The sequence below is a fragment of the Falco rusticolus genome, chromosome 8 (assembly GCF_015220075.1).
Source record: "Falco rusticolus isolate bFalRus1 chromosome 8, bFalRus1.pri, whole genome shotgun sequence".
Classification (NCBI taxonomy): Eukaryota; Metazoa; Chordata; class Aves; order Falconiformes; family Falconidae; genus Falco; species Falco rusticolus.
This window is the reverse complement of record NC_051194.1, coordinates 5,174,399-5,309,645: the sequence shown is the minus strand read 5'-3', so window position 1 is coordinate 5,309,645 and position 135,247 is coordinate 5,174,399. Positions and strand designations below refer to the sequence as shown.

Sequence of the window (135,247 nt, the reverse complement as noted above, 5' to 3'; positions counted from 1 at the left end):
TGCAAGTTGAGGCTCCTGGACTCTTAATTCAGGCTTGTCCATCAGTCTTCCGTGTGCCTAACATCTCAGTTTTCCCCTCTGAATGTGGGCTAATATTTATGTGATCATCCAATACCTACCAGTCCTCGAGGTTGAACGGCCCATTTCTTGGAGCATTACAGCTTATGCACCTATTGCCTGCACTAGACTTGGGAGTGGAAAGGTGGGTAATCACAAGCAGATGGTTACTGCATATGCACTGCTGGGATCCGTACGTTTAAGTACCTACTTTTACGCTGGAATGGGGAGTTTAACACCTGTGTTCTCAAGGTTTGCCAGTCATTTGGTACTTGGATCATTTGGCATATCATGTTTCGACACGTTTCTGGGGAGGCAGTGACTGTTACCTGAGTATGTATGGAGAATTTCTCTGTGTGTGGTATGATGTTTTAATGAAGAAAGCTGCTATTGCTGTAGTAATGCCTGTTACAAGCCTGTTAATGATTTTTGGACCTCCTAAATCAGTGATCACAAATTAGTGGCCAGTTTTCTTTCAGTCCAGCCAAGGCTTATTTTTAAAAATAACATATACTGCAGAATAACCTTAAAGAATCAGTTGTTCTAACATCTTGTAAGAATGTCTTGCAGCAAATGTAACGGTGGTATTTTAGCCTGTCTCTTGCTAAGGCATTGCAGTAACAATTACATGTAACTTTGGTTTAGTGGGAATAAATTGAAGCCAAAACAACATTTTTAACTGGAAATAGTAATAAGAAAACATTTATGTAACACAGCTTTGGGAGAAGGAAACTGGAGAGCTGTAATAGAGAGTGAGAAGTCATGTTTCAGCTGTGGAAGTGAAAATGAGCAGAGACAATGTAGTTCTGATGTCATGTCTGCACGCGTTGAACCAGTAGGTTTGGAACGTAGCTCTGGAGCAGAATTACTCCAGCCTCAGCGATAGAGGAGCCTGTGACTGGGAGGACCCACGGTTCTCTGCTCTAGCAGCATCTCCAACTGTTTAGTTTTCTGTTCTGTGTTGCTGTACAGCCACTAAAGGCAATGATCCAAGTGGAAACCACAGCGTGTTCACTTACACTGCCTTTTGTAGGCATGAAAAAAAACGAACAGGTAGAGACATGGCCAAGTGAGGACAGGCGTGTTCCCCCCTCTGCAAACTCGGCTTCGGCTGCCTGTGTCCTCCTCTGTTCCTACAACACTGAAATAAAATGTTTCCCTATGCCCCCACCTTGCATGTGTTCTTGCTGAACTCCGCTCAGCTCAGGACACTACACAGGTGTGTGTAGGCAGGATCTGACCTCTGCAGAGAGAGCAAGGACTGACGGACAATTAAACTTTCTAGCTTTGTTTTCCCCCCTGTAATTGCTGCCTTTTTGTTTTTTTTTTGTGGGGGGTACAAAGAGTTGGTGTGACTGATGTAAGGGAAAAGGTGTAAGGTAATGTATATTTTGAACTGAAATGAACAGTTTTATGTGTACTTTTATGGATTCCCTGCAGAAGACACTGTTGGGCCATGTCCTTGGGTCCTATAATCTGGTGTAATTCTACTGAGGTGAACACTATTATGTCAGTTTGGGTATGCCCTGGGCACATAATGCCCTGACAGTATAAAATGGCAGCTTTTGACTTTCTTTGCCTTGTACTGATGAGAAATTGGATCTTTATTTATCCCATTCCAATGAAAATCAATTGTTTCGTTGTCACCTAGTATTAACTTGCAGTTCTGTTACAGGTTGTATTCCCTATGGCTGAGAAAGTTTAAGCACAGAAAAATTCTCAGAATTCGCGATTCATATGTGCCAATCCACCTGGACACGTGAAAAGCGGTACCTGGTGCCGGCTGGGTTTTACAGAAATATCATGTCTTTCATGCGCACACGTGTGTAACGTTGTTTCTGCTCACAGTAGTTGTAGGATTTGCACACTGGTCCAGAAGTGACAGGCTGCTGATGGGACTCTGTTTAATCTTTAGAGGAAAAAAATGTCTTCTAAAAGTTTCATCTTACCTCTGTATATAACGCAAGGGAAACGTGTTGAGGCATGCCCTTTTCAGTTTGCTTTCAACAAAAACGGGAATTCTTTAGTTAAGTACAAAAAATGAAAATTTCCTTCTTTTCCTTCCTTTCAAGTATGTTTAGGTAACTGAAGCACATTCACACTTGGAGAGATGGGCCTGTTTTGCAAGGGAAAATCAAAACATTCCAGTGCAGCTAATATTGCAGCTCCTCTGGTGTCTTAAGTTCAGGCCACAGCAGGGGGTGCAGACACCTAAGGGGAATGCAGTAACTTTCTGGATCTTTTCTTTGGAAGAAATAATCAGATGAGTCACAATTAACCCATTCAGCTAAATTAGTAAGGCTCTAAGATGAGAGAAGAGATGAGGAGTCTTTTAAGTGAAGTTGCAGTGCAGAGAGGCTGCCTTGGGGTAGTCTAAGTCTCGACACAGACTGGGCAGTCCTGTCCTTGCCATCAGTGCTGTTCTACTTGACTTTCCTTTGTGGAAATCGATTTGTTGGCATCGCGCTCTAGTTTCAAAGAGTTATTGCTTTCTTGAGCGACTGAAAGTACAGAGACAATGTCCTGAGAAGGTACCTAGACCCTCATTTTGGAGGACACATGCTGCCCCCCACATCAAGGGGTCTATGCCCATGAGAATGGCTGATGGCACGTTTTATTCTGGACTTGGCTTTTCCTGATTTCTGTACCAGCTAGCTGACTTGCCCGCCTCACCGTAAGTTTACTTGACTGCCCACTGCAGTGGATTGGGCATTTTTCCTTGGCTGAAACCCTTTGAAAACAGATTCCAAGCCTGGGTGGTTTCTTTTTTGTTGTTTGGAGTTGTCTGGGGTTTTTTTCTGTTGAAGTAGTTACACTTGGTTTCTGAATTAAATTGAGCCATCTCTTACCTGTAGGCTGTGCTTCTGGCTTATGCCTTCTAGTTCTAATGGTTTGTCCTGCGGAAGAGAAGGGTTTTTTTTTTTTTCTTACATCCCTTCAGGCCCAATCAATACATAATCTCTGTCATTGCAGGAAGCATAGATTTTCTCCCTTTCTTACAGCCTTCTTTTGTATGTATTTCCCTGAGATACCCAAGCCTGATGTAACGATCTTGCTCTGCCACAGCAACAGTCCAGCGCCCCGTGTCGTGTACTGCACTGCTCCCTAGGAACAAAGGGCTCTCCAGGGCAAGTGTCAGTATGTAGGCACAAAATGTTTTGTTCCTTTTACATGATTAATGTGGAAGAAGGGTTTTTAAGTATACTGGTATGTGTAGGATCCTGAACAAGTACTTAAAAAAAATTAGTGGAAATAAATATAGCAGATAGCAGCAAAGTAATATGAAGACGCATACCACTGCCGAAATGGTTTGCATCTGGTTTTCTCCACCATCCTGTGTGACAGAGCCTGGAAAGCACATTGTCTGCTCCTCCAGACCATCAGCCAGGGAGTCAAATGTGTTGCTTGTGATGTTTTGAGATGATAGGAGATCAAGGCCAGATCCGAGGGTGTTAGAGTCCTCTGACAGCCTAAAAGGGACAAAATTGTATTTGTGAGGAGGCTGTCCAACCTCTCCACAGTCCAGAGATGTTTCCAGGTGACCTCGCGGTGTTCCCAGAACCTTATTACTGGTGGGGCAGACGAGTGAGAAGCCAGGGTTGGGTAGCTTCAAGCCTTTGGCCCGCTGTGATCTTTTCTTGCCTCGCAGCAAGCATGTTCTGAAATCTCGAAGTGAGAATTCAGGCTGCTGCGATTCTTTGTCAGAAGCTGCATTACTCGCCTTTCCTCCAGCTGTTTGCATATTTGCAGTGGTATTATTTGCATGTCAGGCACTGCAGGCCTAGGGTGAAGTTAGTCAGAAATTGCTTTCTGCTAGAAACAGTTACCTCTTACAAAATTTTTTTTTTTTTTAAAAATATTAATGGGTGTCAAGAAATGCTGGATGTTTAGGACAAGATACATGAAAAACCCCCTTGAAATGTAAAAACTGCACAGCTACCTGATCTGTGCAACCTGGAGTTTTTCTTAAATATAAATACTACTGATGGCACTTCAGTGGAAGAACACTTTGTACTTGGTCACAGTGTGGCTTGCAGTGGAAAGCACGCCATAGCAGCAGCCGTCGGGACCAGAAAGTGCTGTCTTATCAGCTGGGCTGTCATTAGGAAGTGAGGGCTATTTATAACCCAGATGAAATCCCCAGAGCGTTTGTTCCTCAAGGACTGGTGGGTGGATTAGCAGTCAGACCTCTGAGGAACAGGCTGAAAGCTGATGCGTCCGCGGTGGTAGGGACACAGTTGGCATTAGGAAGGAAGACTAGCACTTGTAAACGTTTTTTAAGGATTTTTGTTGTTTGTTACCATTAGACCTTTGGTTTCACTTATTTAGCTGTCTTGGGAATCCATGTCTTTCAGCAAGCAGGGAAGCGTGTGTGTCTTCCCTGGTATCTCAGAAAATGAGGATGTCTTTGGTCCCTTGCAGAAGCAGCTGCGCACTGGTGGGATGGGTGAGCTGGAGGTCTCATGTCCCGTTGCTTGCTGCCTGTCTCTAGCAGCTGAGTGCTTGTGGAGGAGCCCCTCGATCATCAGATAGCCACCGAGTGATGATTGATGGACCTTCACTTGACGGAGCAGAGGACAATGCTGGGCCAAACCTGGGGAGCAGCCCTGCCACCATGGCTCTTCTCCCTTTGCTTTCCTGACCTTTGCAATGGTGACAAACTGCTGCTGAATGTAGCTCCCGCAGGGCCCGTCTCTCTGGCAAGTCTCCTTGTGCCCTGTAAGCACTGATCTGCTTGTCTTGGCAGTGCTCTGCTGCTTTTTGTTTTCATTTTTCCAGCCTCTGGGCCTAAACTTTTATTTTTTAAATTTTTTATTTTTATCCATCACCATGTGGCTGTGAAAAAAGAAGTGTCCTGGGGTGAAGAGGTCTGTGTGAAAAGCTGCCTGTCGTTCAAAACACAGGCCAGGGTGGCGTGGATTCCAGGGAGTAGCACCTGAAGGACAACTCCGTTATTCCATGACCGTTGATATGTTTTTCCCAAAAGCCGGTAATCTCCAAGGAAGAAATGGTCTGTCTGGGAAAATAAAGCAAGATATGTAAATTGCTTTAATGGGATGCTCTAATGCGTTTATATCTCCTTGAAAGGAAGTTAAGCCACATGCACAAGGTGATAGATGAGTTTATTTTCACATGTGGATTTAATAGCCTACCAAGATGTAACTGCGTTTTTGGTGCTAGAAAAAGTCTCCAGGAAAACAGTTCCCTGGGGTGCGGTCAGTGTCCGCTGCCAGCCGAATTTCAGGGGAATGAGTTGGAGGGTTTTTGTCAGTGCTGAGCTCGGTTGTGAGGCAGGGTGCTTAATATCATACTGAACAAATCATGGTGTGTGGAAATTAATTACATCTTCGCAGAACAGAGAGTAGAGGCGCCTCTAAGACCATCTGGGGTTTAAAACTCAGGGTTGGAAGGAGCTGACTGCCGCTCGGTTCTCTTCATAGCAGTATTTTTTTACTTTTCACAAATATTTATTTGATCATAGTTGTAATTAAACTTGTGCTCAAAACGTACAAAACGAAGCACGCTGTACTTGGTTTTACATGAAATCTGAGATCCTTTTCACTGAAGCAGAACAGTGGCAAATCCTTGGCCACACCAGCCCCCTTTGGAAAGGGAGATAACCTAAAATAATCTAAATAAGACTCCCCCGCCAATACAGTGCTTGCTAGGTTAAAGCACAGGAAATTGTGAATTTTGGGCTCCATCCTGTTTGACCATTTACACTATCTCCTTATCAATGTACCTGGCCTGGCCCTGGGAGATTGGATGGTGTCTGGATACAAGAGGTACAATTTAGTGCTCCCAGCTGCTTGAAAGAGACCGGACAGTGATTTGTGACTTCTCTGGCGATCGGTGAGATAAAGCTCTGCAGCGGGGATGTCTTCTGCCCTGCCGCTAAGCCTGGCCAGAGCCAGCCCCGGCTCCTTGTGCACACCTTGGAGCTGAGTGACGGCTGTGACTGATGGCTCCCAAATTCTGGGCTGTCTCAAATCCAGATTCAAGTCTCCCAGCCTGTAGTAGATCGGGGTGGGTGTGTGTGTGCAGATGAAGTTTGGGGTTTTTTTTGCTATGGTCAAAATTATATAGATGTTTGGCAGGGGATTTAAATAGTAGGCTGTTTGGTAAAACAGAGGCCGAGGCTGCTACCTGAGATGTTAACCCTGGCAGCCCGCAGGGGGAAAGCCCGTGGGACAAGAAAGAACCAGGAGGATAAAACAGTCCAAGCTGGGAGGTACAACTGTGTTTGCCCTGGGATGAGTCTTAATAACTTAAGCACATCAAAACGTAAATGTAGCTGTTTTACTCCTGGCCCCAAGCTGGTTCAAGCAAAGCCACCCAAGAGTCTCTTCCCAGTGCTCCGGGGCCAGGAGAGATGTCCCCCAGAGCCACGTTTGCAGCCTGCCGTGGGCTGGGATTGCCTGCTCTCCACACACCTGCAGTGCTGCTGCAGTGCTGGGAATGCTCGGCACCTGGGGAGGTATTTGGGACTGAGTTAATTTAATTATTCCCTTGCTTATGGCCTTTGAAATCCACTTAAGTGATAGGGAGGAGGTGCCTTGTCCCTATCATAGCTGATGGCAGCTGTCCAGCAGAAGTCTCTGCCTGGCAGGAGTGGGAGTGGAGAGCTGCGTCAGAGTAGTTTAGCTTCAAGGCACTGGCCAAAAGGGAGAGAAATAGAAATTACAGTGTTCAAAGCTGCCAGCTATAATCTTGACGGATGAGCCCCTAGAAGTGTCAGGCCAGGAGCCAGAGTGTTGTGACTGAGAACAGTCTGTGGAATTGGGAACAAACGTGAAAACAGTTTCCTCACCCTTGCCTGTGTCAAACTGAACTGTCAGGCTTTACCTAAATAAATGACAAGAGTCCCACCAACTTCACAACCCAACGTTCCAGACCACCTAACTCGTCACAGCACAGTTTTGGGTGCTGGCAGTGGGCTCGACGGTGGGCCGTGGAGTGCAGCCGCTGTCCTGTGCAGAAGAGCTTCCAACCAGCAAACTCAGTCCATGCATGGCCCGGGCTTGAGCCCAAGTGGGGGTAACGCTTGTGCCTCTCCCTACTGTTTTACAGTCTTTCCACTGACCTCGTCATTATCATCTTTTATGGCATCCCATGAGCTATTGAAAGCATCAGAGGAGGAAATTAAGGGCCGTATACTGTCCAGGCTCTGTGGTTGCATGTCCCCTGACGAGCTATTCTCTCCTGGCTGTACCCACAAGTGGCTTCCATTTAATGTTGCATGGGATACTCATGGAAGAGTAGAGAGAGGAAAGAAAAGTGAAGTTGAAATACTATGTGAGATCTCCCTCCCTATTTCCAGTCACGTTCTTCTGCTTGTAACCCTCCACACTCCCCTTCCACAGCAGATTTATACTCAATGCCTTTCATTTTCCGGCCATCCCACACAACGGCTCTTCTTCTTTACCTCCCAGCTGCATTTGGTGAACATTTTGTAGCTGTGGTCATCAGTCTCTGCTCCCTGCTGCACTTGGAGTTACCACTGACTCACTCTCCTTTCTTCTCTCTGTTTCAGACCCTCTGGAATGGATGAGTTTGAGCCCAAGACCTGATACAGGCTTTAAACAGGGTGTTTTCTAAACTCCAGAAGTGTTTGGACTGAGGGTGCTTTGGCTGTCACCTCTGTGCCTTCATCATAGTTTAGTTAGGTTACGTGTCATCTTTCTTGCTCATAGATTATGGGCCAGTGTGTGTTGGAGGAAGGGAGAGTGGGATGGGAGAGGGGAAGAGGAGGAAAGAATTTATTTTGAAAGTACATTGCAAGTTAGGTCTATTTGATTTTCTCTAATCCATCAATCTTCTGTTATATTGCTCATCTCCTTGGGGCTTGTTTGAAAAGGGGGAATTTACTGCACTGTAAGCCAGGGCAGTGATTTGCAAAGTGGGGGGCATGGAATGTATCCTAGGAGAGAGCAAGGAACCAGAAAAAGAGGTAGGGGAGCTTGTGAATTCCTCTGCAGAGGTGTAGATCTGCCGTACGGTACCCACTCCCCACCCAGCCACCTGTGGGGGGCATCTTTGGAGGGACCAACCTGCTTCATCCACATCTCTCGTACACCATCACATGGGGCCATACCAGCAGCGAGTAAGGACCAGCGGGTGGGCAATCAATTCACACCCTGGCTCTTTGTACACCTCTTTTTCTTTGGAGTAACCCTTGGATAAGGAACTTTCCCAGTGGACCTGTGCATGTTGATCAGGCCTCCTGGATGGATTTGTACTGCGCATGCAGCATTCCACAGGGAATGTGGGCTTGTCTGCTCCAGTCAGGGGGAGCAGATGCAACACATCCCAGTAGACAGTTATTGTAAGTGTTCTCACCAGCTGAGAAATGTTTGGGAAACACTTGTAACTCTTTTTCTCAGGTGTTGCAAAAAGGATTTGTTTTGTAAATAGTGAAGCTGTTAATTGCCTTGACTTTATTAACAGAGCTGAAAAGGTGTTAACAAGTTTCTGTTGCTCTGTGCTGGCAAGGAGCCACCACCAGGAGCTTTGTGGGGGAAGGTGGCAAAGTTGCTATGAAAGTACTTTGCTCTGTAGGGAAGGAAAAAAAAAAATTAGGCACCAGTTTAGCCAAAGACTTGGGGTAATGTGAATTTTGTAGGAGGGATTTAACTTGAATGGTCACGCAGTTCAGTCCTAGGGGATTTCCTTTCTGTTGAGCATTGCGGACTGGAGTGTCACTGGGAAGGTCTGAGCTGGAAGGGCTTCTAACGGTTCTTTTCTTCCTCTGCTTCTTTCAAGGCACAGGTAAAGGGAAGCTCCTGTATGCGCTGTGGGAAGCCCAGGTGCTTAGCAGCTTTGAAAATCAGGCTGGTGAGCTTTAGGGATCTAACTCAAGGTCCATGACTTCAAAACAATGTTGCTTAAGATTAGAGTCGAGGTTTCAAAGTCACTAACTGGTCACGGAGATCTTTCCTGTACACTCCAGCAAGCCATATCCCCCATCTTTCCCTGAAAATCCTTGTCAATAAATCCTGCAGAAGGCATCACACAGATGCTTTTTCATCCTCCTCCATGGGCCTGGCACTAGCAGGGGCTAACCGGGAGCTGATTAAGGCACTTTAACTTTGTCATGCTAAGGCTTGGGTTTGCAAGTCGAAAAGGACCCGTGACTTGTTTTTTAAGACTTTAGGGAATTGCTGGCACTCGCTGGTTTCACTGCACCAGATGCAGCGTGACCGGGAATCTACGCTGCATATGAAAAGGTCACTTAACCCTGTTCAAGAGAGGAGATTCTAACACTTGTCAGCTTGAGTGATGGAGACTCTGCATGGAGAGCCATAATATTCATGTCAGAGAATTGCCAAGCCCATGCGGAAGTGTTGAAGATGGATGGCCTGGAGATACAGTCCTGACACTTTAATACGGGGGGAGGATACAGCACAAACATCTCATCCAGAATTATAATCCATGAAAGGGCACTGGTGGCATAAATTAAAGGTAATCCACCAGGCAAGGCGTTTTTAACAGCTGAATGAAGCAGGCTGGGGTAAGGGAGGGCTGGTGGTGGGATGCAGCTGCGCTCGTGCAGCCAGAGCTGCTGGGGGGCATCGGGGGAGAGAGCAGCCCCCAGCTGGGGGGAGCAGGACAGCCACCTCCATACTGCTTTGCAAAGACCATGCGCAGATCCTGCACTTTGTGAATTAATTAAACTCGATTCTGGGCCCGCTGGTGGTCACTGTACAGTGCCGTGACCTGTTGAGGGGAAGGGGACTGGGGCAGGTATTGCTTGCCGCCGTACCTCACCTCCGAGCACAAACATCCCTGCCAGCCTGGGGGAGAGGCTGACGGTGATGAATTCTCTGTCAGATCCATCCTTGCACTCTCTTCTGGGAGGGGGAGCAACAGCACGGATCCGATTTCTGTGCTGGGTGACACCCTCTGCCCGTACTGGTGGGTCTGTGCCCGGACCGATGGGCACACCAGCCTGCCTCCGTGCGCTGGGGCTGCCCCGAGGGCACGTGGTCCACCCCGATGGATGGCAGGCTGGTGTGGCACATGCCTGAACTTTGCCTTTCCTCCACGCAGGGATGGAGCCGACCCAGCCAACACCACACATGGGGTTGTACCCGTGTTCCTGCCTGCAGGAAGCTTGTGGGCTCGGCTGGGGCTGTTACCGTGGTCTGAATATCCCAGCACTGATCTTCTGAGACCCTGTTAGCTGAGCAGGCGCCTCTGACGTAAACCTGCCCTGGTCTGTGGTAACGCTATAGCTGGACTATGCTATTCCTTCCTTTAGATGTTTCCCTTTCTCATTAAAACTGGAATATAAACCAGACCTTTCCCGCAACCAAGGCACAGCCGCACTGCCGGGCCGGTGGTGGTAAGCCTCTGCAAAGCCAGCAGCGATTTCGGGCCAGTTCCACAGCTGTCCCGCAGGTTCCCACTGCAGAGGTGACTCTGGCCCTGGCAATGGCTGGGCACCATGAACAGCACCTCTGGCACCGCCGGATGAATAGTGAACGCTGTACCACTTATCTAAAGGATGACGCACCTACGTTTAGTTAAAAGTCAGGAATTGTCCAAGGACCCTTATTGCCACACGACGGATGTACAGACCGCTAAGTCCTCTGGGTCGGTTGTCTTTAGAAGGGACATTTGGTCTTAGATTCCTGTTGTACATGCAACGTGGCGAAGATGAAGACTTTAAACATGGCCGTTAAGGAATAGAGCCTGCGCAGAGGTAACTCCTCAAGGACATTGCGCAGGCACGAGATATGTAAATGAATTCTCAGAATTTTAATGAATATGTAAATGATTTATTGGAAAACTAATGAATAGGTATGAGTAGCTTGTATGAAGGGGGGACTGAAAAGTCCCCTCGGTGTGCGTGACTTTGGTGGAGCGATCCCCCATGCACCCAGCGCTGCCGAATAAAGATAACCTGCGCTCACTCGAATATTGGCGACTGATTCTTTAAATCACGGATCAGCCATGAAGGTGCTGCTCCAGGACTCTCCAAGCAGCTCCACAACCCTGCCTGATGAAGCTGTGCCTGGTGGGGGGTGCCCGCCCCAGGGCACCCCAGCACCCCCGCCAGAGCCCCAGGGCACCCCAGCCAGTGCCCAGCACTGAGAGGAGCCTTCGGCCCCAAAGAGGAGAAGCAGCATCGACAGCCCTTCGGGGGCAGGCAGCAGGGTTTTGGTTTGAGTTCATACAGTACCTGGGCCAGATTAAGATTTTTACTCTGTTTTGGTAATTAGGATCATTACTATCACTGTGGGATGGCAGGCAGGTTCCTCCCCAAGGCATCCTAGGGCCAGTCCATCCCTTCCTCCAAGCACGCCGTGAGTTACAGGTGCTTGGGATCAGCGTCCCCAGCTGGAGTTAACTGTGGGTGCTCATGAGTGAATACTTTCAGGTTTGAAGACATCAGCAGTCCCTTCAAATGCTCCTTGGCTGTGGGTAAAGAACCAGCCTTTACAAACCAGAAGATGACAGGATTTTGCTCTGCTCTGCATGTTGTTATTTATTTTGAAAGCTGCTGTGTGAGGGTTTGCTGCCCAGGTAAAATCACTGCTGAAACGATGAAATCAGCCCGATGGGCTGTGTCCCGCAGGCAGCCTCGGGGTCTGTTACCCTGTGCCACCCTGGGCACGTGGCGTTTCAGTGTGTGGTGTTGCAGAAACCCAGTACCAGCGGGCAGGGGTGTAGGGGCTCTGACAGTGTCATGATGGATTAAGATGATCCTGAATTTCCATTGTTTTGTAGTGAATGTAGTGAGAATTGATGACTGTTGTATCCAAGCAACAAGGGGAAGGATGAGAAAGCTTCAGCTTCTCCAAGACCGTAATATCTCTGGCAAGGTGCAGCTCTAAGCCATAGAGTTAGACATTTGTTCAGACATGGTATTATCTCTGTGAGCTACAAAAAGAGGATGGGAATTTTTATCATGGGATGGTACATAACTTTCTCTTGAGTTTGCTTCAATTTGCATTTGGTCTCTGGCTTTTGCATATGCTCGTTGCCTTAGTCTGGGGGGCAGAAATGTAAATGGATTAAAAAAAGCAATTAGACAAATTCAGAGAAGAACAGTTCATCTCCAGCATTTAAATGCAATGCAGTGGATACGTGCACTGGCTCAGCAAGCCTCTGGCTGCAGGTTGGTGGGAACGGGAGGGTTCATTTGGAAGACAATCGGTCTTGGCCACAGCATCTCTGCTCCTTTCTACAGCCCCGTTTCCCCAGGACAGAGTCTGTGTGGGACAGAGATCTGGTCTGGTACCACAGGCACCTGCAAACCTGTCGCTTCTTGGTTTCTGCAGTAATGTTAGTTTGAAAAGATGCTCTAGAGAGATGTGTAAAATGATACACAGCATGCCCTGAATGTGCCGGCTCGCAGGGAGTCCTCATCTTGCAGGGTTTGCCTGTGCATTTTATTAACCCTGCTATTGGCATATGGCGCGATGTTTTTTATGTGTGCTTGGGAGTTAGCCTGGTGAAATACTATTTCCCTCCTCCAAGTGCACATCAGTAGCAACTGTCCTGTGCTCTGTGTGTCCTCGCTTTGTGGCTCTGTGGGATCTTGGCAGCTCCAAAGGCAGCCCAGGCATGGGGCTGATGCTGCTGGGGGCAGCAGCAGACTGGGCAAGGACAGCAGGCAGCACAAAAGTAGAGCCTGGGTTTTTTAGTGCAGACAAGCCGGCCACTGCACAAGATGCAGGCAAGGGGTTTTGTCTGTGTTTATTGTTTCTAGTTCAGCCTAAATTTTGGTGGGTTGCAAGTGCTGTTGTGGCAACACTGTGCAAAAATCATGGGGTTTTTTGCTTTGGTGGTGTGGGCTATTAGTTATGGAAATTTTGGTAGTAGCTGCTCCCACGGCAGCAAAAAAGGCCCCCAAGCTGACGGCCCACTGACATAGCCCTTTGAGCTTTAACGAAACTGCGCTTTGCAAAAATAAATGCATCAAAGTCAGCTGTGCTTCCTGACTTGTGTGTTTTACACCTTGAGCTTCCTGATTTGGCTCGAGCGTGTGTCGAGGCTGTGTTTGCACTAGGAGCCATAGGGATACCCGGATAAAATAGCATCAAAGCATTTGTAGTGTGGGCGCAATATGCTGGCAGAGCTGTAGTTTTTTGGTTTGGGTTTTTTCTATTTTTACTTGTCTCTCCTCCTCTTCCCCTGGCTGGAAAGCAAACCTGGTAGAGCATCCTTTGCCCTGGCACCACGGGCACGGGCAGCGGCACACCCTGACTCCCTCGGGAGCAGCGCTGTGGCTCGAAGGAGCAATCCGAGCTGAAGTACAGCCCTGTGGAGGCCAGGAGAAGAGCAGGACCCGGCCAGGATGGCAGCAGCCAGTGCGTGTCCCCTCCTGCCCTCCCCGCCGTGGTGTGGGTCTATTTGCACCCGGAGCAGCAGGGAACCAGCAGACACATTCACAACTCTCCCCAAGTTTTCTCTCCTGTCCCCAGTTCAAAGGGCTTCTCTCGTGCCTCTGAGAATTTTGCAGTGAGTGCTGATGCTTTCCACATCAAAGCGGGGCAGCCTCGCATTGTCTGGGGGATGTCGGGTCTGAGCAAATTAAAGAGGCATTGGGAGCTTCAAAATCGGCTTTAGCCAGGCAGTGCCTGCATACTCAGCACTTGAGAACGGTTAGATATTACGGTGATAGGTATTAAAGGGAACCCTCCGGGGGCTGAAGGCTGGAGCCAACTTCTATTGAAGTCTACGAGAACAACCTCGCTGGCTTCAGTGGCTTTTGGGTTAATGATGAGAAATCTTGGAAATGCTGGGTTTTACAAAGAAGGGGATATTTTTGCACCTAAAGTCTGCTAGGAAGACAGAAAGGAAAAAGCCAATCCTTTTAATTCTGGTGTTTATTGCAAAATACAGTCCAAAAATCTAACTCTTTAGGGATACCTTCAAAATACATAAAGAAAACAGATTGTGCTAAGCAATAATACAACTTATTAAAAAAAATCATTAGGCATAAAGAATTCAGAATTCTTTATCTGCTAATTTGAAAAAAAGAAAAAAGTATAAGAATTGCAAACTGCTTAATTTCATCCAGTACAAATATGTGAAGCTACTGTCTACTGGGGGCAGGGGCTCTGGTACCAAAATACAAAATTTAAAAAGGGGGAGATGGGGAAATGAAATCTGTAAACACTGGCTGTAAACTTATCAAAGCCCTCAAAAGGCTGCAGTCATCGTGGTACACACCAGGACAGTGCAAAACCTCCTCTCACATCAGAAAGTGCATTAATTTTCCATTAGAAACGATGCCAAGCGGCTGCTGTGCATGAATGCCTGGGCTGGGGCTGCCGGGATGGAGCTGCCCCCCAGGACCCGCTTTCGCCCATGGTGCCCGTCCCCACCTTGCCGGCCTGGGGCTGAGCCCCACCGCTGGCCTTGGTGACCCACTGGCGGTGGCACGCGGGGCTGAGCCCACCTAAAAAGTGAAATTCTCTGCCCGATACATAGATAAAGTGACTCCCACCCAGAAAGAAGCTACTGGTAAGTATTGAGGAAAACCCATGGAAGCAAGAAGGACGGTGGTCCCTCAGCGCCCGCACCTCGTGCTCCCTAACCTCACAGCATCCCTGCGCACTGTCCCGCTCCCCAGGGATGCTCCTGCCCAGCTCCGCTGGCAGCTGCCGAGCGTGGGGCCACCAAAGCGTCCTCCTCGGGCACCACGGCTGCTCTCTATCTCTTATGGCCCTTGTTCCTCTGCTTGATGTGGTTGGGAGCTGCGGTGTCGCGGCGGGAGCAGAAGTGCTTGGCCACCAGCTGCCGGCACTGCTCGCACCGCACCGTGCAGCACCAGTGGAACTTGCAGTTGCAGCTGGCCACCACCTCCGTCCTCCTCTCCTCTACTCGGAGGCCGCACTCGGTGCACAGCCGCCGGCAGCTCCTCTTCTCCCACTGCGAGAGGTTCTTGCCGGTCTGCAGGCACTCGCGGCCCTCGGTGCCGTGGTGGCCCAGGCTGGCGTTCCTCGTGCAGTAGTCGGGAGAGTCCTCCAGGAAGACGAGCTCCGTGGCGTGGACGTGGTTGAAGGTCTCTGCTGTGACCCCGCGGCTGTCAGCGCTGTTGCCAGCTCTCATCCGTCTCTTGTCCATCTCCAGCTTGTGGGCTTGGTCGTATTTTATCTTCAGGTAGTTCCCGATCTCACGAAACTCGGCAAGCTGAAGCCAGCAGGTCTGGATGCTGCAGCTGCCCGACACCCCGTGGCACTTGCAGGCTCGCTTCATCGTGGCTTTCACAGCCTGGGTGGAAAATGTGGTGAAATTAGGAGCAGCAGAGCATCATCTTTTAAATCTCAAAATCAGGCTCTATGGCACCCCTAATTTGGGGGGCAATGGGTCAGAAGTAGCTTGTGCTCTGCTTGACCTCAGGTCCTTTCAAGACAGGAGCTGATGCTCTTATTTCAGTTCCTGGAAAACATCTGTCCCTTTTCACTAATTTTAAAGGACAGAGATAATGAGTGGGCACAAACTATTGTCTCTAACCCTCTCAGGAGCTCTTTCTCCAGGCCAGGAAAAAAGCATCCCTGTCAGGTCATGCCCTTCTCATTCTGCTCACCTCCCTTGTTGCAGCATCAACCCATCATCCCTCTCAGAGGTTTCATTCAAAATGTGTGAAGCTGTTTCGGAATAATCATACCCAACCTCTCTGCATCTCCTCCAGGCCAAGCACTTCACAGATATTATCTACCTATCTCCCTCTGGTATTTATAAGGTCCCAAATCGCTGGTATCTATGTGAGATTAAGCCCTGACACACCCTATGAGATAGGTATGTTAAGTGTCGGGGTGTTTTTACAGAGGAGGTTTGGCGAGATGCTGAGTGCCTCCGCCAGCCCAGGCGGGGAGTGGGGGGTGAGTCTGGCAGCTGGCTTGTGAGCCTGGCCAGCTCACACCTGGCTTCCCTGGCCAAATGGCTTGGAAATGCATATCGCAAGAAAATAATGTGGTTCTTGCTTTGTTTTACAGAGCAGCCAAGCACTAGGTGAGTATAAACCCCATGCGTTTCTGAGTAAGTGGTGCGTGCTAGCAGTCAAGTGCATTACACGCAGCTGCAGCAGCTGGGAGTGGGAACAACTCTTAGTGCCGTTCCTTGTCATCAGGTTTAGGGCCAAATTCTGGCTGTATTTTGTCCCCCATGCAAATATTCCAGGGCTGAGATTGTCACCGAGGGCTGGAGATGGGGACCTCAACAGCCCACCGGACTCTCAGATTTTTGTTTTCAACAGACGCTATTATTATTATTATTATTATTATTATTATTACTTACGAGTCTCCCAACTTCGTTGTTGTGCAGGTTAATCAGCGCACGGGTGTCATGTCCTGTTTCCAAAGCATCCACAAAGAGCTTGGAAATCCTTTCCCCAAACTCCACGTTGTCGCTGCATCCTCCCCAGACCCAGCCTCGGCCACCTGCAAGACAGATGCACGCTAGGCGCAGAACTGCCCCGTCGGGCCAAATTCTGCCCTGAGATCCAGGGGGCTGCGTGTGGGGATGGGGAGGCGATGTCAGCCCATCTAGAGATGGCAGCTCACCGACGCGGCCGTTCCTGGAGTCGTCGCAGCCGCAGCTCTCGAAGTCCCCCATGCTGCAGTTCCTGGTGAGGGTGTACATGACGCCGGCCGAGCTGATGGCGTGGACAAAGGATGTTTCCCGGGTAGCTGGGGAGAGGGGAAAAAAAGCTGTCACATGCAAACATAGACATCGGTCCTGATTTATTGGGAATGAAGATCTACTCTGCAAAGGTGTGAGAAAGCAAAAGACCCCACCAGTTTGTGCAAAAGGTAAGGTGCTACAGAAATTAAATGTGCATAACTGGAGTCTTTTCAGGCTTCAGTGTCAAAGGTTTCAGCAATTTGACATAATATTATGCATGTGCCCATGCACGGGATGGAGTTTCTTAGGAGTAGGATCCTAAGGCGATGTCCCAGCCCTGCTCTGGCCAAGGCCAGTTACCACTCCCCTCACCTGGTGCTCAGCTCCTCTCTGTCCTTTCCTGCTCTAGGGGTATGTTCCTGCTTTGATCTTGCCTGCTGGGGATAATCGTCACTGATCTCATTTCAGTCGGTCGGTTGTTGAACCTGCGCTAACAGCTGCCTGCACCCACGCTTCTAAGGTAGTTTCTTTTTTGCCTTTCCTAACAGATTCAAATAGAGATGCTGCTCTCGGGGAAAAAAAGAGATTTCTGCTTGTTGAAGCAGATTTGAAATAGACCCACAACTTTCTTAGGAAGACAGTTTCTTTGTGCACATCCCTGGTTTCACCCTCGGTCTCTCCTGTGCTTCTCCCAGCTGCGAGCTCAGGTGCCTCTGGCATCACGCTCCCTGGGATGCCGCACACAAAGGGACAGGAGCAAGCCCAGGGAGCGGCACCGTGGGCAGGACCCAGCATGGATAGAGATCCAGAGAGAGCCTGCCATTCCTAGAAAAACGTTAGTGCTATTTATTACACCAATTAATACAGATAGAGGAAAACCAGCCCTGATTTTTAGGACACTAAAGCTCTTCTCCATCAATCAGTTCAATTAGCAGCACCAGCTCTCTCCGGAGTGCATCCCGGCTCGTACCCGACGGCATCCCGGGATGGGACGGGGATGCTGGTGCTGGCAGGTAAAGGCACACTCACCGCTGCGGAGCCGGTTGTGGGTGGAGAGCTGCAGGGCGCTCTCGGGGCAGTTCCAGCGCTCCCATCCGAACTGGAACTTGCACTCCTCCATCCCGCTGTGCGCCCCGGCCGCCACGCTGCTGGAGTATGTCAGGTAAGCCTGGCACAGAAACAGCGGGGTTGAAACCCACAGCGTTTTACCATTTATCAGTGAAAACAAACATAAAAGGGCTGCGAGTCCTTTCCCCTCATAACTCAGCAGGACTTGGAGCCGATATGCTCTGGCAAGTCTGGTTCCTTGGAAAAATACTATTTCCCATTCGCAAAACAAAATTGCTCTACTTAAATTCCTGACAGTCTGCGTGTTAATTACCTTAGGTCCTGTCATCAGAAAGTTATTCACAGACCTGAAATGGAGAAAAGAAAATGAATTGCAGAGTTTATCACAGGTTGAAGAGCATCCCTAAAAGATGCCCTTTCCACTGAGTTGGACCCTACCATGCTGCTGCGTGGAGAACGGCACTGTAGACCCCCGTGATGGAGAGGATGAGGAAGGTGCTTCTCTTCATGGCTGTCACAAGGAGCTGGGTTGGATCCTTTTGCTGATCCGTAGCTCTCCACACTGCAGGTCCCCGAGTGAGCAGGGCCGCCTCCCTCTGCTCCTTCCCAAGGTGAGCTGTCGGGATGGAGGGAAGCTGCAGGAACCTACAACCCTGATATTTATAAGGTGAAGTTGTGAATAGTCAAAACCCCCCATTCATTTGCTACCCAATGACTTAATGTGATAAAAAAGCTCCCGCTCCAATGGGTGGCAAGGAACCGCCTAAGGTTGCACTTCAAAAGGCGGCGCGGTGTCCCTGGGAGCGGGATGGTCTGAAGGAGAACAAACTTCCCTAACAATGGGACACTTTTAACTCTCTTCTCCACCACTGGCCATCCCTTTCTCTTGGCCCCAAGTCCGCTTGCCTCCTCCTTTTCATTCTCTGCTTGCCAGCGGAGGCTCAGTCCCTGCGTCCCTTCGAAATAACAAGCTGATGCATTTCTATAGTTCCCTTGCTATCTGCCCGCTCCCTCCTACGAGAACTCCCTGAGGAGTTTTAACAAGTGTTCTGTAAAGATCTATAGGGGATAGACCTCCCAGGCCTTCTTGATTTGAAGAGATGCATTTAATGGTGGGACTTTTTCCCCTTCTTGCCTTTTTACGATGAAAGTTTCTGCATTTCCATCCTGATAACAGCGTGCACAGTTCGGGAGTGTTTGGAAATTTCTCTAATTTACGCGGCTGCAGCTTGGGAACACTGTGTGAATCATTTATGTGGTTTGCTGCATGCTCCAACGCTGTAATTAGGGGAACGGTTTTCTGGGGTTAGCAATTTCCCTATGGTGAAGGCTGCTGCAGCAAAAGCACGGCTGCTCGCTGGCTCTGCAGGCAGAAGCGCTGCCCATACCCCCTGAGCAGAGCGAGGGGCCTCCACCGCTGCTGAGCCATCACCTCTGCTCAGGAAAGGAAAATCCTTATCAGAGGAAACCAAAAAAAGCCTCTTAATAGTTACGGCCAGTGTCATTAGGGGCTGTAAGGAGCCTTAGTGCTGCAGATGGAGCAACAGCGAAGTGGTGCTTGTGGAAACCTCACGGTCTGTTTTCCTGTGGCTGGATGGTCCCAGCCAGGGGCTGGCTCACCCTGGGCAGGGGTCCTGCCCGCTGAGCGGGGCGCAGTGGGTGCTTAGCCTGAAAGCAGTGCCGTGCTGTGCCGTGCCAGCAGTGCCGAGCAGTCCCCCGGCTCTGCCAGGCATTGCTCTGTGGTGCAGAGGTGCAGCAGCTGCCCGGTGTTTCAGCATCTGCTGGCTCCGTGGCAGGGCAGAGGTGCTGCCTTCCTCCTCCTCCTCCTCCTCTCGGTGCTCCGGCTGACCCCTGGGTACAGCTGTCTCCTGCTGTTAATTGCCGCTGCTGCAAGGGCGCTCACGAAGGGGCTGCCAACGTGAGGTTCAGGAGCATGGGGCTGCACTGCACGCGGCACCTGGGGGTCTGCGCCGCCAGGAAAAGGGGCACAGGGTGATAAACCCCGTCTTTGCACCCGGCTGAGCCAGCGGCACTGCGGTCCGGCAGGAGGTTGCACTTGAAACACATTTGTGAAGGGCTTTGCTGTCTTGCCATGAGATGCATGAGAGCACTGCGATGCCAGCAGCCTGCCCTGTGGTTTCCCACCTCGCTGCGCTGGACAGCTGAGGTGCGGGTCCCAGGACCTGGGGACTGTCACTGCTCTCCCTCCTGGCCGGGAGCAGGCAGAGGAGCTCCTTGCTGCTCCTGCCTGCAGAGAGCACAGGGGCTCTCCCTGTCCTGCTGCACACACCAGCGAGCGAGAGGAGAGCCCTCTCCTTCCAGACCCTGCCAAAGGGAAACCTGGAGTCAGTTGGGCAAAGCCACAAACAACTGTTTGCAGCCAGAGGATTAAAATTGCAGATCGGTTGAAAAGCAGGGATGCAAAATACCTTCCAAGTGAGCACAAAGTTGGTGTGGCCCCGCCAGCATGGCAAAACCCTCTGTGAGTCAGCATTTTAATCGTTACCATCCCGAACAGATCCTACTTGTTAGAGCTGTCAAAGAACAATTACTGGGAATAAAGTCTTTCCCATGTGTCAGTGAAGTTCATTGATTAAAGCTCATGCATATGGTTTGGAAATCTGCTGTGCATTTTCTATATGCTCAGGTAATTTTGGGGTTTGTGTCTGGCTGTCCCTGGGGGCATATCGATGGTTTTTAGTTGTTTTTTTTTTTTTTTTTCTTGTCTGAGAGAGAGCTCGTACAGCTAAAAAAAATGTTGGCGTGTCTGCTATGTCAGTTCACACATGATATTCCTATCACACGCCAGAAGAATAACAGCGTCTCTGGGCGTGAAGCTCTGCTGCGAGCAGGCGCTGCAGTTGGCAGGATCACACAGCTATTTGCCTGGGCTATTAAAAATGTCCTTTCCAATTAAAGTCACAGGGATCTTAAAAGTCACTTTTAACGTTGTCACTTACGCTAGTTGTCAGCAAACAAACCAGCGTGCTGGGACAAGCCTTCCCGTGCTGCTGCAGTTTTTATCTGCATTTACAGCTCGGTCCTGGTGAGCGAGAGCCAGAGCTTCTGTGGGGTCACCCAACCCAGCAGGTTGATGGGACTGCAACGATCCCAGTGGTACTGCTCCTGGACTTTCCCACCTTAGGCAAAAGCAGGCTTTGGTCTCGCTGTGTTAATAAATCTTGCACTTATAGAGCGCTTCATGTAACATCCTTGCAGTAAAAGGGATTAAATGTAGCTGTCTGTTTGCAGTTGGGTAAACTGAGGCACGGAGACGGGTGGTATTGAGCTCTCAGGGTAGATCAGTGGCAGAGCTGGACTGGGTGTAGCTGTTTGGAGGTTGATTTCGGTGCTTTGCTCTGGGCATTGCTGGGCGTGTGTGGGCGAAGCCCAGCCGGGCTCCGGAGGGCTGCAGGGCTGGGTGCTCCCCCATCACCCATGAGAAAATCCTGCTGGTCCCAGCCTGGGTCACCTGAGCCGTAGGTCCCATCTGTGAAACGATGCCGAAGGAGTTTCTCTTTGGTTTACCTACCGCCTAGAAACTTGCCTTTGGTTCGGTTTTGGATAGGGGAAAAAAACCCCAAAACATCTGAAAGGAAAATTCTGTTGAATTTACCTGGTTATGCAGAAAATGGAGTGTCAGTCGTTCCGGCAGCCTCGGACCTCGAGGCGCGGTGGCACCGCCGGAGCCTGCGCTGTCTCCATGCTCTGGTGCGGGGCAGGCTGTTGGGAAAGCCGTGTCCTGAATGTCAGCCAGAGCCCCTTGGCTTCACTGATAAAATGTTGATGCTTTGTGTCTTATTTTCTTGCTACGTGACCAAACAGCCAGTGCTTTTCATGAGATGATCGAAATCCTAAAATATTTTGGGATCTGCTCCAAGTCAAGAGGCAGTAAGAGTAGATACAGCCCCATGCACCCAAAAAACCCTCTTCACATTAGAATATGGATTGAAGGGAAGGCAGACATAGGATAAATCAGTTTATATAAGTGCCACACACCGCCCGGCGGCAGGTCCTGCAGGGATGGGGTCAGAGCTTGTCGGGGCAGCAAGCCCGTGGCTGTGGACAACAGGAACATAAAGCACAGACCACTTGCTAAATTGCCCTCGGCAGGCGACACATTCAGACCCCTAGCGTCAAATCCTGCACTCTGGCTTCATTACAATAGAAATCCACCTGGGTAATTAGAAAGCCACCCCCTCACTGGCGAGGTGGAGGGTGTTTTATGGTGCTCTCCCGCACCGCTCGCCCTGGGAAGCCGCCCGAGCTCCCCGCAGGTGATGCCGTGTCCTTGATCTGCGCGCGGCCAGCTGCTCAGCGAAGGGGGACGTGTCCCTTGGCTTCAAAATACTCCGTCATGGAGGACTGCAGCCATGGGGCAATCCTCCTCCACGCTCAGCTGTAAGTAGGAATTGGTAGGATTTTTTTTTTTTTAGTCTTCCCGATTTTCTTGAATTGGGGAAAATATGTCCCTGTTGCTCCGCCTGCCGCATGGTCCTCGTGGGCTGCTGCGGTTCCCGGTGGGAGCAAACACCAGCAGGACCTGAGCCCTGGACCCAGCAACACTGGTGGGGGTTTTGCCTGTATAATGAATATGTTTGGATTAATGAATGGTAATTGAGGATGGAGGTGAAACTGAAATCAGGTTTTACGCCACACCTATCCCACGGGCTTAGTCCTCTTCACTCCTCTTTTGGCACATAGAAGCGGCCTGACGTTCACTGAAAACAAAGTTAAAACATCCACCAGTGCCAGCTCAGGGTGTGCTTCCCTAGAGAGAAAATGATGCCAGGGAGTTCCTGTCTCCTGCCCCCCACAGCACTCCGTTCCCCCTCAGCTGCACCGATGCAACCAGCTTTTCTGCCTTACTTTTAATCCTGGCTCCCGACACAGCCCACGTGCAGTGTGAGGGGGCGAGCAGTGAACTTCGTTGGAGGGGCCAGGATCCAGCAAGTCCAAGGTAAGAGGCTCTGCTCCCGAAGGGAACACATCCTGGACTAGAATACGGGACCTCCGGATGCCCAAAACCAGGACCACAGGAAGCTCCAGGCTGCACAGTTTGGGAAAAATCTTGCGTTTGGAACCAAATTCTGATTTTTCCAGCCACAGACTGGCTGGGGACATGGATGCATCCCAACAAGGGCTGTCAGGGTGGTTCTGGAAGAGCGTAATGTCCCGATGGGAGTTGTTGAAATGGCCCCAGCGCGTTGCAGAGCTCTTGGGCCTGTGTTGGGTTTAGGCGAGACACGAGCTGATGGAGCAGATGAGGGAGGAAACCGTCATTTTTCCACCAGTGAAAGGCTGAAGGGGTAGATTTAACGTGCTGAGCTGGTTGAGCGCGGCTGTGCCATGGTGGGGGGACAGGCTGAGGGACGGGTCGGGGTCCTTCCAGCCTGACCCACTGCTCCTCCATCCTCGGGGGCAGCGGCGCGGGGGTCGCCCTGCCAGCAGCACTGCCCATCCTCTGGGCATCGCTGCTTGCTGACCTGTGGGCTCCCACGCGGCACTGCCAGCCCTGCCGTGCTGCAGCCGGCCCCTGGCCCCGGGCCATGGAGCCCAGCGGTTCCTCTGGCCGGGAGGGCTGCTTGTTGGTGAGGGGCGAGCCGGGGGGCTGCAGCCCCTGGCCAAATTGTCTGCGGGAGGCTGCAGGCACCGCTGCGCCGGAGGCGGGGGCGAGCTGCGCGCCTGCTGGAGAAGAAGCTGGCGTGAGCGTTGGAGGCAGCAGCCTCGGCCTGGGAGCCAAGCCTGGACATCGCTCACGGGAAGAGCAGGGCTGTTTCACTTGCAAGAAGATAAAGGGCATTTCTTCCTCTTCCTTCCCCCTGGTTTTGCATTGCGTGCTCTAAAGTTGGATTTTCCCGCTATCTTCGCACTCCAGTGACTTCCCCACTCCCCTCCTAAGCCTCTGTCTCCCTGTCCTCACCCGCTTCCAGGCTCCCGAAGGCAGCTCCCCTGCCCTCCCAGCGTGGGGGCAATGAGCAGACCAGCCTGCAGAGTCAAACGTCTCAATACAAGCTCTGGCACATCCCTCGGCCGAGCCACAGGCAGCGGCATCCCCTCTGTGCTGGGGGGGGTGTCCTGTCTCCTGCCCCATATGCTCCCGGCCCTTCCAGTGGAGCAAAACTTCTCCTTGCTAAGCATCCACCCCTGGAAAAGGGCTGTTGTGGGGCTGTTGTGGGGCTGTCGTGGGCTGTTCGTCCATCCTGGCTGGGTTTCCGAAATCCCAGTGATTGCTCCGTGCCTCTGTCTCCACAGCATCCAAAAATGATGCAAAGCTACTTTTGGGCAATGACATGTCCGTACTTGGTCCTGCCACATCTTGAGCTTCCACAACAAGCGGGTCAGAGTGAAACACCCATGTGCAGATCGACCTTCAGATCCCAGTGGCTCCGAGAGGACTCAGCTGCCCGGTCAGCCCCAGAGAGGCATCTCCATGACCCGATCTGCCTCACCTCACCTGCCTCCTTCAGGTGTGTCCTTCAAAGCCTACGGGGCTGTTCACACAGCAGCATTATAAAGTAGGGACAAGTGTTTTGTTTTTCTCTCCTTCTTTAGAGGAAGTGTCATGCAAAGCGGTGTTAGTGCAGCGAGTAGTTACTGCCTGGGCATCGGCATGAGGGGAACGCATCTTTGTCCTGGCAATGCGTCACCTCAGCAGATAAAAGCCTGTCCAGGAAGAGATGGGGCACTTGATATGGAGGAAAATTATCACCTCCTTCTTAATCATTCCCGGCCAAACTCAAGTTAAATTAACTGATTACAACCTGGCTCATGTGGTGCTCCCCAGCCTTCCCCGGTGTGGTTCCTGGCACTATCCCTTCACGGCTGTGGTTCGGTCACTCCTCCTCTCCCCCATCCCCTTCGTGTCATGGGGGACAGATTAGGGCCAAAGTTCTTCATTTCTGAGCTGGAGGATACGTGTGTACCCAGTGCTGGCTGTGTCTGCAAACCGAGTGAGGGAGGTTTTGAGACTCCCAGAAGAAAATGGTGATTTAAGCTACAAATATTTTCTTAATATTTTTTTTTTTTGGACAGAGGCAATTCTGAGTGTAGAAAGCTGAGGCTTCCTCTGGGGGATCCTGCACTGGAGAGCAACCTTAAAAGTTCTTTGAGTCTTGGTGGGAGAAGCAAAGTGAGGAGAAAACTTGCTTCGACACCTGCTTTGCCCCATGAAGGCGGTGGGGAACCCGCACTGTGCGGGGGCTCGCTCCCCCCGTGCTGCCCGCTGCGGCTGCGGCACTTTGCCTTCCTCCCCTCCAGGGAAGCTCGTCTTGCCTCGCCTGTCTTTTCACAGGTCTCGAGCCGCATTTTTCCATTTCTTAATTGAGAAATTAAGTGGAGCATTGATGTCATGTTCGTATATAGGCTTTAATCAGCCTGCGGATGAAGGTAATGCTATGCATTTATTAATCTCTGATGTGGAAGGGGACATCTCCAGTACTACCTGAGTTCAGAGTAAGGTGACAACTTGTGGCAAGGTCTCTGGCTTCACTAAACCAGTTTTAGGCCTTTACTGTTTGGTTTAAAGTTGACATGGTGCGAATCTGTAAGGTGGGGATCTGACTCATAGATCCAGCTTGTCAGCATCCTCCAGGCATGGAGACCTGTTAGGACCCTCTGTGGGATGAATTTTTCCCAATGACACCCTTTGAAAACAGATTTCCTTGATCATATTCACTCTCTAAATCCCAGATCAGCTCTGAAAACACTGAGAGGCAGTTTTGGAGGGAGCTTTGCCCAGCCCCACTGAGGATGAAAACAGGACGTTTTGCATCCGTAAATTCAGAGATGGTGGAAACGGAGCAGAACCAACAGTGCCGGGATCAAACACAACGGTGCAGCGTAGCAGGAGCAGAGGGTGCAGTAGCCGGGGGGGGGGGGGATGCCGGGGTGATGTCCTGGGGTGATGTCCCGGGGCAGTGTCCCCCACAGGCTGGTGACAAAGCTCCCCCCTGTGGGACGTCCTCGCACCGCACACCCATCCCAGCCCATCCCAGCACGGTTCCTGGTGGCAGAGGCGGGCTGGGACACCACCGGCGCTCAGGTGGCTGGTGGGTGCGGATGGATGGGACAGGCTTGCAAAGTCCCCCCACCCGAGCAGCTCAAGTGGCAGCCAGGATAACAGCCGCCCAGCCATCCCGCCTGCCAGGACAACCTCCAGTGATCTGATGCTCATTGCTCAGGTTGGCTGGCCTATCTTGGGTTTTTTAAGCTGTATTAAAAAAAAAAAGAAAAATAAAATTGTATTGTGGCTCTCTGGTTATTCTGGCTGTGCTTGGAACAACAAGGAGCAGTATTTTTGCAAAATGTTCTTCCAGGGACAGGAAATCTTGTCTGCCCACAGCTGTTGGGAAATAACGGAGACGGTATTCAGGGACTCTGCATTGCAACGGGCTTCTGCTGCCTGCGTGAGCGGGAGGGCGGCTGCTCAGGCATCGCTCCCAATTCACACGTGGTGGAACCAAAGTGTAACGAGATGATGAGACTGGCTCAAGGCGAGAGGCTTGGCACACAGGTTTCCTAAATCCTGCCTGGTTCACCTCCCTGCCAGCCCCCCTTGCTTAAATCCCCCCTTGGTGCAGTCAGCAGCGTTAATATGCATTAACCGTGGGGCAAGCTGGGTGCTGCTGGTCCTGAGCACTGGCAGGTCTGGCTGGAGGCACCTGGTGCCTGTGGGGAAACCCAGCCCTGCTCCCATTGCTGCTTTGGTTCCTACTTGGCTTCTGCAGGATTTCGCAGTGCCTGGGGGGTTCATCTCAAGGCTCAGAACCCCTCCCCAGGGACCCAGTGCACACTGATACAGAGACCAAGGTTGCCGATGGGTGTTGCTGGTCAGCGTATTTACCTCAGCGTGATAGAGAGAAATAGCATCCCTGCCATTTGAGCTTGGCTCTGGGATTTACATTTTTTTTGCCCATTCTGAAAACCGAGTGCTATTTTTGGTTAAGCTCTTTTATTTCCACCTTGGTCATGCACCACTGAATGCTTCAGACATAAAGTTTAGAAAAGCAGGTAGGTTAAAGCTCTATTAGTCCTTTGTACAGCTAGAAAATAGATGAAGCTGGGGTCAGCGCCGTAAGGAGCCAGCGCTCACATCGGGGCAGCTCCTGTCTGAAATAATCTTCCATTCTCTATTGTGAACAAGGAGGCAGATTCCCGCGGCTGATACAGCCAAACCAGTGTCCTGACGCTTCCAACTCCCCGTATATTCATGAAACACATTAAAAGAGAAGTAAAATTAAATTGGAGCCCCAGCCGTGCACATTGCGCTTGGGATGATAAAGCGGTGATAATGAAACGGTGCCGGAGGTATGTTAAAACAGGGATGCGATGATATTCAGCTGGGTGCATTAAGAGAAGCGATGCTAGCGCGGACCCAAGCAGGGTGGCACATCCCTGGGAGGCAGCCCCGTGCTGTGCCATGCCGTGCTGTGCCACGCAGCCCGGGGCTGGCCCGTGGCAGGGGGATGCCTGGGCAGGACCGTGTTTCCCGTGCCATCATGACAAATCCCCACTCACTCACACAGGGAGCGGTTTCCTCCAGGTTTTCCCCTCTCTGAAGCCCTCCGTAGAGCAAACACCTCCCTTTTTTTCTGCAGCCGGGATGTGGGGAGCACTGGGTGGGCAAGAGCTGTTCTGCAGTGGCACCCGCAGCCCGCCCGTACCCAGGCTAATATGATTTTAGCTGCCGCTGTCTCAATCTGGGTTAAAGCCACCAAAGTCATTAGTGTTACTGGGGATGTCAATGTCTGCCAGTGTGGGACAAACTGCAGCTGGCACAGAAGTTGACACCTTCTCCCTCCAAACGCCCTCACTCCTTGCCACCCTTGCTGGTACCAGGTGAGGTCCGTGATGGAGCTGGTGCACGGTGGTTGATGGCCAGAGCTGGCACGAAGCAGTGCTGTGGGCTCCGGTTACCCAGCTCCCACTGACACAGGAGCCTGGACCAGACAGAATTAAAACGGGCCAAATCAGGAGGAGCGATGGGGAGGCTGGAGCTATTATAAAGCCGTTATGGAGCTACCACAGCTCTCTTAGCTCTTGCTACCCCTTCTCCCTGGAGAGAAGGATCCCAGGAGCGATGCTGCTGCCCTGGAACATCCCTGCTGCCTCCATACCCTGCCCTTGGGCTCAGCCCCAAGAAGCTAAACCTTCAGCCAAGGCGTCTCATGGCCGATTTCCTCACCGCTAAATGAAACATGTGATATAGGACCTGCACATGTGTTTCTTTAACACTTTGAGGTGCTGACTCGGGTGCTAGCAGGGATGGGGGAACCAGCCATGGTCCCGAGTGACCTGGGGTAGCTCCCATGATGAGACAGAAAAAGAAAAGCCCAATTCTCTTCTCTGAGGAGGAGAATTATTTCCAGCATCACGAGAAAACAAAGCAGACCAAGAGGGATTATTTTCCCCAAACAAGATGCTGTTTGAAAACACCCACTTGGAGTCACACATCATTTTTTTCCTCCCTGCTTGTTGCAGCTTTGCCAAATCAAAAAATTTTGATACTGAGTTAGCCTCTAAATTCACGAGGCCAGCTTAAAATTCCTGAGATTGCTGTTTCATTTTGAAAAATCTCATTCTTTTCATTCAGTGCCTACTGCTGGAGCCCTAAAGGACCCCATTTTCACAGGCCTCTGATTACAGCAGCTAGAAACCCTCTTTTGCTCTCCCCTCCACCTCCTTTTTTCCTGCTTCCCCATCGATTGAATGAATTCTGGAGCAGGGCCTCGAAGCAAACACAAAGAGAGATTTGCAGTTGATGGTAGGAGCTGTCAAGAGCTGTTGTCAGCACAGCGTACAAGATGTGCGTGAACCATCCCCAGCAACTGTTCCTTCCCAAGCCAGCTCTTCTGACAAGACAGAAAGCACACGAGGCCGCCTTTGCCGGCACAGATACCCACCACAGAAGATGCAATGAGAGCTTACCCTGCTGTCAATTTGAGCGGCGTTGGGTTTGAGCTGGAGAAACACCCCCGCACATGCACACACCTGCTCCCACATACTCTGGCTCAGCCCCAACCATCCCCGTGCCGCGTTTCACGTTCCAGGCTCAGTGGGTTTTGCTGCTGGGACATGTCTCGGTGCCCAGGATCAGGCTGGGACGGCCGGAGTTTGCCGGGGACCCACGGAGCCGCTGGGTGGGAGCAGGTGGAGTGGCCGGGGCCGGCTGCCCGTGCTTGGGCGCCGGGAGGACACAGCAGCTTTGTTTGCCCGTGTGCGGTGTGGGAGGCTCCCCCAGCTCGGCACCAGAAGGTTGGTGCTTTTTCAAAGGCTATTTATTGTTTTCACCCTGTGTTTTTGGAAAAAGAAGGGGTGAGCTGAGCAGAGGCACAGAGCCACCCCAGCTTCTTCTGCCTCCAGTTGCAGCTGCACTCCCGGCCCCCGACCTCCCCCATCCCGCACGGCTGCGGGTCAGACCCCCGATCCTGCTGAGTCCTTGGGCCCCCACGTCTCCCCCTTGGTTTTTCCCCCGTTCTCTCAGCAGGAGAGGTCTCTGCTGTGTCAGGAGCAACGCCGATGGCAGAGCGAGAACACAGAGGTGTTTTCCCAAAGCTGAGAATTCTCCAGCCTTGGCCTTGCATGGGCATCTCAGCTTTCGCTGTGGGAAACCAGCCACCCGGCCAAAGCCGATTGCCCTCATCGCTGCAGAGCTGAACCTAAAGATTCGCTGTGAGATGCCTCAGCAGCCAGGGGGCTGATGACCCAAACAAGAGAGAACTCCCAAATATGTTTGAATAAAAACCCCACATGTGCTCTGGGACTCGGTCTGTGGTACCCGAGCCAGGGTTGGCAGGATCTCCAGGGGGTTTTAGTTGGGCTCCACCTGAGATGCAACAGAGATGTGCCCTTTTCTTAGGAGAGCTACGTTCAGGGTTTGCCCTCCCTGGCTTTCACTGGTATCAAATGCCTGCCTAACGAGATTTATTAAATCAACTAACTTCTATATAACACCGACAGGAATGCAGATTTCCCCTGCTCAGCCAGGGCTCACCGTGGCTGTGCAGAGCAATTAGAGGTGACTCACAGGGGCAGGCAAACTTTGCTGGGATCCCGAGGGGGCTGGCTCTGTCCCTGGGATGCAAGGAGCAAGATTGGCTTCGTGGTGATGCCAAGAAAGCAGGTGTTTATCTGCATGTAATGATTTTTTTGCTGTAACTGGATTAGCATGGAAACTGTTTTCCTTTGGGGGAATTGCAAGGTAGCATCTCATTATGTAAAGGATCCGAACAGCAAAGGGCTGTTGCTAATTGGCAAAAATACTTAAGTTTCCCACCTGAAGCTGGTTGAGTTTGCTGATGAAGTTGTCTGCAGCTCAGCTGCCCAGCAGCACGGAGGCTAGGGAAGGGCCCAAGCTCCTGCCGTGGGTGGCTATGGGCAAGCCCCAGTGCTGGAGGATGCTCCCCCCAGGAGTGAAGGTCAGGAGCAGGTTGACACCCAGAGGCTGTTCCCAAGGTGTGGGTAAGGTGTTTGGCTTGTCTCGTAGCTCCCGTCCAATGGCAGGAACAGATATTTCCTTGGGATGGTGACTAGAATGATGAAAATTCGCTGTCTTAGCCTTAAATGATGAGCAATTTCCTGGTCTGTGCCCTCAGCTCGCCCTGCAGATAAGGGCTGTAATGCTCTTGGACTGAGATAACGGGCAGCCAGACCCAGCCCTGCTCTTGCCAAATTCGAACCTTGTGATCCAGTTCCTGGGCTGAAGTGGTTTTGCACAGCAGCGGAGAGTGATGCTTCTCAAATGGGGGTACTGTAGCTACACATCTTTAACTTTAAGCCTCTCTTAACTGCTAATGGTGAAAGAAAGTCTCCAACCCCTGCTGCAAAGCCGTGTTCCACCTGGGGCAGGTGGGGAGATCTGGACTTTAACCTTGAGGAGTTTTTCCTGGTGTGCTCTGCTGTAGCTTGACAGCTTTTGCAGCCTGACCCAGGGGTGGGGAACTCAGCTAAGGTTTCTGTTGTCTACACAGCCTTTCCAGCGGGGCGAGGCATGAATAAAAGGACTGAGGCTTTGGGTTTATGGTGTCAGGCTTTAAATGCAAACAGCTCATCAGGAGGGGCTCTGAGCCAAGGGCTTGGACAAATCTGGTATCTCCAGAGCTGTAGACAGTGCTCTGGTCTCTAGCGTGGATCCTTAGGGCTGCATTACTAATCCTTTGTATCCGTGCAAACACGACAGAAGAATATCTCTGTTTTTTTCTTGCTTTGGCCAGACCTCCCTTCCCTTCTGCCAGCAAAGCACAGGGCTGAGGACACAGTCCTCTGGGAGAGTCTCTGGGAGAACCTGGGGTACAGGCACCAGCCGCTGGTTCGGTCGTGCCAAAGCGGTTCTTGGTGATTTACGGTGTGTTGTCCGGAGCGAGCTGGCAGATGCTCTGAACTGGCAGGGTTGGAAGGAGATTGTCACATGGAGCAAAACACTGTCTCCTGGCAAAAAAAAGGAGAAAGTCTGGCCTGTGGGCTTACCCGCTGAGTGCAACGCGGTGCTTAAAAATCACCCTGTGGAAAACTGACAGGTAATCTGGCTGAATGGTATTAACTATATGAGTTTGCAGTAGGTGTTGTTGCTCCAAGTGCTATCTCTGAATGCTTTCTTCACGAAGGAACCATCACTAAAGCAGATTATTTAAATAATGTTGAAGGCTCAATGACCCTGAAACGCGTTGAGGTGAGGGTGTGAGTCACACAGAAAATAGCAACTGTTTTCCTTGTTGCTCAACCTTTCGTGTTCCTCACCTTTTTAAATAAAAAAGATTTAATTAATACATCCGGCAGACCCTAAAAACCCCACCCAACTCTTAGGGTCAAGTCATGTGCCAAGGGGAATGAGGTCCTCAAAGGAGAATGTGTAAAAAAAACTTGGTCGTGAAAAGAAAACAGCAGCAATGTTGAACTGATGAGTAGTGACTGGAACAGCAGTCTTGGCCCTCTGAGTACCACTGACATTAATGAAGCTTTAACTGGAATCACTGGTCCTGTATGCTCTGTGTTTTCCTTTGGTTTCTTGGCCACCTCTGTTTACTTCTCGTTGCCACTGGAAGTCTCCCGTTTTGTGGCTATGCTGCTACTGTTTAATTGCAGTTCTGACTATTCGCGTTAAATGTCAAGTGTCAAGCAACCCTTAAGTAAACGAGAGCTTTCTAAGCACCATCCCAACCATTCGTTTCTGTTTAGTGAGGCTTGTAGGCTGGTTTCTGCCTCGCCTTATGCAGGTATAAGCCCAGAGTAACCCCATCAAAATACACAGAATTGTTCCCGTTTCACAGCGCATGTAGGATCAAACTGAAGCTCCAGGGACAGCAGTTTATCTTCCCAGAGCAAGCATTTGTTTTTCTAATATGATTGCAAATTAATTCCAGAGATAATGTGATACCATGTAATTGAGAGTCCCCTTGAGCTGGTACCAGAGCTTATTTTTGCCAAGCCCTTGCAGAGCAGCGAGGATGCTACTGCACCTCCAATAATGAAAATTTAGGGAGTCCTTGCTTGCTTCCTTGTGTCCTATGCCCCTGTGCTGCTGAAGGTCTCTCTCTCTCATCCCAGAAAATCATTGCAATAAGAATTTTTCATTCCTTTTCTCACCTTCCTGCGTTCCTATATTACTTGATATTAGATGGGCCGAAGGCCACGTGTACTGCAGTTGCCCCAAGGCTGGTTGAATCTTGGCAGGCTAAAGAGAGGGGAGGAAAAAAGGCTGTGGAGAGGGTGCTGCAGCCCTTCTCCTATCTGGGATGCAAATTTGAGTATTTCTTCAGCCCAACCATCAATTTTTCAAGGATTTTGTAAGTAGGTATCTGCCTCTGAGACATTAATTTATTGTTGGCCAGAACAGAAGCAGGCCAGCAACGTTCCATCTGATTTGTGCCTGATGCCCAGCTGGGGGTTTAAAACTTTAGGAGCTACTAGCACACAAAATCTGCCCCGCTGTGTTGCCCTGAAACCCTCTTTTGAGTGACACAGGGAAAAGGAGTGAAGTCTACAGGCTGCTGCAGAGGCAGTCAGGGGTGTTGATGCCATCTGGGGTGACACTAGAGGGGCTGTGTGCCGGCCTCGGGGACCTGTGGGTGCCTGGGGTAATTCTTCCCAACCTGGCTGTGCTCTCTAGGTGCTGTGGCAGTGCAAAGTGAGAAGGATGCTAGTAAGAGTTTAGTGTAAACTTATTTCTGCAAGGCTCAAAGACAGCTGATCAGAAGAAACCTGTTTATTGTGAGGCTTAGGGAAACAATTTTTATGCGAATTGGTTTTTTTGGGGCAAGTAACGGCTTTGATACAGAACTTGGAATTACAGTTTTAAGAATACAAATACATGGTATCTTGTTCAACAAATACAAACCAAACTTCTTTCCAGGGGAACATTCAATGAGCCAATGTTTGCTAAAATAAATGGGCAACAAACACGGAGGGGGATGCACAAAACAAAACAACCCAACTCTGAAGCCAAAACCCCACTGAAGAAGCAGCAGTCACATCTTCAATTTTATGCTCAGGCTGTACTTTCACTTTGCTTTTCCTGTTCAATAGCTGCCAGAAAAACAGAGGAAACAAAACCATCATCAATAAGCATTATAATGATTCTGCAGGATACAGATTTCTACGGTCATTCTTAAAGCCGGGGGATGGTAAGTCCGCACTTGTTTTCTTTGGCCACCTGGAAATGGCCCCTCACTCCCACAGCTGTGGAGCTAGTAGGGTGCAGTTCATGATGGGCAAAGTTCCTCTTCCATTTACAGCTTTAGCATTGCTAGGGATAATAAAGAGGGAAAAAACCCATATCTTATGTCGAGGGACAACGCATCTCCACGCCTATCGGTACTGACACATCCAAAGTGGTTAGTGGTACTCTTCTGAAGGAAACTGCTCGCAAAATCTGGTCCAAATGCAGAGAAATGACCTTTTCACATCCAAAGTTGGATGTGAATCGCAACCCTCACCTGGCTGCCTGTGCACAGTGCGTGTACGGGAGAGGACCCTGCACGAGAAAAGCTCAGGGGCGCTTCGCTAAGGAAGATTGCCTGTTAGGCAAGGATGATGACGGGTTTTTCTTGCAGCCTTATTCCCGGAGAAGGTGCCTGGAGCACTCCAGGCCAGGGCTGATAGCAGGTGCCAGTGGGGGGGCAGCAGCTTATCTGCCTGATAACACCTTAAATCCAGTGCCCGGGCACCTTCTGGGGATGCTGCCTGGCCTGCCAGGGATGTGCAAGGGTTCCCCTGGGCACCTGTGCCTCCGAAGGGGCTGGTGACATGGTAATTACAAACAGTTTGATCCTGTTAACTGCAACCAGCAGAAAATCTGGTCTTGCTTTTAGCAGAAACAAGAGCAATCCCATCAGAAAGGACTTTTCAGACAAAATGCACCATAGGTTATAACCACTTGTATCCTTGGCCAGCACAGAGTACAAGTCTTAGTATTATCCCCAGTTAAATTCAGGGATGAGTTTGAGCCCGTAATCCTATGATTAGTATTCATTTTGCATATGAACTGCAATACAGATTGTGTCCTTGCTACTCATGGTTCAAATAGCCTCATAAGTACTTACTTTCTTTAGTGGGCAATGGATTTTTCTCTCTGGTTTCTGTCTTCTTCAGCTTTGTCTTGTCAAATGTTTCAATTTCTGCAAAATCTGGTTTGTCGGACATGATGGGTCCTGACAAAGAAAGGAAAAACACACCCGTGGCTTCATTAGCTAGTGCTGCGATATCAGCCATCTGCAAAGCACTTTTTGCTCAAAAGAAAAAACATGAAAATACCATAAAAATGTTTATTCAGAACCCCCCCCACAAATCTAACACCTCAATCTAGGACCTCTCCCTGAGGCTTGGCTCTTTCAGAGCAAAAAGGAAAAGCATAAATAGAATTTTATCTAGATTTTTCAGATGAAATTTCTAAAAATCATATATTGCACATGAAAACAAAAATATTTCAGTAAAGCAAAGACAATGCATTAACTGCCAATAATCCACGGTGCCTCCTGACGTAAACCTCTATTTTAAGAAACGCTGTTAACCAGAAAGGCTACAATAAGCCCCAAATCCAATATGAACAAAGCTTCAATTCTGATTTTGTTTTAGTTAGTAAGATTTGTCTTTAATTCTGAACACCCTGTCCTGAGCACATACATACCCATATCTGGATGAGCTGCTGTGGACACTTGTGCCTAACAATAGAGGACGGGTTCACCCAGCCCTTTGTTTGCTCTCGCACTCAATATCCCAGTCGCAGGCTCAATGGCTTTGATTGTATTCATTATCAGAGAAATCCACAAAGCACACCGGCATTCAACACTTCACCTGTCAAAACTTCCCTAATCCCACTCCTGTTTTTAATAGAAAATCAAGCTAAAATCCAGCCTGGGCACTATTCCCCTTATTTCAGTGGAGCTTCCCATCAAGGCGAGGTTTGGCCCGGAGATGACTGATATAATTATAATTTTTTCCTTCCTGAAGACAATCAGATTTCATTATATCTGCACTGAGACAACAGAAGTAAAAATTCACATGAAAAAAAAAAAGAAAAAATTAAAAGCCACTAAAACCACATGGCATTACCGTCTGGCTGCTCTCTCCTCAGCTGCTTGGTGGCCGTCTGAGGCAGTGTGAGTTGAAAAAGGTCAGGGTAATCCCTCCTCTCCTCTCCTCTCCTCCCCCCTGCCTGAGCCCATCGCTATTAATATTGATTAGTTTCGTGCCGGGATTGCTCAGCATTTAGGGAAAGGACAGATTGCTGCTGCAGAAAGTACATGAGGGAGGGAAATGGGAAAACTGACATGGAAAACCGCTAAAACACATCTTGGTATTTTTTTTTTCTCCTCCTTTACCAAGGTGATGATATTTAAGTTTCCCTTCCTGCCCTTCTTTTACATTGCTGAGGTTTGGAGTTCATGTAAGGGCTGCTGCTGCCTGATTAGTTTGTGGGGACGTTTTAGGTGCTTCCAGCGACGTGCCTGGGGATCACCCCCACCCACCCAGGCTGGCAGGAGCACGAGGGGCTCCGGGAGGCTCTAGGCACAAGCATGGTCAATTGCTGCAATCATGGGCCAAATCTGAGATAAGCACAGCCTGAGCACCGCACTGGTGTCCAGGAATGTGTCCTGAAAGGAATACCAGGACTCTTCATTCGCTCCCTTTTCGGTCAGCCTGATGGCACGTGGACGCCCGCAGCCAACCTTCCTGCCTTCGCTTGGCAAGAAGCCGTGCTGGCCCATCCCGCTTGCGTGGCTGTTCCCTGCATCCCACCCTCCCGACGGTGTGGACCACCTGGACTCTCTTGCAGCGACCCTCTTCAGCTGCAGCAAAGGGAGAATGCGCTGCAGGTGCCGAGCGATGCATTTCACAAAAACCTTTACGATGGCCACTAGCCCTTGCCTGTGTCTGCAAGACATGTCTTGTTTTAACGTGGGCACCACCTGTAGCCACCTCCTAGAGCTGCTGCTGTCGGGGGCTGTGGACATCCCTGTGGCTGTGATGTGGCTCCAGCTACATTGCCCAAAATTATTTGGGGAATCATTTTTCCGAGGCCCTTGGGTTTGGGAAGGAAGGGCTGTGCGCATCCTCCTAGATGCTGGCGTGGGTTTCCTCTCATGTAACTTCAGATGTCTCCATCTGAATTACTTGTCTAGACTCCGTGATAGACAATAGGGAGCAACCAACCTGGGATAAAATTAATTGTGCCCTAGGAGTATCCAGGTTTCTCTACTGACAATAGAGGGGCGGAGGTGTCTGACAGCTGATTGAGAGCCCCGGGAAGGTGCTGTGGATCTTTCCGTTGGCATAACAGGCTTAGGTAGAGTGGGTTTGAGTCTGGTATGTGCATGTGGAGAAAATGGTTTTAATACGTTTTAAGGACCTCTTCTTCCAACGTTTGTTTAAATTGAAATAATGAATAGGTTTGCAGTTAGATCTTAAAAGTCTTTTCCAACCTCAATGATTCTATGAAATGCAGGAAAAGAAATGACCATTCTTCCTCATCAGCATTCATGAATAGCGGTTCTTTCCACCCAGTGATTCTTTCCTTATTCCATCCCGTTTTCCCTGTCTTCAGAGAATGCAGGGGTTGCTGCGTGCCCTGGCAAACACTAGTCTAAGAGCATTTTTGCCCTATAGCCATGTCTGCAGTAGCTGGGGTAAAGGAGGAACCTGGCTGTGCTGCTTCTGGACCTACGACCATCCTGGCAGCAGTGCAGCTACATTTTTGTTACACTAAAAGCTCGGTTGAGTTGTGCAGGCTGGCTCGGTTAGCTCTGCATCTGCACTGACTGTCCACGTGCAATCAACGTCCGTGCGTACCAGTCGTATTTAGTGTCAGGGCTCAGTTCCCTTCTTTCCACCCCATTAGTCCAACCAATTGTCAAAAATAGAAAGCTGTGTTCTTGACCAAAATCCCCTGGGAATAAGCAGGAAGGCAGCCACTGGGTGAATATTCGATGTAAACTGTAGCCGAGACTTGACACTGAACGGTCTTAGTGTCTGTTTAAAGAGAGAGCATTAACTACTTCTTGTTAGGCTGGACACCAGATTTAGAAGATCAGAAAAAGACTTTAAACCCCAATCTGAATGATTCATGAATTCAGGAAGTTCATGACTTTCAATTTTTAAATTTTTTAGAAGTAACAATTAGAATTCTTATTATGAAGAGGGATTACAAGGGCAAAACCTCTTAAACTTTTAGACTGGCACAAATTCTTTCAATATGTAGAGAGCAAATGAAGTACTCAGGACAGCAGAGCGGGAGAATCTCACTCCTGGCTTTCTGATTGCAGTCGTGGGCTTGGCCCCTCGCACCCACAGCAGAGCTCAGGCTCTTCTAAACACGGTAAGACAGGGTGAGCATGCTTGGTTTTTCACCACCACCATTTTAATTGCCTGATTTATTGGCAGACTTAGTATTAAAAACAGTCTGGCATATGTTGTTTGGGTTTTTAGGCTGAAGATGACCAGGGTTTTAATTGATACTGGGTTGGGTTTCTGAGGAAGGTGCAACAGCGTTAGTCCACGTCACATAATGTTGAGAAATTATGTGTTCTTACCCTCAGCTGAAATCAGTAGATACTCATCTCCCTAACAAACATCTCAGCCATTGCATAAAGTGCCTGTCAAGTTCCTGTAGCTTGTAAGTTCAGTACTGTGGTCAAACACTGCTCACACTGGATTCAAACCCTGTGTTTACATACTCCGTGCAGGACAGACAGCTGTATGTAGTTTTCATATGGAAAGTTTGGAGCCTGGCCTGAGGGTATTGCATACAGCATTGAGGCTGGTCACGGGAGGGAAAGATAGGGAATATTTTACACAGATGCCTTTTGCTTTCACTGGGAACTGAAGTATTCTTGCTATATGAGGAGCAAAGCAGTTATTAGGCAGGTTTTTAGTGGCAGGATTTTCAGAGTCACCACCTTCAGTAATGGGAACATGGCATTTACCCAGCCTTGGCAGGTTTGTGGCAGCAATGAACCTTCACGGGCTTTGGGGTGCACAGAGGCATCTGAATGGTCCAGCACACAGAAATGCAAAAAAAAAAAAAAAAAAAAAATTAAAAAAATAGCAAGCCAGCAGAGGAAGCAGACTATGGGATCTTTACAGATCCTATACACGTAAAGCTATATTGGTATGGTTGTTTCTGAAAAGCTGCCTCAGATACAAGGGGAATTGCATTTTATTTCAATCTGCTGCCAAAGGATGAAGGGCTGAGTCAAACCTGCCAGGGCTGACACCTCTGATACCAGTGAATCACCTGCCACTGACAGCATTAAACTGTGCCTGGCAGCATAAGCCACCGAGTGTCTGTCAGACACCCACAGAGAAACAGGGGAACACAAATACTTGCCACCAGAATGCAGTCATAGGTGAGAGGAAATGTTTAAAGGGAGATCAAGGGCAAAGGAAAATTTGGAGGAGGGTCTAAGGAGCGAGTGGCACAGAGAGAGAGAGGGGGAGAGGGGCTATAGCCCTTCACGGGCTGGGGGGATGCTGTGCTCACATTTGGCAGAAGAGATGCTCTGGAAATGCCATGTTTTGTGGAGACTAGGTGGGCAAATGCGAGAAGAAGGGGTTTCTTTCTCTTTGGTGCAACAGTGGGAATCGGATCACATCTATTTCTGTACGGGGCTGAGGGGGGACAAAGCACCCTAACGTGAGCAGCCTGTTCGAGGAACAGACGCTCGAGCAGATCAGTGTCTGTAGCTGAGCCAATAAGCTGACACAACTGATTTTATAATCACATTAGTGCTGTCTCGAAATAACACACCCACTCAAATATAACAGTGATTTCATTTTCAAAATGTTGTGGTATTTTTGGTGCTAAAGGTAGGGGATTAATTTTCCAAGGTCAAAAGGTGGGCTGGAATCTGCAAGCACCCTAACTCCTTTAGGTCCCTATGAGCGTTGAGCACCTTCCAAAAAGGTAGCAGGATTTGCATGTGTTATAAGCTGTCCTTAGAAGGCTTCCCGTCCTTAGGGGAACAGCAAAAAAAAAAAAAAAAAAAGACTACAGCTTCACTGAAAGGGTTTTCTTAGTTCTCTTTGTGCCTTTTGTTCCGTCTTGCTGCCAAAAAAAATATCCATGTTTGGGAACGGAGACAGGTTCCCAGGCTAAGAGACAATGAATCCTGGGGGTGTAAGGAAGGCAATGATCTCTCTTTGGCAGCGTTTGCCATAACACTGCACTGCTGGTGTGCAAATACTCGATACTTGTCTTCTGTTGTATGTTTTATCATTACCTAAGGTGTTTCATTTTTCTTATCGAGACCATTGAACTTTTAAATGTAGGTGCGGTCGGAGGATGAGGGGAGAGGCTGGTTGTAGATAGTCCTTCTGCTGGGGCTATTTTTTCCAACCCTGTGTTTTCCAAATAGCTCTGGAGTTTAGACAGTCTATACTAGGAGTCCCATTGCAGCAAAGAGCAGCAAGAGAAAACATAAGCTAGTGGGAGTGGAAATTTCCTCTCTCCCTCTTTCTTGGTCTTAAAAAACTCAGCATGGGGGTGAATTTTTAAAAGTTTAACCAGATGGAGATTTTTGCAACAGAACTTTCTTGAGAAATGACCTAAAAGTGTGTCTTCCAGCATAAAACACTTGGCTTTGGCCTGGCCTTTTCTAGCAAAATGCAGTGACACATGCATGCATTATTAAAGGAAAAAAAAAAACTACAAAATGTCCATGCACATGCTTCTCTCCCAAAGACAGGGTGGGGAAAGAAGCATGTGATGTATTAGTCACATTAGTTAATATGCTATAGAGCACATGACAGTTTGTGATGAATTCTGGTCTAGAAACGCTAGTTTAGCATGACTTTCAGTCTTTACTAACAGTCCTTTTGTTTTTATCTCTCTCCTTTCTGTCTCCGGACAGAAGCATCTCTTGCAAGCAGCAGCTCTTAGGGAAAGAATAAGATGGAGAAGCCTTGGGTGAGTGTTGGGAGTGTGCTTAAACATGGCTCTTCTCAGTGCAGCTGGCTGCTCTGGAATTAAACAATCCACTGTTGAATTTCTCGCTCTCTGCTATGAACAAAAGGAAAATCGCTATTCCTTATGAAGATTAAATTTTGGCACCAAACAGATAATCCAAGAGAAGATAATAAAAATGAAATCCAGGGATCTACTAATTTTATATTAACTTCAGATTTTCTTTTTGTCCAGATGTAAAAGGACAATAGGTGAGTCTGTTGCTACAATCTGCATGGCGCTGGGGTAGATAGATAGGGAGTCATGGTATCCTTGACTTCTGCAGCACAGGGTTGTGGATGTAGTTTTGGTGGGAGCCTGACCAGCGCTTCTCTTTGTGTAGCCAAATCATGCCACTTTCAACAGCCTGGGACCTCCTGGAAGCTTAAGTCAGTTTTACATTTTGGGGACAAGATGATAAACCCTGATGTTTTTCAGCTGCTCGATGAAACCAGGCTGCTGAAGCAGAGCAACAGACTAGGCAGCCAAGTATCTTTTTTAGCTGATCTCTGAGCAACTTCCAGAACAAAAACTTGCATTTCTAATTGAAGGGTTTCATACATCATCATTTCCAAAAATCATTTTCCAGTTTTATAAGCTTGCTACACAGAATAAGCCAAACACATATGTATTACATGCTGTGTACAAGGTCAATGATTATGTAAGAAAGTGGTAATCAGTAAGTTCCACCTCTGTTAACTTCTGCCAGTTCAAATGAAAGCTGCAAGTATGGTATGTTAAAAGTTGTTTTTCTTCTCTAAAATGTAAAAAAAAAAATAAATAATATAAGAGACTATTTTCCTTTCACAGCATCTGAAGTGAACAGCTATCTCTTCAGAACCTGACTGAACTACAACGTTTCCAATGACTACTTTTATGGCTTTTTTTCTTGCAAATATATGTGAAGAAATTAACTTCAGTCTTATTAAGGCTCTGTCTTCAGAACAGGGTTAACTTGAGCTCTCTATGCTCAAACTGACTCCTCTGGAGTTAGTATACTTGGAGTGTGAGTGACCACACCATGAAATAACAGGAGAGCAGCACAGAGTGATTGTGTTGGCAGCAGACAATTTGTGCTGACTTGGACTGTAGCCTTTCCTCAGCTCCAGTTAAAAGCGCCATGGAGGCTCAAGTATGGATCCTTGTGAGTGCAAAGAATGGGAATTCAAAAGGGATGGGGACATCATTCAAGCATTTCAAGTTAACTTCTAAGTGGAGGCTGGCTTTAGGGCATGAGTTCATGTCTGTCCACAGCCCGAACCAGTGAACGCAGAGGAAAGCAAGTAGGAAGTAAAAACCAGAAGTGTGCAATATTGTAATTTTTGCTTGTCTGATGTATACATCGAATGATTTTTTCTCTTTGGATGAATACTAGCTTGCATAAAATTCAAATAATTCAGCTGTCTACAGATGGGGGGGGGAGTGTGGGAAGGGGAACAGAAGGAAGGAAATGGAACTGAGAAGACTGAATTAACCTTTCAATGTCTTCAATTTCAAGAAGGAAAGAATTATCTCCTGTTAAGTCTGCAGCCATGCAATTAAATGTGAACAAGCCTTAGAAGAACCATTCGCCCCATTTTCCTAGATCTCTATCTTAAAGACAGATCTTCCAAAACAAAGATTCAGATCCAAAAGGTATTCAAAGTCAGGGGAAAAAATCTTATGCTGTAAATATTTATTTTAATCACGGAACTCTGGTAGAAAAATGAGTAAAAAATCTGACATTTACGTAGAACACATGCCTTTGGTATTGAATTCAGTTTAAAAAATTCCTTACATATGTGTCTGGTAATGGTAGACAGTCTTTGGAAAGTTGAATGTCTTTCTCTGTGCTGGAGTTTCTGTTTCCATGAACCAAGTTCTTTCCCTTCTTTGCTTCAGCACTGTGAAGCTTCATTTGTTAATACAGGGCAAAGCTTTAAAAATGGACTTTGATTCTTAGGTGCCTTTTTGACACCGTGAGTCAGAAGAACTGGATAGTTGCTGATTCAGGAGCCTCCATGGAGAGTTACGGATGTCCAATATGGCCAAGTGTCTTGTGTGGACATCCTGAAACAAAATGTTTTATTAGAAAATTTTATAATGCTGGAAAAGAGAAACGAAGCAAAGACTCGGTCTGGGGACATGTCCCTGTTTCTGGATGAAATATGCAGGAAAGGAAAGCATTTTGCAGAGCAACCAGCTGGAAAGTGTTACTGTTTGCTAAATCTTTGGTGTTGAAAGGACTCATGTTTGTCAATATTTTTGCAACATACCAATAGGATCCATTTAAGACAAAACCTGATCCATTAAGACAACGCTTCCAAGTCCAGAAGAGAGGGTATATCAAATAATATTTTTGTGGATGAACAATTAAACCCAAAAGCAAATACTTCGCTGACACATAGAAAATTGTGTGTGTCCCCTTCCAAGTAAAAACTGTTGGCGTGTAATATACAGCAGCATACATACAGTATTACACCAGATGGTGTCTTGCTTTGCTATGCATCAGATTTCTATTTCCTTCTAGTAATGTAACGACCCAGTAGGAAGGTAAAGAATTGCACGACAGGCTATCAGTGTTCAAAGGATTGCATGGCATTGCAAAATTGATTTAAGTTCTGGAGTATTCTAGCTCAGTTTGTACTAAGTCCTGTACCACAGTGAGCACAGCTGGGACAGGGCTATTTTTCTTTCACTTGCTTCATTTTCTGGTGAGGAATAATGTAGGGCTGTTGCTGGAACTAGACTTAATTGGAAACCAAAGTGTTCAGAGTGTATTTATGCTAAAGTCATACTAGGTCAGGACTGACATCAGGGACCCATGAAGGAAACATGGCTCCATTTCTTCTGTGACATATGCTGGTAACAATGACTTGTGCTCATGAATAGCTCTTCCTGAAAACAAGGGAATTGCACTAGTAATTAGATACACCGGGTTACTTTATGAGCACCTAGCAGCAGAATCTCTGCAAAACTTTTAGGCTGAACAATTTAGCTGGATGTGTAAGAGAAACTGAGCTGCAGAAATGGCTCACCCTTTGTCATTGTGGCTCTGGACATGGATTTACTGATGGCACAGGGTTGCTGTGGCATTCTGGCTCTTCGGTCCTAGGAGCCAGATGCTGACCAGATGCATTGGCCAAGCTTCTGGAGCTGTGCAGCAGCTGGGGAACGGGTCCTTCTCCTTGTGAGCAGCCTCACACCAAGGCCTTGTCACTGTGCAAGGCAATGCATTGTCATACGTCCCGAAATGTGGGTGACAGTCCTATGTCACGTGGTGTGCCTGCAGCCACACACCTGCACAGCTCTTGCTCGTGCTGGGGCTGCTCTGCATGTGCCTGCAGGTTCGGAGCGGGTAAACGAGACTGTCCATGCTGTCTTGTCTAGACTGCCAAAACTGGGCTGAGCGTCTGAGCTGTGCGGCGGTCTGAGTATCACGTTAGTGGGAGAATTACAAAATGATACTATAAAATCTGAGCTGTGCCCTGAGATTGCGAAAAATGGACAGGGACAGCTACCACATTGCTCCTTGGTAACTTTTAGCAGTGATCCAAGAGGCAGATGCCTTGAATAGCTGTATTTCAGCAGTGTAACCATGCAGATGCTCATTAAGTTGTTGCCTCCCTTTCCTCTATATTTACTATCTTGGAAAGAGTGGCTGAAGCGCCCGGACTCCCAGGTTCTCCTCAACCTTTTAGAAAAAGGCAGCGGGAACACAAAGTGAGCAGAAAAGATTAAAATGGCAGCCTGGGACTGCATATGTCTGCCCCCTGCAAGGAACATTGGAAGCGTTTGAAAGGAGGTAGGATAAGCTGGCACGAAATGGCGTACTCGGAGCCAGTTCAGAGGAGGGAAGACACTGTCTTGGACTCAAAACCAGCGAACAGGTGCTGTGCAGTGCCTGCCTACCTGCCTGCCTCTGCTGTCTGTCTCCTCGCGCTGCGTGTGTTTTCTGTGTCAGGTTTCTTGCAGTTTTATTCCTGTCAACTGGCCAACATATCTGCTGGAGAGCCAGCTGGAGTCCGCTCTCTCCCATGTTTCATCAACAAAATTGCCAGCTTGTTCTGATTCAGTATCTTTATTGTTGTTGATGAGGCTAAATGAATCAGAAAGAACACAGCTATGTATACAAAATACAAATTCAGAAAGCTCATCCTGATGCAAGGAAATTTTACTAGCTGTTCGAGGAGAGAAATCTGCTGTGCAAGTGGACTGACAGCAAATACAGACCTCCTGAGAAGTTGTTTGCCCTGACCCCACACACTTTATTGTTTTTGTATGGCACCTCCTAACTATACCAGGATCTTCTAGCAGGAAAACAGTTTTAGATCTGATTAAAACCAGGCTGATTTACCGAGGAATCGTGACTCTCCCTTCTTCGGATTCTAAATGCAAAACCTCTTAATGAGTCTTACAAATGTATCTCTAGATAAAATTTAGAATCCATGTTGGAGAACCTGAAATAAAAACCCTCCCAGCTATCGGCAATACAGAAGTTTCAATGCATCCCATCCTACTCCTACCGTTTTCCTGCTTTCATACGTTCTTTTGTCAGTTTTTCACGGGAAGAAAAGCTTTCCCCCGAGAGCTTTTTTTTTTTAAACTAAATCCAAATTTCCTTAAACGCTTTATTAAACCCACCACCTATGGCTGCTGGCACCGCATGCCAGAAAAAGCTGTTGTAGTTTCAACGTGGCATGTGGGAACACAGACTGTCGGGCTCGGCTCTTCACACTTCTGGCATAAGCTGGCGTCTCCTCGCTTGTGCTAACTCGGTGTAAGGGTGCTAAATTTTGTCTTTCAAAACGCATTAGCTCTTTGTCAAAGGGCACTGGGTTACTTCTGGCGCGCCTACGCTCGGGAAAAGTTCGGGAGCGATCGCTCTGGATGCTTTAATTCAGAAAATCCGCAGGGGCTGCTCCGACCCGGTCCTGGGGGCGGCGGCGGCCGCTCTCCGGGCACCCCGCGCCCGCCGGGCCCAGGGCTGAGTCACGCCGCGGGTGAACCGAGAAAAAGGAGGTTAATGCCCGGCTCGCTGCCCGCGGCTCCCGGGCGCGGCGCCGCCTGCAGCCGGGCAGCCCGGGGCCATAACGGCCCGACGCAGGCCGCGCCCCCCGGCCTCCAGCCCCCTGCCCCGGGCGGCTTCACCCGCCGGTGCGGTGCCTCACCGAGGCGCGTGGGTGCCGCCGCCCCTCAGCCCGGGCCCCCCTCAGCCCCGCCCCGCGGCGCCGCCAGCGACCCCTCCCCGCCCCGCAGCACGTGACCCCGGGGGAGGGGGCGCGCGCTGCACCTGTCAGTCAGCGCGTCACTTCCGCCAGTTGCCGCCGCTACCGTTGGGGACCCCCCGCTCGCGGAGGCGCGCTCGAGCGACCGAGCGGCTCTGGGGACGGACGGCGCCCGGGTCCGGGCAGCGCGGCGGCCGCGGCAGACGGCGGGGGCGGCCGAGGGAGGAGGCCTGCGAGGGGAGCGGAGCGGCGAGGAGAGGCCCGCGCCGGCCCCCGGGGTAGGAAGAGGCGGAGGAACCTGCTGCTGGTGCTGAGGACGGCGGGGAGGGCGAGTCACCCGGCAACGGTGAGGGGCTGCGGGGCGCATGCGCGGGGCCGCGCGGGCCGGGGCGGCTGGCGGGGGGTCGCCCCTCAGCCGCGGGGGCGGCGGCCCGGGCAGAGCCCCCCTTTCCCCCGGGAGGCGGCTTGCGGGGCAAGCAGGGTGCCGGGCGGGCTTCAGGAACCTTCTGGGACCGGCGCTGAGGAGGGCGCGGGAACTTCCTCGTCCGGGCGGCGGAGGTGGCGGGGCTGGGCGCGCTGCAGCGCTGCGCCGGGCAGAAGTTGCTAGAGCCTTTGGGAGGGAGCTGTCAAGTCCAGAGGCTGTGCGCCCCTTTCCCAGCTCGCACTGGCGGCTGTAGGACCTTCGAGGCAGCCCTGACAGCAGCAGGGATTTCTTGGCTCTGCCAGCGGAGTTGTCTGCCGAGCCTGTTCCCTCCTCCCACGGTAGATCAGCCTTGTCCCCCCCGCGATGGGGCTTGGCACGCTGACAGCATTAGCCTGGCAGCTCCCTGCCAGCAAAGTTGCTTCCAGAAGTTAAAACAGTGTAGTCCCTAAATCTGTGCGTACGAAGGCAGCGCTAGCGTTAAGAACGCCAGCTTATGGATTTGGCGCTTCAGCCTGTGATCAAATGTATCTTCTGAAGAATCTGTCAGTGTGGGTTTCCATTGTTCTTGGAAACTCCTTAGGGATTTAAACGTTTGAGCGTAAATGCTTCTTGCTCCCAGAAAGTTGTCTTAACATGAGATGTTCTAGTCCAAGGGTACTTCTTCCAGGTTTGAAAAAAAACCCACAAAACCTAACCCCTAACGAAAACCGACAAAACACCCAACAACAAAAGCACCACAATCGGACGCAGCAACTTGAACTTCTAATACGCAATTCTCGAGCTCCTTGGTCTGGCTGTGTTTTTAAATTTCTACTGCTGTCAGGCTCAAGGTGGGGGGGAAAAGGAACAAATGAAAATAGTAAATACCACTTAGTGACTGGCCTTTTATCTTTTCTTTAAAAAAGAAACAATATATCAAGACCTACACAGCTGTTTATTTTTTCCAGGCACATATTCCTGAGCGTCTTCCAGGGTAGAATAGTTAGGGTGTGATTTTGGGGTAAATTGTTGAACTGGATTAGCATTTAAGTGTGAATGTTTACTGCCTTCTGTACAGTTTAATCTGCTAGTGTAAAATAAAGAACAGTCTAGTTTGTTGACCTATAACATAACAAATTCAGTTGCCTTGTTCTTCTGTTTTCTATCTTGGTGGGGGTTTTTTTACTGCTCATTGCTGGTAAATCGATTTTTGTGTTCTTCGTTGCACAGATTTGAAGGTATTTAGGATCTTTTTTTTTTTTTTTATCTGCTTAGTCTGTATTTTGTATATTGTCTGGCACTATAGGGATCCATTCCTTGTCTTGACAACAGTTGCAATAAGGAATCAAATATCTGAATGTTTTGAAAGCGTCGGACTGGAAATTTACAGTATTATTTTAGAAAAATCAATCAAGTAGCATGTTTCATGGCTATGTTTAAAGAAATTGACTAGGAGTGGCTCCTCATAATTTCTAATGCTTGCCAATTTTGGCATGGACAACGTGTCAAAACGTCTGAGTTTGGCAAATGATAGTTCTTATCTGCTCAGTCTTCGTCAGTTTGGGCTCTTGCTGTGTACACTACTAGTCGTATTGGAGGACCTTCTAACAGCTCATTAAAAGGCTTAATTTAACATTTGTCATCTGTGGCTCGTAATGCGAGACCTGTGCAAGCAGTGAAATTTTTGTTTCTGATGTACGTAACAGTGTGTTCGCAGAAGCAGGTGAGGCTGAAGAAATATTCTATGCATTTGGAATAGACACTAGTAAGTTTTGTGAAAGCCCCTGCTTTCTGTGCGTGAAGGCTTTTTGTGGCGATTTTTTCCTTTTCGAATACTAACCTTTTGATCTCTGGTCAAATGTTTATAGCTCAGCAGTGATGTCTTTTTCTAGGGCTCATTAGAAAGTGAGTAAAACCTGCCAAGTCTGAGGTGATTTTTTTAGTTTGGAATATTTTTTTTTTCTTTTGGTGGTGGTTTTGGTCTGTTCCCCAACCCCCCCCCCCCCCTTCTGAAGGTGCAGCTCTAAGGAAGAGGAAGTGATGTCGGTAAGAGAATGCCTTCAAGTTGTCCCTAAATTCTGTGCATAACACCAGGTTATTTTTTGCTGCCATGTCAGCACACAAAACAAAAATCTAGTAGCCTTTAGGATGAGAGCAAATGGACTTCTTGCAGGGCAATTCAGTATTTGCATTTGTAAGGATGAAAGACAGTAAACCCTTTTAACTTTTTTTTGTATTGCAGGCCCTGTTAGGCATTTATTAATCATTTCAAGTGTGAGGACTATTACTTAAGAACCAATATAATAACACTTTATCTAAACGTCTCAGGAGGAGATGCAGAGTTGAAGGAGTATTAAATCCTCTGTGAAGGGCTATGAGGAGGGGAGATTTGTTACTTGTCATGCAGTAGTTACTCAGCAGAGAGGCTGTATGTCTCATGTCAAAATTGTATTCAGACAGAGAATATAAGAATTTTGCATTGCTCCCTGGAAAGTTAGTAAAATTGGGTAATTAATTTTTGAGTCTCTTGCTGACTGTTGTTTTGTGTAAGCTCTAAATTTTACCTGCAAAAACTTTGTTTGAGAATAATGACTAGCTGTCTCAAGGCTTTATTAAATGCTCATTTGGCTTTGTAGTTTTGTGCTGGCTTCATAGCCAGCTTGCAGGATTTGTGAAAGTTCAGTCAATTTAGGTGGATCCTGTATTCTTACAGTCTAAAAGCTAATGTATTTGTTACTGCATCTTCTACCAGGCTTTTTTTTTTTTTTTCATACACCTGATTTGTTTTGAAGTCTTAAAACCCATTGTTTAGAAGGCGATTATGGTGCTGAAAAATTGTTACATTTGCAACATATGGGTGGAGTAGTTAGTTACTATCACAACAAAACTACTAATTTCACTATACTCAGTATATGGCCCTGGGTGCAGCTGCAAAATATTACCTGTTTCTTGTAACGAACAATGCTGCTGCTTGGTCTCTTACCTGTGAACGCATGAAATTTTATCCTGTATATTTGTCTTAAAAAGAAAAATATGACAAACGAGCTTAAAGTAAAGATGCTGCATTATGTTTATGTGCAAACAGCTTGTAACAAAGTAGTTGCAGAGGCTTTTTTTGTATTGAGAGGTTTAAATGGTTTATTTTCTTGCCTATCTGGACACTGGTAAGGACGTTTGGGTGGGGCTGCTGCTGGGTCAGAGCAGAGTACCTGGTGGGAACCCTGAACTGATGTTGAGGTTCTGGTCTCTCTAGTAGCTCTCTTCCTATGTCTCTTCTGTTCCACGCTCCCTGCAGTGTGTTCAGGATTAAAATTTGTGCTCAGCTGTGTAGGATAATAATACCTGGACAAAATTGAAAAGATGAGAGCTGGAATCTTATGAGTGTGGCTCTTTCTTCCTTTGTACTCTTCTTTTAAAGTGTGTATATTTGAAATGATTTCCCCCCTTTTTGCTGAACTTCACATTTAATTAAATCTTTTGTTGTCTTATCATTTTTTAATGTAATTGGGTTACGTAATTTTAATCTGCAATGTAATTTTTAACCTTGGGATTTCTGGTGTTATCTTCACATTTGGTCATGATCAAGTTGCCACAAGAACTGGTTGTGGAGGAGACCTTATTAGTAGTCCCGTCCGTCCCCCCCCTTTCCCCCAACCCCGCTTCTCCCTTGCAATTCAAAGAGTCATTGCTACAGAATTGAACTCTTCATTGAAATGTCTTACTCCTTCAGTGGGGAGGCTAAGACTGTCCTTTATTTTGGTGGCACGTGGTCATCGTTATGACAGAGGCAGTGTTTCTATAGCTAATGGGCTGTGTGTTACGTTTCGTAATACGTTGAGTTCTGATGTGTATTTCTGCTTACCTGTTTGGGAGGGGGAGAAACAAGCTGATGATAAATGTATGAAATAGGATAACTTATGTATAATAAATTAAGTGCATTATATATTTATAGTTTGCTTTTTTTGGTGTGTCTGAGGTAGCTTGACTTCTTTTCCAAAGTCTGTTTTAACAACAGTGACCGTTGTTAAGCTGCTTTGGTTTTATAACGTGAACCTTTCAAGTTGCATAGTTTTACTGATAATTTCTTCCTGTCTGTTACCTTACTGTACTTTTATAATGCCATTGCACTTAAGTTCTGTGTTATCTGATGTAGTGGCAATTATATGTGTGTGGTTGGTGGAATACAGCTTTACTTTGGGGGGAGGCAAGTAGGATGAATACAATTAGCTGTTACACAAGACACAAAAGCCTTTTTATTTATTAACTACCGTTGTTAAGAATGTGATGGGATCTGTGTGAGCAGGAAGTTTCCTTATAATTCTGCACATGTGCATTGGCAGCAGCAGCTGAGAGCAAATCTGGCAGTGTTCGGTGGTGGGTGTGAAGCAGTGAGCAAACATCCATCTACTTTTTTCTGGTATCGCTGATGGTTTTATTCAATTCCTCTTGCTACAATGTAGTTGTAGAAGGATTACGAGTTGCTGTATTGCTGTAATGCTGTTAAAAAGCCTTTGGATTTTATCTAGTAAGTGAATATAAAATGTTACTTTGCATATCAAAACACTTGAAAATCAGCTAACATTTCAGTGATCTGTCAGCTTGCTCTTTCAAAATGTAAAATTTTTGGAATGTTGCTTAAATCAGTCACTATTTGAGGCTTTACTAATGTTATTGCAATAGAGTTGCGAAATGTTTGATTTTCTTAAAATTTGAAGTTTTGTAGGGTTTTTCCCCCTGAATTTGGCATTTAGTCTAACTAAAGCCTGTCCACTTTTCTGCCTCTCATGAAGAGGCAGATAGGATATGCCTGTCATGAAGATCAGTATTTGATGATGGCTTTTTCAGAGAAAGTGTAATCAGGTAAAAAATCGAATTAAAAATCGAATAAAAAAATTTATCAATTTTACTAGCATCTTTTTTTCAGAGGGGCTTTCATGAGTTGCGTTGTTGCTTTCTTTCACAGTAATGACATAAAGGCTTAATCTGAATTATTCCAGTTTGTAAATTAAAAGGCTTGCTGCTACATTTCCAGGAAACAAAAATGGCATCACAGTTGCTTTCTACTAAATCTGATACTTTATTTTTTGTGCTTTTATTTACTCTGTCAGTATAACCAGGATTTTGTCAGTTGAGTATTTTCTGAGGCTCTCAGAAGTGCTAGTGGCAGATGATGGAGAATTTCAACTGACTGAGTTGAGGTCGTGTGTGTGTGAGAGAGTACACTCGTGAAGGCATATACATGCAAGTAGTGAGTTTATTAATTAAAGAACTGGTGTTCAGGCTTCTACTGACTCCTTTTGTGAATGTGTGCAAAACTGCAACAAGCTTGTTTTCTTTTGATTCCTGTTTAACCAGGAAACAAACATGTCAGGGAAGAGTTAGTAACTGTTGTACCAAAAAATGAAAGGAGCAGGGAAGGGAAGTCTCATCTGCTTGAAAAGACATCTATTCTACCATAGTTTCTTTCAAGACTGCAAGTTAAATTATGTCATTCTACTTATTTTAAAACATCATGCCTTTATGGGGCTGGGGAGTGTATTCTGGAGAAGACCAGCTTGTTGAATTTAAAACAGTAACTGAGCCCAGTTGTCTGATTTGCCAGTACAGACTCTTATACCAAAATGCCTTTCAATAGCTGATCTCACTGGCAGTCAAAAAGAGAAAATTCTGCTTTAAGAATCTATTTTAAGCTAATCTTGCTGGTTTTAAAACTTCTTTAAAAAATTTTTGTTTTGACTACTCAAATATATTGCGTACTTAAATGTAGCTTTAAAATTGATCATTTTTTTTTACGTGGAGGATATTCTGTGTCTTCATATTCAGACACTTGGACAGCACTGCATGCTTTTAACTGTGCTCTTGACAGAAATATCATTTGTCTTTTTCCATGTCCTGAATTTGATGTAGTGTTCTGTTTGTTTGCTTAAAGAGTGGGGTGGGTTTTTGTCAGGGTGTGTGTTTTTTTTTATTTTCCTCCAAGCCGTGTCCCCTACCCCAACCTGGTCATCTTTTCACTTTTGACTGGGTTAATTCAAATGGGCAATATACTCTGTTTTTACCTGTTAGCTGAACAAAAGGTGGTAATCAGGTGAGCAAAGGCTCTTCTGCCCCAAACCATTTCATCCATCGGGAATGCCGGCAGTAATTTGGCTATACAAATGGCACAAAAATAAATTAGTGTCAGTTGTTATGATCATGACAGTGCATTTTAAAAAAAACCAAACAATTTCCTTATATCTCAATAAAACTTAAGAGCTAAGAGAAGAGTGCTGGTTGCCATTTTTTAAAAACCAGAAATTAAATAGTGTGTAGTACAGCAGTTGCCAGATGGGGCTATATGTTCTACAGCGAGCTGGTACGCAAAAGTTTCGCAGGCAAGCCTCGCTCATGCTCACACCTGGCAGCTGACTCTGGATGATGTCATTACATGAGGAAAGTTCCTGTGATTCCAAATTGGAATCTGTCATAAATTTAGGCTATAATTTAGAAATTCCTAGAAACTGTTATAACTTCAAACATCTCAAACTTGGTTAAAAAAATAATTCTTTATTTGGATTTAAAAGTATGTGTACTATACGCATCCAAAGGGACATCAGAGTTTTGTCTAGTTATAAGTCAGTCATGTAAGTAACATAATATGTTCTCTTTATTTATCAAATATGGAGTAAGAAATTAAAAACTTTGAGACATGTAAATGTTTTTGTGGAATTTGATTTATAAACCTCCTTATATTGCAGAAAGTGAGCATTGATCCTCGTTGTACTGGAGGATGTATACATTTTGTGGTAGGACCCTGCGTGCAGGCCTGTGGGTGGCTCACAGGATTACAGCACAGCGTTCTGAAAAAAAACAGTCTGAACCTGGTGTGTATTTCCTGAGAAGTAGGGACAAGCGATTTTTTTGTTCTATATATAACAGTATTTTTTCCTATCTAAAAGTCTTTCATTTAGATTTTACTTTTCATATGTTACAAAAGAAAATGTGGGATTAGCAGGCAATATCAGTAAAATAATACATTAAAAATAGAGCAGAACAGCAGTCGCTGTTAGCTTTGGTTTTTGGCTTCACAGATGATACGAAATTCTTGCTAGGTAAAACAGGCAAGTAAAATAATTGCTTACATACCTGAGACTTGTGGCACAAATTTTATGCACAGAATTAATGTTTTCATTCCTATGGCATGGTACCAGTTTGTTGCTTTTTTTAATTTTTTTATTTCTACTTCTTGTAGTTTCATTTTTTTTTTTTTTTTAAGGAAAGGTAGGGGAGCCCTGAGGACTTCAGTTTAAAATGACACCCGTATATTTGTAGTTCAGCCAGCAATGTAAAAGCTGAACTAAATTTAAGTCTAAACTTTCATATGTATTCCTCAAATATTAACAGTTAGGCATGTATTCTGTGTTTTCTTTAGTGGCATGTCATATGTGGGTGTGAATACTTCAGCTGCCAATAAGTGAATGCTATTATGATGGCAAAATGAAACTCATGGTGCTGTTTTCCCAGCAGACTCTGTGAAAGTCCTTGCCTTATTTAAAAAAACAACCAACAAACAAAAAACCCCCACCAAAACCTAACCAAACCCCTAAGAAACAGTTGTTTGTTTTTTTTTAAATAACAGATGAGAGCACTGAAATACAGAATACATGTTTTACCCTTGCTAAAGATGCTTGGGCTCAAGGTGTTGCATAGGACATAGCATGATGTTTTTCAACCTCTTGTAAAATTGTGGTATAATATGTGGTCACAATAAGGTGTATTTTTATTTTTCTGTAGTTCTGTAGAAAATTACTGTAGCTTAGGAGATCTTTATAAATGTTTGTAGTAACAAGGAGGGAAGGTAGGTGGAGATGCAACAGAATATTTATAATAAAGCATGAGGTAGTTGGGTTTTGGTGTGGTTTTTTTTTTGTTTTTTTTTATTTTTTTAAATTATTGTGTTTCTCTTGATAGGACTTATGAGGTACGTAGGCTATGAAATTGGGAGGGGGAAGCACATGTTCAAAAGGGTCGGGGTAATACGGTCAAAATTAGGAATACTTGACTGAATGGATCAGCTCCTGGTTTCTGAGATATTTGATCATGGCAAAAAAAAAAAAAAAAAATCAACCCCCCCCCCCCAGTATTTCCAAAAGACTCTAGAAATAAATTTAAAGGTTATATATCTTGTCCTAGTTTTCTTACTGTGTCTACATTGAAGTGTACATCCCGAGTCAAGGGAGGGCAAGTGGGAAAGCTGTTGATCAATACAAGAAGTGGAGATATAGTTAATTATTAGCAGTTTCTGAGCCTATCCTTCAGTTTTACAGTGTTGGAAATAACAGGGAATAAATCTTCTGGAAGTCAGACCACTTTTTAAAAGTTTCTGGCTTTTTCTAGACTTTGTAAATATCAGATGCATTGTATCACAGCCTGTGAAGATTACACCAAAGCATGTACTAAAAGGCAAAAAACTTAAATGCTCTGAAAAGAAACTGGTGAGTGTAATGATGTATTGAAGTGTGTGTATATAACAATATGTGTATCTGAGAGGGTGAAAAGTAGGCTTTCTTTCACTAATTCTTCTAGGTGATGATAAGCCATATAAAACTTTGTTTAAAGTATAAACTTGGGTTGTAAATCCGGTTTTGCTAACAATGAGACAACTGGGCTGTTTCAACTTCATTGTTATGTTGCCAAGGGAGTTAAAATAGAATTGTCTTTTTTATTTTTTTCATGTGCCCTGAATGAAATTGATATTCAGGTAGCCTGTTTGTCTGCAGCACCTGATAAAAATGTTATGCTTTTATGTCAGCTAAGCTGGAAGTTATCTTTGCTAAGAAAGCTGGACCTCAATTGCTCATTTGGTGCTGAATTATAAAGAAGTGGTTGCTTCTAATTTGCTCTTTTTATTAGGTGATGTTTGTTTGTTTGTTTTAGCTAGGCAGCCTGAAGCATTGTGGCAGATCCAGCAAAGATTTTTTTTTTCCCAGCTGCCATTAACCCCACAACTGGCTAACATGAGTCTTGCTGGTTTATTGTGGATAGCTTGACTTCGATAAACTTGCGAAAATAGACTTTGTGCATCTTCATATTTCAAAAGTTGCATGATATATTTGGATTGATTGAAGTCTGCTTGCATGCAAAGATTATGTTGACTGTCACTGAATATACCATAATAATAAGAAAAATGGCTGGGCAGTGTCTTCATAAATTGTAGGACTCGTGAATTGCAGCTGCTTCACTGTTGAAATCTGGCAGGATCTTTTAGTAACCCAGAATACACAATGACAGATTTGAACATGATTGGTTAAAAAAAAAAAAAAAAAAAGAAAAAGTAAAGTCTGTTGACTGGATATAACCCTTCATTTTCTATTGTCACCTCACCTGGAGTCCTGATCTCAGACCAGGATCCAGTTGTGAGACACATAACAGATTTACAACCTTTGTGTAATACAAGCAATAGAAAGATGACAAAGAACTGAAAGAAATATTGGTCAGTATTGCTTATATCAATAGGAAAATACAGAAAAAACTTTTGGGTCTGAAATATTTTTTTCTCTAGGCATCAATGCAAGAAAGTTTTGAGGAGGATGAAACAATCTTGTATAGAGCTTATGGCCAGCTCCCTAAACACGTGGGTGCAGTTTTGGGGAGGATTAGGAGCAGGAAGATGTTATTTATTCAAACAGTTGGAAGGAGTCTGCATTCCTGATGTCATAGGCTAATGAATGGACTGGCATTTTGGTACTGAGAGTGCTAACTTGTCAGACCTTTGGAAGCGAAGATGAAGTGGATTTCTTCTGATGTGGAATAGAAGCAAGAGCCAATGGGGGAACAAAGAGAGGGAAGGTACTTTTCTGAAGTCTGCCAGCTGAATTCTCATATTGATCTCAAATTGTGAAGCAGAAGGTTTCGGTATGTGTACTTTAAAGCCAAGGAAAGCCTTTTTATTGTCTAGTTTTGGTGATCTGTGTTATGTTTGTGTGTGTATGTTGCAAGTTAGTTTTGCCCAGTTACAGTTGCTTGAGTTTAATTAGAACATGTAATGGGTGAGATCAAGGGACTTGAGATGTCCCTTTGACTGTATCTGGATGTGAAATCAGCTCCATTGTGTCATGAAACTGCAATTTAAATTTTTAGTACCACAGAAAACCAAAATGGGTATTGCTGTGGTTTGTAGCTCTTTTGAGAGCTGACAACATGAAAAATGTCCAGATAGTTGGAATTCTAAAAGGTGTAAAAAATGTGGGTGGTTCTAGGGAATCTGATTGGGAGGAAGTTGCCTCCTGTATCAAGATCTGATGATTACATCGACTTTGAAGTGGCAGTTAGGACACATAATCAACTTTCTAGAAAAGGTGATCTGTACCACTGAAAGCTGGTTGATTCTCTCATGTTCTGTAGTTAGGACTTAGGTTTTGGTCGTGCCATTTAACAATGATGTGTTAAACCAATGTGTGAGACCCTTCTAAAAATTGTATAGCCATTAAATGTTTTAGTATGGTAGATACTATAAAACACTTCTGTCTAACCCACTTAGCCCTTTGTGATTCTTTGGAAGAAGAATGAATGAGTCTGAAAATTACTTTGTAATTGTTAAGGCTTAGATGTCCGGCAATAACTTTTACTTTGGTTAACTCCTAGGTGAAAAAGGGGATTTACTTTTTTTGCGTGCTCCTCCATGAGCTATGCTAATGCGGTCTTTTTGCTTGCTTGTTCAAAACAAGAAACTGATGATTTGACAAGGAGAATTCCTCAGATGTGATGTGTAGACTTGTGACTGAGTTTACAACTGCTGAAAACTTTATGGTCTAATAGTACTTTCCTTATTTTTAGATTAACTGCTGAAGTACTGATCGAGTTCTGCTATTCTTCAATGAGGAACTACAGGCTGATCTTTTGCCATAATCTTAAACAACCATAAATGACAAAAGAATGCTTGGTCAGTGAGGGCAGCTGGCGCAGAAAACGTTTTTCAAACTCGGCTGTTTAAGTACTCTGAGGTAGGTTTTTTAAACTACTTTACTTGGGCTATAAAAAAAAAAAAAAAAAGGAAGTACGGATTTCAGTATGTCTAATCTATTAGAACTTATCAATCCATTAGTAAACAGAGAATTAAGTTTGGTTGCAGTGCTTTCACTGCCAGTATGTATTTCATGTTCTATGTGCCATCCTGTGTGAAAGCGATTGCTTGCATTTAAGCAAGTATGTTTTCTTTTTTTTATTATTTTTATCTTGAAGCGACAGTTTCTTCTTTGCTGGAAGAAATATTTTGGTTTTGACAGGATAACAGTTTAACTGAGTGACTTACACTGCCTTTGGTAATACCTTTGTTATCTACCGAGATCCTTTATCAAGCAAAGACTTGCAAGTAAAGCTTGATCTTCTGCATGATAGGAAGATGGTATCACCGAGCATCTAGAAACTAGTTTTGGGGGTTTTATGTTTAGTAAAATTTTTAATTTGATGCAGGTGTTGAAAGCTTTATTGTGTAAACCAGAAACTGCCAAATATAGTAGAAGTTGATTGCATATCACAAAATACTTAATCATTTCATGTAACTAAAACTTGGGCTTTTGGCTTGGTATGATCCACTAGTTTAATTTCCTCTCGAGAGGCTTTTGTGTTGAATTTTCAAAGCCTGACTGATAAATACTGTCAGAAAATGTACTGAAGAATCTAGTTCTTCCACTGTACCTTAGAACTTAAATAACAATGTTGTAACTAGAATTTTCTGAATTTCCTTTGCTGCTATATATGTTCTTCTCAGTCCTCTGTTGAGGATTGAACAGAATACCTTGGTAATTGTAATTTATCTAGTTAGCTGTATTTGGAGTCATTACAGAATTTTTAAGTCAGTGAACTAATTAAGAGAAACTGGAGAGTATTTGCGTTAGGTAATTAAAATGCATTGTGTTACAGAACAATATATTCAACAGCATAAACTGAAATACGCTTTTTGTTTTAATTCCTCTTACTTGACAGAAAAGACAGCTTTGATTTTTTGGCTGCAAAAAGATATGAGGAAGAGCTCCTCCCCTTCCTTGAGTAACTGCAACTCTGTTCTTGCTAACAAAATATTTGGAATTCCACTTGATGAGCTGCAGCAAGAAGGGCAACCAGACAATGAGGTTCCATTCATAGTCCGCCATGTTGTGGACTATATTGAGGAACATGGTATGTATTGTCTTACTTTAAATACTATATTTAACTGGTTTTTTTACAGAATAAATAGTGGGTTTTGGAGAGTACTCGTTTTCTGAAGTTACTTATATTTAATTGGATGTGATTTGGTTGGGGATTTTTTTTGGTGATGCATGCTTCTTTGCTCCTTCTGTTACGTTTGATTGTCACTTTTCTAGTTACCACTAATACAGTCAGCTCAGCAGGGTACTTTATAGGAAATGGTGTGTTTTAGGTACTTACTAACATTTACTTTATTATTGTATTGTTAGCTGGGCCTAAGAATGTGTTTGCTGGGAGAAGGACTGCTGGAAGTCTTGCAAAACTATTGTCCAGAAAGCGTTCCATTTAGTGTGTGAATTGTGCCTATCTGATTATCAGTATTCTGATATATTTGTCCATAGTAGATCTACAAGTTTGTTTCTGCAACTTCTTTCTAACTCAGGGGGTCTGGAACAAGAAGGACTTTTTCAAGTCAATGGGAATGCTGAGACAGTGGAGTGGCTTCGGCAGCGATATGATAATGGAGAAGATGTGGATCTGGTTAAAGAAGCAGATGTACCCTCAGCTATTAGCCTTCTTAGATTTTTTCTTCAAGAACTTCCAGAGCCAGTTATCCCAGGCAGTTTGCACATACATTTGATGCAACTTTCTCAAGGTAAGAATTATTTTTTGATTCTGTATGTTTATTATTTTAAGAGTATTAAATTGAGAGTGTAGTGACACTAGAGTGTCTTTGTTCTGCGTAATAATGTGGATACCAGGAGGCATTCAAATATACCTTGTCTTAGCGCAACCCCCAGATAAATAGGTCTTTTTTTAGTAAACTCAGTCTGGGTTCAAAGACACAGTTTATCCTTCATGCAGGAAAACAGTGAAGCTGCCACATGTCATGCTTATTGGTTCTGAATATTCCATGTTCTTGTATGTGAATACTGGGACACTGGTCAAAGCCACTGGGATCAAAGTTGTTTGACAATTTCCCCCACTGATGCTTTAAAAGTGCTAGGGAATGCATTTATCTGTTTTTCTCTTACTGCCTCTGAATCTCACTTACTCTGCCTATGCTTTCATGGAACTTAAAGCTTTTGTATACTAGAGAAGAGATTGCAAACCCTATTCTCATGTGATATTTGCTTTCCTACTGTGGAGATTTTTTTTCTATTTAAAATTCATTTGTAGGAGGAAAAAAAACCACCTGTCACCAGCATATTGTTGTTGCTAAGTGTGTTTCTTTATATAGTGCAAAACCTTGCCCTTTCAAATTGATACCCATATGCTGGCACAGTATTTTCTTTACATAGTCCCAACTTGTCTATCTGTATCTACTCTCCTGGGTCATTTGGCCTCTGCTGTGCTGAGTGGTGTTGGTGTTGATACATAACTTGACGTAAAACCGCTTGTCTTGCAGCACTACGCTACTAAACGCCCTCAAAGGGTACGTTGATGTTTGAGCTCCGCTCCGTATGACATAACTGAGGATTTTGCTGGTTGTCACTCTGCAGGGCTGTTGCTCGTGTTCCTGTGTTAGTTCGTACTTCAAGTGCTGGGCTTGTTTTGATTTGTAAGGTGCACATTTTTGTTTGATTTAATTTCCTGTTGAGTTTATTTCTGATAAGAACTTGATAGCACTTGAGATAGCCCTGTTTGTTCAGAGTGGGAACTGGTTTGTAGGATGAGTGAGTATAGCTTAGCTTTCATATGCTGTTCTGCTGTTATTTACCAAGTGCTAAACTGGAGGGTCATCTACAGCAGTGTGAAGCTGCTTAGTTTTCCTCCCTTGGTAGCCCATATATCCTGAAACTTTGAATGTGGGGTGGTTATCTGGGTAGCTGGTGAGCAGAGGCTGAACACTGATGTGTGAGGTGCTAAATAATCTTGTGCTGGAAATAATTTTTTGGAAGCTGCTGACCAGAGGAACTTGTTAACACTGAAGTTCTGTTTGTTTGTCCTGTGCAGCAATGAGAAACTGAGGTGGATAGGGAATTTTATCAGTGATACATCTGCTGTTTGGCTTGTGTTGCTAACATCACGGTTCATTGGACCGGAGGAGCTAGCAAACAGTTGTGGTTTTTTTGTTTTGTGTTTGGTTTTTTCTTCCTGAAAAAGATTGTTAAGACAGTAATGCAGAATGCTGCTGGTTGCTCAGCTAGTACTGCTATACACCTTGATTTGCAACGTTCACTGTCAGGACTGGAAATGAGATTGAGGTATATTCACTTGGTGTGACAGTGCAATTCCCTTCTATGACTTGTAGAATATAGCAAGCAAATTGGGTTTTTTCCATCTTTGAATAGATGATGACTGTAGAAGAATTTACATATGGGTTGTTTTGGGGAAAGAGTTGTTCTTCAGCATGCTGTCTTTACTGTCTTTTTGAAAGTGTAAAATAAAGTGATTTCAGAAAGATTTAAAGTTATCTGTACCATGGAGATAAATACACGTAACATTTTAAACCAGTTTCCTTTGGCTTTTGGTATTTTGACTGTCTGATAGACATATCTCAGTTGGTTTCCAACTCATGGTTACAGCATGAGTTGCAATTTAGGCAGAGAAGTTGCTTACAGAAATGCAGAAGGTGGTAGTAGTTTTGGACCCATAAGGTATTTTCCCTCTTTAGCAGGCCTTCTGTATCGTTAGGTTAAGCGTAGTTCCCAAAACAACTTTGTTACACGACTAGGTGTGGCCTTTATACATCTTCTGAGGCTCCTTCTGTGCAGGCCTTAAGGGTGGTTCCTCACGGGCAAGTGCGTTTAGTACTTGGAAGTGTGATTTTGACACCAATGTGCTAGGCCATGTGTCCCAGAAGTGTATATCCATTTTTTTTTTTTGGTTTTACTGTCTACTGTCTTTTACTGTTTACTGTCAGAGGACTTCAGTTACAGGGACGAACATCCTCACTTTAGGTCTCTGGCTGTTTAGAACCTAAATTTTAGGATAGATTGGTTAGACAAAACATAGGTGTATGTGCTATGTGGTCTTTACTATTACCTTTCTCTCTTGCTGTCTGTCTTTTGGAAAGTCTACTTTGTGAAAGCATTTTTAAAAGTTCTCTTTTGCTGTTCTGTTTTCTAAACACATTTCTAGAGTGAAAACTAACAATAATGCATTCATTTTACTGTGTTACCATGTTGACAAGTATTTTTCTGTGCCTGGTTACCTGTATTCAAATACTGCAGATGTTGACTGTGTCTGAGCAGGTTAAGTCCTGCACAGTTACTCTTTGGTATTACTGTACATACACAACGGGGAACTTAGCACTTTGATTTGATGTTAAGGACTGGGATGTATCATCCCCCCCATCTAGTGAGGCAAAGTGACTGCTCATCATCTCCAAACATCCTTGTCCCTTTCTTACTGATCTGAGAAGAGTTTCCAAATGGCTGAGAATGAAGGGGAGGCCTGTTAGTTTCAATTTTTCTCCCATTTTGCTTTGCTGACCTTTCTTTTACTTCATATGGAATTTCTCTGTTAGATACAAACAATTGTAAACTCTTTGAACCTTGTTGCCTGTAACGCTCATAATGTAACAAATGAGCTTTACGGGTAGATATTTTGATGAAGGATATACAGTTAAATGTGCGGTGAGAATGAGGAAGTTTTATGGTGACCCTTTTTCAGGTCTGAAACTGAATCATCAAGCTAGAAGCTAAGTAGGTGTTAAGATGATTGCATTAAGATTCCTCGTATTCATCAGTTAAGGATTATAAAAGGAAGTAGAGTGTTGAGAATGGAATGCTTATAGAGTATGAAGTGTCAAAGTAGCTTGTCTGAAACAGAATTTAACTAGCTTGTAAGTTAGCTCACTATCTCTGGAGCTGTCGCTGGCTCTAGAGCTCTTCTGCAAAGCGGTTGTTCTCTTAACGGTGGTAAAATGAAAGGATGCGGAGGAGGTAGCCCTATAATCAGAAACTTGAGCGAGCATTAATTGGGGAAAATATGCTGAAAACTACTGATTGGACTTGCAGAGGAGAATATGGTGGAAATAATTGGTTTAGGTTATCAATTCCTGCTTCATGGAAGAAATTATGTGTATCGTTTAAAATCTGATGGTGCTGTGCTATGGAAGCAGGACTGTGGAGAGTTTTTTTGTTATGTTCCCTTGCCACTTCACCACCCCTCCAAACCTCTGGCACTGTTGAAGAAGCGTGATGGAACAGGGAAATGAGTTATCAGGCTCTCTTGGAAAGTTCAGAGAGGAAGAGCCTAATCCAGAGGCTGAAATGAGAGGATGAGGTGCTGGGGCAGATAGGTTGTTATGAAGTACTACCACTGTAAATACTCTTCAGATCTGTGAGCTGGATGTTTCAGTTTTTGGGTTTGGGGTGGGTTTTGTTCTCCTTTTTCCATGGAGAAATTTAGTATGAGAATCTCAGACTGAACAAACGCAAGTGGAATTCTGACATTTTAGGCTGCGGTCTGACCAAATTAGTTGTACTTCAGAAGTAATTGTTGCCAGACTCAAAAAGTTGACCAGTATCAAATGTGAAAAGCAGTTATTTTATTTCCGTGATTAAAATATTTTTATTACATTTTTCAGATTATAATAATGAAGATGAATTTGGAAGAAAGTTGAGGTTCCTCTTGCAGCAGCTTCCACCTGTTAATTACAGTTTGTTAAAGTTTCTGTGTAAATTTTTAGCTAATGTAGCATCGCATCATGAAGAAATTTGGTCAGCAAGTTCTTTAGCTGCAGTCTTTGGCCCAGATGTTTTTCAGTAAGTTATTTATAAAAGTTCATGCAGTGTTTATGTGAATTTGACAGTGTACACCTGTAGTCTAAAGTCTTGCCTAGTCAATGAGTAACAGCAGCTAGTACATGATAACGTTTTGGCAGTATCTTTTTCTGTGTCCCTTGTGTGCCCCCCACCCCAGTTTTGTCTTACCAGTTTTTGCTTGGATTTAAACAACAGTTTTTCTATGATCTATGGCATTAGAAACCGCTAATTTGAGTGTTGCATTATTGTAATTATACTGAGGTTAAAAATTTTTAGAGATAGTGTGTGATAATACTATTGGTAGTGAGAAAGCTGTTAAAGTACAAACGTATACTGCGGTTTTCTCTGTACAGGAAAGTACTTGAATTTTAAATATTCCTCAGGAAAAGTTAATTGACTAAATAGTTGTTACCTCATCGCTTTTAAATATAAACGTGTAAAGCTTTATAATGCAGTAGTGTAAAAGCATGCTTAAAGTTCTGTGTGTTCAGAATGGGTTAGGGACAATGGCATGAAGTGTAGCCCTTAGTTGTAGATAGAAGTCATTCACAGGAGTTCTTTGGGAAAACAGATTTACATTTTTAAACTAAAACAGTGTTGAAATCTTTAGCATTTACACAGATGTGGAGGATCTGAAAGAACAAGAAATAGTTAGCAGAATAATGGCGGGACTTCTGGAGAACTACTATGAATTCTTTGAAAATGAAGAGGAAGATTTTTCATCTACTAACGATTTAAGCTCAATAACTGAGCAGGTAAGAATACTTTACATGGCAATATGTTATCACTTATAAATGTGCATAGCAGATTCTTCTTTATGAAAGATATGTTGAAATACAATTTTCTTTAATGTGCCTTTTGGTAGTTTCTTGCAAACTGACAAAACCTGGCATTTCCTTAAATGCATTTCCTTAACAGGTATGCTTGTGAAATTGTTGCTTTGTAGTAAGTATAGCTTATGCTATGTATGGGAACTAAACCAACAGTGATATCCTGCCCAACGTAGACATTGGTATGCTATATAAACAGTATAGCTTTTTAATTACGTTTTTAGGAATGGAGAACTGTTTTTTAAGCGATTGCAGACCCACGCTGCTGTTGGTCAATGATATTTCTAGGTGTGTCTTAGAGACACATGCAGGGTCTTGCACTCCACTTGATGATGTTATCAGTGGTGTTTCCCTATGCCAAAATTTTTCAGCGGTGTTCCTGATTCAAAGACTTCAAAATAATCTCCTGATTCAAAGACTTCAAAATAATCTTCTTGACGTTAGTGGGGAAAAGTGTTGAAATTGGAGAAACAAAGTTAAGTAGACTAGAAATTCTCTGGGTCGTAGTATTTAACTGCCAGGCTTGGCAGATTCGCCTGTCCATGTGACTGATGGTATCCATTATCAGTCTTCTGCCTTTGCTCACAACAAATTTAACTTTGCAAAGTAAAATACAATGTCATGCTGGGATAAACAGAGATGGAGACTTGTTAGGGAAATGAAAGTGTGGTATTGTGATACAAACTTCTGTTGGCAAATATTTTTAATTCTAACAAGTCGTGGTATATAAGTGATAATGCACAGAAGGAGCACTTTTTACATCATAAAAGCCAGGTTCATGGTTTGTTAATAAAATTTTGGCTCAGGCCCTTGGTCAGAAATATGGGAAGGTATAAACTCAATTTTCTCATATTCAGTTGGCTTAAGAAATTACATATTTTCTTTAAAGAGGAAAAAGGGTAAATAACCAGCAGTTACTAAGGAAGGTGACGAGAAATGATGAATTTTTAAAGCCTGACTATCCCACGAACCCCTCCTTTATCAAGACAGGTAAGGCAAGTACTAGAGCAGCCAGTTGCTTCCTCTTCACTGCGGTAGACATGTCACCTGTTGGTCCGGTCTGCCAAGCGTGGGCAGCAAGGTCTGGATTGAGCAGCTTCTCCTCTGCTGGCTCTTGTAGCGGAGTGCTGCAGCTTTGCGATGTTTGCTGTCTCTAGCTCTTTGCAGAAATATGTCTAGCGCTGAGAACCAGCCCTGCTGCATGCAGGAAGCTGTTAAATAAAGCTGAGCTGTAATTTCTGCAACCAGAGGCTGAGGGCTGTCGCCGGAGGTTGGGATGACTGCTCTGCTCTTTAAAACGTTGGTTGGTCTGCGCTCTCAGGCTTTGAAATTACTGACTTGTCTGTGGGTTATTGTACGTGTTGGCAAAAGGGTTTCCCAAGCACAACTCTGTTTGGTGTGTGGTTTTGGGTTTTCCCTGTTTGAGGCCTGATGGGGTGTCCCTTTAATTTCGTGGTGTCTCCACCAGATGTCAACAGTGCACTGCCGTTGGGTGCTGCTCCCTCCGGGAGGGTGCGGAGCAGGGGGCAGAAGGGCTGCTGTCCCCTCCGGCTGCAGCCCCACGGCTGTGTGCGCGTGGGCTTGTCCCTGGTTCACTGGCACGTCCTCTTGCAGTTACAGAGGAAAGCCAAGGATAAATACGTTTCTTGCCCTGTATGTAGTACCATAGAACACATTACACTGCTTTTAAAAATAAACAAACGCCTCCTTTCTGCTTTTGGTGTAGTCTTAAACTTCCAAACTTTCAATTTTTTCTGATTACAGTGGTTTTATTTCACAGTCATGTGGCAGATATTACAAAGCATATTTTCTTGAGGCAGCTTCCGCTACTTTAATTTTTGAGTTTGCAGGTTTGGGCGATCAGTAATCAATTGCAGAGGTGCTTTGTGAGTTGAATAGAATCACTTTGTGGTGTTTATCTTTTTATGTTTTAGACATAGTTGCTTTTTAAAAAATGAAGGTGGCTGTATTGAGTTGTCAGTTGGATATTGTTTCACTTTTAAAATTGGCCATATCTTACTGCTTCAGTAAAAACATCTGTGTTTGGAAACCAAAATAGACATGAAGCTTCACAGAAACTTCTCATTACACTTACATTTGCCTTTATAAGCCTGGATTTACTTTAAAGTTTAGATTTTTAGACTCCTATGTTGCCTTCCATAGAAGGATTTGAAAATGCTTCTTGTGTATGAATAAGGCTACCTATGGAATAGAGGAGAGCTGTCTGTCTCTGTTTTACATGTAGAAGAAGAAAGGTTCTGTGCCTCGTGACTTAGGGGGTTTCTGTTTCTAGATTCTGCTTGTGTTCATTTATTGCATCAAAGATGCTTCTCCAGTTTTTGTCCAATGTTTCAAAAGCTTTTTAATGGCGTGGAATGTATGGTTTTACATAAAAGCAAGTCTAGCATGCCTGTCTTTTCTAAAAGTGAAAAATGTTTTCCTCTTACAGGTATCTTGGTTTTATACCTTTCATGGTCTTTTAATTCCCTAGACTTCTTAAAAGAACTTTTCAAGCCATTAACTGTGATTAAATCTTTTTTAGATCAATGATCTCTTGGAAGAGGAGGAAGATGTAAAGCTTGAGCAGTCTGAAGAACTTCCAGAAGATGGCACAGAGAAACCTGTTGAAAGGCCAGCTGTGGTGCATCTAGATATGACAGGGAGTCTCTCGGATTCCAGGAGCGTTACAGCATCAACAAGGTAACTTCTTTCTGCCTTGGAGCTTAGATTTAAAGTTTGGAATGTAGTTTGTTCTGGCTGAGAGAGGCGGGCTGTCAGGCTTTTGAGGTAAGTGGTGGGGTCTACAAACTGAAGCTTTAGAAGTAGGTGCGGTTCTTGTAGTAGTAAAATATGGGATAAAATAATCGTTTCCAAATTCAGCAAAGGAATGCCTGTAGAACTCGGGTTTGATTAGCTGTGGTACTTTATGCAGAAAAAGGGCATATTTTAGTGAAACTGTGAAGTGGTATTTAAATAGTTAATTTTGTAGCAGAAGTATGAAAAGAATCTGAGTATTGGTAGATATTTTTATCCATTCTGTACCATCTTTCTACCACTCCCTCTCAGTGTCCTAGCACTATTTCTTTTCATGTGTTAGTGAGATGTGTCTGTACATGACCCTAATTAATTTCTAAACCTGTGAGAATTCTGTTGTCCAGGATGTTTTTATCCTTAGTTTGGTTAGATGTAAAATGAGGAAAGTACTTTCTTTTTTCACTAGAGTACAGTGGAACATTTCATGAACAAGTGTAATGAAGACTCTGTAAATGTGGTAACTTCCTGAAAATATGCTAGAGAGAAAACACCAGGGATGAAGAGGAACTATGTATGATGGAAAGGACGGTGGAAAGCAAGTGGGATAATATTGACCATTAATGATTTTTGGTTTGATTTTGAGGTTCTAAAAAGGCCTTTAGTAGGAGCAACGTGGAGGAAATTTTGAGCACTTTAAAGATGACATTTTGTAAGGCTGAAGTTTAATTTAACTGCATTTTAGTAAAAAGATAGTATAAAAATGCATAGAAAGGCCAAGGTCTTGCATTGTCCAAACAGGTGTAAAGGCTGCTGAAGCTGGACAGACCTGTGTTACCTGCCTAAGAGCCAGACTCTGTAGCGGGATCTGTTTGGATGGGCTCTGCTGGTAGAGAGCTTTGAGCTGGTTTGGAAGTTGCAAAGTGTAGTACAGACAGGAGTATTGTAGTGGGAGTCAGCTTTTAATTAAGACCAGTCCTCGTAAAGGAGATGCATAAACTTAAAATTGTACTTCCATTTGAGAGCTTATTTGCGCTTGCTTCTAATACACAGGTTTATGTTTTCTTGCTTGTAGTGCACAAGTTTTTATTTTTAAGTTTGCTTTACTTGTACTTTGAGTTTACATTTTACGCACGGAGGATTTTACTTTTTCCCCTCTGCTGCATGTGTTTGGCATGGGCATTGCATGTAAGAACTTGTAGGGAGGGGTGAGGAAGATAAAAGTGTGACTAAAAGCAGAAGAACCGCAGGGAAAATCACAAGTTTACTGCCTAAGACTGAGTGGTCTCAAGAATGTGGATTTCGGGTTGAAATCTGTTCAGCTGCTTGGCTGCACCCTTCCTTCTACTTCATTGAAAGAATTTGTAAAATATAAAACGATGCGAGAAACATGATTCTGTTTTGTAATTTAAATTATATTTTAATAGTTAATTACCCTTGTCAGCAATATGGCTGTTTGAGTTAAAAAAAAGTTGCTGCAATTTGAACTTCTATAAAAGCGCTTCTTCCAATTAAAGTTTTAAAGCAATTTAACTATTCACAAGTAATTTAGTTGCTTGTGGAATGTGTAAGCACAGCAGTAGTGACAAACTCAACATGTTTGAGAGTTTAAATTTGATAGCCTGAAGAGAAGAACATTTTTACTCTATGTTTAGGGTTAATTAAAAATTAATAGGCATTAATTATGGTTGGCATTTTACATAATTTGTGGGGAAGGATAAGGAGGAATCCTGTAGAAGCAGAAAGAGAATTTTGCCTGTAAAACGAGAACTACTGCAGGAAACATTTACAAAAAAATTACAGTGAATGAAAAAATATGCTTTATTAAACTTTTAACCACTATAAATACTATAAATATTTTTCCAGATTTACTTTTATAGTATGCCTCTAAAAGCCTTTTTTTGTTTTAGTTTCTTGATGTAAAAAAAATTAAAAAAAATAAAGAAGCAAATGTTAAAGCAGGCTTATTGGGATGTTTGTCTTGACGTAGGGCCTGCGGCAGCTTATAAACGAAAGAGAAGAAGAAGCAGACCTTGATCATGATTCTTACAGTTCCTTAACCTGGAGTTCTGTTGCCACTTTGCAGTTGTCAGATTTTGGGGTGTATGTGTATCTGCATATTTTGGTCTCTTTGTGGAGAAAATGAAAAGAACACTGAAGTTGCATGTGCGGCATGTTAAAGATTGGCTATCTTGATTCATGCGATGGGCTGTATGACCTTCCTTCTAGTTATCTGGACTACCTTAAAATTTTGCTCACTACCTTTTTTCTTTACTTGTTCTGTTTATTCTTTTGGAAACTTATGACCTTCATGTGCTGCATGGTGTTAATTTGACTCTGAGTTAGAGAAGGATCTGGTGAGAATGTGGATAGTCATTAATGCAGATTGATTTAGTGACTGCTTGAAAATGGTATTTAAACCTGTTGAGTGATCTTTAAGCCCGTTACCCAATCAGGGAGCATTTGTTGCCCAGGAGTTGACATTTTGTGCATAGAGGAAACATCATATTCTCTGTTATCAAAAGCTTTTTCACCACAGTTCTTTCGGTTTTGCTGTCCTGATGTTTGGAGAAGAGAAAAAACTGACTCAGCATTGCAGCTGACTCTTAAGACGTGCTGTTGAAATAATCACTTTAGAATCCTTCTCTGTCATTATTCCAAATTTTTCATCACTGTGCTTTGCCAAGCAGTATTTGCTTTACTTTTTGCAGTTACTCAAGCACTGTCAGTCAGTAGGCTAATATAAAAACTCATGGTGTGTTCTTTGGGCTTTTCAAAATTATGTGTAAAAATATTAGATATGACAAATAGTAAGTTCTGTAAAGAGTTTGCTGTGTCTATATTAAATGCAGTGACAAGGGTGACATCCTCGCTGCTTTGTATGATATTTTTGTTCACCCTCTTTTGTTGTAATTAGCTCTGATCAGTGAGAGGTAATAATATTAACAGTAAAGTAAGACAAAATACATGTATAATAAGGACTGACCAAATATAACAACTGCCTGAATTGCTAGAAAATACGATACTGTTTAACGCTCTTTTTACAGTCTGAATACTTGTCCCTACTTCCATCCTAGAAGATCTGTGAGCAGTGTGTTAGGAAGGCTTTCAAGTGTTGATTGGGCAGCTTATTGTCAGGAGTGACCTCATGTTGCAGTCTATTTCTATTTAGACTGCAGGGTTTAGTGCAGCACTCCAGAAGTGCTGTCTGACAAGCAGCCGTTGGATCCCAGCAAGCAGCATGCATAACCAACAGCCAACATCACGCTTTGCTGCTTTTCAAATGAAGCATTTTTATCTGAAGTGCTCATTTGGGATAGCAAAAATAATCAGAATGGCCTGTAAAGTTCTGCTGCACAGGTAAATATATGAAAGAATAATGTTGCTTTGATATGATTGCAAATAAGACTTTTGAAACTTTGTGTGAGATTAAATATATATTTTGGAGATATAGTGAAATGAAATAATGTCACAACTGATATTTTTTTTTTTTAACAAGAAAAAAGAATCGGTGTGCAGCCAGTAAATTACCAAGAAAAACTTTTAAATGTTTTATCTCTAGTAATGTATTTCTCTATCTTAAGGTATGTTTTTACTGGGACGTTTTATGGGTCGGGAGACAGTGCAAAAGGTATTCTCAGGAGTGAGTTAGTATTATGAAACAAAGATGTTTACCTTTCTGTGTCTTGCTGTGTCATGCTGCGTTAAGGCTCTGTGTAGCAGTATAAATTACAGCTTTTAAAAAGTATCCTTGAACTGTGGTACATGGCTTCGGAAGTTGTAATTTTTTTTGGCTCAGAGGGATTGACACATTTCTTTCAAAAAGTGCTTCATTGCTAAAGTGATTAGTTGAAGATGTAAGATATTCTTTACGTAGTAAGAGGATTCTTCAGGCTTTGCAATACTGCTGATTTATGCACGTCTTGTACTGAGTACCTCTAATGCATCTAAAGGTGTTTAATAAAAGCACTGGTGAACGATCCTGTGCTGGGGGCTGAGGGTTGCGCAGTAAGATGGAAAATTTTGTTGTGAACCATGTCTGAAATCTTCTGAATTCTTTGGAGATGAGTTTGGTTTTCCCCATGCTTGACACAGTTCCTCATTGTCTCAAGTGGTAGAATAAAAGGCTTCCAGGTCATCAGAGTTTCTTATAAATAGTATTTGTACTTGTGCCCTTGACTGAGTTATTTTTGCTCTCTTTTACAACTAGAGTGTTGCAGTGTTGTATGCTCCAGTTGCCCTTCCCCCTGATTTGTCCTAGGTGTGACTGTGTTTTAATAGTAAACCGATTTCCGTGTGTGTAATTAGGTGATAGTGTTTTTAGAACACAAGCATACCTTTTTATAATGCAGCATTTGTGGAACTTGCAAAAATACTGAGGTTGGATACGTAAAACTAAGGTTTTTGTTTTGAAATCTTACTGGTCTTTTGCTGAGGTTCTTACTCATGCTCCTTCTCTCATCTTGTTTGTGAATCTGAACTTATTTACAGTTTTGTGTCTTATCTTTTTTTATTTCAAGTTTTGTCAAAACAAAGTGTGTTTATCAGAAAACTTCCTTTGTACAAGTAGTAGCGCTATGCAGGACTCCTGTGCACAGAAATGTCAATGAAATGTCAATATCTTAAAGCTATAAACTTTTGCTTACCATTTCTTTTGTTTGAAAGAAGAAAACAAAATGCAAGCATGTTCACCCTCAGTTGTTTGATCCAGCAGCTTTCAAATTAGTGGCTACAAGATCAGTCTCCTACATCAGGTGTTTTAATTTCCCAAAGCTATGTGGCAATGTATGTTTTGAAATAGTAGTTTAGTGCTGCCTGTTCTGTCAAAGCATTTGGAATAATCTGCTTTGGTCTTTTACCTCGGCAAACAAACAAATCATTAAATGAACTTGATTCCAAGTCATGTTTACATTAAAACAAAACCCAAACCAACCAAACAAAAAAAGAAATAAACTTCTGTGAGCACCTTCTTGTTCAGTTGTTACACGGTGTTGTTTAAATACAGTGCAGTTTGCTGTTGGGCCATTACAAGTTGTCTAAGCCAAAAGGGCGCATAATGATTTTTAAATAAATACTTTAATTACTTTCCTTATCAGCTAGCATTTAATTGAAAGTTCTTTATTGCTTGTGTTTCATCTACTTAGACGAAGGAAAAATAGAAAGACTGCTTGAGGTGGTCTAATTATCTTACCTCTCTGGTGGTGGAACTACTGATAAACTTGATAAGGTCTAACCAAGATATTTCTTGCTGTATTAAAACTATTCTTGGGTAAGCAGTGAGACTGACAACAGTCAGCGCAAGCAAGGCTGATAGCAGTCAAAACTATGTTGCAGAGGTAGTACCTGTTCAGTTATTTTCAGTTTGCTTTATGCATTCATGAAAATGATATTTAAAATCAACTTTGGCTGCCAACAGTGTTGTTGCATGGTAAAGAGTAGGCTTAAATTTTGTTTTTCAGCTTTTTGATCTTAGTTTTTATGTAACGGGAAGGAAAAAGAATTTATTTGCCTCCGTCCCCGCCTCCTAGTCAAAGTGAAATTAGTATTTATTTTTTTCTGAATAAGATACCTTAAGTTGCAACTCACTACCATTTATAGTGGAGTTTTCTTATTTTATTTCATTCTTAGTATATGTACTGCCACCATCTAAAATTCAAGTGTTCTGTTTATAATGAAAGATTTTGATCGTGTTATTGGACTGTAGAGGGACCACGTGCACACGTTAACTTGAACTTACTTGTGTTAGTTATGCTGATTTCTACCCTTCCACCCACTCAGGAGTTTAATATTCTAGGCTGAAGTGGCTTGTGCTAGGAGATTTCCAAGTGCTTTACAAAGAGCTAGCTCATGTCTCAAAACCTCTGGAATGTACCTGCCTTGCACTTGAAATGTAGCTGTCCTTGGAGACTGCTGCAGATCTGTTGAATGCTGCAGAATAGAATTATGCAACAGTCTGACAGGCAGGGAAGAACCTCTGTGAATTGCAACTGTGGAGGAAAGCAGAGTAATTTGGAATTTGCTTTAGGCAGCAAGGTTAAAATCTGCATTCTTAAGCAAGATGTCAGGAAATCTTTGGAGACTAAGTGATTAGTATTTCCCATGGGAAAGACTGTACATCTGAGAGCTTATAGTTTCATAATATACTGAGTACTGGCTCTTGAGAGACAGAAATCTGTATTGCTACTTCCACAACTTTCTGCCTTATGATGGCATTCTTTAAAATTTCTTCACCTAAATAATAAAGGGACTGCAAGTCAGTATTTTCTTTACATAATTTATTCTGCTTCTATTAGTCGCATTACATGCAGTCGTTAAGTGTTTTCTAAGTTGTTTTCTGTTGACTGCAAGACTTTTTAGTGTGATGTTTTTGCATTATGTTAACTTATTTCTTCTTCTTCTTTATTGCAGTGCTCATATCTCTCCCATAAGTATCTTGCCAGCCTCTGCAGAGTAAGTATAATGGAAATGTAAAATGTTTGATTTGCACTGTTGCTAGAACGTGCATAGAAGATATCTTTTTTCAAGAAAAAGAAATGCAGTAGGTTTGGTGATTACAGATTTGAATGAACATATTCTAGTGTGAAGGATTTTACTTATGGCATTTAACATTAATGCAGGAAAAATGTTATGTCTGTCAGTGTTGCTCGCTGCAGAAGCATGGGAGCACAGTATGGTAGAATCTAGATTCCAAAACACTTTGGTTTTATACTTAGATGTATCATAGGTGTTTGACTTTAAAATTATGATAGCATTCACATTTTTAGCCCCACTTCTAGTTGTTGATATTGAGTACAGTTCAGTGAAATTGTGTGTACAAATGCAGATGAAAAATAAACACACGATTCCAGAGTTAAAAATGGGGTAAAAGCATTTAAGATTCTTACAGGATGGTATTTTTGTAGGCCTAATTGCTAGTGAGCTGGCTAAGAAGCGCTGAACAGAGTAGTCTGTTTTTAAAGAATGCTGTTCTTTTCTTGATGTATCTTTGGGTGTATCCCGTGTCCTTGTTCGTTGTCTCTGCTGACTGTTGGCTCTTGCATTTTAAGATTACAGCCCTGTTCAGAGGGTGTTACAGCCAGCCATGCTGAAGTGGTACCTGCTCCAGGGTTGACTTTGACCTGCTTTGGACCTGGGAACCGATTGCCACATTAATATATTAGGCATTTATGGTTTTTTTTTGTGTATAGTTATTAAAAAAATATGTTAGTCATTGTAATGTGTTGATTACTCTTACATTACTGCTAATAGACTTCATAATACTTTCTGTAAATCTTACAAAATAAAAGACAGTAGGTACAGTAATTTCGACTGCCCTTTTGGGAAAGTTAGTTTCTTTTTGCCTTGAAGTACTTGTCATCAAAGATTCCTGGTGTGTGTAAAGTTTCCTGTTTCTGCCTTTCTGCATAGTTAATCAAAGCAGAAAGAGTTATTAATACGAATTCTCTGTCTTTTTCCCTTTTTAGCATTTTAGAAAGAACAATAAGAGCAGCTGTGGAACAGCATCTTTTCGACCTGCAGAGCAGCTTAGATAACGATCTTAAACATATACAGCAACACAGACTGGGCTGTAACAATGAAGCAAAAAATCCCAGTGGGGATGAGGAAGGATCTAACAACCAGTAAGATTTTTGTTGCAGCTGTGCTGAATTCTATAGGACTGTGTATCTTAACTCTTCCAAAACAAACTACCCCAATCCTCAACCCAAACCAAAAGTTAATGACTTCTGCTGTTAACTCCAATTTCTCTCCATATTTTAAACCAAATCAACTTCCATCAATTGCCAGTAATCAACAGCTCTTGAAGCAAGTATTGTAAATTGATCTTATAGCTAAAAATGTCGTGAAGTATAACTGCTTCACTGCTGAATTCTGTGGAAGTAGCACAAGAACTTAAATTTACTCAAGTTCTTTCATTCTTACCTGTTGTTGCTTGTGACATAATTTTACCATATGAAAGCTATTGTAGATGCTATTGCAGTTTCTTTACTCTTATCTTTCCATGTCAGTATAGCTATTTTACTGCTCTGGCTTCCAGTGTCAACGAAACAGCTAAAAACAGATAGTGTGAGCACTGTGGGTCTATTTGCATAGTTTCAGCCTCATTTGATCAGCTTTTATAGTTACTGTAAATCTTACCATGTTATTAGTGTAGCGATTGCCATGGCAGCATTGAGAAGCTGGTACATTTTGGTGCTTTATTAAATAGTTGTGACTAATACCTAAACTCCAAAAATGCATAGTTAACTAGGACTTCAGCACCTAAGTTCTTTTGTTGCTTCAGAGCCTTAAATACGTGAATTATTCAGAGACAGATGCTGTTTTCTAAGTTGTTCAGTCTTTGCTGGCTTTAGCAGTCTTATGACAAAAGGTCAGACTAAAGTTAGCAGTTGATCATAAAAGTAATAATCATTGCTGGTAACGATCAATTAAAACTGAGTTTTAGTGTTAAAGATTTTATGTCTTTGAAGTAATTTTTAAGTAAGAGGGTAACTGTCTGAAAGACATGTTGTAGCCAAATTCCTTCGGTTACAGACTAAGTGCTTTAAAGGCTGGCTGACTTCACAGAAGGGGAAGCTAAAAGTACCATCACTGCAGGTTTAAAACCAATATACTCTTCTGGCACAGCGGCTATTTCAAGGGCTTCTTCCTGATCATCGTTCCACTATGGATTAACTGTAATAGAGGATACATGATAGCATTCTTCAAAGAGGTCATCTGGGTCCTTTAAAGCAGTGCTGCCAGCAGATCATGCACAAGGCAAATACACAGTTAAATGAAGAAATAAAACATACAGTGATCCAGTGCAGATTTCTTAGAATTAATTTAAAGTAATTGACAGAATTGAGGAAAAAAAAAAAAGAGTTAAGATATCAGTTTCCAAACCATCTTGTTTAGTGTCTATATATCTGATAGAGGAGGAGCAGGTTTTAAAGTAGCTTGGAATTCTTTGTGAGCGAGGAGAAGGAAGGTAGGTTGTGATGAATTACAGAATTGTGGTAACAGAGGTGGTGGCATGTAAAGAATGTATGGACAAATGGTGTAAGCTAGTTTTAATCTGTTTGTACTGTTATAAGCCTTAAGTTGAAATCTAGGAAGATTAAATGTTGGAAATAATGGGATTTCTTACTGGAGAGGATGTGATACTAGCTATAAACTACCTGGCTTCAATATTGAGAGGAGTGTAGCCACAGCAACTTCATTGAGTTGTAGTAGTGTCAAGATGTCATTGCTTCTGGCTCTTCTGACTCAGCATAGTAAGTGGGGGGACACACGTATGCTTGACCATTAATACAAGAATCAAATAAATACATTTTAATATGTCTATCAGGTGCTGTTGTAGAAAACCTCAGAAGTATATATAAACTACATAAAAAATTAAATTTGCCTACAGGTGGTTGAAATTGCAGGTATTACTAGTATCTTTGGTCAGAATAATTTTGTTGAAGAAAAAAAACAAACACAAAACCCAAAGCCAAAACAACAAAACTGATGTTTGATATTGTTTAAGGAAAAATAGCGTAGTGTTTATTTTTCTTCTAAAGGTGGAACAACTAGTTCCTGAAGTCTTTCTGTTCTTATCTTTAGGAATGATGTTATTGAAGATAATGACACTGGTAGCAGTGAGAATACAGGAGACTGCTCTGAAGTATTGGTTTGCAATGATTTAGGCAGTGAAACTATGAAGCATGATACTGTAACTGAGGAAGAAGAAAGTGTTCAGGTGAGAGGAAGAGCCTCCAGTGTATGAAAATTATAACTTTCTGTGACTTTAGCAAAGTGCTTTAGAGATCCAAGTTTTCCTGATGGTTCTGATGTAGCCTTACATGGTGCTGTTGCTCTGTGCCATTCATCTTGTCTCTTTTCTTGTCTTCTCTGCTGTGCATGTTTTGTAAATATGCACAGAGATATTTTTGTGCAGCTTGTCTGGACTCTGACTAATGTTTTTCTGTTGGTCTTTAACAGGTACCAGCCCTTCCTTCTGCTCAGGTAAGTCAGTGTATCAGCAAGCACAGCACTGGTTAGAACAGTATCTGTGTTAGTAAAGGCTTCCTGAGGAGCAGAAGGTCTAGAGCTGCGATTGTGACCTGTCACACATTTGCCTGTATCAAGAAATGGTGGAAGTAGTAATTGCCTTGAGACTTTGCAGCCTCTTGACTGTGTTTGTAGTATGAAGGTGTGGTTTTGTAATTAGCTAATTACAGCCTTTTCTAGCTGTTTACAGTTTCTTCTGTGGTAGGCGTAGATATCCTGTTCTTTTCAACATGTCTTCATCTCCTTTCTAGTTGAAAGAGGTTCTGTTACTTCTCCTTGGACCTCTTTGCTTAGGTATTTGACTTCTGCTGTGCTGATAGCTCGTGTCCCTCCATACTGATGTGTACACTTAAAATTCTTACAGTCGAGGTGTTAGCAAAAGCAAAAGGAAAGAAAATTAGACTTGTGACCTCCTGAAGAGGTTCAGCGCTTAATATTGCCATCTTGAAAAGTATCAGGATTGACCATCTGTATTCCAAAGCAGAAAAATCTGTCTGAAGTGCTGCATGAGCACATATTGTGATGTGAAGCTAACATGCTTGTAGAAAATAAAATAGTTTTTCAAAAACTGTTTTGCTCAAAAAATGCAATGCTAATGGTACTTGAAGTTGCTGTTAAAGTTCAGAAAGCAACTGAAAACGTAAACCAACAAAGCACAGGGTAGTCAGGTGTCGTAGATGTAATTTTGGCTTTGCTTTTTTATATTATGCCTGAATTGAACAGCTTCATGTTGCTAGAAGAAGCAAGTGCTGTGTACAGTTTGAATGGAAGCCCAGTATTGTATCAACCATAAAGGCTGAAATAATTGTTTACCCTGTACAGTAAATGTGCCTCAGCTTTGCTTTGAGCTGCAGATTATTAGATCTTCACATACAATCAAATGTGAAGGTTTGTAGTATGTATGGCCTGAATTTGTAATGATGGCTTGAACTGTACCAGCATTTTTTATTAGTGAGCAGATGTCAGTCTCTTGTTCAGGGTATCTTTATGCGATCAAGCAATGCTGTAAAATATGTGCTGACAAAAATGAAACCAAGTATAACAGTAATATGCAAGAGAATATAGTTTCTACCACTCCGTACGAAATAGCACATATGCAGCTGTCAAATAAGCACTTCTAATGAAAAATTCAGATCTATAGTTCCTTATTTATTTGGTAAAAGTTTTGTTGTCATAAATCTAAATGATGAATTCTGTGGGTAGAGAGATTTGCTATACATGTGTAGAGAACTTTCTGCAATAGCTTTTAGCTTCTTGCCTTGCATCCATAAATCTTTCTGAGGGTTTCCTGAAAGATAACTAGATAAGCAAACCTATTGTTACTAGACTTAAATTAACTAGAAGAATTTAATGGGTCTGTGAACTTGAAAAGATAGAAATGGATGCCTTAGCATGGTGAAACTGAGTCTTGTCTGGAATCTGTGTTTTTATTAAAACAAAAATGTTGCTGCAGTGCTTTTCACTATTGTAACGTATTCTTCTCCTAGCCTTCTGTTGGCTTTCATGGATCCCAAATGACTCTTTTGACACTTAACAAGCCCATTTTTTTTCAACAGATCCTGCTAAACTAGATTATTATTTAAGAATTGCATTCTGTAAATTAAAATTTCACAGAATGTATTGATTGTCCAAGTGCTTTCCTGATGCATTAGTGCCAAATCTTGTTGTAAAAAAAATGGTTAGATTGTTTTCCTATGGTGCAAAATGCAAAAGCATGGTACTGCAATTAGTATTCACCTGAATTGGATAAAATATCCTTTATGTTAGCAAGGACCCTGTTGAAAATACAGGGTAGAGTTCTGTATTTCTGCTGTTAAGTCTTCCTGACTGGCTGTTGTAGATTATCTTTTATTTGTAGTAATTGTTCTAGGTTTTCAGTCTTTTGACAATGAAAGCCTTCAACAGAGAGCGAGTTTCTCATGTTAACTCCTAATACTTTACTTCCTCCTGAATTCCTAGTTAAAATACATGCTGAGCTTTAGAAATCAAAACTTGGAAAATATAAGTGGAGATGGAGAAACAAAAATGGCAGATCGGTGGCTTTTCAGTGCATTTTATGCAGTTTCAGTGGTTTCAAAGAACAGCTGAGAAACGTGAATTACACTTCTTACGAAGTATGTGCGCTTCAGAGTTCCAAGCATGTTTCTGTGCAAGGAATATAAAGGGGAACATGATGCTTAGGAGCGCACAGTGATGCATAGATAGATGTGCTTTTGTTGCCATATCTGATGTCTTTCTTGGCCTTTTGTGCTTTTTGATACATTTTTGCCCATTGGTATCAGTGATAAGGTGGCATTCTGGGGTGAAGTTTCGGGTTTTTCAGTGTTAGTTTCTACCTTCGTAGAAACCATGCCATTTCAAATGTTATTGGAGAGTTGGATCTTTAGGGGAGATGTTAAAGGGAGATGTTGGTTTACCTATATGAAAGGAGTTTTGAAGGGGCGTGTAGGGTTGTGGGAAACAAGATGTGCGTGTGAGCTCTCCTATAGGTCTGAAAGGGAAACATAAGCAGCTGTTTCTGCAACGGCAGTAACTGTGACTATGCAAGACTTGCACAGCTCACTTCCAGGGTGGAAATTATCTGCTGGAGTATGAGGAATGACATGTAATTAAAAATTGTTTCCCTGAACTGGAATTTGACTTGAAGACTGAAATAATGTAAACAAAATAATGGAGCTTTGTCTGATAAGAGTGAATATTACTATCAGCAGTGTAAAACTGGCAACTGTTATGTATATTTGAACTCCCCAGGTAACTTGATTTTAGATTCAGACACTTTCAAGATCATTTGTGAGAACTTCTCAAAGTCTAAACCCAAATGCAATCTGTTATTTTAAAATGACATTTTATGTTTCAAATTTCTTACATTCCCCCAAGTAAGGCGCTTCTTGAAGAAATCAAGTACTGGGCTTTGGTGTAAATACTTGAAGCAGTCAGGCTGGCTGTGCCAACTTTTAGTGAATAAAATAGTGACATGTGTTCATCTGAACTTGTTTTGTGAGATAGTGTCATAGAAATGCCAACATTTATTCCTCCCCTTCCAGTTCTGTTCCTGCTTTATTTAGTAACAGGGATTAGTAGCTCCTTTTAGAAAGTCTGTCAGACTTGTTTCATTTCATATATGCTGAGCACAAGTCTACATCCAACTCAGTTATTTTTCGAGACTGGGATATACTTATTGCCATGATTTTAGGCATCCCAAACTTCATGCTATGATTGACAATTTGTGGTAGACCTATTGGTGTTAATATGTAAAAGAAGTAATAAAAAATGGTTTGCCTGAAGAGGGAAAGTCATTGTCTGTCTTCTAGTGATTAAAACACCTGGTTACTGGCCTTAAATGTAAAAATACTGTGTGGTTAAAAAGTATGATTTCCATCCCCACGCAAGAAGCTGTCCTTGTAGTTCTTGAGAGTGTTTTTGTGGCCAGAGATGATTACAGATTTTTTTTTCAGCTGAGAATGCCGTTCCTAAATCTTTCTAAACATGCTTTTTGCCAGCAGACTGCAGACGTATTATTGAAACCATGTGATGAAGCTGCGGATGTTGGTGGAGAAGATAATAGTGAAGGGTATGTATTTTTCTTTAGTCACTGACATGGCAGAATGTGTAACTTCGGGTTTGAAATGTAAAGTGTACCAAACCGTGATTGGTGACAACACAGTATGACATGAGGGAGGTGAAATTAAACATGTAATTTTTCACACATGAAAACAGAGAGGATAAGATGGAGTTGCCTTTTTTATGATGTTGATATAAAAGACATGGAACTTTATGCACTTAAAAGAAAAAAATAAGTACAAAGCCTATATATGTCATGGCTTTTTTTCTGAACAACCCTATGTTCTGGGCAACAGAAACAGAACAAAAAAATTATTTTCTTTAAAAATTTTGGATACATTTTATTCCTCTTAATGATTGAAGAATTAATGCTGCTGGTAATAGTGACTAGCCAGAAAAGTTCAAGCTCTTTTGCAGTTTGAGTTCAGGACTGATTGAAATTTCAGTTTGAGTTGAATTGATTTTGAAAATATTTATTCCCAGTTTGAGAATGAAGGTCAGAGCTGGTTTTGTTTACAACTGGTTCAAGTCCAGTTGTTGTTTACATGCTTCAGCTTGAAATTCTGTGTGAAGAACAAGGGTGGGGAGGGGGGGAAGCAATGAAACTTTTGCTCCCCAGAATTTTAATTTTCAGTTTAAGGAAATACTTTGCATATATTCTAAAGCTGGACGAGGGAATGTAAGGGGAGTGTATTGTATTTACTGTCCATTAAGAAATTGTATTTAAAATCATAACTATGTTTGTGTCTGCTTTTTAGGCAAAATAGTATATTGCTTGGGGGCAATGATAGAATATCTTCAGAGATGTTTCTGGTAAGATGTTTCATTTATGTACAGACACACAGCATCTTATAAGTTTATATAAATAAACAAAAAAAACACCCCCAAAACCAAACAAAAATTAAAACCAATAAATTTAACTTATAACATCTTATGTTGGTTGGTCTGCTGCAAGGTTTGCAAAACCTCTGTTAGAAATCTCATCATGCTTCACGGAAACTTTTGGCAGCAGAGCAAGCTTGTACTTAAGCATCTCCTGTAAGGAATGTTTTGTAATGCAAATACTGACTACTGTTGCAGGTTGGGGGGAAGATTGTTTAGAATTCCTTGAGTTAGGAAGGAAGAGTTCACCACTACCCCCCCACCCCCCCCCACCCCCCCCCCCCCCCGAAATATTCCAGAAGTGCTGGAACTGGCACTGATTAGGGACTTGATTTCCAGGTGCTAAATAATAATGAAACTGTTCTGTTATTTAAATACAGGATTCAAGTAGCAAGACTTGTGATCTTAATGCAAATACTGATTCAGAGGTGTCAGGGGATGGCAACATTAATGTTTCTGAGGAGGCTCTGGGTGTGCAAGTACCGCGTCTAGATCTGAAGAATGTATCTGATGGTGACAAATGGGAAGGTAATTTTCACCCTTTAGCTCACAATATAGTTAGCTAGTAATGATAAGTAGAACACTTTACAAAGTAGAAGCAGCAGACAACTTACATTCTTTTCTGTAGTTTGAATAATATGTTCTATACACATGGTAAGATAGGTCCCATCTTGTTTCAGAACTATCTGCAACTTAAGGAAAATGGTAAAGAAAAAAAATCAAAGGAGCAACTAAAGAAAGCAAAAAAGCTTAAGTTTCATAACAGAGATTTGGGTGGTTTTGTTGTTGTTGGGTTTTTTGTATGTTTTTGTTTGTTTTGTTTTGATTTTTAAGCGGCTTTTGGTTCTCAGGACCCTGAGACCTTGTCCTTGAAAACATTTTCTCTAATTATGTCATATAGTTAATATTCACACTGGGTCGTTTGTTTTTCTTTTTTTAAAATGTAAGCTATTGAAGTTCTAATACTAACTGAATTTGACTTAAAATCATGAAATGCTAAACACAGCAATTTATATTTCATTTATTCTGAAAAATATGTTGGTTTTGTTTTAAACATCAGGAATGTCAGATGTTGATTTCAAGATGTCATTGGAGAATTTGAAACCGCTCTCAAGTTTTCAAATAAAATCTAAAGTTGCAGATGGATATTATTTCTGTGCCCCATCTCCCTCCGTTGTTTGGATTTTAGGAAAAGCAAAATGTTTGAAACATAGTTTTCTCTCAGACAGGATTCCTTGTTTGTGACCTTGATCTTCATGGCCTTCCAGGTTTAGCAAGCCCCTAAATTTGTGACTTTACTGAACTTTGTTGCTCAAATGTCTGGTAATAAGTGTTTAGACTGTTGTTTTTTTTGTGTAAAAACATAACCCCTTTGTAATCAGAGCAAACCACTCTTGTCAAGATCTACTTTCCAAAGCACTTACCTTTTCACATGTTCCTTATCCTGTTTCTTCTGCCTGATGTTGATATTCTGAATCATCATACCTTACAAAATCCAAGTGATACAATTTGCTAAAATACTGTGAACTGTGACCGACAGTACAATGGCCACAGTCCACCTGTTTCCAGTTTTATATTGTGAAAACAACTTGGTAGATACAGTACAGATTTACTACGCAGGGATGAGTTTTTAACTTACAGCAGGCTGTTCCAGTGACAGCTATTCTTGGAGATGTCTGTGTCACAGCTACATGTTAGTTAAGATGTTGGTAGCAAAGAATGACTGCACTTAATTTCTGGTTGCTGTGTTACAAATACCAAAGTTGGTGAGGTATACTTGGAATGTGTGTAGTTTTAACAGTGCAGGATATAGTTGTAGCATGTCAGCACATAAAGTTTTGTCCTGAAGCTCAAATGGTGATAATTTACTGTTAATTTGTCACCACTATTGATTATTCTCCAAATTGCCTGCATGAATCAATGCTTTCCTTTTATTAACTCTTTTACAAATGATGGGGGTTGCAACTTGTGGTAGTCTTGCTTAGATTTGTAAAATATTTGCTGTTTGGCCTTGAGCCCCTAGCAGACTGTACATTCAGTCAATTTGCAGGCATCTGAAGACACTGAGTCCAGATTCTCATTCTTGTTGCTCAAGTTAATAACTTTGTCTAAAGTTTAACTGCTTATGTTCTCAGTGTTTTATTTACATTAATTGCTTACTTGCAAATTACATTTTGTTGCATCCTCTATTTGTGTTAACCTGATTTAATACGTGTTCTCAGAAGGTTTGTGGCTTCCATTTTCATGATTTCCTTAAATCTGCTCATAAAAGTTGCTTTGGTTTTACTTACCCAAGTGGCTTTATTACCCTTACTTTGAAAAGAAAGTAGCATATCTGTATATAAATTTATATTATAAGCTTCTTGGTAGTAAAATCAGGATATTTTGCAAGCGGTGTTATTTCATTGCAACGTATTTTAACTTTGACTGTTCTTCAGTCCTGTTTAGGATGGTTATTAGGATCTCTGCCTTCCAAGGCACTGCAAGTCCTGGTGGCATTCCATCAAAGCAGATTGGCTTTGTAAAGAAGTCTATACTAGTCCAAATCTCATTACAATATTTGGGTTATTAAAGCCGATGTTATAGCAAACTTAAAGGCCTGTAACCAACAGTTCTTGAAAATGAACATCAGATACTTGCTGGCTTAAGACTAAAATGCAGATCAATTAATCTGTATTTATGAGTATCTTTTCTGCATTTGTCCTGCTTTTTGGAAATCACTGCCATCTCTATTATTTAAGAGCTGTGAGCAAAAACATGTTTAGAACTTGTCTTTTGTTAATGTGAGGATGCATGAGACCCTTGTTAAACTACAATAAGTCTTTACTACTTCTGTGTCAGTTCTTTGTAAACCTTTTCAGTAAAAAGTTCAAATTCGCTAAGGACTGAGCATCCTTACCTGCCATTGAAATTTCTTGGAAGCTGAGAGTGCTCAGAGCCTGGCCCAAAAGATGGGATGTTTTTCCCTGGTACTGTATCTTCCTGCTTTACATGTTATGTATAGTTTGTTCTGACTGTGCTGTGTGTTCACTTTAGTATTTTTGCCATTCTTTTTCATTTTATTAGCGCCATGCCCTATCACTTTTCCCCTCATTGATTTCAAAACAATGCATCTGCAGAGAGAAGGGGAGGGTAAGTATGGTTCGCCATACGTTCAGTTATCTGCCTTTTGATAGTTTATGGTTTGCTTTCTAACTAACCCTTCACCTGCTGTCCCTTATATCTTGGGAATGTTCTGATCTGCAGTTTTTTTGTTTACTTTTTTTGTAAAAGGTCCCCTTCTTGTACTGTGTAAACAGGCAAGATTATACCTTAAAAACAAAACAAAAAGTCCCAATAATACTTAGTAAATGTACAATGGAAAGCAGGTACAAGGGTTATTTTCTTTTAAAGATTACTTTGTGGGTCTTACTGTTGTTCTGCACACTTTGAACCCAGTTTTCAAATTTCTGATTTGAACTGGAAAATATAGGCAATCTTTCAAAAGGAAAAGGGGGGTGGGATTTTAAATTCAAGTTCTGGAAGGCCATGTCAGCCTTTTGTTAGACAGCGAGAAAACAATATTTAAGAATTGTAAGGGATGTTAGCAACTAAATTTCTGTAAGGATTTAAAATCACTGATTGTTTTGGAATCCCCTGCCTAAAAGAAATCACCTTCCACAAGTTAAGAAATCTCTTTTTCTCAGTGGTGTCAAGACTGATTTAAACTTAAAGACCCAACAACACTCTTAAGACTTAAGCCAATGGGCATTGTACCTAAAGAGGTATTGTGAGGCTTATCTTCTTCAAAACCAAGAGGACAATCTTTCGAAATACATGTGTAAGGTATGAAAATTAATTTCCACAGCAAAACATTGCAATGGACAAAAATATATTCTTCTAACTTTGGATTTGTGATACGTAAATAAGGCGCTCTCACACTGTTGAACTGCTCAGATACGCATACTCCCAAGATACACTTTGAAAAAGGGATCCTAGTGTGCATACTTCATTTCAGTACCTTTTTCTTTCAATTGTTACATGACAGAATTTGTAGCTTTCTGATGTATTTCAATGTTTTTATTCACTTTGTGTATGACACCACATCCTTTATAGCATACAAGACTAAGCATTGGGTACGTGTTTTTGTTTCCTTTTGACTCTTGTTTATAATTCTGTTAACAGAGAAGTACCATTTTGTGTCCCTTTTTTTATCTTCTAGATCCATTTCCTGCTTTTAAATCTTGGCAGGAAGACAGTGAGTCTGGAGAAGCTCAGCTTTCCCCGCAGGCTGGAAGGATGACTAATCATCCATTGGAAGAGGACTGTCATCCAATACTGTCACATCGTAGTTTGGATTTTGGGCAAAGCCAGCGCTTCTTACATGATCCAGAAACGTTAGATTCTTCATCCAAAGCACTTTCTTTTGTTAGGTATGTATTTTAATGCAATTTGGTGGGTGTTGGGGCAGGAGATGCTACTGCCAGTATGAAAAAACAGCTGTTTAAGAACCTCACGGCTTTTCATTATATGAATTTATTGAAGATCAAGGTAAAATATAGCATTATGTGGCCATTTGGCTGTTCTGCCTGCCCAGGAACTGCCATACTGAGTCAGACCAGAGGTTCGTCTGGGATGGTATTGTGTCTCTCAAAGGGGCCGCTGGCAGATGCTGAGGGAAAGAGTATAAAAATAGGGCAAGCTTGCACAGATTTCCCTGGCATTTGGTCAGGGCCTCTGATAACCCGCTGTAATGCCACTTCCTGGGCTGGAGGTAGTATTTATATCCTTTGTTTACCAGTACTGGACTGCTTGTCTATGACTTTGTGTAAGTTGTGGCGCTTTTTTTTTTGTTTTTTTTTTTAAGTAGCATGAATATCTGCCTTCATGTTGCGTAATTTTGGATTTGTTTTGTGTAGCGTGTTGTCCACTGCCCGGTAAAGTGAGCCAGGTTACACAAACTATTGCAGCTAAAGCGTGTGGTAATGGTTTGGGCAGCTTCTTCATTTGGGCTGCGGAAAGCCTTCATTCAAAAGGGGTGTAGGAAAGTATCGGCTGTTAGAGGGAGAGGCGTGGGACAGCAGTACGGTGCAGGGGTAGGGCTCTTAATGCAGGTCCTCTCCTGCAGATTTAGAGGATCAAGTCTGTTTAACCCAGTGTATGAAAGTAGAGTTGTAATTGAACAAGCTGCAAGTTACTTGTGTGACACAGCTGGGGAGTGTGACCCTTCAAAGCTGTAAATACCCTGTGACCTGTGCTGTCTGCTACCCTTACTATGGAAGGGGATTTAAGAAGGATTTCCATGCTTGTTAGGGAAGAAGCGAAGTCATAATAATGAGAACATCTGGAACAGGAAGGACCAAGTTTGCAGTCTCCAATTCTCTATGACATAGGTTTATTGAAGCAAAAGGACAGTTGCCCCAGTTTTCTCCACATAGCCGCAGGAGGTAGTTGACAAGTACTGTTAAAATGATGGAAAAGACTGAGGTGCAGAAAAGTGCTGATTGTAATCACTGTTCTCCTCATTCTGAAACAAATAAGGATCTATGTGAGCAGATTATTAGGTTAGTATTTCTAGTACCTTGAACTATGTAGATGTCACTAGCTGTGCTGAGGGATCTTTCAGGCACCTTGTGTAATAAGTGTACAAGAAAATTCTCATGGTCAGGCTCGAGGTAAAAAGGCTTTTCACCAGCAGCAAATGTCAGGGAGCTGAACAAGTACAAAAGACGATTTAAAACCGGGATCATGTACTCCAGAAATATATTAGTAAGGCCGACAGGTGATGCAGATGTTTTTTAGATAAGTATCTAATAACGTGCCTAAGACAGTTAAGTGGAGTTGTGTAATTACCAAGGATTGTTCAGCGGTAGCTCCTAGCCTAGGCTTTATTCTGTGCCCAATACTTCCAGAAGTACTGAGTGTCTGGTAATTTAGGTAAGTAGCCTAGCCACCAGAAAGATCTGAACTGTTTTAATGATATTGTAATGAATGGTAACATTAGTTTATTACACTTGAATTTCAAATACTCTTTTTCTGTTGGGGGTATTGCTGAAATTAGAGAGGAAAAAATAACACATACGTTTTGAAGGCAGCAGATCAAAGCATTGTGAATCAGTGAGTAAATAGCTCTGACTGAAAGCCTGAAAAGAAGGGATTATGAACTGGAGAAAAAAAATGAAGTTAGTCATCTGTTACTCAAACATACAAGTTCTTCGCACTCAATTATTTAAATGACATTTTAAAAATGTTTTTAATACAGAACACGAAGAGCATCCTTCAGCTCAAAAGATGACAAAAGGGAAGACAAGACACCTTATCAGCTTGTCAAGAAATTACAGAAAAAAATAAAGCAATTTGAGGAACAGTTTGAGAAAGAGAAAAACAGTAAGGTAAGTTTCCACTTCTGCTTTTACTCAGGATGAAGGGCTGTATGGTGGAGGTAAGGTACTTCTTGTAGTCCCTCACTGAGTAACTGGGGGTTCACAAACGAGAACAATTTTGTTGCACACTATCTGCAAAAGTGAGCTGAGCAACAGCAATACTAGAAAGTGTGCTGTAGCGCCTGGGCCCAAGGGAGGGCAGACGGTGACATTTACGCGGTGAGACCGAGGGGATATCAGATGAGGTAGTGGAGAGGCAGAAGCATCTTGCCGCTCTCTGGTTCACCTTCTGATGTCTTCTTTCAAGTTTATTTTCACAAGTGTCAGTTATGTCGGCACTGAGATCTGATCTGGTACAAAGAGTGGCATCCATGTTACTAGTCACATCCGCTGTCATAAATATTACCACATCTTGAAAGAAGTGTATAAACAAGATTGTGTGTGTTTTCATAAAATGTAGTTTGTTTGTATTACTTTTCAGCCCTCCTACAGTGATATTGCAGCCAATCCAAAAGTTTTAAAATGGATGACTGAACTTACCAAATTAAGAAAGCAAATAAAAGGTAAGAGATGCTTCAGTTTCTGGTTTTCTACAAACACAGATTATCTGTGTTTCTAAAATGGCTAAGTCATTCAGTAAAATTCCACAGGACAGTAAAAATGTTTCATTTCTAGATTCTGAACTATTCCAAACTAAAAAAGTATTCTTGTGGCTTTGTTTTTAGTTCATTAGAAGATAAGCTTTTCCTATGCGAACTGTTACGTTCCTTTATTTGTGGTTAAATGAACTGAGTTATTTCTTTTAAAACTCAGGATTTGAGCAAATTTTCTCATTTCAGATGCGAAGCAGAGGAGCTCAGACGGAGAATTCATACCTCAAACACGTCCACGAAGTAACACTCTTCCAAAAAGCTTTGGTTCCTCTCTTGACCAAGAGGATGAAGAAAACGGAGATGAGATGCGGGTTGTGCAGAAGGAGAAGAAGCCTACCAAGGAAGCTACACTTGAACTCATTTTGAAAAGATTAAAGGAAAAACGAGTTGAGAGATGTTTGCCAGAAGATATAAAAGTAAGCATAAGGTTATGGATGCTGTTTCTAAGAGAATAACAGGGAAACGGAGTGCTGTCAGACACTTCAGGTATCACTTCACTGACAGTGATGCCTTTGTCTAGCAGCCCTTTACCAAGGCCTCATATTACAGACTCTGTGAGGAAATGATCAAGATGAGTCTCGTTTTCCTTGGTCACTCTTTAATAAAATATTTACAAGCGTGTGCTGACAACATCGGACAGCTTTAAATGGGTCAAGGTGGGATGTATGGTATTAACTAAGCTAAGTTTGGCGAAGGCATCTGTATAGCTGATAATGTAGAAAACCTGTTAAAATGACGTGTTTGATTAAGTGGGGATTATTCTTCTGACAGAAAATGACAAAGGACCATTTGGTAGAAGAGAAAACGTCTCTCCAGAAAAGCCTTCTGTATTATGAAAGTCAACATGGACGGCCGGTAATACTTGGTTTGCTTCATCAAACTATATTAATGTATGCATAGACAACAGTAACTCTTGTGCAGTAGTAATACCAACATTTAATACTGATGTGTGTGTTGGGGGGGTTCTTCTCCGAAACATGAAGTTACCTGTTGGTTTCCATGTTGCCATCAGAGGACGTTACTGCATTGACTTCTGAAAAACAAATAAATGGATGTATTAATAGCCCCTTTTTCCACAAAACAGTTATTGGAGTTTGCGAAGCGATTGGTGTTTGGTGCCTTATATGTCTGTGAAACAAAGAGAAAATCTTAAATGACGCTATTGAATTTCCTTGGAAAAGGACTGAAATCTTATTCTGGATTTCACAAAAACAGAAATGAAAAGACAGTTCCCCCCCCCTACTCCCTGTTAAGTCTGTGGCACGTATCTTCTCTAACTGGAGGTAAGGAAGTCGGAGTAGGAGACCAGCCATTAGTGCTTAAAGTTCTGGGGGTTTATCTTGGGCAGTGAATCAGCATCACTGGTCCAGTCATGAGATCTTTGCAGTCACTATTCTGTCAGCCTTCTGGACTTGGCACGCTAGCTTTATAATCAGCACTGCCGTATAAATCCGACCAAGCCTTTCAGCCTAAAAGCCAAGGAAGTATAGTGGTCTTGGAGATACTGGCACTGGTTCTACAATCCCCTTAGGGAGAAAATGCCACTGACTGATCAGGATAGCCTTTAAGATTCGTTATATTACACAGTGGCCAAGAATTGAGAGTAAATCAGATAAAATCTCTCTACAGTTTCATCTTTTTCTTTTTTTCCCCTGCCATTTCTGTAGAGTCATCATCATTGCTAGGCACACAGTCTTCTCCCCCAGTTCTTGGTCCCTTTTTTGCCTCTTTTCCATGGCTCTTTAAAGATAGAGGTTTTCCTTCCACCGAAGCTCCCATGTGTTTCAGGAAGTCTTTAAAACTTCTTCCTTAAAAATACAGGGAGTTAAAGTGAGAAAAGAGAGGAGGGAAAAGCACCCACTTATTCCCCTTTATCTGCATATACCCCATTTTATACACACAAGTTAAGCTAATTTTATGTTCCTAATTGGAATATACGTGGCCTGGCATGAGAAGCATACCGCTTTGTGTTTGCTTGTATCTTATTGAGTGACCGGTATAATTAATTCTGTGGTTTCTCTGCCTTTAGGTTACTAGAGAAGAAAGACATATTGTGAAGCCACTTTATGACAGATACAGACTTGTAAAACAAATGTTAACTAGAGCAAGCATTACTCCTATTCTTGTGAGTAAAACAAATGCTATTTCTGCTTTTTTCCCCTTTTGAACTGCTAGGCTGCCTTTAGAAGAGCCAGTAATACTGTTCCATAAAATACATCTTTCTTGTAGAAGACGGAAGATGTTGTCATTGTATTTGAGGCATTTGATTTTTGATTTACTGCTGAGAGCACAGCAGTTCAAAGCTGTCTGTGACTGTGGTGGCTCTCGGGAAGTAAATGGTTCTCAGTAGAAGTAAGTGAGCTCTTCTGACTTGCCATGGCTGAGATGTTCCCGAGTCGCTGTGCTAGGTGTGGATCCACAGCACACACTGTACTTTCCAGTCCCGCCAAGAACAGTAACCAGTTGCAGGGAAGCTTGCCTCTCTTCTGTAACGTGGATTATTGTCACCAGAAGCATGAGTGGTAGGATGGCCATAAGAACTGTTCCATTCCTTCATGCTTCCCCAGTGTGAGACATCTTATCATCTGCAGCATCTGTACAACATCTGTGCTTCTTCATTGTGTTTTCGCTTCATTTCCTTCTAATTTGAAGTGCTTTCTGTTCTTTTCTTTCTTCTCTCTGTGGTCTTGTAAGAGATAAGGAAGAAAAGTTTTCATACTGTGCAAGGAGACGGATGTGACCTTGTTTATAGTACCTGTAAAAGAGTTGGGGAGTGATAACCAGCTGGCTGTCTTTGTTCTTCATGAGCTGTAATCAAAATCTTGCACGCTGACCTGAACTTGGAACAGAGCAGTTCTGATACTAGCTATTTGACCCTTTTAGGAGGAAGGGACTGCATAGCTGACATGAGATAATCTCTTTACCTACAGGCAGTTCTCTACCAGATTTACACAGCTGGGCAGTGGCTTACCCAGCAGGAACTTAATTGGCTGTTTACATTGACTCTGGTTTTAGCTATCCCCTTTAAGCCAAAGTATGTTGAGATAAAGGGACCAGTTCACTGGTACTCCTTTCTTGCACATACGTTTTAATAGAAAAACATGCTTTATGTTTCAGTTTAAGGGCTTTTATATCAGCATCCTTTTTTGAACTCCATAAACACAAGTTGCTTTTAAACATCTAAGCATTTCTACATGACTGGTGAGTCATAAGTTAACGTCGGTGCCCTTGACTGGTTGAGTCTCACCTCAAAAATTTGACTCTTCCGCTGAGATGCATTTTATGTTATAAAATACCTTATAACTATGTTGTAGTTGTCCTTTTTAATTTTCTGTTTTGTTTGTTTCATGAGGGTTTTTTTGACTGTGAAATAAAAAGTTGGGTGGGTAGCCAAGCAAAAGGATCTTAAATTCAGGAGAGATCCTGGTAACGTAATTCCTAGTCTGTGCTGTAGGCAACATCTGTAAAATACTTTTCACAGGCCGCTGCTTTTGAAACCTGTAAGAGATATGTGGAGCTCTGTAATTACTGAAGGTTGTTCAGTGATAGCTTCTAGGTAGGCTGTATTCAGTGCCAGGTATTTCAGAAATTGCTTTTTGGTTTATATGACGCTTGCTTCCATGAAATATCTCTTACGGTATCACGGTATACTAATCGCATACGCTGAAGCCTGTATGGAAATGTCCAAAGAAGTGGGAAACTATTTACCTTTCACAGACTAAAGTTGTTTGACAGCTCATTGTCTCTGTGACTTTTGTGTTTTACCTTCCTCCTGTTCAAAGCAACCCCCTGTTGAAATTGCTTCTGCTGTCGGGGGTAGGTAGCGGATGAGCAGGGCATGTGTGCAACAGGCAGCTAGCAGTGATACCTGTGCAGTGCAGTGGCACCTGCTTTGGGCTGAAGTTCAAAGGATTTTGTCTCTGAGATGGCAATAGATAACTCTGACATAGCACTTCCAGTTGTGGGGCTTCAGAGTGCTCTAGAAAAAGAAACTGGCAGTATTATTCCCCGCGTGTGCCTGGCAGAAGATAAAAACCTGCTCTGGCCTTGTGTAGCTTTATAATCCCCTTGTGGCTTGGTTTGGAAGGAACAAGAGTAAATATGGAATTCAGAGATACCATTGCGCTTTGAATTTTCTACAGAACAGGGGGGGAACGAGTGCTTTCGGTTTAAGTCTGAAGAAGAGTATTTTCACATAAGCTACAACATTTACCTCCATGTCAAGGCTACATTGGGCATCTGAGCTTTTTGGGTTGTATGGTTATTTTGTTTGTGCTCTGTAAGTATGTTTGTAGTCTTTTATTCTTCTGAAGGAAGAAATACCTTTAGGTACTAGGTGACTTGAACAAAATTCCGACTGCAAATAACGTTTAATGTCTAATTAATTGCACATAATGAAACAATTCAATTTTTGCAGGGGTCACCATCAACGAAGAGGCGAGGGCAGATGTTACAGCCCATTATTGAAGGTGAAACTGCCCATTTTTTTGAAGAAATTAAGGTGTGTGCAGTGCATTTGTAAAAGAAAAAAAAAATAAAAAAAATTACTTCCCAGCACTTGTAATAAGGACCTGAAATGTATGAAATAATTGTTTTGAACTTCTGCTTTGACGTTCAGGAAGAAGAGGAGGAAAGTGATGGTTTGTCTACAGACCTGAATGATATCTTAAAAACCGCTGTCCAAACGCAGTCTGTTTTAAGCCCAGTTGAAAACTCCGAGTCTGATGTTGAAGATGGTCAAGAGAAACTGACCCGGGACCTTAGGCTGTCAAGCACCCGCGCTGCTTCTATGTACGTAAAAATAAGAAGTGGCTAGTTCTATCGGAGAAGTTGCAGTTGTTACGGTTGCAGTCATGATACCAAATATATAATGCCGGGTGGAGGGGAGTGACACGTTCAGCACTTCGCAGCAAGTGTTTGGCTTGAACGAGTGTTCTTTCCTCTGACATATCTGACTAAGATCTTTTTGTATTCAGTGAATTGTTGAGTATCGTCTAAACCTTCTTCAGCCTTACCTGAGCTGTGTAGGCAGCAGAAAATGTATACCCTTTTATTAACTACTAGTTTGTTCTCAATATTTCACCATCAGACAGGTAGCGTATTCTTTCTGAGCAAGACAAATTTCTTACAAGTGCAGCTAGCTGAGTTGTTTTTGAGTATGCTTTGAGGAATTTAAATTTCATTGCATTACCAACGGTATTTTTCTTTCACTTGAAATTTTTAGGCCTGAATTATTGGAGCAACTGTGGAAAGCCAGAGCTGAGAAAAAGAAGCTACGCAAGACATTACGAGAATTTGAAGAGGAGTTTTATCAGCAGAATGGAAGGTTTGTTTAACACAAAAACAGATGCTGGACAGCAGCCTCATTTTGTAGCCCAAGTATATTTTTGTCAACTTTCTATATGAATGTTGCCAAATGGAGTCTGATCTGTTCTAATCTCTGCTATGAATAATCTCCTGAAGGAGATAAAATTGTCGTGTATTTTTAGTAGTGGAGGAAGATAACATTTTAAAATACTTTAAAAAAAATTCTTTTTTTTTTTTATATTAACACTGCCACCCCACCCAGATTATCCCTGTTTTTAACACAGGCTGGGGAAGCTTGGCTATTGGTTCCTTGTTCCAGCAGGTCTGTCCTGACAGTGGTATTTGCTTTGCCCATAAAGGGGTCTATAATTTTTATTCTTCTCTGTATTGTTGAGTTCTTTTAGGCTTCTTATTTGAATATATATTGTCGTGAATTTGATTTAACTGCTGCCTGTTGTATGTAATAGGAGGTTTTTCGAGGTGTGTCACCTCATGAACAAAACTAACGACACTCTTTTAGGAGGTCAGTCACTTTCGTGACTGGCAGACGTTCTCGTGTAACTTTACTTTCTAGTGTATTTCTTCTTAACTTAAACTCCTGGACCATTTGTCACGCAAATTCCACTAACGTGGCTTCATCAGGTACTTACTGAATTTGAGGCATAATTCCTTTTGACCTTAATGGCAAGTAATGAGGTTAATAATGAAGGGTTGATTTAAAAGTAAGTCAGATTAATGGATTAATTTATTATAGTCTAGCCTTAAACAAGTAGGAATAATTCTATGCTATCAGTTTGTGGGTCAGTCTACATACATAAAAAATCTAGATCAACTTAAATTTATTTGTGTTTTTCTGTAATGTGTGCACAGAATCTGAAATGAAAGTCTTCATATCTTGTTAATAAAATTTCCATAAGAACTTAAGACAAAGATGTATAAACAGTGCTGCAACAGCTGTGCTGAATAAATGCTGCTGGATTTTCTATTAAGTTTTTGGGGTGATGGCAGTTTTAACCACAATAAACTAAGACATATCGATATATCTGTTATTGGTGAGCAAGCTGCCACAAACGTTTCTATTTGCCCTAAGATTACTGCACGTAGCTACTTTTGTGTCTGGCTTGCTGCTGTATCAAGGATTTTCTTGAAACTGAGGTGTGCTTCTTTTTACAGGAACGTACAGAAAGAAGATCGAGTACCAATGCTTGATGAGTACAGGGAGTACAAGAAAATCAAAGCCAAACTTCGGCTGTTAGAAGTCCTTATCAGCAAACAAGATTCTTCAAAGTCAATTTAAATTATATTCCTCCAGCCCATTGAATAACGTGATATTTCCGTATGCTACCACTGTACTTATTGGGTGCTTGTGTTCATTTGTCATGCACTGTTGAAAGAATCCAGTTTGTGCACTTTATTGGGGTGCCACTATAACGTATTTGAAGGGTAAGTAGGTGCTGTCTAGAGAGCAAGTAAGATTTCTAAGTCCGAGACTGCTCTATCCAACTTTAGCAAACACAGTTTCCATCAAAGTTTTGTATTGCAGATGCATCCATCTTGTTCCAAAACAACCATAGGGTTTATTTTTCTTTAGCATTCAAGAACTTGGAGACTTTTGTTATTACCAACTTTTTGCATTATTGAAGAAATTATTAATACCATAATGCTACACTGAACTACTTCTCTTGCCTATTTTTTATTATGAGGAAAAAAAGTCAGCAAATTAAATGTACATCTCTTTTTCCTGGAACACTTAAAAAAAACAGACTGAAATTCTTTTCAAAGGACTGCTGTGGAACAACTTTAATTTTTGGTATTTTAAATTGCACCTATAACACAGTAATAATTAACATCTATGGATTTTGCTCATTAGTGGTCACATTTTCTCCTTGATAAAGATGACGGTGGACAAACCAGAAAGTGACCTTGCTTAGTGTCTTTTAAAACTTGGAAAACTGAAAAGTTATATCACATGTTGCCTACAGGACTTATGTTACTCTTGTTCATTTTGTCATTTTATCGGTTATTGTTTATCAACTAGTGGTGACATAGTGTTTTGTCTGAATTGGATACTGCATCTCCACTTTCGGAAGATTTGAGGAACATAATGAACATCTCAGTGTATGGGAAATCTGATGGCGCTCAGACCTGTGTAGCTTCAGCAGAAAAGAGCTGGCTTAAGACAGTCAAAATTCCACTGTACCTGAAATAAATATGGTATCAAGGGCTAAAATCAGTGTAGTTAATGCGCACCACAGGGTGAACTGTCAGTTTTGATTGAAAAAATTACTGCTGTTTATCACAATTTTGTTTTACAGTTGGAGAATAAAAATAAGTTATCTAACTCTTACGATGTAAGCAAAACAGTTTATGGGCCTTGCATGATTTAGCTTCAGAGTTGAAACTAAAAAAATGTTTTGAGTATCACATCTGCTGTGCTGAATGATGATTTAGCTACTAGCTTTATGCTCTGCAACAGCCGTCAGCAGCTGGTTTTGATCTGGCAAAATCTAAGTGTTAATTTTAACTGGTGCTTTCTCAATTTTATTTTTTTTTCTTCAATGTATCAGTTTGATTGTGGCCATGTTTTGCATGCACCTACTCTCACTGCATGTTTTTATGACTGGCTAATGTCAACATAGCTGTTGTTCACACTGCTTTATGAAAGACCAAAAATGAACTTTCTCACAATGAAGAAACGGCTAGCATGTAACCTCATAGACTTGCTGTTCTGTCATGAAACATATGACATAGGTTGAAAGTAGGATTTTTAGTGCTCAGATTTCATCTGTGTACTGTAGAATACTTCTTGTTTTGTTTTACTCTGCTTGTAGGCATGTAATTTTGGAATTCAGAAGAAAAAAAAAAAGCACTAAAACTATTGAGCACTGGTGGTATGCCTTTTTTTTTTTTTTTTTTAAACTGCAAAATGATCTGGGACCTTAGAGAATTATGAGGTTAAACTAGTCTTGAGACCATATGTCAATTTTATTCAGTTCCATTGTGCAATGTACACTTCAGTTACTTTTCTATCAGTCTGCAGACACGGGTGTATCCAAACATTGAAACTAATGTGTACTGTATAGTGTTGTACATGAATGTTTGTGTTTTATATACCACATGCAAAATGTCAATATGCACTATTTAAATGTTTTAAATAATATATTCCTCCTTTATAATGCTTAAATCTATATGATTCCAATATTTTTATAAGTGAGTGAGTGATCAGACTGGTTCCAATTCAGAATTAACAGCTGCTTTGTGTTTGTTATGCAGTGTTTGGCTGTTTATTCAGTATAGTAGATAAGCATGGCAACAGTTATGCCGAGTGTGTTTTGTGCCATCCTTGTTGAGCAATAAATAAATGGTAGAACTAGGCATTTTGTGATATAACAGTTTTACTTTGGTAAAAGCAAAACCTATATATCTATATGGATATATAGATATGGTATATATATAACTAAACCAGATATAATTGCATTGCTATGTCTGGTGCTCATTGTATAGACTTTTATAATAAAAGTACCTTAACATTTATTGTCATATATCTGTTTCTCATCATGCTTTCTCCTCCACTGCCATCTCTTACAAACAAGTGCCAAATCCTTCGCTATTCCTGTACGTATTTGTAGTTTCGGGGTGTTGCGGGGGCAGGTCGGAATGCCCGCAGCCTGCGAGCAGAGCCAGCGCGCTGCTGCTGGCTCGGGTGCTGCGACAGCCCTCTGGGAAGCCGCAGCAGTTGAAGCCTTATTTCACCTGTTTGGACTGTGCCTCTCAGCAGAGACGGCAGGAAAGTGGCCGCCACATCCGCTCCTGAACTGACAACTTGGCTTGCGGTGCTTCAGCTCCTGCTAGGGCGCCAGCCTGCTGCGTGGTGACGCAGAGCAAACTGTGAGTCTTGCTTGTTCCTGCTCCGGCAGTAGCGACTTTGGGAGTAGATGGGGCAGAGGGCTGCTCTAGCTGTTACTGGGCTAATGAATTCACTGCCAATGAATACACCTTCAGCTGATGAGCAGTATTTGATTGTCTTTCTATATCCGTACTGATCTCTTAGCCTTAGAATCAGTATCGCAGCTACGATAACAGAACAGCTACGGCTGTGTCTGTGGCCAGCAAACACTGTTACTGCACACACAAGAGGATGCTTCTCCTCTGGACCAAATAGGTCATTTTTTTCCCCCCATCGTATATTGATGTGAGTTCATAAGAAAAGTGACTCTTCTGTTGTATTTTGTGTAAATCCACCTTTCTTCAGCCTAAGGCCTGCCTGGCAGGGGACAGAACTCCTGAAGGGAAAGACTGCTGTGGGTGTGTGGTAGCGCGGGTAAATGGGAACGCAAAAAACAAGTAGGAAGTTGAGGGAGGGAGAGGACAGAAGGAGCCTCCATTGTGTTCTTCAGGGCTGGACAGAATAACCTTCCTTCTGATCACAGGGCTTTCCTCTGAAGATGGGGGGAAGAGAAAGCACAAATTCTTAGGGCACTGGCTGGGAGAGTGCACAAGGCTGCTGTTCTCCAATCCTCCATTTTTCCTGGGCATTATTTATTCAGTGAAGCTTGTTCTGGTCAGGTTGCTAAATGAGAGGACAAAAATCCCTCAGACAGTGCTTTAATGAGAACTGCTTCAAATCCATGGACAAAACTGATAATTTTAACGAAGGAAAAATAACCCTGTGTTGAACACCATTAGCCAGAACAGAGGAGAAACAGCTATTTTTGAGGGTGCAAAAAGCTTGGTGATACTGGGACCAATCTTCCTTGATGAAGAACCAGTTCTGAGACCATGCAAATCCATAGTATTCCAAGCTTTACCTCTTCAAAGAGGTTTGCCTGAGCCATCTTGTTGTGGGGCAAGGAGAGAAAAGTGAGGCAGGCTATTAAAAAGGGTTTCCTGTGCCCCAGAGGAGCAGAGCAAGGTTGAGGAGTGCTTGAAAGCTTTCCCGGGAAGTTCTGGGTAAGGAACAGTGTCTAAAGGTTTCGAGACTTTTTAGTATGAGAGGGGTTGCCAAGGAGGGGGAAAGTCTGGAGATGCCAGAGGCGTAATGCATCTGCTTTCCTGCGTGTCAGGCTAGAGAGTAATGAGGATACAGATCATTAGTCACCTGCGTTTTCTGGGACAAGTGTCGTGGGATACTGCATAGCAACAAGGCCTCTTTGGAAGCGGTGTGTTATTTTAAACTGTCCCTTTTAGAACAGCGAGGACGGCACAGCTTGGCTTGGCCAGGAGGCCGAAGAACAGAGCTGGTGAACCCTGACAGGCAAACCAGCGCGTGGCTGCATCGTGCTGCTGGGCGCCGTCATCTCCGGGGTCCCTTCGAATGCCTGTCTGCTCCCTCCCCCGTCACACAGCTCCTCCGCACTGCGGTTAGATGCAGAGAGACCAGGTAGTAGCTCGATGGTGCTTTGCAGGACAATAAGGCTTTATAATATTATAAATCCTTGTAGGATTGATAGAAGATTCCGGATACTTCGGGGGCTGGGGGTTACGTGTTGTGCCTGAGCAGCAGAATTTCCCTAGGACAGGGGCTGTGTGGTGCAGAGTGGGGTACTGCAGCCCGGGGTGTCTGACGGCGTGTTCAGATGGCGTGTGGACACGGGTTTTATTTCTTCCTGTGGCTGAGGCCCAGCAATGAACACACGTTAACGACTACACAGGAGTAGGTGGCTTCTGGTCTGAACAGGACACCGTGTCTCTAAGGCAACAAACGCGTGTAGGAATTAAAAGGATGTTCTGAAAAGCCAGGCTGGTGCAGGGGTGAAGCAAGGCGCGCTCTAGTGGCTCCACTGTTGAGGCTTGATCAAAAACATTTCTTTGTTTCCTGAAAGAGTAATTTTTTTCTCTGAAGGCAACAGTAACCTGTTTTGGAAGCAAAGGGGTGCCTGGAACAAGAATTGTTGAGAAATTAACGTTACCCTTGGCAGCAGGTGGACTAGCAGAAGAAGGCGCTGCGGGGCAGCGAGGGCCAAGGACCGTGTGCTGGGCTGTGCCACGGTGGAGGGCTGCGCTGGGTGCGCGGTGCCAGAGGGGCAGCGGGGGCGCGGGGCGGCCCCAGGGTGCTGCCCTTGCTCACGGTCTGCTCTCGGGGTGCACATCTCTCTCCCCAAAGCAAGGCAGAGGAACAAATGTTGTTCAGACATTTGTAGATGTACCCACCCAGAGCTCTTGCTAGTAAGGTTGGTCAGTTTTCAGAGTTAAAGCAGCACCTGAAACTCAGAGAAAAGACCCAGAAGCAACAATGGTATATACCTTTATTAACATCCCTGCTTCTCTTATCCAGAAATAGGAAGAAAAAAAAAAGGGGGGGGGGGGGAGGGGAGGGGAGGGGAAGGGAGACTTTGGATTTACTTAAACTCTGTATAGAGTCAGGCCATCTCTGTTACCGGATGAGCTCGTGCATTACACTATGCTCTCTTGTCTTGAAGCATCCTTCAGTTCCATGCTTTTCATAATTCTCCTGATTTTTGCATTAGTGTTATCTAATTTGTTCTGCAACTCTACTGTATACCTGAAGAGCCTAGAACACACAAATACAGCCGCATAAACTTGAGATGGCACTTGCCCTTAAACTTGCATTTGCAACCTCTTTCTTTGCTCACTTGTGTCAGCTGTCAGGGGTCTTAAGTCCTGAAATGCTACTTCACAGGCACAAGGTCTACAGTCTCTGTCCCCCTCCCTGGGCAGCCACAAGGAGATGTTCTGGAAGAGCAGCAATATTTTAAATTCTAGTTCCACTTCATTCTTGACTAATGTCCTTACAAGCTTCTCTGCTAAATTCTTGTGTTTCCTTCTTCCCTCCCAGAGGGCAGCTGTTGTCAGCCAGTATAGGAGCACTTAAAAGATCTTAAAATCACTGACTTTGATCTTGTGTCTTTCAGGTCGTGCCTAGGTGAGGGTTTCAGCTAGGGCAGCAGGTGCCTTGGGATGGGACTAGGCCAGCAGGCACACACACACACTTACCACTGAAAGTCTGCGGTGGAGACGTAGCTCTGAGCTGTGACTGAGTCCGTGCCCTCGGTAGGTGCATACTTCTGACCACGTTTTTCTTTCCCTTTCTTTAGCTTCGATAACTTCAGATGGCTCTATTCATCATCAGAGAGATTTAAAAAAAAATCACAGACAAAGCTGGCATGGCTCATTAGAGTTCCTGTAACACAATCACTCATGCAGGGAGGGGCCATGCATGCAGGGAAAGATACATGCCGCTTTGGCGAGAAAAATGTTCTCTATCTGAAAGTAGATTTTCCTTCTGGCCCTTCCTAAAACCAGGATGTAGGACTACACACGTCTTTTCAGAGTTTAAAGAGACTGCAGGCATTGTATGTAGTAGTATTTACAGCTAGCCAAGGGGCTTTAACTCTTTCTTGTTGTAGAAGTAATTTTTTTAAAAAAATATTTTAGAAGTACTTGCACAGGCTTACCCCAGGTACAGAAGTACCAAAGACTGCTGGAATCTTTTTGTAAAGCAAAATGAAGCTACAGCAATCCTCCTTGCTGTAGAGGCAGCTGTGACCCAATAGATTGGTGTAAAACTTGTTTCTTTCCATACATCTGTTTCTGTTTAACATTTGGGCAAATGCCCAGCTCACTGATCCCACCCTACTGCCAGCTCTGCTGTTGTAGTTAGTGTATGACCTTGTCTGAACAAGCTTTCATTTGAAGTTTTGGGCATAATTAGTGATCTTTCTTTACTTATAGGTCTAGTTTTTACTATTCCCATGATGTTAAAAATAGCATCCTGTGGAGAAATATCTTTTGTAAGTAACAGTGGGGACAACTGTAACTCCTTTTATTATTCAGCTTCTGAAGTATAATCAGTTCCTAAGAATACAGGAAGGAATAAAGCCTACCTTTTCATTAGCACTGTCACCGTTGGAAAGCTTAGAAATATCCTTGCTTGTGCTGGCTGAAAATTCCTCGCTTGTCATTCACGCAAATGAGAAGAGACAGAAGTCACGTGAGAATAGGCCTGTGCTCGGTGCAGGGGGTAACAGCAGATGCTGAGATCCTACCTTCCCAAGCTCTCATCTGCTGGACTTGTATCCATCTCTGGTTTCTTCAGCTTGAGCTTGACAAGGGCCTTGCGGCTCTGAACAGAGACAGGGAAGGTCAGGCACGTTAAATGGCGTGTGTCGAACCAGAGGCACTTTTGCACAAGGACTTGAATGCAAGGAACAAACCGCCAGTGTAATGCCTTGGCAATTAAACAGAAATCCCACCAGTGTATCGCTTTGTTCCCTTAGCTCATCTCAAAGAACTTGTCCTGCTATATCTCAGATTTGTCATGAAATCCCTGAAGGCCACAGCCAACCAAAACCAGTAAGAATTTGTTTTCAGGCATATTCAGTGTAGTCTTACTGTAGTCCCTGATACGTAGGAGAATGACCTTGGGTAGAGTAATCTGAAGCTGGGCCTCCCCCTTCCTTTTCCTTCATGAAAGCCAGGCTTTGTAGAAGCAACGTAATGTGTATCTACGCCACTCATGAATTCCTACAGGAAAATGTCAGGTAGACAGAGCTGCCAGCCGCTCTACAGAGTGGTCAGTGCAGGCCACCTCGGAGAAGCACAGTCTGAATGTGCACGTCTCTCACCCCACACCTATCTCCATCTTATTTGTCTCACTGGTGATGCTGTATTCCCCAGTTAAAGTCAGGTTTCTAGGCAGAGGTACTGACTTGTCCCAGCAACAGAACTGCATGCAATCTCTTTGGCTTCAGTGTATGCACGTGGCATGAAAGGAGGAGGTCATAATTTCAAGTTGGACTGAAAAGTTAGGGAAAGATTTGTTCCCCTTTTGTACTTGCTTCTGGCACATAAAAATGGTCTGAACATGCGGAGTTTTAAAGGTACGTATTTCCACTTGTCTTCCCATGCAAAGAAGATCTTTTAGTTTCTCGGTTTGGAAGAGCAGCAACAAGTAAGCTCTGAAGGAAACTGATGATGGCACGTATCGCAAACCAGGCTGGTCTTAAATATTGCTTTTAAAAGGGGTGAAGTAAAGGTAGGCTCCTTGCCCCCTCACTCATGTGCTGCTCTTCCCATTAGGAGCCCCTGTGGGTTTGATGGAAGGATGTCTCTGTATCTGTCAAATGTTTATTTAAGGTGAAAAACCAAATATTGGGTGTTCTTAAATGGTTATGGCCCAGCTATTTAAGGGTCTTTGTGAGTGATGTAGTTTAGAATTCCTCCTCTTACCTTGAATTAAATGAGGTAGGTAGAGAGCTGCTTACTTACCTGTCTAAAGAAGTCTCTGATTCGAAGTTCTTGACTGGGTAGCACTTCAAAGTCTGCTTTGACTTCTGAATAGGTGTCATTTATAATAGCCAAAAACATGTTCTGCATAGGAAGGACACAGATATTTGTTTCTGGAAATTTCATTTGTGTTATTCTGGGACTGTTGTTTTTGGGGCTGTTCTGTGCTAGGGCATGTAACTAATGGAACTGAAGAACTTTTCTGGGTGCGGACATGCTCTAATGCAGTTAAATTATTTGATGGTTTTAGGGAATATTTTTGGGAGGCAAGTGACTTATTTCCCATCTGCAGTACCGGCTAAAAGGACACCTTGGAGGTAATTGATTTTCTGTGGTAGACTTGTAGCTTTTTCAGATGGTGTTTCAATCTGAAGTAATTAATGAAAACATCAATCTAACTGATAAAGCAGACCTGCACCTACACAGTCCCATCAAAGTCTCCCTTTAACCTTCCTAGCTGACAAGGCTGACATTATGCAGTTTTCAAGAGCGCTCAATTAAGTTTTCAGAAATTAAAATCTCGAGAAACGGGTGGTGCAGTAAAGTGAAAGGTGGAACGTGCTTGTTGTGTGGTGCAAAAGCCCCTTTCGTGGCTGTTGGGAGGAAGGGAGAGCTGTGAAATGTCTTGCCTGCTGGGAACTCCTGCAAAAGAGTTTGGACTCTCTCTGCCCTGGGGTTCTAAGGGGCAGCTTATGCAAAAGGGTAAGCATTTGTAAGATGATACCTACCAGCAATGTGAAGAACACAAAGAATACAAATGTGATGAAGTAAATAGGTCCAAGGACTCTGTTTGCTGCTTCTATGGTGTCAAAATTAAAATCTCCCAGTACAAGACGAAGCTGTGTAAAGCTGGAAGAAAAAACATACCTGAATGAGGTTGACTAACTTCTAAAGAGAAGTATTGTAAGTCTTATAAAAAAAAAAAAGTTAACAGATACATTTGAGACTGATTCACCATTACCTTAGTCACTGAAATCAAAAGGCAAGCCACAGGATAAGAGCAGTGGCAGATGGTGTATTTAGAATATATTTCATGATTTGAAAGTACAAAGGAATTTTTAAATGGCTTGCATGAGAAAATACTTTCATTTTTGATAAATCAACTGTTGTGGCTTTTCTTTTTATTTCTCTTCTGTTCTAGCTTTGTGATCCCTTATCTTCTGTTAGTACAGCAAGTATTAAATCCTATGAGGGATTTTATTCTTAGCTAAGACAAATAAATACTTATTTCTCTGTATTGCAGCACCTTAGAACTATCTCACATCCAAGGGGATCCAAAATGAGCTATTTTTCCGCTTTAGAAGCGCCTTACTTTTACATGAAAAGCTGCTTTCAAAGACCTGGTATGCTACAGATCTCTAAAGCTGTAAGAAACATAGCCGTGGGCTAAAACACAGCGCGCACTGCAGGTGACAGGTTAGGGTTTCTACAAGGTGCAAGGACCATCAAACCCAGTTCCAGTTGGAGTCTGGAATTGATCCGATGATGTTGCTACAGTGAGTGGCTGAAAGCAGTCTGGGAAGGAAAGTAACAGAGCTGGCAGATGGGATTTGGGGACTCTTGGCTATGCAGCTGGATGTTTTCTTAAAAGAGCAGTAATTCCTGTTTGCAAATGTGCTCAGCTTGTGCAGGGAGCCTCTTGAGTGGAGAAGTCAAGGGGTTTTCATGCTGGGGACGGTGTCACATACCCAGGGGCATGTCTGCTGGGTAGTTTCACAATCTTGCTTTTGAAAGAGTTAAAAGGGAATAGCCTGCTGCCAGGCCTGCCTGATTTTGCCTGCCTTACACATGGAAGGACTGTGCTGTGGGACTAATAGCTCCAGCGGGTGAGCTACTGCTGAGCTCCCCCTTCTTATGCTTCCCTGACCTATTCGGTGTACATGTGGTGTTTTGAACATTGTAAAGGCTTTGGGAAACAGATTCTAAGGCAAGAAAATTGGTTATACTCTGAAATAAGCTTGAGTGTGGGAAACCTGTACTCTTCTAAGTTCTGCTTGGCAGAAACTGGCTTGCACGTGCACCAGCTGGGGGGTTTGTATCAAAAAGTTTAGAAAGTAGCATACATGCAGTTTTGGAAAGTAGAAAAATCTTCAACTTGTGACCCAAAGATCAGATAGCCTAACTGGGCATAGGCAAAGAAAATGATAAAGAAAATGATGGCGAATCCAATGATGTCTTTGGCACAGCGAGATAATATGGAGGGCAGCCGCGTCGATTTGTTAAACTGTACATATTCAAGTATCTGCAAAAGAACGGAACGTGTTGTTATTGGGGGATCAAAATACATTGCCATTTCTTAACAGAATTTCTGGAATGTTTTCTGTAGTACTATGTAACAGGTTAAGTCATACCTAGAAATAGGTTGCATGGTATGTATCAGTAGGGAGAACTAGGATTGGGTGTGCTTCTGGAGAAGATTAATACTCTGCCAAGCAAATATGCTTATGTCCTAAAGCTAACAGTGTGTAGACAGGTCTTTGCTGGGTACTGGTACGTGTAAGCAGCTCTAGCAGACACGGAGCCCTGGTCAAGGAGGTGGCGAGCCATACCACCCTCCTGTAGCTGAGGGTTCCCTGCCAGGCTGAGCTGGTGAGGAGCTCTTTTACTTTGGGTCTGAAACAAGGCCTGAACAAAAGCCTTGTTCAATGACAGTCATTAATCTAGTAGCACAACTGTGTTTATAATTAACAGTCATCAGTCTGAGGGGAGGATGATGCAGGGGGAATGTGCAGCCGGGGTACAGAATGAATGTATCGAGGAAGACTGTCCACAGAACTGGTTAACAGTCAACGCTCCCCAACAGCTTCTTCCTGCAGCCTCAGCCTGGGAGGTGGAGGAAAGCCAAAAGCCTGTTTGTTTTGGAAGGACATGACCTTTCACGACAGCTTATGTTCAGGTACTTGGGGCATGACTGTAAAGCGTGGTATCTTCTGGCAGACATGAGCACCTCCCCTGCCCGTTTCGCAGCTGCTTTGTGCTGGGCATTTTACAGATACCTTGGGGGAGAGAGGGCCAGGCAGCCTGAGCTTGGGCAAAGCTCGGGGCAGTTTCATCTGGTTGCTGGGAACACTGGGGCCACCCAAACTGCAGTCACTGATGTTTGCTGGGTAGAGGGGAAGGCGTGCAGACCCCAGGCTGTGCCAGCAGGGTTTACTAGATCAGGGGCAGTGGCGTACACACCTGCAGGACTGGTCTGGCCCTAGAGCACCTGCTTAAGAACAAAAGTAGCCCCTAATCCTAGAGAAGTTTGCTACTCCGTCCAGAGACCAGCAAATCTCGCAAGTAAGAATGAAATTAAAGGTGTCCTGGCACAAAGCCACTTCAGAATCACGTTCAGACACATTTCCCTTTCCTCTGCAGTTGCTACTGTTTTCACAGCCTTTGGCTACAATAGCTATGAATAGCTTCACCTACTACAGCTGTGCGGTTGGTATAGGTCAGGCTGTGACCTGGATAATATTGGGTCTAGGAAAAGACTTAAGTTTAAAGGGGCTGCTTGGCTATGGTAATTTCCCAGCTGCTCCAATGGAGACAGCTGCCCATGTGCACAATTTTTTTTAGATGGCTTGGAATTTGTATGACCCGTGTTTATGAGAAGGAGGTAATTTTAAACTCTTCTGGAATCTTACAAACAAAATTCTCCCTTTTAGCTCCACCTCTGCAATGCATCCATGAATAGGCAAAAGTGAACATTTATTTCATGCTCAGAAACACTATGATTCTTGAGTACAAAAAAAGGGAGTAAGAGCCAATACCTTTATCCAAGCAAAGAAGATGTTGACAGCAACGATGTTGTTGTAAAGGACTTGCCAGAATCCAAGGAAGTAGAAGTCTGGATATACATGGGCATTAGACAGCAGCTCTTCCATTAGCAGGGACACTGCTGCAGTGCAGTAGATATTGAGGGCAATGGCAAGGACAGATACCTGAAAAAAGCAGAGACCAGTGGAACTGAAGTTCAGCTACCTGCCTTCTGTTCAGACTGTCAATTTGCACAGAAAAGACTGTATTGATTTCCAAAGGCTCTTGGTTAGATTTGAAGAAGCTAAGCTTTTTAGATGCTTTGTCATAAACTGTATATATGAGACTTTATTGGCCAAATCATTTGTAATTTTACTGTGATAATTCTGGGCCTGTGCTATGTAACATGCCGCATATGCTGTGGTTTTACTGTGTTAGCTCTGTTAGGCACTAGTACTTTCCCCCTCTGCAAAGATGAAGTCTAAAACAAATAGGGTGGATAACAATTAGAAAAGACATAGAGCTGCAGCAAGTTGGCAGCAGGGCTAGAGAAGAGTCGAAGTGTGCTGAACCATGGTGGGCCATGTGGCCTCTTCAGCGTAGAACAGCGGGTGACTGACCAACCAGACACAGGTCTGGGCTGTTCTGGCTCGCTGGCTGTCTCTCCAGTGCTAGCCTAAGCTGGCAAGCACAGAGGTGAAAGTCAAGGTGAAAGTCAAGGGGTAGCTCACCACCAGCAGCAGCAAATCCAGCCAGTTCCAGGCACTTCTGAAATACTCCTTTTTCAGTTTTACTATTTTGATAGCTTTGTGGATTATGAATGTAATGATAAAGAGGCAAAAGGTGACTTCGCAAGAAGCCAGGAAGTAATCATAGTATGTGATGTATCTGAGGAGCTTCACAGAGTAGATATGTGAGGAGGTGAGAGCACCCCCAGTAGCAGGGAACTCTACCACCAACCTGAAAAAAATTGGGGACTGCTGTTAGTTATCATCCCTTTAAATCATCTCAGCCCTTAATTTTCTAGTATTAATTATTCCTGTATTAATAATGCCTTACTGGAACTCCTACATCTGTAAGATATTACTGTAAGTGTTCCACTAAGTCCCCCAAGAAAAAGAGTATTACATGGTTGGGGAGGCTGAGGGGAAAACGAGAAGCTCTTCGGATGCCCAAGCTCTGGTGTTTCATTAAAAGTCATTAAAGAAACTGTGTCTCAGAAGAACAAATGTTCACCATCCCCTGAGTCTTTTCCCTCCACTAGCTGACAACAGGACTAATAATCCAGTGTCTGACCTTGCAAAAGGCTATGAAATCTATTCCAACAGACAGCTGTGCAGACCAGATACCAACTATTACAAAAAAATGGAAAGGAAGGATCTGGGTCTGCTCTCTGCCCTAACTGAATTTCTGCATTTTTAATGAATTGCTCTCTCGCCAGCCACACCTGGGAAAGGCGGCTGCATATGCCTGAGGTGACCAGCCTTTCCTTGTGCCTTTATGGAAGCATCATGCCTCAGTAAATTGGATTTCAAATGTAGTGAAAGTAAGAACTCACCTGATTATACAGAAGAGGTTTACGTTAGCATTATATGTTGAGAAGTCAATAAATACAGCTCTGGTTCCTCTAGTGAGCCAGCTGTTCTGTCTGAGAAACACCAACTTCTCTACACTCTCCTGCTTAGATTTAGGTAAGTTGAACATATATCCTCCACTGCTGTACAAGCCCATAGATCCCCAGTACCATGGGGATAATGAGGGGGCTGAGGTGTATTTCCATCTGTTAGAAATGGGAAAACAAAGGAGCTCAGCTTATGGAACCTGGACTGAAGTAAGCTTTAACTTTTATTTTATACAATTCTTGTTAGTTCTTGTGTTCTTCTGCATCCACAACTGACCATTTAAGCCAGACCTTTAAATAACAGTTTTCTTTACCCGAAATACACACAAGACATACGGTCTTAAGATATTCCCATTTCTTTTATATAGCGACTCAGTACATTCATAAAACAGCAACTGCTTATGAATTTGGATTTCACCCAATGTGGGCCAGACAGTTTATTACCTTAAAACCTTTATAAGTAAATGGAATATCTCTAGTTTATATAGTTCATTGTTACTGTGGCATGTTCACATGTTCTTTCATTGTGTTAAATCAGTGCTAAATGAAGTGTGTGAAGCAGGCCTTTTGGCTCTGTTTGCAGGGCATTTTAGCATGATTCCAATTTATAAACATGTGATTTAAATCCAGGCCTTATATAACTGAGCATTTCTCCAGAGATGTTAGTGGAGATAGGCCCACTAACGTGTGGTTCTGCTGAACTGGGCTTGCTGTTTCCAGTTTGTCTTGTCTCTCTGCTGTAGATTTCCCATGCCAAACTCTTGTCTATAATGTTGGCACAAAACCAAATCCACCATTTATCTCAATGTAAACAAGAGAAATCTCAGCTAATTGCATGCACGGTTGTGTTACTCACTGGAGAACAGTGGCATTAAGGATTTGGTTAGGTTTTAAAAAACATTTTTCTGCTGATGTAGGATGACTTACTCTGATTTGTTCCTTAGACCAAAGTCAGACCTGTCTTCAGCTCCATAACGATATTCACCGTAACAGTCTTGTAAAAAAGCACGGAAATACGGGTAGATGGAGCAAGTGTTGTTGCGTACTTTCAGCTGGCGAATCTGGGCTACTCCTAACAGCAAATTCTCATAGTAAATATGGCTGCTGTTGTTCTGGAGGGTTAACGTCGTGTTGTTATACCATTGCTCCCAGTAGAGCCCATCCAGCAGGGGCCCCTCTGCAAACTATGTGTACAAGTGAGGTTAAAGTTTCAAAAGATTTAGATACCACTGTTCCCACACCTTTTAACATACAAACCTCTACAAGGTTCTCAGGTTGCTTGTAGCTACATAGTCTAAGCTAGAATACAAACAATTCCCACTTCTGTGCTGTCCCATAATTACAATATATTTATATCTTTTTGCTATGTCCGTTCTATTTCCTATGCAATTCTATCAGAGATATGTAATGGGAATATTCAGGGGAAGACTATAACGCAACGTCTGTTTGGCGTTTCTCTGAAAAATTCTGCTGAAATCTAAGTGAATATGTTTAAACACAAACATTATATGTTGTTTTAACAAAATCTGTTGGTTATCTTGGTCTCTGAAGATCTGTTTTGGGATGTATTTCTCACTGGATTTTTAGTCATCTGAATCTAAATGAAGTATTTATTTTTGAAAGCAGGGAGAAAATCCGTCTTTTTCTGGGTATTTCTTAGTTGCAGATAAAGAGCATTAAACTTAGGGAGAACATTATTCTGAGTATAAAACAACATGCTGCCATGGTTTGAGACCATCTGAGCACGTATTACAATCATTTCTAGGACCTCAGCACACACAGTGTTCAGCAAGGTCTCACTATTTTATGGACTAGCAATAAGAGACATCCTGATAAGAGTGAATACAATTCTTCCAAATGAATTGTTATAACCAGACATTTCCATTTCTAAGGGGGAGTAGGGTGAGAAAGTTTGCCTTCCGTTGCCAGCTGGGCAATGTTTCCTGGCTGCCCCAGTAGAATCATAAAAACCTTTTTTAAAACTTGAAAGTCAAAAGAACTGTAAACCAAAAATCTTTGTTTTATTGAAGCTCTTTTCAGACCAAGCGTAATATGATGCAGCAATTAATTGGCCTGTTGTTTTCCTCAACTGATTACTCAGAAGTATCAGTATTATTGTTTATACCCAGAATTTCTCCAAATGCATTTTAAGATGTTGTTTGCCTTTCTTCAGCCAAAAGCAGTATCTAGTACATGGTTTTTAGGAGAACTGTGAGGAGACTGTACTGGTCCAAATTACACACTAGCAGCTGCTTGGCTCATTTGCTCTCTGAGAGCAAATAGATTTTTACAACCAAAGGTTTTTTTTACAATGAAGTTGTTTTACAACGAAAGCCGTACCCTCCAGAAATCAGCTCTGCTTCTAATACTGCTGAAACCACTGCTGTTGTCCTCAGAGGAGGAGGGCTCCAGGAAGAGACGGGACATAACTTTGTTCAGGTAGTACATGTCTGTGCTCACCGTGCTGAACGTCACTGGAAAGAAGGGGTAAAGAGGGGATGCTCGCAAGCAGAAATGAGAGGATGAGAACAGCTAACCTTGCTGCTTCAGCTGTCACTAAGGCATGCTGCTAGAAGAGGGCCGTCAGAGCGATTGTGACTGAAGTGCCTTTGGGTAGATGTCGGGTGGAGTGAAGAGTAAGTACTGAAAGAGATACCGTTTATCACAGAATGGTTTGGGTTGGAAGGGACCTTAAAGACCACCCAGTTTCAACCCCCTGCCACGGGCAGGGACAGCTGCCACTAGCCCAGGTTGCCTCCAGCCCTGGCCTGCCACATTAATTATTTGTAAACAGCTTAAGTTGCCTTGGTCATTTGCTGACTTACCGATACAGAGGTCTATCAGGAAAATGATGTAGATGACCAGCTCCCACAGGGTGGTTTTCAGTTCCAGTTGCGGACTGCAACTGACCGGGGGCCTGGTGGCACCTGGTCGGGGAAATGGCGGCAGGAGCTGAGGGGAGTCAGGGGGCAGAGCCTGACTGAAGGGGCCCGCAGCCCCCTGCCCTCTGTGGGGATGGTGGGCCCAGGGCCCAGCTGTGCTGGGGGGCTCCGGCTGGGCCCCTGAGGGGAGCGGTGGGGGGCGGCCCCTGAGGGGAGCGGGGAGGTGGGGGGTCGTGGTGTGTGTGGGGCGGCCCTGAGGGGAGTGGGGAGGTGGGGGGTCGTGGTGTGTGTGGGGCGGCCCTGAGGGGAGTGGGGAGGTGGGGGGTCGTGGTGCGTGTGTGCTGGCCCTGAGGGGAGTGGGGTGGTGTGGTGGGGGGTCGTGGTGCGTGTGTGCTGGCCCTGAGGGGAGCGGGGTGGTGTGGTGGGGAGCGGGGGGTGGGGGGGGCAGCCCCGAGGGGCGCGGGGCCGCCTCACGCACCGCTGCCGCTCAGCCTGGGGTCCACCGCGGGCCGCTGCCGCGCTGCCGCCGGCTCCATGGCCGCCCCGCCGGGCCGGCTGCCGGCGCTCCCCGGTTGGAATCGCCAGCGGCTGCGGGGGGCCGGGTCCCGCCTGCGGGAAGGCCCAGGCCGGGGAGCGGGGCCGCAGCGGGCACAGGCTGCCGGGGCGGGGGGGCCGCGGCCCGCCGAGCCCCTCAGCTACAGCCCGGGTGGGCAGCCTTCGCGGCGGAACGAAACGCTGAATTGCATCATCTGGTTGCTTCCAGGCTAAATGCAGCTGATTGGGAAATCCCCTTCTTGCCATGAAGAGAGGCAGAGAAGGTAGGGTACGCTCACTGAAACGTACGCTAACGAATATAGATAATTAACGGTGCGAGCTCAGGCTGCCAGGCCTGACGGGGTGCCCCTGCCTGCAGGCGAAGCCTTTGGGCCAAGGGGGGCCCGGAGCTGGAACCTGCAAAGAGCGCGGGGGGCTGCGTGTTTCGCTATATTCCATTGCTTGGGCAGCCCAGAGGAGAAGCGCCAGGGCAGAGCTGCAGGATTTTGCTGGGAGGTTAATAGTTGGTGACACGCATTTCAGGTTTGGGGGTTTTATTTCATGGTAGAGCAGTGTGGAGTGAAGCCGAGCCCCCATTTTATCCATTCTAGAAGAAGCTGGTGGGGTTTGCTGACCAGCAGCGGTGTTACTGTGCGCTGCCCGGGAGGAGCTCAGGGTATTTCCACCCTCGCAAATTTCCCTACACTGACTCCAGTTGAAATATCTTCAGAGACTAGGTTTGTTGCCATTCAGCAAAATAAAGTTTCACGGGGTTTATTATTATTTTGAATAGCACGCTGTGGATTGCAGCATGCTAACCCTTTGGATGATTTAAGTCAACAGCCTGTTGAGAGCCAACAGTCAGATAAGTCACAGCCACTCCTTGAGTACAGGAGTAAGGAGGGAAAACATGGTCACCTTAATGCTTCATGTTATACCGGGCAGCCCTTGGGTCAAGCGTGCAAGGAGAAAAAATACTGATGTCACCTCCCTGACGTGTTTTAGCATTAAGGGAACGTCAGCACCTAGTTTGTGCTACATAGCTTACAGCTATCAGATGACAAACAATTGGGGAAGCAGACTTAGTAAGAAGAATCCATCTTTGCCAGGCTGCAGCTAATGCCAGACATCCATAAGCTGGTTTTAACAGATCAAGGAAGAGTCACAGCTGATGTTGGTTATTTAAAATTTTATTTACCTTAAATTTATTTTCATAAAAACACTCTAGTCTATTTGGTTTTAGTATTCAGACAGTACAGACTTCTGATACTATCAAGAGCGATATTAGAGAAGCAGTACAAACCAATCTACTTTAGCATGTAACCAAGCACAGGTGAAACCAAAACCACCCACACTTGTGAGAACTAATTAGCCTGCTTTCTTCGGCTTTATAGTTAAAATACAATACTCAGTAAATGGTTATAGTCACCAAACCATATAAATAAAACCTAACATAGTAAAATGGGAACAGCTGAATGTGCAAGAGTCAAAGTAAAAATATGTAGATGGGTATTTTGCTAATTAGAGCAATCACCAGTTAACTGCATCTATGCTGTAATTGTCTCTTACAGGTGTGAGTTTTCCTCTTCATTTCCAGTTAAAGTTCATCACTTTCATACAGTCCAGACTGCTCAGCCAAACGCTGAAACTCTCCTTCTGGTGAGAAAGCTTGTTTCACATCCAGTCCTCTTCCATTGAGTGCCAAATACTTGCTAAAAGTTGGTCGAACCCGTAACTGCTTTGGGGCTGGAATTGGCTTGTTTGCATGTGCTAGAAGAGAAAAATAGCCTTTTTCAGTGTTTCCCAGACCATGGAAAGACCCATGGTAGAGCAACCTAATTGCTTTTTATCTTCAACCAGCAAACCCTTAGGAAGAATTTAACAGATAAGCCCATATCTCAGACACCAGAGATTTATATTCACCCTCCTGCTTGGTATCAATCAAACTGTAGTCTTTAAACAGTGCAGACAAGTGGTGTGCAAAAAGATAGTGTGCAAAGACACATCACAGTGTCTTGGTATTCAACAAAAGAGTTTTTCCCCAGAGACTTTTTGTCTAGTTCTGTAGCTCTGGAAAGAAACCCTCCCAGTGGTCTAGGGTTCATTAGGTTAGTTTTGAGGGTCTGTTCTGACTCTCAAGTGCCAGTGGCAGTTTCAGTTGTGGCACCGTGATGTGGTACTTACTTGCAACCTCCAGCCTGGCATGGCACGTGGCCACACCTGCTCCATTGACAGCAGATACAGTGTACCAGCCAGCATCTTTCTTGTTTGCATTATGAATCAGGAGGCAAATCCTTCCAGTATTGTCATGTAACAAGCTGAAAAATGAAGGTGTTTACATGTTAAGTGCTTGGAAGGGGAAGGAAAGACGGCATTGAAATCAGAGTCAGTTTACATGCTGAGGAGCTGAGAAAGCCCTTGCAGGGCACTGCAAAATATTTAGACATAAAAACTGCATTTGTGTTACCAGTGATTCACATTATGATACCATTCAGGTGGCATCAAGGTCCTTCTGTAGCCCCAGAACCTCAGAGCATGATGAATGCATTGCACGTTTCAGTCCTAAAGTCATGCTTCTCTGTGTGCCTTGTAACTGCTGCTAGAATTCAGTGGCACCTGGTCACGGTTTTCTCTCTGTACCCTCAAAACAGGACTCTAAGCATCATGCTTGTCCAGCACATGTTCACCACGTGCCATAAAGGAGAGGCAGATCTAGCTTTCCAGCCTGCTGCTTTTAGAATCCAGCCAATTGAAATTTGACTTAACAAATACTGGTTATTTTTTTTCCAACACACCAATGGCCAACTCATTAGTAGGATACCTTATTCGATCTGTATTATATTGTACCATTTCGTTGTTTCTTTTCCAGTAAATCCGGGGTGTTGGGATAGCAGAGATCTGGCATTCGAGTCTGGCTGTATCTCCTTCAAAAACCTTTTTGCTTTGTGGCTTGAAGATGAAAGTTGGAGGTGTGTGATGTTCTTTTGCTAAATTAAAGAGGAAAGATAAGGAGAAGTTATTGTAAGTATTGAATGCTAATATCAGGCTTGGTTTTTAAGATTTCAGAATTCAGGAGGGCACACATTCCTTACTGCAACTCCTTAGGCTGCAGGCAATTCCCATAAGCATAAGGCTATACTAGACACAAGCTGCTTTAGAAGGAGAGTCAATCAACATATGTTATCAATCCTGGGAGATTAATAACTCCCAAATTCTGGACATCCCACTACTTCTAAATATCCTGCTAGAAGTGCTTTGAAGAAATATGGCCTCCCAGATGTATGTATTAAAATAGCCTTGGAAAAGGTAGGGTGTTTGTTATCGTTTGAGCCTGAATATCTGGCAATCTGCCTCTGCTTCTTATTTGTTTTATGTCCCAAACACATGGAGGAAGGTGTTAGATTGCTGAGAGTTTCCATATGTGGCCAGGTGATTATCAGTGCTCTCAGTCTTACCAATTACTTCCACTTTTACTGCGAAAGATGCTTCTCCTGCACGGTTGACAGCCACACATTCATATGTCCCTGCATCTGATGATTTGACTGCTTCAAAAATAAATGAGTGGAATCCCTTTTCTGACACTATCATTTTGTGGAACTGATCTTGATGAACCATCCTTCCATTCTGATACCACATCACGTCTGGAGTTGGCAGCCCACTAACCTGTGAAGGAAAGGAAAGCAGAGTTAAACAGCTTTGAGATAATAAAAGCCCTTCAGTGCTATAGGGAGTTTGATGCTGATAGGTGATCAAATCATGATCCTACTGCAAAATTTTACAGTCTTGCCTAGTTTTGAATATTAATGTGGTATTGCACAGAGAGGAAGGCTCATGAAATGCCATGGAAAGATGAGATTTAGCTACAAGACAGTAGATGCTGTTCCTGCAACCCCCTGTTGTTTCAATCTTGTTAGACAGTTTTGATTAAGTCAAAGATACTCATTGTGCGTTCATAGAGGGGGGAACGCACCCTTTTAGTCCCACAGCTAGCACTGTCAGCAGTACTGACATCCATGCTGTTTTGATAGTAATAAATATGTAAATAAACTGTCCTTCAGGCATGCTCCAGGTTGTCCATGACATTCAGAAGTTAAACAATTTGCAGCAAAATGGCTAAAAGTCATGCTTAAGTCGGCAAGAGTTTACTTAAGGAAAGAGATTGGATGTGATTAGGAAAACCCAAGCCAAACCACAATCATCAAACACCCTTTGCAGTGAAGCTGCATGTGCAGAATACCTAGGTTCTTCCTTACCCTAGGGTTGGTGCAATTGCCATGCAGTTTCAGGCCATACTGGCTTTTTTTTTTTTTTTTTTTGGTAATTAGGGCATTTCCTTGCCGGAATGTCTGCTCCAGCAAGGCTGCAGTTACCTCAGAGAAGACTCATTAAAGGCAGGCTAGTCCTAAACAGGCCATGTGTCCACTGAAGTCAGTGGAGTCCCAGTCCAAAGCACAAGGTTTCCTCCCAAAATGCCTTCTTTCAGCAGGGCCTTAATATTCATTCATCCCAATAAGGTCTAGAAAGTGTTCTGTGGTCATCCATATTTACTATATAGACATTTACCATTTAGCTTTAACCATATTCTCATGTAGCTAATTCTGTTTACATTTTCCAAGGGGAAACGGTGAAACATTTAGCCGTCTCCTATTTTTTGGTTTACAATGTGGGGAGACCCTGCACCATCTGCAGAGACCCTGAACCAGTGCTCTGGCTTATTAAAGTGCAAAGGTACTGCAGCTCAGAGACCTCTCTTTATGCCAGACACCCCACAAAGCTAATGGAACTGAAAGTGAAAGGCTGGTATTACTTTAAAGTCGAGCCTGCAGAATCTCCCCTCTTCAATAATCACGTCTTCAGGCACTTGTGTAAAACGTGGCTGAAAAAACTTTTCCTGGATTGAGTCATGTCCATGTTCATCTCCTCTTGAGGACGGCCTGCTCCTAAAAAGCAGACAGAAACAGTTAGTTGTGTAAAAGTTACTGTAGCACAAATGACATTGAAGCAACGATTGCAGGTAAAGTCCCTCAATGCATTTAGAAATCCAACACTACAGTTCTGGCTTGTTTTTCAGCTGTAAGGCACGGGTTTTGATCAGCCACTTATCTTGCTCAAGTTGTTCAATTCGACACAGAAGCACAACATACGAAACCTTCATCTTTGGCCTGATATCCAAAAGAATTTACAAGAGCAATGTAGGCCATGTTTCACCACGCTGTTTCATCATTTACAGTGTCAGACCTTGCTCTGACTAGAATTAATCTTCTAGGATACGAAGCATGTTTGCCCTAGGTAGGTGGGATCTTTATACCTCTAGTGTTATGCTTAGAATTGACTGGATTCACATCAGAGGCATCATCAACCATCCACAAGTGGTAGTGTTTTAATTGAAAGGAAGTGAATGAATTTAGTAATTACTACTTTACAAAAAGCAATAAGTAGTGAAGTAAAACTAACATTATATAGAAACATTTGAAATAAGGTCTTGAAGAGTAGCGCAGCAGAAGTTTATGCATTACCTTACGTGTGTTGTAGGAACCTGCAGCCTGATGTTTTCTGCATTCTGGTGCTTGGAAAGAGAAAGAAGAGAGATAACTGAGAGAGAAGGTTTCATCTATAAACTGAACAAAAAGCCATTTCGAGTTCATATACTGACTGCTGCTTAAAAGCAAATGGAATACTTCAGAAGTCATTGGGATGGGAGGTAAATGAACTTGCGTCAGGAGCTAATACACTGTTTTCACCCCAGGCTTTGCCATGATAGTAACAAGTACTATTAATAGAACAGCACAACTTCTCATCACTCTGCACAGGTGATAGGTGCAGCAGTTTTGTTTCACATACAAGGCTTTGGGCCAGCCAGTAACCTTTGTTAGAGAGGGTAGTACTACTGACAGTATCTAAAATGAGAACTAAGTACACAGTGTCCTTCCCTATAGCAGGAATAGAAGTGGAATGGCTGGCAAGAGCACTGTATTGTGCCCACTTAAATATGGTACCAATAGCAATGGACACATGCTGAGCTGGAAAATATTTTTCTTTCTAGATCACAGCACCAGCTAAGCTCACTGACAACTCCACAATCACATGAGTAAATCTGCTAAAGTACCTAGGATTGATTCCTGCTAGGAACTTGGATGTTTGGAAAATGCAGGCAGAATTTATTACCAGTGACTCATTTTAGCAATTGAGTCAGATAGAGGAAACATTATGTGGAAATTTCTGGGGTGTTTGCATCGAGCCATTATGATGCTTGTTCTGTGCTCTGTAGCCCAGTCCTGTGGAACATTTAAGCCTGGATTTAAACTTCAAGCACAGAAGCAGTCTTCAGTTCAGGGGAAGCATTACATGAATGAGAGTTTTGCTGGACTGAGTTCAATGATGAGTCCAAAGGCAACTGCTTGTATCTGCTCATTTACACAAGTTCTGTACAATTATTGTTTGACTTGTGAATTGACGCTGTAGTAATGAAGTTGATGATAATTCCAATGGTCTCTTATATAGACTGACTGTGTAGTTAAGTTCCTGAGGAATCAGGAGGCTGAATGAATCAGTGACTGCATTATTTAAAAGTAAGACTGCAATGGAAATAAGATCTCCCAAATCTAAGTCAATCTCTCCTTCCAATACTCCTTTTTATGCAGTATTTCATACACCCTGAAATATTACCAGTCATCCTGTTTTGACTGAATGTTTCCTTGTTCTCTGCAAAAGCTGCGGCTTCCCTTGCTTTCTGACATCCATAATGTTCCTTTCTTGCCTGCTGTTGTCAGGTGATTGTTGTGAAGAAATAGCTCAAATTGTGTATTCCTCCCTTGCTGTGATTTTAAGTGTCTCTTGTGTCAAAGTGTTTTGCTAACTGCACTTTGGAAGGTGCATGCCAGCCTGCTGGCTCTCTGCATGTGTGCAGCCAGAGGTATGTTTCCTTTGGCTGCACAGGAACCCAGTGCCACATCACAGATGTTTCCACTAACTTTGAACACAGAAGTGCCAAAAAGAGCTTTTAACTGACCTGAATAACCAATGAATGATGCAAGTCTCCAACTAGAATGCTTTTGAAAATGCCAGTAGTAATAGACTCTTGTCTATCAGCCTGTGGACTGCTAAAATAACTGCTTTGCCTTCTCTTAATGATCACAGGCCCCTGGAAGGGCTAAAACCCAACCGATCACACCCCAATGCCCTGACCTATGACAGTCAATGTCACTTGTTCCAAACAGTGACAGGTGTAAATCTTGCTGTCCTGGCCAAGTCTGAACTCAGGCTGTTGGGGCATGGGTACCTGTATCCCTCGCTGTGCTGCTCCCTGCCTGTCACAGGCAGGGTGTAATGTGCTGTGCAGCAGCTGTTGTAATTCCTCCCTGGAGAGGTCATTCCTACAGATCAGGCCCAGCAAGGGGATGGTGCTTAAATTCCACCCCACTGTGCCACCCCCCACCACCGAAAAAAACCCGACCCCAAATCCGTACTGTGCAGAGCTCTGCCAGTGAGAGCAGTGCCCTTCCCTCCCCTGCACTGAAACCAAATAACCCCCATCTCTCTTGCCCGTTCAGGTACAAGCAGGTCACAGCACAATCATGAGGGAGTCATTGTTCTAGAGACAGGTCCCCGTTTACCTGTGTGTTCTGCATGTTGTCTTCACTTTGTGTTTCCAGCACAGATGCAGCATTTACTGGTCCCAGCAGTCTACGAGCCATTCTTTCTTCATAAGTTAATCGCTTAAAGCAGAGTGGAGAGGAATTCTAGTCAGAAGTCCATTTACTATTCCAGATCAGCTTGTGAGAGCACATTAATATGCCACAAATTCAGGGTGTTGTCAATAAAAGCAGCGGCTGAATAGACACCATGTCTGTTTCAGAGGGTTTGCAGTCTGTGATGCCTACTGAAGTCATCCTCAATATATACAGTGCTGAAATGCATAAAAGATTAATCTGCCTGTTCATCAAAGCCTCCCTAATGCCATCTGTGGCCTTCCACTCCTCCTCTTTCTCCACTGGGATTATTTATGGGTAACTGATGGCATTATCTCAGAAGCCAGAGTAAGTCCCAGGGTACCTTTCTGTCAGTGCTGGGAAAACTTCCCAAGTCATTCAGCTGTGGATTTACTTCAGGAGCTAGAGGCATGATGGATGCTAGACTCCTAAAAAAGCAAGAGCCACACCAGCAGCAGACACAGCCAGAGAGGAGCACCACTACTCTGAAAGCCCAATGGAAGTTTATGCCAGCGCAATAGCCACCTTACAAAATGCTGCATGCTACCTTGAGAGGAGGCAAGAATGCATTTCAGTCATGTAACCTAAGTTCCTACAATATGGACGCAGCACACGGGGATAAATGTGAGCAGAGTTAAATTCAAGTTCTGTCAGTTGGGTTACTTCAGAAGTGTGTGTGAGTCCCCTGAGCACCAGAATATCTAACCCTTTGCTTCCCACAAAGTTTACCTTGGGTTTGGATTTTGTGGCGGGAGGACAAGCTCTGTGTACGGGACAAGTATGTGGCTACTTCTGGGTAGATGGGGGTTTGGGGAAGTGTGTGGGGCTTTTCTTTAGAAGAGAGCCAGAGACCTTTTGTAAAACCTGTGAGAGGAGAGCTGAATATCCCTGAGGTTGTTACAGCTGTATCAAGTGTGGTTGAGATTGGCTAGCTGGTTCAGATGTTGTTGGAGGACAAGGGGAAGAGGACAGAGTGGCCATTGCATAAGCCTTATTTTTAGCCTGGCTTCCTATGGGAAGAAAAGCCGGCTTGCAATGGCAAACTTTCTTACAGCACATAGGACATTCCTGTTAGGGACACATTAAGTCAGATTTGACCTAATGCAATTTTTCCTTCAATATTTAAAATTACACAAACCTGTTGTTCCCACTGATAGTAATGGAAAAACTCCTTTCTACTGCAGGGGAAAGAAGATTGAGACTATAAATACTGGGCTTTTACCAGTCTGTCTCCAGCCAGCAGGAAGATTCCCACATTAGAGACCTGCTTGCTCTAGCTTGCTGTAATGTGCTTCCCTACCGGTAAGCAATTTTTTCTCCCAGATTTGGATTTCTTGGTAGAGGGGATTGTATTTTGTCACTCTGCAGAATAAATAAGTACTGAGACTAAAAGACCTTCGTATAGGAGACAGACTTTATGATAAAAGCTAATGTAATTTCTTTGATTTGTTGTTGTTCATATAAAAAGAAATCAAAGAGGTTTACCAGATGTGGTGATGGTCTCTAGAATGAGCTTTCAAGTGTTAGTACTTCTCCATGTTTCTAGTGATTTGGGGTGGTTTATTAACCCCAGCATTGAAAGCCAGGGTGAAATTGTGTGTGGAGAACTGAGGGATTTTCCTTGGGTTTCTAGTTATCTGTGGATGTGATCTTCAGCAGGATCCCCAGCAGAGAGTTCAAGTTTGTACCTTGGCTCTAAACGTGTACTTTTCTCCCAACCCTAGCCTTGTTATTTGATTGCACAAATTCAAAGACACCGTGAATGGTGTGTGCTGGCCAAAAGGTAGGATAAGACAGAAAGGCAATAGCAGCTCAAAACCATCTTGCTGCATCAGATGGCTTTCAGAAATCAGTACGTCCCTTGCTGAAGTCACAGGAGATGCAGACGTTCAGTTGCCACAGTAGATGCCTACAGCCAGACTTACAGTGACTCTCTCGCCACACATTCAGGCCAGCTTTCATCATGCACTAGCCTTGTGCTGCTCTTCTTCTGGGAAGGGCCTTCTCAGAGCTGAGCTCAGCCTGGCCCACCAGTACCACTATTCACATTCTAATAGCAAAAATAGCTGTGAAGAGGGTGCTGGGAAACAAAGGGGCTGGATGTAAATCTTTCAGAACCACACCTTTTGCACCAGCCCTGAGCCGTGATTACAAATGGTGTCACTGTTGGAAGAGATATTTTTTTTGCGTTTCTAATGGAAAAATTCATCCACTTCACACTAAGAAAATATTCTAGTCATAAATGGCTCAAAGAATTCTTGCTGGGATTTGTTGCGGTTCTGAGTAAAGGTGTTTGGATAGTGTTGCTCCTGCATTTCCTTCTGCTTTCAGCTCAGTTTGGAGGCTCCAGCCTCTGGGGCGCTACAACTGGTCTCTGCACGCCTGCTTGCACTACTGAGAGTCAGAGCAAACTGGTTCTTTAGTCAGCAGGTTTCCCTTACCTGGTTGCCATTCTGGAGGAGGTTGTCTTTGCATCGGAGTTTCTTTTCCAAGTCCTGAATGAGGGCCTCTTTTGTTCCTCGCATTTCTTGGTCTGATGTCTTCTGCATAGAGTTGATGCTAGCTTGTTTGTTATACATTGGTTGTGAGTAACTACTCATGCAGGAAGAGAAAACAAAGTTATTCCTGTAGGCCTGCTTGACTGTTTGCTACAGCTTCATAGAATGTACACAAAAATGTGAACCTGCTACCTAGAAACCGTGGTACAAATGAACCCATAAAGCATTTGGGAGATAGATAGGCTAGGTGGTGTAATTGAGCATCAAAAACTTAAGGGGAAGCACCATAGTCTAGCCAAGTCATTGCATGTCCTCCCACAACGGTCCCAGCAGTTCGCTGTGGGTCGCAGTTCAGCATCCCTACACCCTGCAGTGGCCCTTGCCCTGACTCAGATGTGTGCAGTAAGGCCAGCAGTGTTTTGAGGGAGCCACTAACTCCACTGAGCAATGTGAGTCTGTCCGGGAGCAAGTTCTCCCTCAAAAACTGCATTCCTTTCAAATTTCAATTGTTAAAAAAGACCTGGGTGCCTCAAATCCAGGGCAAGATCACAGACTAAGTTGATTAGGTATCAACAAATAGCTTACTAGCTGTCCTCTTCTTGGCCCCAGAAAGTAACTTCATATAGCATTTCTGTCCAGATGTTCAATAGCCGAGCTTATCCCAAGCCAGGCTGGGTCTTTAGTTGCCCTTGCTGCAGCTCCCCACATAGCCTGCTCCTGTAATCCATAGTCAAGAGACACAATCAAGTCTTGGAGTTAGACAGTAGACTTTATTCTGAAAAACGCTAGGAGAAGAGAAGCATCCCTCAAAACGGGTTGCAAAGGTCTGCTAGAGGTCACAGCACTCTGCTGGCAGGATCTAACCTGGTTTATTACACGCAGTGGGGCCTCATATGCTGCAGTTGTGTTCAGCTATTATTTCTATTCAAAATCCTCTTCCTCCTGTTGCTTGGGAATTTGTTCTGCTGATTAGAATATGCTAGAAGGGTTATAATTCTGGTACATATTCCCAGCACTGCTTGGACTTAACTTGCCCAAGTTATAACTTTAAAAACTTTAATAATTTGCCCAACAGGTTAATATGTCTCATGTCCCCATTTGCCCATTTGTAGCATGATTAGGAAAGTAATTCCTTACTTCACAGGATATTGCATTTAAGAGCAGCTTATATGAAAAGCATAGTGAGGCACCAAAGCCCTTCGCTATGAAAACAAACAACGCCACGCTACATACACAAAGCAGAGTGGTTACTCCAGATGCTTCCCTAACCCACACACACTCCTTCCATACTTTAAGAAATGTTCCTGAGTGCCCCAGCTACCCCCTGTCTTACCTTTCTGCTTCCCACAGTGCTGTGATTCAGACAAACCCCAGAAACATTCAGGTTTCCTGAATACAAACTGACTCTTAAACCTGAATTTATATCCAAGCCAGCAGGACCCTCCTGCCCCTATCAGCTTTCTAATATCCTCAGCTGAGTATTTGAGGCATATTCTACACTGACTTTCCCCAGGACTTCCAGCTAATATTGGCAGGAATACAAGTTGGTGAGAAGGCAGAACCCAGCTCCCTTTGAGATCTCACTGACCTTGGGAGATATTTGGATTGCAGCCCAAAGGCAAAATGATATAATACATATTCAGGAAAGAATTTAGTCTTTGGTCCGAAGGGGTAAAAATTTCAGGTGGCTGCCTTTCTGTTAGTGCGTATAATTAACGAAAACAGTATTGTAGGTGAGTGTAGAGTCTCATCATGATGTGGAACCTGAAAAATACTGCTGAGACTTACTAAGAATCTTAAAGTTGCTTATATGTGGGAAATACTGCCTTCCCTCTGCCTCCCTGTTTGCTGAGAGAAATTAATTTGAGATGGGTGTCCATCTTCTGTTCTGAATACACTTAAATAAGAGATTTCCATCAAATCAAACTGAACTGTTCCAACTGACTGCAGAAACCCTGCACAACAGCCTGCGACATGACTGCTGTGCAGTGTAATTCCTGGTGGACACCCATCTCTCCCACACAGACACCAAGGGCAAGTGCTCAGCCTCCTAACCCGATTCATGCAGAGTCCTGCCTCAAACATCAGAAGTCAATGGGAATTGTACCATTGGCTTCGGCCAAGCAGGTTGTTTCACCGGACAGTTGGATTTGGGATGGTCAGTGCACAGGAGAGGCCAGGTCAGAGGAAAGCAAGGGGAGGTTAGAAGCCTGTATGTACTTACTGAGGTTCCATAGGAGAAGGAGTTTGGCTGTTATAGTCGGGCTGCGAGGGTAGCACTGAGCACAGGAATGCTGCGGGGGGTTGGTTAGGCATGGATATAAGCCGTTGCCCAGATGATGAGCTAGCAGGAGACTGTGCAGATGCAGGTGTGACGGGATATGTGGATTCCTTAGGGGCACTACAGGAAGGTGAGGAGAGTGTGATTGAAGAGCTCAGCGATGACGAGGAGGAGAATTTCTGCCCGCTTGGGTTACGAGGCTGTATTAGGATGGAGGACTGTTTGATTTGTCTGCTTGACTCTGTAGAGGCTGTGGGTCCAGGAGGCTGCTGTTGCCCTTGACACACATTCTTAGACTGGATAAAATGTTTTGGACGTTCGTAGTTAAACATGGTTGGTTGGCACATAGAGGAAACAGATGGGAAATTAGGGACACTCATAGGAGAGGTTTCACGGCTGTCCTGGGTTTTTGTTGGTGATAATTGGCTTTGGATAGGTGGCTGGTAAAAATTAGGTGGTAGGCCACGAAAGCTTTCTTGGCTGGGCTCCTGGATAGAATGGAACCCTTGCCTTGCAGAATAGAGGCTTTCTTGGTGTGGATTTTCCCTTAAGGAAGACAACACAGATAAAATAAGTTGTACGTCACCATTTGAATCACAAAAATACTGCGTTGTGAGCAGTCATTAGCAATCCAGAGTATGAAGTTCAGGCAACTGACAGTTAAAGCTTGAGCTTGAAGTAAAGACATTTAAGATTGATTAGAACTATTCCAGAGTGTATGAACATTTTGGGTGACAATAACAAGTCATGCACTCTATCAGACTCAGGTGCAGTGCTCACTGCAGCTACGTTATGTGTAAGAGCCCAGTAAATTCCGAAAGAAGTAGCAATTGGTTTATTGAGACGAGCCACCACCTGCATAAGTCTACAGATAACCGTAGATACTACTGCTAAGCAAGGTAATTTGCCACATATCATCTTAACTAAAGACCTCTGGATCCTGCAGTTTTGTGCCCTGTCAAAATACTAAATGCACTATTACTCAGAGAATTGGCTATTTGTGCCCAGAAATTCCTTACATCACAGGGAAGCATAAAACAGCTTCCACTTTCTTTTAAGCCTAAAATTAAACCTTTGAAACTAAGCATCCTGATTTCTTCTCTAATGGATTTTGAATTCAGAGCTTTTCATATCCAGTTGAGATTTGGGATTGGAGTGGCAAGGACTGTGCTTCTCCATTTGAAGTGATTTCCCAAGATTTGCTGTTAGGGCTAGTAATTGCCAGAGCGACATAGCTGCAGGATAAAGCAGGGCCAGCTGAGCTGCTCAGAGCTTCTGCATTTATTTTGCAGGTCCTTGATATCTAAACCAGGCTTTCCATCAGCTCAAACCCCAGGAAAGTTTCATTAGAGCGAACTGAGCAAGCTTGTTAAAACTGACAAGCAACTTCAGCTCCAGGATAAATAACTAACCCCCCAAAATAAACGTAAAGCTACTAATAAAAATTGAGAATATAAATCCACACAGTTACATGTGCTGGAAAAAATTGTAATCTTGCCCCACTGAGGTCAGCTGTTTTGCTGCTATATATACACAGTATATTGTATTCCTTTCATTGGAGAGCTCAAAGAAGGGCTCCAGGAGGTCATAAATTCCCCTGGGGAGGAAGATGAACCGAAGGCATTGCTCTCCTTTTAAAGATTCAAAGCTTTCATTTCCTAAAGGTAATTATCAATATTGGTTGTAAATTAGCTGTACATAAACAGAGGTTTTCTAGTAAAAAAATCCCTAACTTTTCCCTTGTCGTGCTCTTGGAATTTGAAGCTGGCTCAAATTTTTGGAGCACATCCACACTATGTTCTCACTCAGTGGTGCAGAAAACTCATTGAATCTTGGTTTTGTACCATTTTTATATCGCTGCCTGTGTACAGATTCATTCATTTTACCTACAGGCTGTGCTCAGAAGCCAGCATCTACTTTGCTTTCTAGAATACTGGACTTAAACCACGACACACTGCACAGATTCACTTGTCACTTTAGCAAGGGCTAAGTTATGTTTCCCTCCAATCATTCCACCATGATTGGGGTGAGAAAACTAAAATAAATCCAAAGAGACTTTTGACCATAGAAGACAAAAACAGTAAGTACTAACAGAGACACTCCGCTTTTTAAAAAAAAACGCTTTGTTCTTCCTTCGTTGCCTCCCACGCTACCTGTGACACACCTGACGGTGCGTTTCCACCTCCGCACCGCCCGGCGCCTTGCGGCCTCTCCTGCCGGCTCCCTCACCAGCCTCGGAGTACGAGGTGACGTGGAACCAAAACCCCCAAACGCAGCGCCTTACCTACAGCCTAGGAGTTGTCACCTGGGCTCTAACCAGTGCTTTGGGACGGGGCGGTCACTCCGTGACCCGGACTGGCATCGCAGCCCCGCTGCGTAGCGCTATAAGCGGCGCGGCGGGCAGGCGCTGCCAGCAGCTGCCCGGGCCCGGCCTGCCCCGGCCCGCACCGCTGTCACAATAAGAGTCTCCGCGGGCCCGGGCGGGGGGGACGCGGCATTTAAGGGCCGGACCCCTCGGTTTGGGCAGGTGCCCGCGGTCAGCAAATCACCCGCCTGGGCTGCGGCAAGGCCCGCCTGTCCCTGCCGCTGGGCTGGCCCCCGGTGCGGCTCCCCCCACCACGCCGCTCCGGGGCTCGGCAATGCCGCCCACCGGCCCCGGGGCTCCCCGGGCTGGTGGGTGCCTGCGCTCGGTTTTTTTGGAAACTGCAGCAGGTTTTTTTGGAAAAGCGGTTTTTTTTCCCCCGCACCAGGCGACAGGGAGCAGCGGGGAAGGACTGCTGCCACATGCTTAAACGTCTCTAAATGCCGCTTCGTTATCCCCGCGACATTCCTGGGTTTTAATTCATTTACTGATAGGCTCCGGCGAGTTGGTGATAACCCGCTGTTTTAAGGCTGTGTACTTGAAGGCGACAGATACTTGCAAGCCAGATGTAAATGTTTAATGCCACACACGGTCCCCGGTGCAACCCGCACCTTCCCTCTGGCACGGAGCTTCCCCGAGAGCAGCGGCATTGCTCCTGCAAGTGTCTGAAGAGTCGTAAACTGAGTAACACGAATACGATCTAGTTGGTGGTAAAACGTTCTTTGATATTTTGTTGCTTGTGTTTTTTATTACAGGAATTTACTTGGATTAAAAGATGCAACTGGGGTATCTTCACCAGAACAGCAATAGATCCTGCTGGCAGATTAGGTGATTTGTATCCCTTTAATCAAAGGCTTCAACGCTTAATTACGTCTTAAATTAACATTATAGCGTTCTAAGTATCTTAATTATACTTTGGCAACTCTTGCCTAACGTGCACGCTATAAAAAAAAAAACCCCAAACCCGTAAGTACCGCAGCTCGGCTGTGTGGTCCCTCCCTTGCCTCCCTTCACTGTACCGGTGGGACTATCAGCACAGCGATCTTCAAGAGTTAATCTACCTTTAGTGTTTGTTTTCAGACGTCAGCCCAGCGTCTGTGAACTAAATGTACATAGCAGGTGTTAATTGAGTGCTAACTTATTTAGATTCATCCTCATGGAAATGATTAAGGGAGAAAGTGTGTCCCTAGTTGTTGGAGAGGTTATTTGCTTTTTTGATTGGGGGGGAAAAAAAAAAGTGTGGTTTGCACAGAGAGTCGAGTACTTAAAAACCGGTGACTGTAGCATGATCATTTGCCCTGTAGGAAGCGGTGGGCATGTTAAAGGTCGGACTCTGGGCTCAGACAGGCTCCCTGGCTTCCCGTCGACTTCAATGAGAGTGCAGTATGCTTGTTTCAGAGCTGAAGTTGGCTGCAAGGCATCAATTTAAGGACAGTTTTCTGCACTTAAAAGGCTGGATGCAACTAGAAAAAACTTGTGTGAAAGAGAAGGAACAGGAAAACGTGAGATCCAGAAGGTAGGAAAAAAATTGAAAGAGCTAGAAGCTGAACTGATAAAGGCAGAGGAATAAATCTCATAGCCTGTGCTAGGGTAACTTAATATTACTCTGGCCAGTGCTGTGAGGTGTTAGAAACATTTTTTTTTACTGCTTCACTTTACCTTCTATGAATGGTGACCTGTTGTGTATGGTTGGGTTCTTCTAGTTGCTTGAGTCTTACAGCAAAAAATGTTTAGTAAAAAAGTTAAGAATGTTTTGCTTACTTATTAAGGACTCTTGAAAACTACCTAAAAGACCTGACAGTATACTTAGTGCCTGAAGTCTCTTCTTTTGCTTGGATTAAGTTCCTTTAATAAAGTTAATAATTGTTATAGATTTTGTTCTGCTTCTTTAAGGCTGTTGAGGACACTGTAAGCTGCAGATATAAAGGGGTTAGAAAGGAGTAGCTGGTAGTGACAGTCTTTTAGGATTGCATTTTCTAGCTTTTGTAGAGTGACTGTTACTGTTGACTAATTTGGAGAATTAAGAGTACAAGGACTTAATTCATTTTATAGTTACTCCCAGTAATAGCTTTGTTCTGTCATCACTGTCTTTGTTGGTATTTCTTTTTGTCTTTGGCAAGACAGTTGCGACCATATACACTACACGAGAGAGTTATATGGCTAAATCTATCTAACAAGACAGTTATTTTACAGCTATTCATTAGAGATTGCTTAGTTTGAGGTAACAGCATTTACATTTAATGTTGAGTCCCATTCATAGTGATGTTTCAAAGCACGTGGCCATAATGTTGTGGGCTTTAAAGATACTTAAACGCTCATAGGCGGGTATAGCTTGAAATGTTAATAGTTTTCACAGTGTATCTTGAGATGTGTAAATGCCTTCCAAAATCTGGGTCAGCATTGCTGTCAGTCAAAAGTACTCTGCAGCTTTATACACTAGTTAATGTTTTATATAATCCAAATTTTTACAAGCTATAAAATAGCTGATTTTAGTGGTATGTTATTTCCCTTCACGCAGGATATCAGGTACTGCATTTTAAACTAACCAGAACTTAAAAATAAAAATGCAGCTACAGTTCACTGGTACTGCTGCAAGTAATAAACTTTACAAGTAGTCACCCTAAGCAGCAAGTATCATCTAAAAGAGCTTCCCCACAGGTTGCTTGTTAGAAATGCCAAAATACAGGCTTCCTGCGGCCTCTGAGACATCTGGAGAGAGGTTGGAAAACTAGTCCTCTAATAGTAGGACAGCTAGCAAATGTCTTCTACAGCTCCCATTCCTTCCAAGAGGTCATTATGCCAGAGATTTTGTAAAAGGCTTTCATTTTTGCTCAGCAATTGATAGTCTGCCCTTGTTTAAAAGAATCATCAGGTAAAGATTACAAGCAATGCAATGTTGGTCTGCATTAAATACTTGCAAGCAAACAGCTTTATCTCTGGACAGATATCTCTGGACCTGGGGTATTTGAGTATGAGTTGGCTTGAAAACAGTGCTGCATTCACATGCTTGGCTTGTGATGTTTGAAGACAGCAACAGTACATTGGACTCTATGATCTTAAAGGTCTCTTCCAACCTAAATGATTCCCTGGTTCTATCTGTGCATTCACTGCAGGCTGCAAGCACGCCCTTTGCAACTTTGCAGTGCTGCAGTCTCCTAAAGTCCATGCAGAGAAGTTAGCTTTAGCTGAGGCTTTGATTCTGCAGTGGGGTCTGCTTAGAGTTCCAGCTGATTTCTCCTGGAGCAAGCCTGGATTTCATGGAAAGGCTTGAAGCTAAACGGAGGACCACCTCTTAGCGATCGGCAGGTTTTTGAACCAAGCCCATTTTTACTCCGTGTTTTAGCAAAAAAAATTCCTATGCATGGAGAAATCTGTATTGAAATATGATCTCTGCTGTAGTGAATTTGGAGGACGGTGTTCAGAACTGTTAAAATAACCAGCTTAGTTAAAGTGGTGGAGTACCTCCAAAAATAATCTGTCCCTGACAGAAAGCATTCTCTGTGTTATAACCATTTACACACGATGTAACAGTATCGCTGCAATGCAACACCGGCATTCAGCTGAGAGAGGAGACGCATGGCTGTCTTGTAGTTCTTGCCTTCACAAGCAGGTCTGAGGAAACTCCTCTCTAGTACTGGGCTTGGACCTCTTAGCTGTCACCCTTTGAGGTCTTCCTTATGCCTATAAGAACCTAAAAAATGCTGCAAAAATCTGGGATGGAATTGCTAAGACGTGCATTCTGACCTGTTTTGTTCTGCTGGAATGAACAGGATAACTAATAATGCAATAGGTACTACTTGAGAGCTGCATTTGGGACAGAAGTTGGGTCAAGTCTTGTTATAAGACAGAACACTCCATTCCTGGGGGAAAAACTCCTTCTCCTGAGCGGGGAGTGTCCCTACCATGGCATGGGACAGTTTTTGTTCTATCCAGTGGGTCGCTGGTTCAGTATTTTTCCTCCACAGAGTGCTATTTGCGCCACGCTTGCAGGATCTTGAGTTTTATTACTGTCTTTCAGAATGGGAAACAGAAACATAAGGTGATGCCACTTGGTCAAGGCTACAGAGGAAGGTGGTGGCAAGGGAATTGTACCTTGAAATTTCCAGGCGCTTTGACCTTTGCCTCATACTGTGCTGTGGAGCCAAAGGTCTTCTAGAGGCTAATTATTTGGGGTGATGCTTTAAAGCCACTTACAGATAGGCTATTCTGAAAATGCCATTAGGTGCTTACCTGAGCCTTTAGATAATTACATGCTTTGTAAATCGAGTCTGTGCTGTTCTGTAGCTGGGCTGATGTTACATGTTCCCATTGTCATGCAAACAACTGAGGTTACTGCATGTGCGTGTTTCCCTGTTGGGGTATGGGGCACGGGACCTCTGCAGTTGTATTGCTGGGGTCACTAGAAAGTTCATCCGCTAAGTATTGTACAAAACTAACCAAGGGATGTGATTTTGTCTTACCGCAGAGGTGAATTCTCATAAGGTCCATGAAAATCTTCAGCTTCATTCTTGGAGTTCATCTGGCTGAAGTTTGTGGCTTCTGCTCGACTGCCCAGCCCTGGGGTCTCTGTGCTGTGGGATGGCAGGCCAGACACATCTCGGTCCTTGCCTCCTGTTTGACTGTTCCGAGGGAAGGTGGGTTTCTTCATGGTGACTTGCACAGTTGGCCTGTGAGCAGCACCCACAAAGCTTTCCAGCTCTTTTACTCCTGCAAGTAGAATCGTCCACAAGTCAGGCAGGAAGCAGTGGTGGTTCACCAGTACAACAGGGAAAGGGTAACGGGTATGTCTGTGCAGGTGGATAGAGTTCAGCGTGCATAGGCTCTGCATAGACCAAAACCTGCACAGCTGTGTTAGCCAAACCTGAACTTCTCGCCAGGGCTGGTGAGCTTTGGTTTACATACAAGGTGCTATTCTGTTTGGAGATGGCTTTCAGTGCAAGCCAGACAAGTCATGTGTTACAATAAACAAGGTATAGGTACACCCCGCGTGTTGGACTAAGCTGGAATCCCTGAAGGGATGGAGCTCAGGGATGAGGAGACTCTGTGAGAGGGAGTGGCATCTCCACCTTGTCATCCTTAACCCAGGAGGAAGATGAGCCAAAAGCAGAAATGCGGAACAGTCCAGCTTTAAGAGGTGCCTAAGCAGACTGCCTATTTGGGGCATTTCTCTTCTCTTGAGCCTACAAAAGTGTTTGGATCTGGGTTCTGCTTGGCAAATATCTGTGACTGGGCCTGATGTTGAGCAGCGGTAAATTCTCTTGTGCTTAGTTGCTCAGGTCAGAAATAGATGTGCTTACCTGGGGAAACACAGAGATGTGCACTGGATGCTGCAGATCCAAATTCATTTTCAGCAACACATTTAAATATTCCAGAGTCTTCCGGGAAAGCTTCTGTAATAACCAGGGTGCAGACTTCCTCTGAAATAACAAATTCAGGCATGCCATTGGCTTTTATGGTACAAACGTGAACTTGTGGGAACTGGTCTTTGCAGAAGGACTGTTACTTAGGGATGGGGCTTGGCAGCAGTAAAGTGCAAAGAAGTGATGGTAAAGGGCACGGGAAGTCAAGGGGTTCAGGAGGAGTGAAGCCAAAGGAAGAATCTTTCTTCCTGTGACTTGAATGAAAGGCGGCAATGAATGTTTTGCTAAATTCTGTTTTCTCATGCACAAGTTTGAACCCAGAAATTGTAATAGGTCAGAATGGCTGATAAGTTTTCCCTTAACATACAGGGTACTCTTCATTGACTGAATGTACCTTTTTCATAGTGTTGTGAAAAAAATCAGAGCCTTTTAGGTTCTTGTGTCAAAACTAAGAACTTGAAAGCTTTTAGCCTGACACGGAACGCTATCTTCTGGCTACCCTTTGAACATTATTGTTTTCTCTTGGATGAGGTAGGAAAAACTAAGTGTGGGGTAATTAACCTATGAGATGTCTAACAAGAAATGCACACACTTACCAGGAACTGCTGATGAACAAGCCTCTGCTCAAAATAAGAGAGAAAAAAATCAAATGGTTACAATGCTACAAAGGAAGAAAGACCTTCAGCCTTCACTCCTTTTCCCACTTCAGCTGTCCACCCTGGTTACAAAGGGACCATCTTCCTTTCTGTCTATCAAGAGAAATACCATCCGGATAGGAGAAGCTCCGGTGTGGCTGGGGAGCGTGATGGTACAAGCATCTCTCCACTGAGGTGATATAGAAAGAGCTCCCCTGACTTTGGAGTAGCTGCTGTGAATTTGGCCCACTGAGCTATAACCTCATGCCTGGGAGTATCATAAATTGTTTTAAATGTCTTCCCCCTCCCTGAGTTCATCAGTAGTTACGCGGTGCCAATGCCTCCATGGCTCAGTAGTACTGTCATTAATAACTAACAGCATGGCAGTCTCCTCCCATTGTGTCTGATCTGCTCACGCGCTGCCGGAGGAAGCGGGCTCTGTACACCAGTCTGTGACTCTGTGACTCCAGGTCATTTGATACTTGCAAATTTGACTCTGCCTCTACAAACATGTATGATCTCCTAATTTTTATAGCAGTTCTTATTCCTGTCTTATCACTGTCCCAGTAAAATCACTGTACATCAAACAGACAGCGCGATACCTACTTTTTCGTAGTATTCGGAAATCGGCAGAATCTATGATCTGATCATATTCTCTGTACCAGTGTACCTGTAAGGTGGGTGTAGCGCGAATGCGACACTCAAATACCACCAATTGACCCTTGGTGGCTCTTATGTTTTGTAGGCCCTGGAGGAGAAAAAAATGTTGTTAGATGGCTGATGTAAGTATTTCCCCATTGAAGCAATTATTAGGGAATGATACACCCTTCAGTGAGGAAGATGATCTCATGCCCTTATTTTTATTTTACTTATGATAGTTGATTTAATTCTAAATGCATTTGCAGTGCGTTGTGAGTAGAGGTTTTTTCACCTGTAGACCAGTGGTCATTAAAAGGCTTTAGCTTGCTTATGCACTTAAATAAAGATACAAATGCAGGAAAAGCATCTGTTCCAGTGGATACAACATAAGGGAGTATACTGTGAGAGGTTTCCACTTCAGCCTCCTTCGTAGGAAATAAATGAGATGAATTCATGTAAGTGGTTCTGTCTGTCTGGATTGTTTACCAGTTAAATTGTTAGTTTGATAGCATCACTAATGAAGCGTGCTGGCTTTTTTGAATTGTGAATGAACCAATGTTCCAGCCTCAAAATACCTTCTGATGGAGCAAGAAAACTCAAAATCTAGCGGTAGTAGTTGCAGAACAAGTTATGTTGTTCAGACAACCTGTGAGCTTGTCTTCCTTTTGGCTCGGAAAGAGTTAGTTTTCTTCTTAGTAGCTGGCACAGTGCTGTGTTTTGGATTTGTGTGAGAATAATGTTGATAGCACACTGATGTTTTTAGTTGTGGCTGGGTAATGTTTATACTAAGTCAAGGACTTCTCAGCTTCTCAGGCTTGCCAGTGAAAGGCTGGAGGGGTGCAGGAAATGGGGAGGGGACACAGCCAGGACAGCTGACCCGAGCTAGCCAAAGGGCTGTTCATACCACAGAACATCATGCTGAGTGTGTAAACTGGGGGGAGCTGGTTGGGGCCTGGGGTTCGCTGCCCAGGGACTGTCTGGGCATCAGTCACTGGGTCGTGAACAATTGTATTGTGCATCACTTTATTTCTTTCCCTTTTGGATCTTATTCCTCTCTCCTCTCTCCTTTTCATTACAATTGTCATTGTTGTTACTTTCTTTTATTTCAGTTATTAAATTGTTCTCATCTCAACCCGTGGTTTTCACCTTTTCCCTGGTTCTCCTCCCCATCCTGTTGGGAGGGTACAAAAGAGTGAGTGAGTGGCTACGTGGTACTTAGTTGCCAGCTGGAGTTAAACCACAACAGCTCTTTACCTTTGTAAACACAGGTGTGCTTCCATAGGCAGACCCGGTCAGGCTCGCCGAGGGACTCTGCATCTATATGGCAAAGAAAAGTGATTTTTGTAGCTTGAATTTCTCACGAGCAGAAACCTGGCTGTGTTGCTGGCACTTTAATTTGAAACAGAAAAAGATGTCAGAGTGTTTTTTATCTGTTGTTCATGTGCCAACCTAATAAATACCCTGTGGAGTCCCCCTTCAAGTGCTCCAAGAGGAAATACCTCCCTGGACTGTGAACACCGGCTTAGCGGAAAGAGGAGCTGATAACCGGTAAATGTTGCTGACCTTAGAGCTATAAGCAAATATGTTGCCCACACCTTGCAGTCTCTATGTAAAGAGTAGTGTTGCTTGCCCAGTAGTTGCTTGCCCATTCTACAGGGATCCCTACCTGGTTTAGCTGATCCCAGGTCTAGCTCTTCTTGGCTTGTTTGGTCTCCAATAACCACATTGAGGCTGAATGTAGAGAAATGAACAGGAACTTTGGTACTCTGTCCTGACATCCTCCTCTAAAGGTCAGCTGATGCAGAGGTTACAATAAAGTCTCTGATTAAGCAAGAAGGGCAGCTTTAAGATGGTCAAATATTTGCAGTGCAAGGTATGTATGTTCTTGTTCCATGGTGGAATGTTGATGTGCATTCATATCTGTCTCATTTACCATTTGAACCACGTGTCTTGCATATAAATATGCACCTAAAGTGCTTGAATTTGTTTTGCTGTGGCACTGGTGTTTTTTATAATCTGTCTTTTCTCTGAAATAACCCAAGTTATCTTTCCTGCCCAGCCTGGGTTAAGATGTGAGTCTGTCTAGGCAGTCTGACTTCCCCAGCTCTTGACCCAGTGTGTGCTCTAAACCAACGACCTGTTCTGAAGTGAATCTTTGAAGAAGGATGACAAATGGCTAAGCTGTGTGGCAGCCCCTTGAGCATTCCCAGCCCCGTCACCTGCTCCATCGGTTGTCTTAGCAATTCTGGCTAGGAAACATTTCAAGCCAGAAAGCCCTTCTGCTAGGGTCCAGATCTTGCTATTCACGATGACCCTTGCCTCTTAGCCAATTGTTGAAGATGTGCTTGAGCTGATCATTGCAAAATATTTCTAGAATACTATAAATAAGAATTTTAAAAATGTGTAACATACTCAGGTAATGGCTGAATTCAAGTGGTGCAACTGTTGAACTGAATGGCTGCCAGAGACTTCACTGGCTGAGGAACCAACGGTCAGCAAAATGCTGGCAGCTTTCTACTTTTTCCTAGTGTGTGTGTGAAATAAAACAGGGTGGGATGGAGACAGACTTTAGGAGAGTGAGTATACTTGACCCAACAATGTCTGCACTTACTGTGACATTCCTCTGGCCCTGCCAGGATGCTGAGACTTGCAAGGAGCCTTAGCCTTCGGATTTACCCTATGAACCTGGAGAGACAAACATAAATCAGTGTCTGGAACTGTCTCCTTTTC

The 135,247-nt window shown here is 43.7% G+C and overlaps 5 protein-coding genes across 13 annotated transcripts; 1 reads left to right on the top strand and 4 right to left on the bottom strand.

The window, feature by feature from the left end:
• Window positions 1-14,135: 14,135 nt before the first annotated feature.
• Window positions 14,136-19,822, bottom strand: WNT8A (Wnt family member 8A). Its single transcript, XM_037398903.1, has 5 exons — window positions 18,020-19,822; window positions 17,668-17,806; window positions 16,578-16,703; window positions 16,312-16,454; window positions 14,136-15,285 (listed from the first exon to the last, which is right to left on the bottom strand). Exons 1-5 carry the CDS (start codon window positions 18,032-18,034, stop codon window positions 14,725-14,727), a joined length of 984 nt encoding a protein of 327 aa, XP_037254800.1. The 5' UTR covers window positions 18,035-19,822; the 3' UTR covers window positions 14,136-14,724.
• A 13,068-nt stretch (window positions 19,823-32,890) lies between these two features.
• Window positions 32,891-35,320, bottom strand: LOC119152488 (thymosin beta-12-like). 2 transcript variants are annotated; one of them, XM_037397866.1, is made up of 3 exons: window positions 35,254-35,320; window positions 34,245-34,352; window positions 32,891-33,228 (listed from the first exon to the last, which is right to left on the bottom strand). In XM_037397866.1, exons 2-3 carry the CDS (start codon window positions 34,342-34,344, stop codon window positions 33,191-33,193), a joined length of 138 nt encoding a protein of 45 aa, XP_037253763.1. In that variant the 5' UTR covers window positions 34,345-34,352; window positions 35,254-35,320; the 3' UTR covers window positions 32,891-33,190. The 2 variants fall into 2 exon arrangements, with proteins under 2 accessions (XP_037253763.1, XP_037253762.1); XM_037397865.1 differs by lacking the exon at window positions 35,254-35,320 and adding an exon at window positions 34,829-35,226 and having other exon boundaries at window positions 32,894-33,228.
• A 10,114-nt stretch (window positions 35,321-45,434) lies between these two features.
• FAM13B (family with sequence similarity 13 member B) lies at window positions 45,435-96,551 on the top strand. 6 transcript variants are annotated; one of them, XM_037397256.1, is made up of 25 exons: window positions 45,435-45,694; window positions 56,567-56,733; window positions 57,716-57,907; window positions 58,359-58,571; window positions 62,454-62,631; window positions 63,242-63,386; window positions 66,004-66,161; window positions 72,621-72,662; window positions 73,676-73,831; window positions 75,798-75,933; window positions 76,176-76,199; window positions 79,745-79,815; window positions 80,564-80,618; window positions 81,068-81,215; window positions 83,754-83,819; window positions 84,889-85,099; window positions 86,929-87,058; window positions 87,531-87,612; window positions 87,889-88,118; window positions 88,474-88,557; window positions 89,732-89,827; window positions 92,120-92,203; window positions 92,321-92,493; window positions 92,927-93,028; window positions 94,183-96,551. In XM_037397256.1, the coding sequence occupies exons 3-25, from the start codon at window positions 57,751-57,753 to the stop codon at window positions 94,304-94,306; spliced, it is 2,865 nt and encodes a 954-aa protein (XP_037253153.1). In that variant the 5' UTR covers window positions 45,435-45,694; window positions 56,567-56,733; window positions 57,716-57,750; the 3' UTR covers window positions 94,307-96,551. The 6 variants fall into 6 exon arrangements, with proteins under 6 accessions (XP_037253153.1, XP_037253155.1, XP_037253154.1 ...); XM_037397257.1 differs by having other exon boundaries at window positions 45,436-45,694; window positions 79,748-79,815; XM_037397258.1 differs by lacking the exon at window positions 76,176-76,199 and having other exon boundaries at window positions 79,748-79,815.
• A 2,851-nt stretch (window positions 96,552-99,402) lies between these two features.
• PKD2L2 (polycystin 2 like 2, transient receptor potential cation channel) lies at window positions 99,403-111,035 on the bottom strand. The gene is made up of 14 exons (XM_037397445.1): window positions 110,978-111,035; window positions 110,443-110,544; window positions 109,958-110,091; window positions 108,545-108,801; window positions 107,555-107,776; window positions 106,728-106,956; window positions 106,005-106,181; window positions 104,319-104,497; window positions 102,984-103,104; window positions 102,238-102,339; window positions 101,016-101,092; window positions 100,854-100,905; window positions 99,964-100,085; window positions 99,403-99,520 (listed from the first exon to the last, which is right to left on the bottom strand). Exons 1-14 carry the CDS (start codon window positions 111,033-111,035, stop codon window positions 99,403-99,405), a joined length of 1,950 nt encoding a protein of 649 aa, XP_037253342.1.
• A 1,170-nt stretch (window positions 111,036-112,205) lies between these two features.
• On the bottom strand, window positions 112,206-125,972 carry MYOT (myotilin). 3 transcript variants are annotated; one of them, XM_037398802.1, is made up of 10 exons: window positions 125,806-125,972; window positions 123,465-124,067; window positions 121,184-121,334; window positions 118,647-118,748; window positions 116,550-116,599; window positions 115,841-115,973; window positions 114,489-114,696; window positions 113,855-114,020; window positions 113,218-113,351; window positions 112,206-112,803 (listed from the first exon to the last, which is right to left on the bottom strand). In XM_037398802.1, the coding sequence occupies exons 2-10, from the start codon at window positions 123,899-123,901 to the stop codon at window positions 112,631-112,633; spliced, it is 1,554 nt and encodes a 517-aa protein (XP_037254699.1). In that variant the 5' UTR covers window positions 123,902-124,067; window positions 125,806-125,972; the 3' UTR covers window positions 112,206-112,630. The 3 variants fall into 3 exon arrangements, with proteins under 3 accessions (XP_037254699.1, XP_037254701.1, XP_037254700.1); XM_037398804.1 differs by lacking the exon at window positions 123,465-124,067; XM_037398803.1 differs by lacking the exons at window positions 123,465-124,067; window positions 125,806-125,972 and adding an exon at window positions 121,826-121,938.
• Between the last annotated feature and the right edge of the window lie 9,275 nt (window positions 125,973-135,247).

Excerpts from the sequence above, each read along its gene's own strand:
- WNT8A (XM_037398903.1), bottom strand. Across the intron at positions 16,455-16,577 it reads CTCCAGGAACGGCCGCGTCG|GTGGCCGAGGCTGGGTCTGG; the intron begins GTGAGCTGCCAT and ends TCTGTCTTGCAG. Across the intron at positions 15,286-16,311 it reads ACAACGAAGTTGGGAGACTC|GCTGTGAAAGCCACGATGAA; the intron begins GTAAGTAATAAT and ends TTTTCCACCCAG.
- LOC119152488 (XM_037397865.1), bottom strand. Across the intron at positions 33,229-34,244 it reads TCCATTGCCCACTAAAGAAA|CTATTGAACAGGAAAAGCAA; the intron begins GTAAGTACTTAT and ends TTTTTCTGGCAG.
- FAM13B (XM_037397256.1), top strand. The coding sequence starts at position 57,751 with ATGAGGAAGAGCTCCTCCCCTTCCTTGAGTAACTGCAACTCTGTTCTT. Across the intron at positions 87,059-87,530 it reads AGAAAGAGAAAAACAGTAAG|CCCTCCTACAGTGATATTGC; the intron begins GTAAGTTTCCAC and ends ATTACTTTTCAG. Across the intron at positions 88,119-88,473 it reads GTTTGCCAGAAGATATAAAA|AAAATGACAAAGGACCATTT; the intron begins GTAAGCATAAGG and ends TTCTTCTGACAG.
- PKD2L2 (XM_037397445.1), bottom strand. The coding sequence starts at position 111,035 with ATGGAGCCGGCGGCAGCGCGGCAGCGGCCCGCGGTGGACCCCAGGCTG. Across the intron at positions 104,498-106,004 it reads TTGCTTGGATAAAGGTATTG|ATACTTGAATATGTACAGTT; the intron begins GCTCTTACTCCC and ends GTTCTTTTGCAG. Across the intron at positions 100,086-100,853 it reads GTGACAGTGCTAATGAAAAG|AGCCATCTGAAGTTATCGAA; the intron begins GTAGGCTTTATT and ends GATGATGAATAG.
- MYOT (XM_037398802.1), bottom strand. The coding sequence starts at position 123,901 with ATGAGTGTCCCTAATTTCCCATCTGTTTCCTCTATGTGCCAACCAACC. Across the intron at positions 121,335-123,464 it reads CCTTCTCCTATGGAACCTCA|TTACTCACAACCAATGTATA; the intron begins GTAAGTACATAC and ends CTGCATGAGTAG. Across the intron at positions 112,804-113,217 it reads TGCCAGGCTGGAGGTTGCAA|CACATGCAAACAAGCCAATT; the intron begins GTAAGTACCACA and ends TTTCTCTTCTAG.